Here is a 144,179-nt window from a genome sequence, read left to right as displayed (position 1 = left end):
TCCTCTCCTGCCGTTTATATGATAAGTTGCGAATTCCAATTCGTACAATATGTTTGTACAAATTTGTAAGTGCTTAAGATCCCGTTCAATCTAACTTTGTGAACACAAAAACAGTACACAACACAGTTTAATATCACAGCAAGGAGGCCCTTCTCATAGCAGAGGAAAACCACCCTAATTTTAGCACAGATTGTGTGCCGTCACATCCAAACTGGGTCTCGTTAAACTGGATTTATTTTTTAGATGTCTGGTTTCCTGTTTTTGATAGAAAACCACATCTAATTTCAGCCAGTTGAAAGTAAAATAGACTGTCACAGCTTCTTAGAAAAGAGGCCATTGTCCACAATGCCAACCAACACAACAAAGGCAAGCTCATCAGTTGGTGGTCAAGTACAGGGAGACATCTTCAAACCGAGAACGATGCACCGTCTATTTCACAACACTGTGTCAGACTCACTCGTACAAAAATACAATTACAACAATGAAGCATATTTTTGTCTTTCACAGAACAAGGACTTGTAAACCCTACAATATCGTTAGGCCTAGCGTTCCCTGCAGGGTTTGTGTCAATTCAAAATTTCTGAATTTAATTTGTAGGCCACACCCCAAAAGAAGCAGGATTTTAATTGAAGGAAGCAGAATATAATTCAAAGCAATTCAAAATAAATAAATTTATTGAATTTAATTCTACTTTTTTTAATGCAAATTCAATTCCAATGCTGCTTCCTGTCAGGTGTGGCCAATTCAAATTCAAGAATTGAAATTAAAGAGCAACCCCAACCTTGGAAACTTGTTTCGTTCAACAAAGAGGGACCTCCTCAGCATTGCATTGACTGATTTGGCTTGGTGTAGTGAAGTGGTGTATTTAGGAGTTCTTACTGAGTGAGGGGGATGGAGCCACATGGCTCTTAGCTGTTATGCTAGGACAGACCGTACACCGTAGAAGTGGTTGATCCTACAGTTTGACAATTATTGAGTATTAAAAGCCACCTGGTTTGTTCCAGGACACAGGAATTTGCCAGGTGGGCAAACAAATCACAGCTGTGTCCATGTGAGGGTTGTATTATGGACCTTCTAGGGATGCCAAGGGAAGAGGGTGACATTCAGATGTGTAATATACAGTTGAAATCAGAAGTTTACATACACGTAGGTTGGAGTCATTAAAACTCGTTTTCAACCACTCCACAAATTTCTTGTTAACAAACTATAGTTTTGGCAAGTCGGTTAGGACATCTACTTTGTGCATGACACAAGTAATTTGTCCAACAATTGTTTACAGACAGATTATTTCACTATCACAATACCAGTGGGTCAGAAGTTTACATACACTAAGTTGACTGTGCCTTTGAACAGCTTGGAAAATTCCAGAAAAGGATGTCATGGCTTCTGATAGGCTAATTGACATGATTTGAGTCAATTGGAGGTGTACCTGTGGGTGTATTTCATGGCCTACCTTCAAACTCAGTGCCTCTTTGGACATGGGGAAATCAACAAGACGTCAGATTTTTTTTTTTTTTTTACCTCCACAAGTCTGGTTCATCCTTGGGAGCAATTTCCAAGCGCCTGAAGGTACCACGTTCATCTGTACAAACAATAGTACGCAAGTATAAACACCATGGGATCACACAGCCGTCATACCGCTCAGGAAGGAGACGTGTTCTGTCTCCTAGAGATTAACGTACGTTGGTGCGAAAAGTGCGAATCAATCCCAGAACAACAGAAAAGGACCTTGTGAAGGACCCAGAAAAGGACCTTGTGATATCCACAGTAAACGAGTCCTATATCGACATAACCTGAAAGGCCGCTCAGCAAGGAAGAAGCTACTGCTCCAAAAACCGCCATAAAAAAGCCTGACTACGGTTTGCAACTGCACATGGGGACAAAGATCATACATTTTGGAGAAATGTCCTCTGGTCTGATGAAACAAAAGTAGAACTGGTTGGCCATAATGACCATCGTTATGTTTGGAGGAAAAAGGGGAGGCTTGCAAGCCGAAGAACACCATCCCAACCGTGAAGCACGGGGGTGGCAGCATCATGTTGTGGGGGTGCTTTGCTGCAGGAGGGACTGGTGCACTTCACAAAATAGATGGCATCATGAGGCAGGAAAATTATGTGGATATATTGAAGCAACATCTCAAGACATCAGTCAGGAAGTTAAGCTTGGTCCCAAATGGGTCTTCCAAATGTACAATGACCCCAAGCATACTTCCAAAGTTGTGGCAAAATGGCTTAAGGACAACAAAGTCAAGGTATTAGAGTGGACATCACAAAGCCCTGACCTCAATCCTATAGAACATTTGTGTGCAGAACTGAAAAAGCGTGTGTGAGCAAGGAGGCCTACAAACCTGACTCAGTTACACCAGCTCAATGGGCCAAAATTCACCCAATTTATAGTGGGAAGCTTATGGAAGGCTACCCGAAACGTTTGACCCAAGTTACACTCAATTTGGTAGCATTGCCTTTAAATTGTTTCTGTAAACTTCTGACCCACTGGGAATGTGATGAAAGAAATAAAAGCAGAAATAAGTCATTCTGACATTTCACATTCTTAAAATAAAGTGGTGATCCTAACTGACCTAAAACAGGTTATTTTTACTAGGATTTAATGTCAGGAATTGTGAAAAACTGAGTTAAAATGTATTTGGCTAAGGTGTATGTAAACTTCCAACTTCAACTGTATAACAATAAGTAACACAGATTTGTTTTCTGATATGATTTAGGCTATGTTGAACAAGACTCCCAAAAAAGTCAGCATTTTGTTAGGAATAATAATGTAAATCTATCATTTTAAAAAGGGAGATTACATAACTAAGTAATCAAGAATTTCAAATAATGAGGCATGTATTTGTAAGTTAAAAGGTTGACGTGATTTTCTTGCGAATCACTAAATATCCTGTTTCTGAATTTTAGATGTATTTTTTTCACATTACTCAGTCTGCCCACCACATACTGTATATTCCTGAGCTTTCTCCATGAAGCTAAAGAAGCCATGATATTTGCAAAATTCAAGCAGAGCACAATAACACCACAAGTTTATATTATGTGTAAAAATACTTTCCCAATCCGAGCTGTGTTGTTTGACATGTTGCTGTTTAGTCGAAAATGGTTCCACTGGGCAGAGTTTCCGATGTATGTTTTTATGCAACACCAGTACTGAAGAAGTCCGATATAGCCCATGACGAACAATACAATACACACCTCAGCCAGGTTTCTCAAATTTTAGCTACATGACTAATCAAATACCAAACAGTAAACATTGAACACTTGATGCATATTATTTTTGGAAAGTTAAGACTTAGAAAAATGTATTTTAAGTTATGATATGGTCAATGTGTAGGAATGGTAAATTAGGTGTTCTCATAGTAATGGATTCATCAGTGGATTAATTTCACAGTCCTGCAAATCCAGTTAGCTTCAACAAAATAAAATAAAAATCCTTCAACAGTTAAAGCTGGAATCCGCATTAGGTAGAACAGTGCCACTGTTCGCCCCAGAGCATGTGTTATTGTTTTTGTTTTGTTGATGAAACGGAGGAGAGGAGCATCCAGCATCGTAGTAAAAACAATTGCAGTAGGCCTACATACTCTGCTGTTCTATCGTGCGTGCAATGATGTCAGAGGGGGAAAAGAATATTCGTTGTTTGAAGTAACTTTGTTATTGTAATATCGCAAACGGACATGGCAGTTTTACCAAGTACAGATTCCAGCTTTAAAGTAAATTTTCACTAGCCTGGTCCCAGATGTGTGTGTGGTCTTGCTAACTCCTATGGCCATGACAATGAGTTAGTAAGACGGCACAAACAGATCTGGGACCAGGCTAGCTTTTCATCACCTGGCCTGATACTCATCTTAACTCATAAATAATGCTCCACATTCAAGGCATATTTGACAGATTAATCTATTCAGCTTCATACAGTGGCTTGCATTTTTCATATTTTGTTGCCTTACAACCTGGAATTAAAATGGATTTTGGGGGGGTTTGTATCATTTGATTTACACAACATGCCTACCACTTTGAAGATGCAAAATATGTTTTGTGAGACAAACAAGAAATAAGACAAAAAAACAGAAAACTTGAGCGTGCATAACTGTTCACCCCCCAAAGTCAATACTTTGTAGAGCCACCTTTTGCAGCAATTACAGCTGCAAGTCTCTTGAGGTATGTCTCTATAAGCTTGGCATATCTAGCCACTGAGATTTTTGCCCATTCTTCAAGGCAAAACTGCTCCAGCTACTTCAAGTTGGATGGGTTCCGCTGGTGTACAGCAATCTTTAAATCATACCACAGATTCTCAATTGGATTGGGGTCTGGGCTTTGACGAGGCCATTCCAAGACATTTAAATGTTTCCCCTTAAACCACTCAAGTGTTGCTTTAGCAGTATGCTTAGGGTCATTGTCCTGCTGGAAGGTGAACCTCCGTCCCAGTCTCAAATCTCTGGAAGACTGAAACCGGTTTCCCTCAAGAATTTCCCTGTATTTAGCGCCATCCATCATTCCTTCAATTCTGACCAGTTTCCCAGTCCCTGTCGATGAAAAACATTCCCACAGCATGATGCTGCCACCACTATGCTTCACTGCAGAGATGGTGTTCTCGGGGTGATGAGAGGTGTTGGGTTTGCACCAGACATAGTGTTTTCCTTGATGACCAAAAAGCTCAATTTTAGTCTCATCTGACCAGAGTACATTCTTCCATATGTTTGGAGAGTCTCCCACATGCCTTTTCGCGAACACCAAACGTGTTTGCTTATTTTTTTCTTTAAGCAACGGCTTTTTTCTGGCCACTCTTCCGTAAAGCCCAGCTCTGTGGAGTGTACGGCTTAAAGTGGTCCTATGGACAGATACTCCAATCTCTGCTGTAGAGCTTCGCAGCTCCTTCAGGGTTATATTTGGTCTCTTTGTTGCCTCTGATTAATGCCCTCCTTGCCTGGTCCATGAGTTTTGGTGGGTAGCCCTCTCTTGGCAGGTTTGTTGTGGTGCCATATTCTTTCAATTTTTTAATAATGGATTTAAATGGTGCTCCGTGGGATGTTCAAAGTTTCTGATATTTTTTTATAACCCAACCCTGATCTGTACTTCTCCACAACTTTGTCCCTGACCTGTTTGGAGAGCTCCTTGGTCTTCATGGTGCCGCTTGCTTGGCGGTGCCCCTTGCTTAGTGGTATTGCAGACTCTGGGGCCTTTCAAAACAGGTGTATATATACTGAGATCATGTGGCACTTAGTTAAATAAAGTCCACCTGTGTGCAATCTAATTATGTGACTTCTGACGGTAATTGATTGCACCAGATCTTATTTAGGGGCTTCATAGCAAAGGGGGGTGAATACATAAGCATGCACGACGGGGGGGGGGGGGGGGGGGTTCTAATTTTTTTAACAAGTCATTTTTTGGGACTAATTTGTGTATGTCCATTACATGAAATCCAAATAAAAATCAATTTAAATTACAGGTTGTAATGCAACAAAATAGGAAAAACACCAAGGGGATGAATACTTTTTCAAGGCACTGTATATCATTATACCCCCACGCTTTGTTCTGTAAACATTTCTAATCTCACTTAAAATGGCATTCAAAAATAAAATACAACAAAAACATGAACACAGGTAGTGTTTTGAGCTACACGGCTGGCCTGTGGCCCCACCTATGAAGTAAAGGGTCAATGGTCGGCAGGACTAGTAGCCTCATGCCCCCGTTGCCTGCCCTTACAGTAAAGGCTCATGCCCCCTGCAACCCCACCCCTCAGAGTAATGGGTCAATGGTCATGTGGATCTGGTCTCTGCTCCGCCTGCTTCCATTGGAGGAGTGGAGGTAGAGCTCCTCCCTCTGACACAGGACTTGACGCGTCAGGATCTTGCGGAAGGTGTTCCTGAAGTCCTGGATGCGGTAGGCGTAGATAATGGGATTGACAGCGGAGTTGGCGTGCGACAGCATGATGGCTATGAACATGACTGGGGCCGGCTTGTACAGGTCCTTGTAGAACAGGGTCAGGCAGTTGAGGATGTGCACGGGCAGCCAGCATAGGGCAAACAGCCCCACGATGATGGACAGAGACTTGGCGGCACGGATCTCGCGCTGAAGCAGCCCGTGATGGTGGCTGCACCTATTGCTGCTCACCGAGCACTTGAGCTCAATTTGGTGCATCTGCATGCGGGCCACAGTGAAGATCTTCACATAGATGCCCAGCATGATGAGCAGAGGAGGCAGGACACAGCCAAAGAAGTTGAAGTAGACCATGTAGTGCATGTCCACCACATTCTCAAACTGGCAGGTGAGCTTGATGCTGCTCAGATCGTCCACCAGAGGGGCGATAGTGGTACTGGTTTCCCCCACAGAGCTGCCATTTGTCAGGCTGCTGGAGACATTCTGACGGCAGGAAGAAACTTTCAGGTTCCAACCCAGGAACGGGATGAGGCCGATGACAAAGGACAGGATCCATAAAATAGCAATGATTCTTCTGGCCCTCGTGCCCGTCACCAGCTCCTTGTACCTGGATAGGGGGACATGCAGAGACCAAAAAGACAGTGTTAACATCTGTGGGGGTTAAACATGGGTCTTATTTTCTCTTCCCTAATAGTTGTGACCGAGTGCCCTTAAAGGCCACAGTGGCCTTTATCAAGAATTCTGGCACTAATGCTGCACATTCATTCATGAATAAAATAACGTAAGGAGTAACAGAAAGGCAATAGAGAACAAAAACATGCGGTCCTAAAGGTTGGACCAACTGAACATTATATTAGGTAGGGCCTGTGACAGGATTCATCTATCATTTCCATGATATTGCCTAAAGCAGGATACCAAAAGATAACGAGGCGTCATTCCAGCAGACTTCTATCGATCGAGGTCTGGGTGAGAATGCCATTGGGCTCCATGTGTTGGAAGACATGGAAAACATATTGATAACAGCAGCACACTGCTGTATGCGTCTTACAGTGTAGACTACCTACATCCTGTCTGCTTTACACAGACACCAGGTATCCTGCTGTACATGTAGCCTCTCTTTGCCTTGTCATGTGCTCTGTTCCAGTATCTATAGCATACCACTTATGAAGCAATGTGTTGTATTGGGCATGCATTCAAAGTGGTATGCTAGTATGGATATTGGAATGTTATGTAACCCATGGTTGAATCAATGTAAGGATCTGGATCATTTGTTTGTGACACTCTCTCAGAGCAAACAAGCTGGCTCTGCTGCAGTGATCTGGATATTGCACAGAGAATAAGAATTTGGCAATTTGAGCAAGTAAGATGTTGCATTTCACTGAGCACATTTGCACATCAACTTAAGAGACAGGGATGTGATAGGAAAAATCCCAGAGTCCAACTCATCTCCTCTCTAAACATGATGTCTGCAGGACCTAGCCCAGTCACACTGAGGTTAACCTTAATAGCTAGCATATGAAGAAGGATGAGATAAAAATAGAACAACAGTCTATCTATACAGTGTTGAACACATAGACAAATAAGGGGTGCTTATATTTGTCCTGTTTCACACGTGTGTAACCTGTGTGGTATGACAGCTACCGCCTCCAGCTAGGTATATTTAGAACCACTGTTTTGCATTGAGCCACAGATTTCTCAGGCTAAATCATGACGATACAGCAGATATACAGAAGATAAAGGATAATCATGAACTTATTGTCAGTGCTCATGTGATTTCACTCGCTTTGATTATAGCATGTAATAATGACATGTACTGTATAAGCATGTCAATTATATTTCCACATGATATTTCCTATAGTACAACAAATATCAACTACGGTACTATTAAAATAGACAGACTAATAATTTAGTACAATGGGGAAAATAGCTTTTTGGTTTTATTCAAAAAGTGGAAGAGGAAGTGGTCGTTGTGTGCTGGAAATGTTTTTTCCCTCCTCGTCATGAAACAGATGCTTTTTCACGTGGTCAATTTGCCAGTAAAATGACTGTCAGCCATGTGCCATTTCACAGAAGTTTAGTTTCACAGGTAGCAGCAGCTCATTTGACTGATAACCCTGTAGCCCTTCAGACATCAAAGCCTCAAAACAAACGGGGACCTTTGTGATGCAGCAGTAAATTATTAATCATGGGTCCCTGGGTTCTACCTCTGTCCCTATTTCTCCATTGCCCATCCCTCTCTGAAGGATGCTGTGGCCCCAGTGACATCAATAATCTACAGACAGCCATGGCCATGCTTAGGGACCTGAAGTGATGGGCCCTAAGGCTATTCATGGGTTGCATGTTTCGTCACAATATTGTTTTGAACATTTGTTTTGGACTGTTGCCCAACTGAGCATTCTACTCAATGCATCGTCAATGAGCACTGATGAACATTTCATCAAAAGTGAATTACAGTGGCTTGGAAATACAATTCCATTCAAATGGAGGCAAATAATTAGTAGTAAAACCTTTTGTCACCAGATTGCCTTTAGATGCAGTATAACAATAGCTAGTTAGCTAAAATTGAGGGGAGGACACCGGATTTTAGCTGCTAACATTAGCATTCCTAGCTATTTTTGATGAATTTTGCTAGCTAATGACAACATTGCCATCTGTCTAAAGGACATTTGACGACATGATAATGAAGGCAAAGTTGTTTCCTACTAAACATTTGACTACTTTAGCAATGTAATCGTATTTCCTGCCACTATAATGTAATTTAGACTAAACAGTCATTAGCCTCTGTCCAGAATGATTGGGCTTATCACGATAGGGCACCACTATTGGAGAGAGGCTTGAGAACGTACATAAATGACATGACCCGACTGATGGAGGTGGGTGGATACACTGCATGCATCTCCCCATCTTTCTTCTTCTCTAACCATCCATCTCGGTCTCTCTCCTCCTCTTAGTCCTATAACCTTTCAGCCAAGAGAGGTATGAGTTCCAGGCAGGGACTATTATCTGGGGGGGTAGACAGCTCTCTCTCATTCTCTCTGTCTCTCTCACACGCTCTCTCTCGTTCTCCCTCTCACACACACACTGTCTCTCTCTCTGCTTCTCTCCCCTGTCTCTGTCCCTCTCTCTATCTCCCTCTGTCCCCTCACTGTCTCTGATGGGTTTGGTGGCATTCCTCTGCAAGGGCCAGTGAATTGTCGGCTGAGCGGATTAATTCTGGCATGACGACAGCACGCTGGCATCGTCTCTCTCGGTCTCCCTTTCTTCTGTTCCTTTCTCCCCACACCTCCCTTTTCTAACCCCACTGTTCATGTGGTTCCGCCTGGGGCACATTGCAGCCAACAAACCTCCGCCAGAATAGTACAGTGTCAACAATCACTTCACAGCACATCCGCTTAAAAAAAACAGCATAACCTCAAAGGGATGAGGTGTTTCTCTTTGCTCCACTGGCAACCCCATCAAATTTTGCCTACACTTAAGATTTGCATGCAAAGTACGCAAATATCCTGCCCTCACATGGCATATGGCACCAGCACTAATTAGAGATCCACTCAAGAGATGTGTGATATCTCTACGTGAGATAATAGGCCTATTATCTGTCGTTACAGGCCAAACTAGTACAGATTCATAACAGGAGTTAGAGGCTTGGATTCAGGGCGATGAAGTGCCACATGTTGTGAACACAAGTGAGCACAGCCCATCTCACTCTAGGCTGTATCACAACCAGCCGTGATTGGGAGTCCCATAGGGCGGCACACAATTGGCCCAGCGTCTCCGGGTTTGGCTGGGGTAGGCCGTCATTGTAAATAAGAATTTGTTCTTAACTGACTTGCCTAGTTAAATAAAAGGTTAAATACAAACATACAAAAAAAAAAATAGATGAGCGTAGGCCTGACAGCAGTACTCTCACATAACCCCGGATCTATGCTAATATGAGTGCGGTCACGCCTTCGTTGAGCGTAGTGTCGTAGCTGAATCAGAATTAGTTAGGTAAGATAGATAAGATGTTTTATTTACTTTATACTTGTCATTAGAATGTCTTCTTTTGGACTATACTGTTGGCAGTTGCATTTTCCTTTCTTCTCTAGGGAAAAGTCACTTGGGGCCCAGAGAGGGGAGAGGTCAGGCTTGTCTTTTACATGTCTGGTAATAGGCAGAATATCAGAAAGGGAGAAGTCAGGTTTGAACATTGTCTTCATAATGAATATATCTGTGAAACCATGTGAAGGGCTCCACTATGTCTGTATGCCAGTCATACCCTCCTTTTCCCATTGGGGGGAGGAGTATGGCAGTGTCTGGAACCATTATACCACCCCTCTGATGTTGAACTTATCTTTCATAGTAGATGACCTAGAGGTTCACTCCCCTTAGTGAGCTTCTCCAGTAGTGGGGAGAAGAGGGGGTGTATTTGAGATGGGAGTATCTAGAATTGACAATTGATATATGCCATTGGATGAGATAATGTTTTGGTACTAGGAAGTACCAAGAACGAGAAGTAGAACCTCGTCTAAGAGACCAAACTGAACGATAATTTATAGCTAATGCTATCTGGCTATGGGATACTCCTCTTTCAAGTAAAAGGCCCTTTGTGAAGTTTCTAAGATCTGTGGTTCATCATGTGAGTTGAGAGGGGTGTATCTTGGCTATAAAAGATACTAAGAATTATTTTGTAAGCACTCAGAGAATTCATTTATAGACACTGAATTGATCTGAGAGTCAAAGGGCTATGGTGAAGCTCATATAATTAAAGATAGACTTCAAAATATAACTCTGACTTGTGTGTGGTTTGTAAACTCTCATTTAGTAATACAGGAAATTACCACGACAGTAGTCACAAGGATCTCCTATCACACAACGTCTGTGGTAGACAGACAGGAGCGACAGCCAATAGGGGGGGACCTCCACTCCTTTATAAAGCGCTGTTGCTCCATCTCGCCTCACTTTCCATTCTTCCTTATGAAGTTGTAATACTCCTAAATATTGTCCTCAGCATCAACTTGGACTAATGCTTTCATGCTAAACTGTTCACGGGCAAAAAGGTAAGGATTCGCTACAGAGCTTAGGAATTAGGTTTCTCGTCAAGAGGATTGAGCACTTTTGCCGAAAGGAACATTTACTTCTCAGTCTCTGGCCAGTTAGGGCAGAGCTAGCCGTGTGCCGCTAACAGCCCACCTAACTACAATTTTGTGCTGCTTATTCCCACCGAGGAGGAAGAAAGGATAGAGATGAGAGTCGAAGCTTGCTCACGAAGAACGCACATTCTCTTCAGCTAGCAGTGTGTTAGTATGAGCCAGACTACTAAACCTCCGGCGAACGCTAGCTTGCTATGCCAGGACTAGCTAGCTACACAGATAAGCCTTGGCGAACACACGACTAGAGCTAGCTCCATCTCTAGCTCTCTCTACCTACACGGTAGCATCCCTACTTTTTTTTATTTCACCTTTATTTAACCAGGTAGGCCAGTTGAGAACAAGTTCTCATTTACAACTGCGACCTGGCCAAGATAAAGCAAAGCAGTGCGACCCAAACAACACAGAGTTACACATGGAATAAACAAACGTACAGTCAATAACACAATAGAAAAAAAATCTATATACAATGTGTGCAAATGAGGTAAGATTAGGGAGGTAAGGCAATAAATAGGAATTACAATTTAGCAATTAAACACTGGAGTGATAGATGTGCAGAAGATGAATGTGCAAGTAGAGATACTGGGGTGCAAAAAAGCAACAACAAAAAAATAACAATATGAGGATGTAGTAGTTGGATGGGCTATTTACAGATGCAATGATCTGTAAGCTGCTCTGACAGCTGGTGCTTAAAGTTAAAGAGGGAGATATGAGTCTCCAGCTTCAGTGATTTTTGCAATTCGTTCCAGTCATTGGCAGCAGAGAACTGGAAGGAAAGGTGACCAAAGTAGGAATTGGCTTTGGGGGATGACCAGTGAAATATACCTGCTGGAGCGCATGCTACGGGTGGGTGCTGCTATGGTGACCAGTGAGCTGAGATAAGGCGGGTCTTTACCTAGCAAAGACTTATAGATGACCTGGAGCCAGTGGGTTTGGTGACAAAAATGAAGCAAGGGCCAGCCAACGAGAGCATACAGGTCGCAGTGGTAGGTAGTATATGGGGCTTTGGTGACAAAACGGATGGCACTGTGATAGACTTGCATCCAATTTGCTGAGTAGAGTGTTGGAGGCTATTTTGTAAATGACATCGCCGAAGTCAAAGATTCGTAGGATAGTCAGTTTTACGAGGGTATGTTTGGCAGCATGAGTGAAGGATGCTTTGTTGCGAAATAGGAAGCAGATTCTAGAGTTCATTTACAGAGCTTAATAGCACCTTCACTGGCCGGTCTTGCCTATAGGTACCGCGGTCGTGGGAGATGATCTAGCCTGTAGAGCAATGCACCGCGTGGTGCTCTCCAGTTACTGTGTGCCACCTACAACCAGACTTTTAGCCCCAGGCTTGTAGCTCACTCCAGCAGAGTTATGGGTACCTCTTCCCAGTGTGCTTGCAATAGCTAGACTGCTAACCCATGAGGTGAAAGCTAGCTAGCTACCGACATGACTACTAGCAACACAGCTACGCGTCGGCAGCACACGCATAGGCCAGGTTTTTCCATACCAGGGCTATGGCTAAGCAATGAGGCTATTAACCTACGGGGTGAACGCTAGTTACCAAACGCCAGGACTAGCTCCACGGCAGTGCATCCTCATGGGTTCGCCTGTGAACAGTTTATAGCTGGAAAGCATTAGACCAAGTCGGTGCTGAGGAGAGTAATTAGGAATATAACGACCTTCTAAGGAAGAGCGAAAAGTGAAGCGAGCGGGAGCGACAGCGCCTTATAAAGGAGCGAGGGTCCCCCCTATTGGCTGTTGCTTCTGTCTGTCTACCACAGACATCGTGTGATATGAGTTCCTTGTGACCACGCCCAACGAAGGTGTACCCATACTGAGTGACTGAATGTTTATTTGAAATGGAACTGGTCTGGTGAATGAAATGATCATCAACCCTTTAATGCAACCCAGAGCCAGAGTCAATGTATTGCTTGGATGCAAACTTTGAATAATGCTGGTGTGTGGGAGGCTACACTTTGGGGTTTTGTACAAACACATTGAATTTGAATTTCCTTCAGTAGTGTTGTAGAAGTGTGTCAGTAAACCACTCCTCACCACCTTTATCCTATTCACGCTCATTGTTGCTGTATTTACATCACATCTATTATGTGTGTGTAGTAAGGAAGACCTGTTGCCACACCTATTTCCTCTCATGCCATTAAACAACTGCAAAAGCCAAATGACAAACTTTATTGAAACAGCCTCACAGTGTTTGGGGCTCAATAGTGGCAAATCATTATGATGTAAGTCCACACACTTAGTTTGGCAATGCCATCCTTTAAAAAAAAAAGCCTCTGAAAACATTTTAGTCTCAGTAGCAGTGTAACGGATGTGAAATGGCTAGCTAGTTAGCGGGTACGCGCTAGTAGCGTTTCAATCAGTTACGTCACTTGCTCTGAAACCTATTAGTAGTGTTGCCCCTTGCTCTGCAAGGGCCGCGGCTTTTGTGGAGCGATGGGTAACGATGCTTCGTGGGTGACTGTTGTTGATGTGTGCAGAGGGTCCCTGGTTCGCGCCCGTGTCGGGGCGAGGGGACGTACTAAAGTTATACTGTTACTTTGATGCTGTTGACCCGGATCACTGGTTGCTGCGGAAAAGGAGGAGGTTGAAAGAGGGGTGAGTGTAACGGATGTGAAATGGCTAGCTAGTTAGCGGGTACGCGCTAGTAGCGTTTCAATCAGTTACGTCACTTGCTCTGAAACCTATTAGTAGTGTTGCCCCTTGCTCTGCAAGGGCCGTGGCTTTTGTGGAGCGATGGGTAACGACGCTTCGTGGGTGACTGTTGTTGATGTGTGCAGAGGGTCCCTGGTTCGCGCCCGTGTCGGGGCGAGGGGACGGTTTAAAGTTATTACTGTTACAGCAGCATAGAGGAAACCAGCTTTTCAAGGACGCAACACTGGTTCTTTCGAAGCATAGAGAAAGACGTGGGGCCTGAGAACAGAACTGAAGAGAGACAGCTAGGTGAAGAGGCCTGGCAGGTTTGTTAGCTGGGAACATAGTAGCCAGAGGTTATGCTATTGGATCTTTTCCTCCAGACAGTCCGGTGTGTGTGACAGAAAATACAGAAATAGCTTGAGAAACATGAAAAGAAAATAAAGGCCCTAAAATGTTTGAGTATGTGCGCATGTGTGTAGTCAGTGGGTGCCGAACAGAGCGCCATCTCGCAGGGTTTGAAGTATCTCCTCTGCCCTTTCACATCCACCAGAGTCAGCTGTGAAAACAGTCTGGTCTAAGGGAACTACTGTCCCACAAGACTAAGTCCCTGCCGACCGAACACACAAACACTAAAGAACAGTACATTTCGCTGACCGCACACTCTTCTCATTACCACGCCACGTGTGTGTGAGTCTGGGTCTTGGTTAAAGGGGCAAACCGTAAAATAGAAAATCATGTTTCAATCTGGCTTGCTTTCTGAAAGGAATGTTCTTGCTGACTATAATGCATTTGCTGGCATAGACGGGTTAGCTGACAACGTCACAAACGATGTGCGCGTCAAAGGGGCAGAAGGTTGTGTGTTATGGTATGTAGTGAATCGTAAGTGGCTCGTTTGATATTTTTATTGATACCAGGTCTCGTTTTGAGATGTTTTGACTGATGTTAAAGCTATGCTAATATGGCTAACATTCGCTAGCTAGCTAACCAACAAATGTAACGATGTATTTGAGAGACAAGTGCTCATTCAATAGACATCGGAGACGAAAATATAGTTTACATATTATCAACAATCTAAGCCAACCCCATCTGTTTTGCCCCATAGTTGCGCATGCATCAGTTTTGTTGCTAAACAACTAATCCGTCTATTGAGCAGCAACATTTCTGTATGTGATGATATGTTCTTTTAATAACATCCCCCTGTAGAATATTCCATCTGATTTTTCACCCATCCTCGGAATAACATATTGGGGAGGGGATGGTAAAGAATGCTGTTGCTTTCCTGATTAAGTTCATTCTTCGAAAACCATTGTAAATGGAAAAGCAACCGTTTGCCTTGTCATTTCACACACACCGGCACTGAAATCTGATGTGGTAGCAAGTAAGAGGGCTTCTTACATAATGTCATAAGAAGTCCTGTGAGCAGGAAAAACTCCTGGTCTTAGTTACAGTGAGGTCAGAAATTATTGCCACCCTTGTTAAAGATGATAAAAAATGAATGTCTAAAATGAATAATTCAAATACTGAGCTATATTGTATGCAAAAAAAATGGGAAATTACATTATTTTAATACAATTGCCCAGAGAAAGCGATTTTGTTGAAAACAATTCTCAAAAAGGTAGGGGTCCAAATTATTGACACCCTTGTTTTCAATACCGTTCAATATGCAAGGATAACGGGCACTGAGCTTTCCCCAAAAATGTTTGGGAGGGAACTTAGACCATTCCTCCATGCAGAATTCTTCCAGATCCTTGATATCCTTTGTCTATCAATTCAAACCACAGGTTTTCAATGGGATTCAAGTCTGGAGACTGAGATGGCCATGGCAAAATGTTGATTTTTGTGGCCAATTAACTATTTCTTTGTGAATTTGTGTGTGCTTGGGATTATTGTCTTGCTGGAAGATCCACTTGCGGCCGAGTTTCAGCCTCCTGAATCCTGCCAGAGGCAACCAGGTTTTTGGCAAAAATATCCTTGTACTGGGTAAAGTTCATGATTCCGTTGACCTCAACAAGAACCCCAGGACCAGCGGAAGAAAAATAGCCCCGTAACATCAAAGATCCACCACCATATTTTGCAGTAGGTATGGGATTATTTTCTGCTCATTCATTCTCATTTTGATGCCAAACCCACCACTGGTGTGCGTGGCCAAAGAGCGCTATTTTCATGTCATCTGACCAAAGCACCAGTTACAATCCAAGTGCCAATGCTGTTTAGCAGACTCCAGGAGTTTACATTAGTTGGGTGACATGAAAATAAAGCTCTTAGGCCATGCTGAAACTTGTCTGTAAGTGGATCTTCCAGCAAGACAATAACCCCAAGAACACATCAAATCCACAAAGAAATGGTTTAGCCACAAAAATCAACATTTTGCAATGGCCATCTCAGTCTCCGGACTTGAAACCCATTGAAAACCTGTGGTTTGAACTGAAGAATGTAGTCCATAATCACAGACGAAGGATTTCAAGAATCTGGAAGAATTCTGTATGGAGGAATGGTCTAAGATCCCTCCCAATGTGTTCTCCAACTCATAAAACATTTTAGGAAAAGGCTCAGTGCTGTTATCTTTGCATGGTGAGGTATTGAAAGGTAATGAAAACAGGGATGTCAATAATCTTTACACCTACTTTGAGAAAAAACATTTGTTAAACAAAATACTTCTGTGCAATTGTATTAGTATAAAATAATTTAATTTCCAAATATTTTTAGCATACAATATAGCTTAGTAATTGAATCATTTATTTTATACAGTAATTTTTGCTCATCTTTATCAAGGGTGTCAATAATTTCAAACCCCAATGTCTACTAAAACCTTTTATACTCTGATGCTGCCTCTTGTCTTGTCTCACAAATAATGATTTTCTCTATCTGAACCAATTTGTCTCATCTATCGTCGGACTGCCAGGGTGGCAGACTCTGCTACCACCACTGTGCTCCTCTGCCATCTCCAGCTCTATATCAATGATGACACGGAGGCCAGCAGGCTAGTTATCGATCAAGTGGGCCCACTCATTGTCTCAGAGTCTGAGGGAGAGAGGTGTGATGATCTATTATAGCGCCTTTTAAAGTGTACCAGGGGTGGTGCCTCACAATCTACATCAATATACCATTGGAAAATTAGCTACCTTGTAAAATGTATCTACTGTAAAGCTGCTAATCCAATCTCTTCAGGCACCCATGTCCTTTGAAAAACAAGCCAGAGCCCCCCAAACCATAACATAGGTTTCATAGGGTTATCTACACAATCAAGATTTACAGTCATGAGTGAGACCTCAAGAATGCTTTGGTTCAGCTGTGTTGTAGCCTGTATGTGTAAATGACTAGTCTCAAGCTACTTCGACTGCAGGTTTTTGAAGTTGACTTGACTTTGGAAATCTCAGGGCAGAGCAAGGAGGTGCATTCTGGGCTCCATTTTCGGCCGGCGCCAAGATAGGATAGGATTGCAATTTTGTCATGTAAAAACTGCCGCACTGGCATTTTCCAGCCCTAACGCCAGGTCCGGCAATTTACCTGTCTAACATCAGCTCGCTTGCGCTGAGGTGTGGCAATATTTGAGGTGTTTCCTTAAAAACAAGCGCAAATGTGACAATTTTATGCAGCGCTAATGGGAAGTTAAGACCTCCTTTTTGTGTAACACAGTTGATGATGGCATGGATTTTGAGAACTGAAGCGCAGCCTATCCAGCCATGACGCACAGTGCCCATGGAAGGAAGATGTGCCTTTTGATCTCGTATTTAGAAACAAAACAAAGTGATTGGTCCCCCCCCCCAATTCGTTTAATTTGATTAAAACCAATCATTGCCCACCCTCCCCGTAATCAAGGCTGGTTAGCAGCATTGCATATGCGTCTTTTTATTCTGGCCATTTGCTAAAAGTACACAGAACAGCGCAAACTGGCCCTAACCAGAATAGAAAGGAGTGGGAGGCCCCTGGTGCACAACTGAGCAAGAGGACAAGTACATTAGAGTGTATAGTTTCAGAAACAGATGCCTCACAAGTCCTCAACTGGCAGCTTCATTAAATAGTACCCGCAAAACACCAGTCTCAACGTCAACAGTGAAGAGGCGACTCTGGGATGCTGGCCTTCTAGGCAGAGTTCCTCTGTCCAGTGTCTGGGTTCTTTTGCCTATCTTAATCTTTTCTTTTTATTGGCCAGTCTGAGATATGGCTTTTTCTTTGCAACTCTGCCTAGAAAGCCAGCATCCCGGAGTCGCCTCTTCACTGTTGACGTTGAGACTGGTGTTTTGCGGGTACTATTTAATGAAGCTGCCAGTTGAGGACTGGTCTTATTAGATTTGTCCTGTTGAGGACTTGTGAGGCGTCTGTTTCTCAAACTAGACACTCTAATGTACTTGTCCTCTTGCTCAGTTGTGCACCGGGGCATCCCACTCCTCTTTCTATTCTGCTTAGAGACAGTTTGCGCTGTTCTGTGAAGGGAGTAGTACACAGCGTTGTACAAGATCTTCAGTTTCTTGGCAATTTCTCGCATGGAATAGCCTTCATTTCTCAGAACAAGAATAGACTGACAAGTTTCAGAAGAAAGTCTTTGTTTCTGGACATTTTGAGCATGTAATCGAACCCACAAATGCTGATGCTCCAGATACTCAACTAGTCTAAAGGCCAGTTTTATTGCTTCTTTAAAATCAGCACAACAGTTGTGCTAATGTAATCGCAAAAAGGTTTTCTAATGATCAATTAGCCTTTTAAAATTATAAACTTGTATTAGCTAACACAACGTGCCATTGGAACACAGGAGTGACGGTTGCTGATAATGGGCTGTACGCCTATGTAGATATTCCATTAAAAAAATGTTTTTAAATCAGCCGTTTCCAGCTGCGACTGGCACCTACTACCACACCCAGTTCAAAGGCACTTAAATATTGGGTCTTGCACATTGACCCTCTGAATGTCACACATACACAATCCATGTCTCAAATATCTCAAGGCTTAAAAATCCTTCTTTAACCTGTCTCCTCCCCTTCATCTACACTGATTGAAGTGGATTTAACAGGTGACATCAATAAGGGATCATCAAATCTAGATGAAAGCTATCTCATGGAAAGAGCAGGTGTTCCTAATCTTTTGTACACATAACATATATTAAAAAACAACAAGAAAAATACAGTAAACAACAAATTCTCAATAAAATGCCCAAGATATCAGTGGTGTAAAGTACTTGAGTAAAAATACTTTTAAGTACTGATTAAGTATTTTTTTGTGTATCTGTACTTTTTTTTTTACTTTGCCACGTTCCTAAATAAAATAATGTACTTTTTACTCCATACATTTTCACTGACACTTAAAAGTACTTGTTACATTTCGAATGCTTAGCATGACAGGAAAATGGTGCAATTCACACACTTATCAAGAATACATCCCTGGTCCTCCCTACTGCCTCTGATCTGGCAGACTCACTAAACACAAATGCTTCATTTGTGTGTTGTAGTGTGCCCCAGGCTATCCTTATAAGCAATTTGAAATGATTTATAATTTTACTTTTGATACTTAAGTATATTTCAAACCAAATACTTTTAGACTTTTACTCAAGTAGTATTTTACTGGGTGACTTTCACTTGAGTCATTTTCTATTAAGTTATGTTTACTTTTACTCAAGTATGACAATTGGGTACTTTTCCCACCACTTTAAGATAAATATATATCCCAAAACAGAGGTTTTTGTGAATTTGTTGTCTAATGTATTATTATTGTTCTTTTTTAACGCCATTTTAATCGTGTACATGATAGGCTACTGCAACACATTTTCCCCGCCAGTAAAGTATTCCTACTGTCTTGAAAAACATGTCTATTTGTCTGGGCTTTTCCTTAATTACTTGTAAGTAAATACTATTAATTTTAAATCACAAAACACAGACGTTCAATGTCGGTCTAGCAATGAAAATCCCAAATAAATAGGTACTCACCTGAGGGGTATATTGATGGCCAAATATCTATCAATTGCAACTGCAAGGAGGCTGAAAATTGAGCTTTGAGTCAGTACCAAAACAAAACAGGCAAGAAAAAGACATCCATAGAAGTCCAAAAGGATACCGATGCTTATGGTTATGGCAAAGGGGATGGCAAGGCAACCCACCAAAATATCTGCCACAGCCAAAGACACCAAAAAGTAGTTAGTTGCTGTTTTCAGAGTGGTGTTGATGGCGACAGACCAGCAAACCAATACATTGCCAGATATGGACAAAATTGCTATTAATATCTCAAAAACTATGTAGTACGAATTCATCTCCGCAAATATTTCAGAACATGTAGTCGGTCTTCGAAAATAAGTGTCATGAGGGTCACTGTTCTAGTGGGTCCAAAAGAGAAATAAAGTATTTTTGCAATAATCCAAGAACATTCCAAAAGTATGGTTTGCGTAAACAGCCATCTGTGAAAAGGAAAAAGAACATAGGATACTTTACTTTCCTCCAAAGCAAACCCTGTAATTACAATTGTTTGAAATGTGAATTATTTGCGACTTCGTATCGCTTATCATGAATCTAACAAAAATGCGATAGTATGCTACTACAATCACTCTAACCAAGCCACATGTTATCAAATATACATTCAAAACATAACTTTTATCTGCAAACAATTTCTTAAATAGCTTTGTTGCTTACCCCTCTTGAAACAGTGCATTATTTGCCAGTCCTTTACTTGTGCGCCCGGTCCCTTCAAGCCAAGCATCTGTTGCGCGGCGGTTGTGCATGGTAGTATTGTGGAGATTCACTACGTCACATGGTTTTTCAAGTAACGAAAAAAATGTCATTACACAAAGTAGGCTAGCCACGCCTCAAATTCAGCGATTTCTACAGACGTGTGATGCTGTAAACAACAGCTCCACTTTAATGAAGCTCAGACAAGTCATCACTTTTTAAAGCGTATACGCACCTATTAAAGTTGGTGTAAACAATGAACCGTAAACAATGAACCAGCATTCTTTCAGGTTGATGTAGTCGTTTTTTCGTTTTTTTATTGTGCTGGCAATAACCCACTCAAGACATCTACATCTTTTCATTTCAAGGCCATCCCTCCACCGATGTCTAAAATGTGTGAATTGACTCATACACAACTCCCACCCAGTTGTTCTCCCTCAGCAGCCTGGTCTCATAGACTAGACTTAACATAGTAAACGTATATCCGGGACACTGATATGATTATGTTACATTTGAAAGAAGGTTATTAAGGCAATGAAAGGAGGGTGGTTGGTCGGGGTGGACTGGTAGGTGTATAACGCAAACGTCTAGTAACCCAAAGGTTGAGTGTTCAAATCTCATCACAGACAATTTTAGCTAATTAGCAACTTTTTAACTCCAACCCTTTTAGCTAACCCTTCCCCTAACCTTAACCCTTTAACCTAACTCCTAGCTTAGTTCATGTTAGCCAGTTAGCAATGAAGATGTTTTCAGTCTAGGATCATTTCCTTCTTTTTACACTGAACAAAAATATAAACGTAAAAATGCAACAATTTCAAAGATTTTACAGTTCATATAAGGAAATAAAATAATTAGGCCCTAATATATGGATTTCACATGACTGGGAATACAGATATGCATCTGTTGGTCACAGATACCTTAAAAAAAAGGTAGGGGCGTGGATCTGAAAACCAGTCAATATCTGTTGTGACCACCATTTGCGTCATGCAGAACTTCACAACTCCTTCACATTGTGTTGATCAGGCTGTTGATTGTGGCCTGTGGATTGTTGTCCCACTCTTCTTCAAGGGTTGTGCGAAATTGATGGATATTGGCGGGAATTGGAACACGCTGTCGTACACGCCCAGAGCATCCCAAACATGCTCAATGGGTGACATCAAATCAAATTTGTTTATATAGCCCTTCTTACATCTGCTGATATCTCAAAGTGCTGTACAGAAACCCAGCCTAAAACCCCAAACAGCAAGCAATGCAGGTGTAGAAGTACGGTGGCTAGGAAAAACTCCCTAGAAAGGCCAAAACCTAGGAAGAAACCTAGAACCAGGCTATGAGGGGTGGCCAGTGCTCTTCTGGCTGTGCCGGGTGGAGATTATAACAGAACATGGCCAAGATGTTCAAATGTTCCTAAATGACCAGCATGGTCAAATAATAATAATCACAGTAGTTGTCGAGGGTGCAACAAGTCAGAACCTCAGGAGTAAATGTCAGTTGGCTTTTCATAGCCGATCATTGAGAGTATCTCTACCGCTCCTGCTGTCTCTAGAGAGTTGAAAACAGCAGGTCTGGGACAGGTAGCACGTCCGGTGAACAGGTCAGGGTTCCATAGCCACAGGCAGAACAGTTGAAACTGGAGCAGCAGCACGACCAGGTGGACTGGGGACAGCAAGGAGTCATCATGCCAGGTAGTCCTGAGGCATGGTTCTAGGGCTCAGGTCCTCCGAGAGAGAGAAAGAAAGAGAGAAAGAGAGAATTAGAGAGAGCATACTTAAATTCACACAGGACACCGGATAAGACAGGAGAAGTACTCCAGATATAACAGACTGACCCTAGCCCCCCGACACATAAACTACTGCAGCATAAATACTGGAGGCTGAGACAGGAGGGGTCAGGAGACACTGTGGCCCCATCCGATGATACCCCCGGAAAGGGCCAAACAGGCAGGATATAACCCTATAAAGCACAGCCCCCACACCACTAGAGGGATATCTTCAACCACCAACTTACCATCCTGAGACAAGGCCGAGTATAGCCCACAAAGACCTCCACCACAGCACAAACCAAGGGGGGGCGCCAACCCAGACAGGAAGATCACGTCAGTAACTCAACCCACTCAAGTGACGCACCCCTCCTAGGGATGGCATGAAAGAGCACCAGTAAGCCAGTGACTCAGCCCCTGTAATAGGGTTAGAGGCAGAGAATCCCAGTGGAGAGAGGGGAACCGGCCAGGCAGAGACGGCAAGGGCGGTTCGTTGCTCCAGAGCCTTTCCGTTCACCTTCACACTCCTGGGCCAGACTACACTCAATCCTATGACCTATTGAAGAGATGAGTCTTCAGTAAAGACTTAAAGGTTGAGACCGAGTCTGCATCTCTCACATGGGTAGGCAAACCATTCCATAAAAATGGAGCTCTATAGGAGAAAGCCCTGCCTCCAGCTGTTTGCTTAGAAATTCTAGGGACAATTAGGAGGCCTGCGTCTTGTGACCGTAGCGTACGTGTAGGTATGTATGGCAGGACCAAATCGGAAAGATAGGTAGGAGCAAGCCCATGTAATGCTTTGTAGGTTAGCAGTAAAACCTTGAAATCAGCCCTTGCCTTAAGGGAAGCCAGTGTAGGGAGGCTAGCACTGGAGTAATATGATCACATTTTTGGGTTCTAGTCAGGATTCTAGCAGCCGTATTTAGCACATGTCTGGTGAGTATGAAGGCCATGGAAGAACTGGGACATTTTCAGCTTCCAGGAATTGTGTAGAGATCCTTGTGACATGGGGCCGTGCATTATCATGCTGAAATATGAGGTGATGGCGGCGGATGAACAGCACGACAATGGGCCTCAAGATCTCGTTACGGTATCGCTGTGCATTGAAATTGCCATCAATAAAATGCAATTGTGTTTATTTTCCTTAACTTTTGTGCAGCAATTCTTCAGTTGTGCAAAACCACAGTTTCATCAGCTGTCTGGGTGGCTGGTCTCAGACAATCCCACAGGTGAAGAAGCCGGATGGGGAGGTCCTGGGCTGGCGTGGTTACACTTGGTCTGTGGTTGTGAGGCCGGTTGGACATTTTGACAAATCCTCTAAAACGATGTTGGAGGCGGCTAATGGCAGAGAAATGAACATTCAATTCTCTGGCAACAGCTCTGGTGAACATTTCTGCAGTCAGCATGCCAATTGCACACTCCCTCAAAACTTGAGGCATCTGTGGCATTATATTGTGTGACAAAACTGGCCTTCATTGTCCTAAGCACAAGGTGCACCTGTGTAATGATCATGCTGTTTAATCAGCTTCTTGATATGCCACACCTGTCAGGTGGATGTATTATCTAGGCAAAGGAGAAATTATTACTAACAGGGATGTAAATACATTTGTGCATATGGATAATTTCTGGGATCTTTTATTCCAGCTCATGAAACATGGGACCAACACTTTACATGTTGCGTTTATATTTTTGCTCAGTGTAAGTGTTATTCATAAAGGATTGTTTGCAGGATATGGAGAATGCACTCACCTGTTTGTAAGGCTCGCACCAGCCTGTCTGCACTATGAAGTAACTTTAGAAATCTATTAGGATATAACAATGGCCCTGATGGCAAAACAAAAATACCTCCCCATTTTCCACTGTCTTCCCATACACAAACACTTTTACAACCCTGGCACAGAGGTTTAATAGGCTTTCTGGAAACTGTGGTGGCATTTTCATGTATTACCAAATGAGGAGAGTTACAAACCACACACCAGTCAGAGTTATACTTAAACTTAATCTTTAATAATATGAGCTTTACAATAGCCCTTTGACTTTCAACAATTCACTATCTATAATGAATTTTGAGAGTGACTACAGAAAAATACAAAGATCTTTTATAGCCAAGATACACCCCTCTCAACTTACATGACGAACCACAGATCTTAGGAACTCTTCACAAAGGGACTTTTACTTGAGAAAGGAGTATCCCTTAGCCAGATAGCATTCGCTATAAATTATCGCTCAGTTTGGTCTCTAAAACGAGGTTCTAATATTGTTCCTGGTACTTCATAGTACAAAAACATTACCTCATCCAAGGCATAACTCAATTGTCAACTCTAGATACTCCCATCTCAAGCAAACCCCCTCTTGACCCCACTCCTGGACAAGCTCACTGAGGGGAGTGAGCCTCTAGGTCATACACTATCCCAGGACAAGCGCACAGACATTGTGGAGACAAGTAATTGGTTCCCCATTAATCACGCCATCCCTTCACATGGTTTAAGAATAGGTAAAGACACATTCACATATGAAGACAATGTTCGATTCTGTCCTCTTCCCTTTCTGATATTCTGCATAGCACCAGGGACATGTGAAAGACAGGCCTGACCTCTCCCCTCTCTGGGCCCCAAGTGACTGAGCCCCAGCTTAGGGAAAAGTGCAACTGCCAACACTATAGTCCAAAAGGATACATTCTAATGACAAGTATCTCACATAGGCATATTATATAAATAAAACATCTTATTTATCTATGTTACCCAACTAATTCTGATTCATCCGCCACAAAACCCAATTAAAAGTGGTACCATCCAGGGCGATGGACACACAACACTGACTACAACCTTGCTGCATCACACATCAAATAATATTGTTATGTTGAAAAGCTGTAACATAACATCCCATGTGGTGTATTTTACTCTAATTTATGAAAGCTACTCTAATTCTGGATTAGAAACACCTGTCCACTTCCCACTATAACCCTTAACAAAAGGAGAGGGGAAATTAATACATGGGTACCTACAGTAACTCACTCAAGCACCATACCTGGTTCTAACATGCATCCTTATTCCTGATCTTGTCCACATTCTGACAGGTGTAGATAATCAAAAGACACATGGTGATATGACGTGATCAGATCTCCCTGCCCACTTCCTGAGGTAGTCAGGCATACATTGTGTCTGGATATCTTACAAGTGTAGACGAATCTGGACATTTTAATCTGTCCGTTCAAGAGGAAACTTCTTACTGTGCCTGTAATCTGGTTCAGGTTATTAATTATTAATCAACCTACCAGGGTGTTTACAAACACTACAGGAACAAGATCATCCACATGTATTGATCACATTTTTACTAATACTGTAGAACTTTGTTCTAAAGCTGTATCTGTACCCATTGGATGCAGTGATCACAATATAGTGGCTATATCCAGGAAAGCCAAAGTTCCAACAGCTGGGCCTAAAATAGTGTATAAGAGATCATACAAAATACTTTGCTGTGAATCTTATGTGAAAGATGTTAAAAATATTTGTTGGTCTGATGTGATTAATGAGGTGCATCCAGACGCTGCACTTGATGATTGGTTCTTCCAATTATTGATAAACATGAACCTGTTAAGAAACTGACTGTTAGAACTGTTAAGGCTCCATGGATTGATGAGGAATTGAAGAACTATGGTTGAAAGAGATGGGGCAAAAGGAGTGGCTAATAAGTCTGGCTGCACATCTAACCGGTTGACTTACTGCAAATTAAGAAATGATGTGACTAAACTCAACAAAAAGAAGAAGAAACAGTATTATGAAACCAATATCAATGGAGTTCTTTGGAGTACTTTAATTGAAATTATGGGCAGAAAGACAAATTTATCTGTAACGCTCGTCTTTATGTGGAAGAGAGGAGGACCAAGGCGCAGCGTGGTGAATGTTCATGATGTTGAATTTTAATGATTTCCAACAAAACAGAACACTGACAAAATACAAAATAACAAAACGACGTTAACAGACCTGAACTTGAGAACATAAAATATGAACGCACGAACAGGAAGGAACGAACGAACGAAACAGTACCGTGTGGCGAACAAACACAGACACAGCAACAATCACCCACAAACAAACAGTGAGAACAGCCTACCTTAATATGGTTCTCAATCAGAGGAAACGTAAAACACCTGCCCCTGATTGAGAACCATATCAGGCTAATACAATGAACCCAACATAGGAACACATAACATAGAATGCCCACCCAGCTCACGTCCTGACCAACTAAACAAGGCTAAACAAAGGAAATAAGGTCAGGAACGTGACATCTTTCATCGAATCAGATGGCTTATTCATCACAAAACCATTTGATGTTGCCAATTATTTTTATGATTACTTCATTGGCAAAGCGGGCAAACTTAGGCAGGAAATGCAACAATGAACAGTGAGCCATCGTATTCATGCATAAACAACTAATAATGAAAGAAAAGCATCGCCAGTTTGAATTCTGTAATGTTAGTGTGGGAGAGGAGGAAAAATTATTATCGATCAATAATGACAAACCTCCTGGCATTGACAACTTAGATGGAAAGCTACTGAGGATGGTAGCTGACTGTATAGTTACCCCTTTCTGTCATATCTGAGTCTAGGGGAAAGTCTTTGTCCTCAGGCCTGGAGGGAAGCCAAAGTAATTCCGCTACCCAAGAGTGGTAAAGCGGCCTTTACTGGTTCTAACAGCAGACCTATAAACTTGCTACCAGCTCTTAGCAAACTGTTGGAAAAAATTGTTTGACCAAATACAATGCTATTTCTCTGTAAAAACAAATTAACAACAGACTTTCAGCATGCTTATAGAGAAAGGCACTTAACATGTACTGCACTGACACAAATAACTGATGATTGGTTTCAAAGAAATTGATAATAAGAAGATTGTGGGAGCTGTATTGTTAGATTTCAGTGCAGCCGTATTATTGACCATAAACTGTTGTTGAAAAAACGTATGTGTTATGGCTTTTCAACCTCTGCCATACTGTGGATTCAGAGCTATCTATCTAATAGAACTATAAGGGTTTTCTTTAATGGAAGCATCTCTAATGTCAAACATGTAAAGTGTGGTGTACCGCAGGGCATCTCTCTCACAGCTAATGAAGTCTCTGAAACCCTTAACAAAGAGTTGCAGTCTGTTTTGGAATGAGTGGCTAGTAATAAACTGTTCCTGAACATCTCTAACACTAAGATAATTGTATTTGGTACAAATCATTCCTTAAGTTCTAGACCTCAGCTGAATTTGGTAATGAATGGTGTGTCTGACAAGTTGAGGAGATTAAATTAATTGGCGTTACCTTAGATTGTAAACTGTCATGGTCAAAACATATAGATTCAATGGTTGTAAAGATGTGGAGAGGTCTGTCTGTAACACCACACTCCACAAAGCAAGTCCTGCAGGCTCTAGTTTTATCTTATCTTGATTATTGTCCAGTCGTGCAGTCCGGTGTTGCAAGGAAAGACCAAGTTAAGCTGCAACTGGCCCAGAACAGAGAATCACGTCTTGCTCTTCATTGTAATCAGAGGGCTGATATAAATACTATAGATGCCATTCTCTCTTGGCTAAGAGTTGAGGAGAGACTGACTGCAACACTTCTTATTTTTATAAGAAACATTCATGTGTTGAAAATCCCAAATGGTTTGTATAGTCAACTTACACACAGCTCTGACACACACACTTACCCCACCAAACATGCCACCAGGGGTCTTTTCACAGTCCCCAAATCTAGAACAAATTCAAGAAAGCGTACATTATTATATAGAGCAATTATTGCATGGCACTCCGTTCCATCTCATATTGCTCAAATAAACAGCAAACCTGGTTTAAAAAAACAGATGAAGCAACACCTCACGACACCACGCCTCTCCCCTATTTGACCTAGATAGTTTGTATGTATGTACTGATATGTAGGCTATGTGTGCCTTTAAAAAAAATGTATGTAGTCCTGTCTTTGAGCTGTTCTTGTCTATTAATGTTCTGTATTATGCCATGTTTCATGTGTTGTGTGGACCCCAGGAAGAGTAGCTGCTGATTTTGCAACAGCTAATGGGGATCCTAATAAAATACCAAAATACCAATACCAAACCATTTAAATCATCAATACATACAAAAATATATAGGCTAACTCACTCTCTGGTCTGAATTCTCTTGTAGGGGAGACAGAATCAGGAGTGCACTGCACTCTAAACAGAAGGTAGTTAGTAGAGCCAAGCAATCCACAGATGGTGTTTAGCTAAAAGGAAGCCTTTACAACATCTATTTCACCAGTCACTTCTATTTAAAATACTTTGGTTTGTTGCTAAAAGTTGGATGTCAAGAGGAAACCTAGGGGCTCTATTCAATCCGCATCGCGGAAGTTCAGCTTTACAGTGTGATTGAAATTTAAAGGCAATGTTCCCGCTTTAGCAGAGCCTGCATTCACAGTAAACGCTGCATATGTCGGCTCAATTGGAAATTACGTTTACATTTCATTTCAGCTCTTGACCCGCTCCATCGCATAATCTATAAAGCTTCAGCGTTACAGATTGAATACAATCCTAGTTGGCTGTTGACTGATGTAGGTAGCAGTTAGTTAGCTAGCTAACAAGAAAAAAATGAGGAATAGGGACAAGCAATGGACAGAAACAACTCACGTTTGTGAAATAATCAATCTGCATTTATTGCTGTTATAATAAAGAGCCATAGTAGTTCCATAATGCTTTTCCAAATCCTGAATCCATCCAAACTATTTGTCTTGGTTAAGCTACCGCCTGGGTAAAATAAAGCAAGTCTGCTAGCCAGTAGGTGGGACGTAGAGTTGGTAGCTCATTTGAATATCCAAGTGCATTCACTTCGAATTGGCTGAGCTGGCAAATCAGCTGTTTTTGATCGGTACAAGCCCAAACCATTCTGTTGTTTCCTCACAGGCCTTGCAGGGGCACAGAAAATAACAGGTTTTTAACATCCTTAATTATACTTTTTGGGAACGAAATCTATTTAATTCACATTGTAATTAATTCTAGGTTATACTTCATAGAAACCTGCAACACTGGACAGCTACTTTTATGATTGAAAATGTGAATGTGGAGAAGATCAAGACACAGGACTGTCACGTTCCTGACCTGTTTTCCTTTGTCATGTATTTGTTTTAGTTGGTCAGGGCGTGAGTTGGGTGGGTTGGTCTAGGTTTGATTTTCTATGTTGGGATTTTGTGTTCGGCCTGGTATGATTCTCAATCAGAGACAGCTGTTAATCGTTGTCCCTGATTGAGAATCATACTAAGGCAGCCTGGGTTTCACTTGTGTTTTGTGGGTGTTTGTTCCTGTGTCAGTGTTTGGGCCACACAGGACTGTTTCAGGTTAGTCACGTTTGTTGTATTTCCATTAAATAATGAATACTTACCAATCCGCATCTTGGTCCGATCCATGCTCCTCCTCGTCTGAGGAGGAGAACGACTACGACAGCCGTTACAAGGACACCTGTTACATGTTATAAACAAGGCTTTAGATGACAACCGATCACATCTAACACACATGCAGGCACACACACACACACACACACACACACACAATAGAGAGTGTGAGAATGACCAGTGATGATTGACAAAATACTTTATTTAACAATATCCATCTGTCACTTAGTCCAGAGGAGGCTTCCACCTCTGAGCAAATCTCAGAAATCTCTCTCTGTAATAGAAAACGCTCACATACAGTTGATGTCGGAAGTTTACATACACCTTAGCCAAATACATTTAAACTCAGTTTTTCACAATTCCTGACATTTAATCCGAGTAAACATTCCCTGTCTCAGGTCAGTTAGGATCACCACTTTATTTTAAGAATGTGAAATGTCAGAATAATAGTAAAGAGAATGATTTATTTCAGCTTTGATTTATTTTATCACATTCCCAGTGGGTCGTAAGTTTACATACACTCAATTAGTATTTGGTAGCATTGCCTTAAACAATTTAAACTTGGGTCAAACGTTTCGGTTAGCCTTCGACAAGCTTCCCACAATAAGTTGGGTGAATTTTGGCCCATTCCTCCTGACAGAGCTGGTGTAACTGAGTCAGGTTTGTAGGCTTGAGGTCAGGGCTTTGTGATGGCCACTCCAATACCTTGACTTTGTTGTCCTTAAGCCATTATGCCACAACTTTGGAAGTATGCTTGGGATCATTGTCCATTTGGAAGACCCATTTGCGACCAAGCTTTAACTTCCTGACTGATGTCTTGAGATGTTGCTTCAATATATCCACATAATTTTCCTGCCTGATGATTCCATCTATTTTGTGAAGTGCAGCAAAGCACCCCCATAACATGATGCTGCCACCCCTGTGCTTTGCGGTTGAGATGGTGTTCTTCGGCTTGCAAGCCTCACCCTTTTTCCTCCAAACATAACGATGGTCATTATGGCCAAACAGTTCTACTTTTGTTTCATCAGACCAGAGGACATTTCTCCAAAAAGTACGATCTTTGTCCCCATGTGCAGTTACAAACCGTAGTCTGGATTTTTTATGGCGGTTTTGGAGCAGTGGCTTCTTCCTTGCTGAGCAGCCTTTCAGGTTATGTCAATATAGGACTCGTTTTACTGTGGATATAGATACTTTTGTACCTGTTTCCTCCAGCATCTTCACAAGGTCCTTTGCTGTTGTTCTGGGATTGATTTGCACTTTTCGCACCAAAGTACGTTCATCTCTAGGAGACAGAACGCGTCTGCTTCCTGAGCGGTATGACGGCTGCGTGGTCCAATGGTGTTTATACTTGCATACTATTGTTTGTACAGATGAACGTGGTACATTCAGGCGTTTGGTAATTGCTCCCAAGGAAGAACCAGACTTGTGGAGGTCTACAATTTTTTTTCTGGGGTCTTGGCTGATTTCTTTTGATTTTCCCATGATGTCAAGCAAAGAAGCACTACGTTTGAAGGTAGGCCTTGAAATACATCCATAGGTACACCTCTAATTGACTCAAATTGTCAATTAGCCTATCAGAAGCTTCTAAAGCCATAACATAATTTTCTGGAATTTTCCAAGCTGTTCAAAGGCACAGTCAACTTAGTGTATGTAAACTTCTGACCCACTGGAATTGTGATACAGTGAATTATAAGTGAAATAATCTGTCTGTAAACAATTGTTGGAAAAATGACTTGTGTCATGCACAAAGTAGATGTCCTAACCGACTTGCCAAAACTATAGTTTGTTAACAAGAAATGTGTGGAGTGGTTGAAAAACAAGTTTAAATGACTCCAACATAAGTGTATGTAAACATCCGACTTCAACTGTACATCTGACTTCCTGCATCATTCTCACATTTCTGAGCACATATATAAATAAATACTGTACTGCAGTACTTCCTTTATCAGAGACTAACCATGACTGAAGCTAAACATTCAGGGTTGTTGGTTCATTCCGGATTGTCTCTCATGGTACATTTGGATGACATCTTCGGAATTGTCCTAGTTTCAACACCTTTTGCAGTTATGTTCCCTCGACCATCCCCAGTATGATAGCTACAGCTGAAAGAGGCTTGCTGGAGACAAAATCATATTGCTGTGCAAAACCCCAAAACAACAGTTGCTAAAGGACACCATATAATGGTTTAATTGAGTCAGTCAGTCAGGCCCACAGTGCTTAAACAGCAAAGACATTCCTTATTAATAATAACACATTTTCATTAAATAGTGTGACTGTAAAATATTATTCAGAGCTACATGTAGTGTTGTCAATTCATTGTAGTGCCAATAGATGGCAACTTGGGTCTGTCTCGTAAACAAAGGCAATGGTTTATTTTGGACGAACGGAAAGCAGTCAATTTGATTTGATAGGCTTCTCCTTTAAAGGGATAGTTCACCAAATTACAATATGATGTATTCGTTTCCTTACGCTGTAAGCCAGTGGTATTCAAATTCGGGGTCGCAACTCCTAGAGGGGTCGCGGGGGATGTATTATTTGGTTCAAAAAATTTGATGAGCGAGATAAATGTAATGAATTGAAGGTTATTTGTTGATGTAAAAATATACATTTTCAGATTTTAAGGTTGTGTTAGATTTGGGGGGGGGGGTGGGTCAGCAGAAATTCTAGTTTGAAAACCCCCCAAAGGATTGAAAATCCATAACATTTTTGTTGTGATGGTTTAATTCAATGTTTCATTCAATGTGTTTTATTTTATTTTAGTTCGTTTTGGAGTCAAAGATAATAGTGTCAGTATAGTTTTAGTTTTTCAAACGGGTTGTTAATTATTTTATTTCAGTTTACTCAATCATTTATAATGATTCGTTTTTGTTTTAATCTCAGTTTTAATTTACCACAATAACCTTGGTAAGTAGTCTATGGAGATGGTATGACAGGAATCCATGCTTTGGTTTAGTTTCCCTGGCGCTGTTTCCAAATGATAATGTTTTAGCATGTGTGGCACAAATCCCATTCAAGTAATGGTATTAGCATTTTTCGCCAATCATGTTTAAACCATCTATAAGTGACTTTGTTGAGCTCATAATCCATTTTAGATACTTTCGGATAATTTGGACATGTGCGAACAATGCTAATATCGGTACCATTACTTGAATGGGATTTGTGCCACAAATGCTAAAACATTAGCATTTGGAAACAGTATCAAGGAAACTAAAAAAATGCATGGGTTGCTGTCATACCTTGTCCATAGACTGCTTGCAGGATAAGGAAACCAATATGTAATTTTGTAATTTAGGTGAACTATCCCTTTAAAGTATAATTTCTAAATAATCATTGGACTTCAACATAAACAATAAAAAATAATTGCATCATGTCTTTCCATGTAAGGGCTAACAAGGTTTTATATTTCTTATTTGCAGTCACAGATCTCAGCATTTTAACACAAAGTGTCGATTGTACCATTATGTACGTAGGAAAAACAGTAACTCCAAGCAAGTTCAAACTTTTAGTGTTGAGGAGGATGTGAGGGTCAGTTGAGGGGATTCAGTCAGTGTGTTTGAGGAATAAGGGTTCTAGGGTTCCATGTTGAGAGAAGGGGACATGGACCGTACAGAAAGTGCTGCAGTGCATCCTTTCTTCCTCCTCCTCCGCCCCCTGTTCTCTGGTCAAGTCTCAAAGTACTTGTAGATCTGAGAAACGTACTGCATGACACTCTGCCAGTCCGGTCTGTCCGTGTGCATCAACTCATCAATGTCCTGAAAGGACAGACAGACATATAGACAGAGAAAAAAACAGTTCACTCAACAGTTTGATGTAGGAGCATAATACAACATTTCATACATGGATGCTATACACTGAGTGTACAAAACTTTTGGAACACCTTCCTACTGTAATATTGAGTTGCACCCCCTTTTACCCTCAGAACAGCCTCAAATCGTCGGGGCATGGACTCTACAAGGTGTCGAAAGCATTCCACAGGGATGCCGGCCCATGTTGACTCCAATGCTTCCCAAAGTTGTGTCAAATTGGCTGGACGTCCTTTGGGTAGTGGACCATTCTTGATACACACAGGAAACTGTTGAGCAACCCAGCAGCGTTGCAGTTCTTGACCTACTCAAACCGGTTTGCCTGGCACCTATTACCATACCCCGTTCAAAGGCACTTAAATCTTTTGTCTTGCCTATTCACTCTCTGAATGGCACACATACACAATCCTTGTCTCTATTGTCTCAAGGCTTAAAAATCCTTCTTAAACTGTCTCCTCCCCTTCATCTACACTGACTGAAGAGGATTTAACAAGTGACATCAATAAGGGATCATAGTTTTCACCTGGATTCAGTCTATGTCATGGAAAGAGCAGGTGTTCCTAATGTTTTGTACACTCAGTGTATATAAACATGAACAAATTCTACATACATTATATAATATACAAGATTGATTTTCATCATTATCGATTATGCAGATCAATTCAAACTCAGTCTGGACAGAAAAAGTAGTGTGTGTGTGTGTGTGTTTTTGTGTGCGTGTATGCCTGCTTCTGTTTGTGTTGGTACACAGATTTGGATCTCAATCCTTGGCCACAGATCGTGGTTCAGACACAAATCAGGTACGAGAAAATAATGGTGAGAGAAAAACAGACAGTGAAGGCTGAGCCTTAGAGACACAGACAGGCCAGCAATTACAGGGTCAGGATACCTGTCTTGTCCTGTGACACTACTGTCAGAGCAGCCCTAGCCAGGGTTAGGTCAGCTTTACATAACAGCCTTAGATTTGGTGGTGTTTAGTAGTGAGTCACCACCACCATACTGTTTACTGTCAAATGTCTGATGTAAACAATCAGTCTTCTGGGATGAAACCGTATGTTTGATTCCAAGGCAATGGCATAGACCTGGGGAACCCATAAACAATCAATATATCTGTCTCTAACATGGTGATGTGTTTTTCTCACTCCACCTCATGAAGCTTGAGGGATGATTATTCTAAGACTGGGTTGGTTGGCAAATGTCTTGACTCAGACATCCAGTGGGGTTGGACTTCGTAATGTCATGGCATTCCTGACGTTCCATTGTAACCTCAACTATGACTTCCCCTGCACTAATAGCAGAGTGAAGTGAACCATAGTTTCACATTAAGCACTTAAGCCTGACTTAATTCCTTATTTAGGTCCCTCGGGTCTGTGAGTGCTTTGGATTTGAACTATCCTTGAGATTTGTGTATTTGGAAAGTTCTCTCTCAGGGAGTAATTTTAACATTTGCATGAGTTTAAGAAAGATGCAAGGACCCAACTGGGATCCTGACTGTAACAAACTTGGGTTCAAATACTATCTGAAGTCTTTCAAAAACTTTGAGTGTTTGCCTTAGCCTGTCTAGCGCGCCAGCTGGGCAGGGTTTGCACTTTTTAAACTATTCTATTAGGTCCATAGTGTCAGGCATGCTCAATCAAGCCCATCTAAAGTATTTGCAGTGATTCCAAATAGCATTTGAACCCAGGTCTATGATCCTGACTATCCCAAGCACCCAGCTACCATAGTGTGCCTTGCTCTTCGCATGCAATGAGGGCAAAACGCCACTAAAGAATGTAGGACATGGAAAATACCATTGCCAATCAAGTTAAGTTAATGTCCAGAGAGCCAACATACACTGTCATAAAGCACACATAGTGTACCAATGCCTACAAAAGGGTTCCAAAAGGGTTCTTCGGTTGTCCCCGTAGGATAACTTTTTTTCGGTTCCAAGTAGAACCCTTTTTGGTTCTAGACAGAACCCTTTTGGGATCCATGTATAACCCTCTGTGAAAAGTGTTCAACATGGAACCCAAATGGTTCTTCAAAGGGTTCTCCTATGGGGACAGCCAAAGAACCCTTTTAGGTTCTAGATAGCTCCTTTTTTTTATAAGAGTGTAATCCTGCTACGTCCACACCGATATGCCCTCCACTGTCCTCTAAACACCCACACATTCACTATACAAAACTGGGCAGGTTTAAAATAATCTCTCATTCCATGTCACGCCTTAGCCTATCCATTATTGGCATGACAACGAACATGACAGGGGAGCTGGCAAAGGCACAGACTGAGCTAGGTTTACGGGAATTAACAGTAAAAATATTTATTTTAAAGCAGCAATCAGCAGTAGTTATAATAACAAAGTGTACTCCCTGCCCATTTCTGTAAAAAGCTGAGGGATGGGGCTGAAGAAATGTTAACACTCTCAAATTCATAGACAGATCTATGGATGCAAGGACTGACCATCCATGATATCAGAATTATAGTTTTAACCATCTTTTAAGGCTATATAGTGTTTGTTTACATTTCATTTAACACTGGAGTAAAACAACCCTATATTTTGTATTCTGATGAGGCGTGACAGTTGAACTAAGTTCCTGAGGCATTTATAAGTTATATTCTTCAAGAATCAATGGGAACATATCATTCATTTATAAGTCCAAAAATGTATGCAACAACTGCTATTTGCACTTTTAAAATAACTATTACTCAAGGTGATACATACCCATCCATACCCACTCGTTGTATAATCAGTAGAATTCACAACATGCATGTGATACTTTATAAGCAAGCCTTATTTGACATAAAGTATTGCTGATATCAGAAGGAATGCTGACAGAATGTAGGAAATAAATGGAGCCTATTCCCCATTTAGTGGAACTGAAGGGAGGAGGGAACACAGTAAGGCTAGCTACGTGGACAGTTACCATCACTGCTGCTTTCTTATCAGGCTCTGAGACCTTACTGTTACTATTTCAAAATGGCTGCTGGTTTGGAGTCAGACCAAATCAAAACTGTGATCTATGATTTTCCTGACACGTATGCACATGCACACACTCAAGCATGCACGCTCGCACAGAAACACAGACACACACACAGACACACACTGCTAAATGCAGCTGTTTGCTCTACACCAGGGATCATTAACTAAATTCAGCCGCGGGCTGATTTTTTCTTGAGCAGATGGTCTTGGGGCGGAACATAATTTAAAATAATTGGCAGACTACAAGCCCAAACAGATATAATATTTGACTAACATGTAATCATTTGTATACAATCACGTGTCTCTCTATTATGAGTGGGAATACTTGGGAACAGATTTCCAAAATTAAAATCACTTGGAGCTGATTTCCTGGTGTTTTTACAGTCTTTTATGTCCAACAACAACAACAAAAAATATTATAATTTGCTCAGAAAACTTGGGGGGCCTACGGACCGCCAGTTGGGGAACCCTGCTCCACACAGTAGCCGTGTCCGAATACCCATACTTGTGTCCTAAATAGTAAGCCATTTGAATATGTGGAAATGTTTAATAGTATGCAACATTTTGAAAATCGAGTATACTTTAAATGCCTGGATGTCATAGTAATCACTTAGATATGGGGATGTGCTACTGAAATCAACGAATAGCAGGAAACAGCGTAATTGCGCATTACACCTTCTCAGTATGCAAAAAAGGAATGTGTTATAGTAGGCCTATGTGAATTTTCGAAAATCTAGTATATTTTAAATACCAGGATGTTATACTCATTCCGCTCTTCATCTAGCAGAATTTAATGCACACTTTTCCACAATGCATTGGAAGAGGTGGGCTGCGAGTGATAGGTCCTAGTTCTGTTCAAGTAGCCAAACCATTAATTAGGGAAGATGCCAAATAGTGAAACTATGTAGTTTTTGTTCTCCTTAAAATGATCACGAGTAGGCTATTGCATCTTAAGCTACAACTGAAGACAGACTTATTTTTTATTTTTTAAGTGGATTTCTGTTTTCTCATTGAAAAGTGTTTCTTGTTCTCTTGTCCTTTGCCAGTACTAAACCATATTTCTGAATGTGTCTTTTGATTTCTGAATGTGTCGGCACCGGGGACTCAGGATGTGGCTGAGTTATTGATGTCAAGTTAATCAGGCCTTTTAATTTAAACATATAGATTGTAGGCTAGGTAGGCTAGGCTATCTATTTAATTATTTAATTTATGGATCATGCCTTAGCAGTCACTCTGATCTTGTTCCCAATGATCAGTGCTTTAGTTTACTATGTTGCTGTCCAACGGTTCTGAATTTGCGATGCATCCGCCTGTACATGTTGTTTTGTGCATTAGCCTTTTGATTTGAACATTTAAAAAGTGTTGGTGTGTGCACTAGGCTATTTAATTGAATTTATATATGTTTCAACACTTTGGTTTCACTAATAAATATGTTGAAATGGAACCAAATGATATGTTTCTGTCTTTAGTCCTTTTTAAATAGGATAGATGGGCTATATGGGCTATGGTTTAGGTTGAATGTGATATTCTGCCTATAACCATCCTGAGTAGGCCTATAACTCCATTCCTATTCTATACAGAGTTTAGAGAAATTAATCGAATTGGAAATGAGCTACAGAATTATCAGGATGGTTAATGTGATGCATGTCTGTTAAATTTGGAAAACTCTTGCACTTGGCCCTGCCCTACCTAAACAGCCAGTCAGAAGATTCTACTGAGCTACTGCATTTCGGCCGTGGCATACTGCATTTTTAACTAAACGGTATGTGCTAAATAGTATGTAACGATGCATAGCCTATGTATGTAGTACGCTAGTATGGGTATTCGGACACAGCCACTATATTGACTTCTTAAACGGTGTTGCACTGAAGCAAATCCAATGGCAGATGACAATGCCAAGTTAAAAAACAAGTCTATACGGTTTCACGTCATAAAACATATAAATCTGACATCTACGCCTTCTATTGATTGGTCAAAGACAGATTTATAAAAGGCCCAGCACGTCTGTTCATGTTTTCTACATCACTGGTTTGTGTGTGTGTGACTCTGTGTTTGCGTGCGTAGGCCTGTGTTGACAGTGGTAAATGCCTTGAGTAGTTCTGCAGGGGTGGTTTGTGCATGTCATGATAACAGTCTGCTCCAGAGGGAGAGAGAGAGGACTGCTGCAGTCAATGATGGGTTTGAGGGGCTCTGAATATGGGTCTCTGGAACAAGTTGGACCTGCCGTGGTAAGGTGGGGTGTGTGTGAGGGGAGGTGGGGATCCTAAGACGAGCAAGGATCCTGACGCCCATATGTGCACAAATGTCACTCACACACAAACAGGCCAATAACATGCTCTGATTTGTTTGTTCATGAAATATTGTTTGTTCATGCTCCAATTTAGTTTGTTCATGAGAGAGGATCCCTGCCACCCATGTATGCAGATGTCAATCAAGCACGAATGGCACCAGTGGCATGACACCTGTTTCATCTGCATCTAAAACATTTATATATATTTTTTTAATGTAATATGGATGAAAAATAGTAATAGTAAAACAAAACATTGCAGATTTTATAGACACAGTGTGGGAACAGATGCTTGAGGCATTTCAACCAACTCTATCAGAAATGTCAAATCAAATCAATGTTAATTTGTTGCTTGCATAGGATACAACAGGTGTAAACAGTACTTACTTACAAGCTCTTCCTCAACAATGCAGTGTTGAATATCAAAGATAAGAAATAGAAAATCCTGAATAGGATCCTTAAAAGAGCACGGAAACAATACTAGGTCAGATAAATTCAAATAATAACACACAAGAAATAAAACGCACAAGAATGTACGCTATTTACAAGGTCAGTACCAGTACCATATGTGCAGGGATACAGTGGTAGTTGAGGTTGATACTGTACAGTTACTGTACTCATTCAAGGGTTTTTCTTTTTTTAAACTATTTTCTACATTCTAGAATAATAGTGAACACATCAAAACTATGAAATAACACACAACCAAAAAAGTGTTAAACAAATCAAAATATATTTTATATTTGAGATTCATGACAGCTTTGCACACTTGGCATTCTCTCAACCAGCTTCACATGGAATGCTTTTACAACCGTCTTGAAGGAGTTCCCACATATGCTGAGCATTTGTTGGCTGCTTTTCCTTCCCTCTGCGGTCCAACTCATCCCAAACCATCAATTGGGTTGAGGTCAGGGGATTGTGGAGGCCAGGTCATCTGATGCAACACTCCATCACTCCTTCTTGGTCAAATAGCCCTTACACAGCCTGGAGGTGTGTTGGGTCATTGTCCTGTTGAAAAACAAATGATAGTTCCACTGACCGCAAACCAGATGGGATGGGGTATCGCTGCAGAATGCTGAGGTAGCCATGCTGGTTAAATGTGTCTTGAATTCTAAATAAATCACTGACAGTGTCACCAGCAAAGCACCACCACACCTCCTCCAAGCTTCACGGTGGGAACCACACATGCAGAGATTATCCGCTCACCTACTCTGCGTCTCACAAAGATACGGCGGTTGGAACCAAAAATCACACATTTTGATTAATCAGACCAAAGGACAGATTTCCACTGGTCTAATGTCCATTGCTCGTGTTTCTTGGGCCAAGCATGTCCCTTCTTCTTATTGGTGTCCTTTAATAGTGTTTTCTTTGATGTTGATGTTGAGGTGTGTTTGTTACTTGAACTCTGTGAAGCATTTATTTGGGCTGCAATTTCTGAGGCTCGTAACTCTAATGAACTTATACGCAGCAGAGGTAACTCTGGGTCTTCCTTTTCTGTGGCGGTTCTCATGAGAGCCAGTTTCATCATAGCACTTGATGGTTTTTGCGACTGCACTTGAAGAAACTTTCAAAGTTCTTGACATTTTCCGGATTGACTGACCTTCATGTCTTAAAGTAATGATGGACTGTGGTTTCTCTTTGCTTATTTGAGCTGTTCTTGCCATAATATGGACTTAGTGTTTTACCTAATAGGGCTATCTTCTGTATACCACCCCTACCTTAACTTTAACTTTTTACAAGGCACACCTGTTAATTAACTTTTAACAAGGCACACCTGTTAATTGATGGTTGGGAGAAGTTGCTATCAGAGGATGTGTTGGTACCATTCTTTATTCATGGCTGTGTTCTTAGGCAAAATTGTGAGTGAGCCCACTCCCTTGGCTGAGAAGCAACCCCACACATGAATGGTCTCAGGATGCTTTACTGTTGGCATGATACAGTACTGGTGGTAGCGCTCACCTTGTCTTCTCCGGACAAGCTTTTTTCTGGATGCCCCAAACAATCGGAAAGGGGATTCATCAGAGAAAATGACTTTACCCCAGTCCTCAGCAGTCCAATCTCTGTACCTTTTGCAGAATATCAGTCTGTCCCTGATGTTTTTCATGGAGAGAAGTGGCTTCTTTGCTGCCCTTCTTGATACCAGGCCATCCTCCAAAAGTCTTCGCCTCACTGTGCGTGCAGATGCACTCACACCTGCCTGCTGCCATTCCTGAGAAAGCTCTGTACTGGTGGTGCCCCGATCCCGCAGCTGAATCAACTTTAGGAGACGGTCCTGGCGCTTGCTGGACTTTCTTGGGCGCCCTGAAGCCTTCTTCACAACAATTGAACCGCTCTCCTTGAAGTTCTTGATGATCCGATAAATGGTTGATTTAGGTGCAACTGGCAGCAATATCCTTGCCTGTGAAGCCCTTTTTGTGCAAAGCAATGATGACGGCACGTGTTTCCTTGCAGGTAACCATGATTGACAGAGGAAGAACCACCCTACATTTGAAGCTTCCAGTCTGTTATTAGAACTCAATCAGCATGACAGAGTGATCTCCAGCCTTGTCCTCGTCAACACTCACAGCATTGTGTTAACGAGAGAATCACTGACATGATGTCAGCTGGTCCTTTTGTGGCAGGGCTGAAATGCAGTGGATTGTTTTTGTGTGGATTCAGTTAATTTGCATTGCAAAGAGGGACTTTGCAATTAATTGCAATTCATCTGATCACTCTTCATAACATTCTGGAGTATATGCAAATTGCCATCATACAAACTGAGGCAGCAGACTTTGTGAAAATTAATATTTGTGTCATTCTCAAAACTTTTAGCCACGACTGTATTTGTCACAATTTAATCAACTCAAAGTTCTGTCAAAGTCACCACGCTATTTCGTTGATGTAAATTAGTTTAAATGTAGGCCTAAAATATTATGTGATTATTGGACTACAGTCTCGTGAAAATTACATTTGTTTTAGCTTATCTTTGACTGAGCTTGTTGGTACTTTTCTCTCCCCTTGCACCTGGCTATCAGGGGAATCTTGGAAGGTTGTGGCTGTTTATACTTTATGATAACCCACTTATTGTGGTGATTTTGTCACAGGGAACATATCCGATTCTCCACTTAACAACCAGACAAGCAAATAGGCCTAGTAGCGGTGACTCAGCACCAGTAGCAGAGATAGTGCCCCGGTACAACAAATCCCTGCGAATCTAGTGAAGCCTGTGCACTCGCTTTTGTTATTGTAACATCATGGAACAAAATGTCTATTTCCTCGAGCGTGTTTGTGGACACAATGTACTAGACATTTTGTTAACAGTGAGTAGTCCTAGCTGCATTTTATATGTTGAGCATCTGCCTTTGGCACAAAGCTAGATTGGAGATTTCGTGAATGTAAGATGGAGATTACCTTCAGTAAACTGCGTTGAGAGGTCGCGTGTAAGTTACATACACTATATATACAAAAGTACGTGGACACCCCTTCAAATTTGTGGATTTCAGCCACACCTGTTGCTGATAGGTGTATAAAATCGAGCACACAGCCATGCAATCTCCATAGACAAACATTGGCAGTAGAATGGCCTTACTGAAGAGCTCAGTGACTTTCAAAGTACCACCGTCATACGATGCCACCTTTCCAACAACTCAGTTCGTCAAATTTATGCCCTGCTAGAGCTGCCCCTGTCAACTGTAAGTGCTGTTATTGTGAAGTGGAAATGTCTAGGAGCAACAACGGCTCAGCTGCAAAGTGGTAGGCCACACAAGCTCACAGAGTGTTGAAGCGCGTGGCGTGTTAAAAATCGCCTGTCCTCGATTGCAACACTCACTACTGAGTTCCAAACTGCCTCTGGAAGCAACGTCAGCACAATAACTGTTCATCGAGAGTTTCATGAAATGGGTTTCCATGGATGAGCAGCCTCACTCAACCCTAAGATCACCATGCGCAATGCCAGAGCAGGTACAGTTAATGACGATAGTCTGTGGGTGAGGGTGGGCAGCCATTGGTTAGCTGTTCAACAGTCTTATTGCTTAGGGATAGAAGCTGTCTTGGAGCCTGAGAACAGTCCATGGCTGGGATGGTTGAAGTCTTTGGCAATTTTCTGGGCCTTCCACAGACACGCCTGGTATAAATGTCCTGGATGGCTGGTAGCTTTGGCTCAATGATGTACATGGGCCGTCCGCACCACCATCTGTAGAGCCTTGCGGTCAAGGGTGGTAAAGTTGCCATACCAGGCAGTGATGCAGCTAGTCAAGATGCTCACGATGGTGCAGCTGTAAAACTTCTTGAGGATCTGAGGGCCCATGACAAATCTCTTCAGTCTCTTGAGGGAGAAGAGGCGCCGTTACAACCATGTTATCTGGACACCGAGGAACTTGAATCTCTTGACCCTCTCCACTTCAGCCCTATTGATGTGGAGGGGGTCATGCTCCCCCCACTGTTTCCTTCTTGGTCTTGCTAACATTGAGGGAGAGATTGTTGTCCAGGCACCACCAAACCCACTGCCAGGTCTCATCGCTGTCAGTGATCAGGCCTACCACCGTCGTCAGAAAATTTGATGATGGTGTTGGAGTCGTGCGTGGCCACACAGTTGTGGGAGAACAGGGAGTACACGAGGGGGCTAAACACACACCCCTGTGTTGAGGGTCAGCTTGGCGAAGATGTTGTTGCTTACCCTCACCACCTGGGGTCTGCCCATCAGGAAGTCCAGGATCCAGTTGCAGAGGGAGGAGTTCAGTCCCAGGGTCCCGAGCTTGCTGACGAGCTTGGAGGGCACTACAGTATTGGACGCTGATCACTCGATCACTTGATAAAATTCAATCATCTAATCAAATGTTGCTTCTGTAGATGACCAAATCAAAGCATGCTATTCATTCTCTAGTTAATCAAATGAGGTCATTTGTTTAGCAATAAACCAGATCAAAGTGTCTATGCTTCTTTGGTGCATTGTCTGGTCTCTGGTTGTTCAGTCCAACTCACCAGGGAGGGTTTGATGCCAATGCTCTCTGCAGCCTGAAATGCCAGGGACAGATTCCGGCCCTGTAGGAAAAACATACAGGATTGATCATTACAAGGTCTTCCTCCTCCTATTCCTACTCTTCCTCATTCATTACACACTACAGAGTGTCCCTCCTCCTCCTATACCTCCTCTTCCTTACTCATAACACACTGCAGGGCCCTCCTCCTCCTCTCCTCCCGTCTTCTCTTCCTCCTCTTCTTCCCCCTCCTATTCCCCCTCTTCTTCCACACTTATTACCACACAGAGCGCTGAAAACAGCAACAATCAGCACACATCTCCACAAATAAACCCTTTTAAACACCCAGGCCATATTCCCTCTGGGACCAGGCCAAAACGTCTGCCTGAGGTGGAGGGAGAGAACAGTCAAAGAGTCACTGACCTGCCGAACTGCTAAAACAGAGGGCGACCTACAACGAGGTGAGTTCCAAGCTACGCAAGCTAAATCTGTGCAAGCTAGATGAGGCTTCATCCACCCGGCAAAACTCATCTTGACCTTCCAGAACACAACATGTTTTCCACTGTCAAGACTTCTTTAAGAATCTTTAAGAAATACAAAATATTAAGATGGGCAAAATAACACAGACACTGGACAGAGGAACTCTGCCTAGAAGGCCAGCATCCCGGAGTCGCCTCTTCATTGTTGACGTTGAGACTGGTGTTTTGCAGGTACTGTTTAATGAAACTGCCAGTTGAGGACTGGTCTTATTAGATTTGTCCTGTTGAGGACTTGTGAGGCGTCTGTTTCTCAAACTAGACACTAATGTACTTATCCTCTTGCTCAGTTGTGCACCGGGGCATCCCACTCCTCTTTCTATTCTGCTTAGAGACAGTTTGCGCTGTTCTGTGAAGGGAGTAGTACACAACGTTGTACGAGATCTTCAGTTTCTTTGCAATTTCTTGCATGGAATAGCCTTTATTTCTCAGAACAAGAATAGACTGACGAGTTTCAGAAGAAAGTTCTTTGTTTCTGGCTATTTAGAGCCTGTAATCGAACCCACAAATGCTGATGCTCCAGATACTCAACTAGTCTAAAGAAAGCCAGTTTTATTGCTTCTTTAATCAGGACACCAGTTTTCAGCTGTGCTAACATAATTGCAAAGGGGTTTTCCAATGATCAATTAGCCTTTTAAAATGATAAACTTGAATTAGCTAACACAAAGTGCCATTGGAACACAGGAGTGATGGTTGCTGATAATGGGCCTCTGTATGGCTATGTAGATATTCCATTAAAGAATCATCCATTTCCAGATACAATAGTCATTTACAACATTAACAATGTCTACACGGTATTTCTGATCAATTTGATGTTATTTCAATGGACAAAAAATGTGCATTTCTTTCAAAAACAAGGACATTTCTAAGTGACCCCAAATTTTTGAATGGTAGTATATATACAGTACCAGTCAAAGGTTTGGACACACCTACTCATTGAAGGGTTTTTCTTTATTTTTACTATGTTCTTGTCACGACTTCTGCCGAAGTTGTTGCCTCTCCTTGTTCGGGCGGTGTTCGGCGGTCGACGTCACCGGTCTTCTAGCCATCATTGATCCATTTTTCATTTTCCATTGGTTTTGTCTTGTCTTCCTACACACCTGGTTTCAATCCCATTTATTACCTGTTGTGTATTTAACCCTCTGTTTCCCCTCATGTCTTTGTCAGAGATTGTTTTTATGTCAGTGTTGTATATATGTCTGTATAGGTGTGCAACGGGTCCTCGTACCCACTTTTGTTTTTTATGTACATTTAGTGTTTGGAGTATGTTTAGTGGACTTCTATTAAAAAGACTCCATTACACTCCATTTGACTCTCCTGCGCCTGACTTCCCTGCCACCTATACACACGACTCTGACAGTTCTACATAGTAGAATAATAGTGAAGACATCACAACTATGAAATAACACATATGGAATCATGTAAGAAGCAAAAAAGTGTTTTGACATTCTTCAAAGTAGCCACCCTTTGCCTTGATGACAGCTTTGCATTCTCTCAACCAGCTTCATGAGGTTGTCACCTGGAATGCATTTCAATTAACAGGTGTGCCTTGTTAAAAGTACATTTGTGGAATGCATTTCCTTCTTAATGCGTTTAAACCAATCAGTTGTGTTGTGACAAGGTAGGGGTGCTATACTGAAGATATCCCTATTTGGTATGGTATACTATGGTAAGAACAGCTCAAATAAGCAAAGAGAAACCACAGTCCATCATTACTTTAAGACATGAAAGTCAGTCAATATGGAAAATTTCAAGAACTTTGAAAGTTTCTGTCACGCCCTGACCTTAGAGATCCTTTTTATGTCTATTTTGGTTTGGTCAGGGCGTGAGTTGGGGTGGGCATTCTATGTTTTGTGTTTCTATGATTTTCTATTTCTATGTTTTGGCTGGGTATGGTTCTCAATCAGGGACAGCTGTCTATCGTTGTCTCTGATTGGGAACCATACTTAGGTAGCTTTTTTCCCCACCTGTCTTTGTGGGAAGTTGACTTTGTTTAGGGCACATAGCCTTTGAGCTTCACAGTTTGTTTTTGTAGTGTTTATTGTTTTTGTTTGGCGTCTTGTTTAATAAAGGAACATGTACGCTCGCAACGCTGCACCTTGGTCCTCTATTTCCAACAGTCGTGACAGTTTCTTCAAGTGCAGTCGCAAAAATCATCAACTACTATGATGAAACTGGCTCTCATGAGGACCGCCACAGGAAAGGAAGAACCAGAGTTACCTCTGCTGCAGAGGATAAGTTCATTAGAGTTACCAGCCTCAGAAATTGTAGCCCAAATAAATGCTTCACAGAGTTCAAATAACAGACACATCTCAACATCAACTGTTCAGGGGAGACTGTGTGAATCAGGCCTTCATGGTAAAATCACTGCAAAGAAACCACTACTAAAGGACACCAATACAAAGAAGAGACTTGCTTGGGCCAAGAAAAACGAGCAATGGACATTAGACCAGTGGAAATCTGTCCGTTGGTCTGATGAGTTCAAATTTGAGATTTTTGGTTCCAACCTCTGTGTCTTTGTGAGACGCAGAGTAGGTGAACGGATGATCTCTGCATGTGTGGTTCCCACCGTGAAGCATGGAGGAGGAGGTGTGATGGTGCTTTGCTGGTGACACTGTCAGTGATTTATTTAGAATTTAAGGCACACTTAACCAGCACGGCTACCTCAGCATTCTGCAGCGATACCCCATCCCATCTGGTTTGCGGTTAGTGGAACTATCTGTTTTTCAACAGGACAATGACCCAACACACCTCCAGGCTGTGTAAGGGCTATTTGACCAAGAAGGAGAGTGATGGAGTGCTGCATCAGATGACCTGGCCTCCACAATCACATGACCTCAACCAAATTGAGATGGTTTGGGATGAGTTGGACCGCAGAGTGAAGGAAAAGCAGCCAACAAGTGCTCAGCATATGTGGGAACTCCTTCAAGACTGTTGGAAAATGATTCCAGGTGAAGATGGCTGAGAGAATGCCAAGAGTGTGAAAAGCTGTCATCAAGGTAAAGGGTGGCTACTTTGATGAATCGAAAATCGAAAATATATTTTGATTTGATTAACTCTTTTTTGCTTACTACATGATTCCATATGTGTTATTTCATAGTTTTGATGTCTTCAATATTATTCTACAATGTAGAAAATAGTAAAAATAAAAACCCTTGAATGAGTAGGTGTATCCAAACTTTTAACTGGTACTATATCTTTTTTTAACCATTTTCTTTATTTTATTTCACTTAGTCCTGCATGTTGGAGCTCGGAGCCTAATATTTTCACTGTACCCTGCAATTACGCCTGCAACCCTGTACATGTGACTATTAAACACTCTGAACCTGAATCTGCTCGGATTTATTCAGAATCACTACAAGCAGTAGACAAGGCAATCCGATTTCTCCTCTGCTATTTTTATTATCAATGGACCCCCTGGCCAATGCAATTCGTAAATTAATGGAAATGACACCAATTTCCAATCAAATCTGCTGATCACGTCATCTGATTATGCACAGACACTATTTTACTATATCTAGACAATGTATTTCAATCACTCCCAAACGCATTGAAGTTTCTAGATAAATTCAGCATCATCTCAAGTTATAAAATGTATCTAACCAAATCAGCCCTACTGCCTCAAGACTTATGGAATCCCAATTGTTTCCCATTTTAAATATTTGTGAGTAGATATATTTCCTTCCTTAGATAAAACCATTGGCAGAAACTTTAACAGAATGCTCTAATCAACTCAATCTGATCTCAGTAGATGGACTAACATCCCTGTTCCTATAACTGGCAGAATATCTATTGCCGAAATTAATATATTGCCTCGGCTGAATTTCCGTAGTTCAATACGCCCCATGTGTCCCCATTCTGGCTTTTGGGATAAAATGCATTGTGCTGTTTCAAAATGTATATTTCAGTTAAGCGATCCGGGATAAAATTAACAAACTTACAAAGAGGGAAAGACGTAAGAGGACTATCCGTACCAAACTTTAAATTGTATTTCCAGGCACTAGCATTTCGCCCCATCTTAAATTGGTTTATACATGATTCTTCTGGCTGAGTATAGTGAAAAATATGGTGTCTCCTATTGCTCTGGAAGAGGTGGTCTTCACTGATATATCCCTTAAACAATTGCTCACACAATTTATATTGAAAAAACGATGTAACTGGGAATCAAAAGGGCATGCCCATACTCCAATATTTAACAATAATGCCTTGCGGTCTTTAGCATCCCCTCAATGGTACAAATGTGGAATCTGTATCCTTGACAATATCATGGAAGTAATGGTTTGAGAACATTCCAAGATTTGAAAGACATTACCAGGCAACTCCTTTTTTCTATATTTACAACTTAGGTCAGCTACCCAACTACCAAACCATCCAATGATGGGATTTCTAAATACATTATCTAGGCTCCCGAAAGTACTGACCTCAATCTTCTTTTGGAAAACTCATATTCTGAGTTAGCCATTCAAAAAGTTGGGTCCACAGATCTACAGTGCCTTCAGAAAGTATTCATACCCTTTGACATATTCCACATTTTGTTGTGTTACAGCTTGAATTCAAAATGGATTAAATATACATTTATTCTCTCACCCATCTACATTCAATACCCCATAATGACAAAGTGAAAACATGTTTTTATAATTTTTTGCTAATCTATTGAAAAAGAAATACAGATATATCCAATTTATATAAGTATTCACAGAGTCAATACTTTGTAGAAGCACCTTTGGCTGCGATTACAGCTGTGAGTCTTTATGGGTAAGACTATAAGTTTCCACACTTGGATTGTGCAAAAGTTGGCCATTACTTTTTTCAAAATTCTTAATGCTCTGTCAAATTGGTTGTTGATCATTGCTAGACAACCATTTTCAGGTCTTGCCGTAGATTTTCGAGCAGCTTTAAGTCAAAACTGTAACTCGGCCACTCAGGAACATTCACTGTCTTCTTGGTAAGCAACTTCAGTGTAGATTTGGCCTTGTGTTTTAGGTTATTCTCCTGCTGAAAGGTGAATTAATCTCCCAGTGTCTGGTGGAAAGCAGACTGAACCAGGTTTTCCTCTAGGATTTTGCCTGTGCTTAGCTCTATTCCATTTATTTTTTTATCCTGAAAAACTCTCCAGTCTTTAATGATTAAAAGCATACCCATAACATGATGCAGCCACCACTATGCTTGAAAATATGGAGCTTGGTACTCAGTAATGTGTTGTATTGGATTTTCCCCAAACATAACACTTTTGTATTCAGGACAAAAAGTGAACTGCTTTGCCACATTTTTTGCAGTATTACTTTAGTGCCTTGTTGCAAACAGGATGCATGTTTTGTAATATTTTTATTCTGTACAGGCTTCCTTCTTTTCACCCTGTAAATTAGGTTACTATTGTGGAGTAACTACAATGTATTTGCTCCATCCTCAGTTTTCTCTTATCACAGCCATTAAACTCTGTAACATGGCCTCATGTTGATATCCCTGAGCGGTTTCCTTCCTATTCGGCAACTAAGTTAGGAAGGACGCCTGTATCTTTGTAGTGACTGGGTGTATTGATAGACCATTAAAAGTGTAATTAATAACTTCACCATGCTCCAAGGGATATTCAATGTCTGCTTTATTTATTAATACCCATCTAGCAATAGGTGCCCTTATTTGTGAGGCATTGGAAAACCCCCCTGGTCTTTGTGGTTGGATCTGTTTGAAATTCACTGCTCGACTGAAGCTTGCATTGACAAAGGGTTGAATACTTATTGACTCAAGATATTTTAGCTTTTAATTTTTAATTGATTTGTAAAAATGTAAAAAAACATAATTCCACTTTGACATTAAGGGGTATTGTGTGTAGGCCAGTGACCAATAAATCTCAATTTAATCTATTTTAAATCCAGGCTGTAACACAATAAAATGTGGAAAAAGTCAAGGGGTGTTCGGGAAAGTATTCGGAAAAGTATTCAGACCCCTTGACTTTTTCCACATTTTGTTACGTTACAGCCTTATTCTAAAATTGATTACATCTTTTTTTTTCACCTCATGAATCTAAACCCAATACCCCATAATGTCAAAACAAAAACTGTTTTTTAGAAATGTTTGCAAATGTATATCCTCCCTCGAAATATCCCATTTACATAAGTTTTTTGGTCCCTTTACTCAGTACTTTCTTGAAGCACCTTTGGCAGCGATTACAGCCTCGAGTCTTCCTGGGTATGACGCTACAAGCTTGGCACAACTGTATTTGGGGAGTTTCTCCTATTCTTCTCTGCAGATCCTCTCAAGCTCTGTCAGGTTGGAGGGGGAGCGTCGCTGCTCAACTATTTTCAGGTCTCTCCAGAGATGTTCGATCGAACTCAAGTCCGGGCTCTGGCTGGGCCACTCAAGGACATTCAGAGACTTGTCCTGAAGCCACTTCTGCGTTGTCTTGGCTGTGTGCTTAGGGTCGTTGTCCTGTTGGAAGGTGAACCTTCGCCCCAGTCTGAGGTCTTGAGCGCTCTGGGGCAGGTTTTTATCAAGGATCTCGCTGTACTTTGCTGCGTTCATCTTTCCCTCGATCCTGACTAGTCTCCCAGTCCATGCCGCTGAAAAACATCCCCCCAGCATGATGCTTCCACCACCATGCTTCACCATAGGGATGGTGCCAGGTTTCCTCCAGACGTGAAGCTTGGCATTCAGGCCAAAGGGTTCAATCTTGGTTTCATCAGACCAGAGAATATTGTTTCTCATTGTCTAAGAGTCCTTTAGATGGACTGTCATGTGCCTTTTACTGAGAAGTGGCTTCTGTCTGGCCACTCTACCACAAAGCCTGATTGGTGAAGTGCTGCAGAGATGTCCTTCTGGAAGGTTCTCCCATCTACACAGAGGAACTCTAGAGCTCTGTCAGAGTGTCCTTCGGGTTCTTGGTCACCTCCCTGACCAAGGCCCTTCTCCCCCAATTGCTTAGTTTGGCTGGGCGGCCATCTCTATGAAGAGTCTTGGTGATTCCAAACTTCTTCCATTTAAGAACGATGGAGGCCACTGTGTTCTTGGGGACCTTCAATGCTGCAGACATTTTTTGGTACCCTTCCCCAGATCTGTGCCTTGACACAATCCTGTCTCGGAGCTCTATGGACAATTCCTTCGACCTCATGGCTTGGTTTTTGCTCTGACATGCACTGTCAACTATGGGACCTTATATAGACAGATGTATGCCCCCCTCCCGACACACGTCCATGCTCCACTCTCCCGCCCCCCTCCCGACGACCCCATAATGACAAGGCGAAAACAGGTTTTATTGAAAATTTTGCCAAAGTGGTTGTCTTTGGCTGGGACTGGGAGACATGCACTATTATTATTTCTATACTATTTTTGAACAGATAGCCTCTGTTGTTTGCTTTGGACAGGCCCATGATGTCAGCTGCACGGCGTGAAAATGATTTATTAATAAAGGATGAGAGCTGAGATTGGGAAACCAAAGAGGCTGAACCTCATGGTGTTGGAGTCTAACAGTAAATAATGTTTGATAAATAACCTTATTTCGAGCCATGACAGAGAGCTTTGATAAATGGAATGGAATGATAGAAGATCTAAAGAACATTCTAGGAAAGGAGCACTCTAACTTTTGCTTTCAAAGGGGGCCTGTAAGTCTAGAAACTAGGAAGTCACTCAACAGAACACATTAAAGCCAACACACAGCCCTCACTGAATAATTCACTGGGGATGGGCTAGCTTTGTCTGTCATCGGGAAGGCACAGAAAGGTTTTACCATAGTAATCAGCCTGGCTAATTTGTCACGTATAGCATGCAGCATCGGATGTGTGTTTGTGTGTGTGTGTGCCGAAGTGTCGTCCTCTTTTGTTTATAGTGAGCTGGTCGAATAAACACAGGGGTGCTGAACCCAACACATGGCACGAAGCGGAGCCTGTTTGCTGTGTTTTTGTGCCCTTCTCTCTCCTCTCTATATGCCACCTGCATATACATACAGCAGGACTGTCTGTCAACACTAATACATAGCCGCTTCTCTTTAACACCAAGTGATAGAGGGTGGCTTTAAAGGTACATGCTTGTCATACAAAAGCCCTTAGGGCTGGATTCGTTCCAGACCGCAGAAGATCCACGTATGCAGTGTTTACCGTGAACGCAGCCTTCGTAGAACACAGAAACATTGCATTTAAAATTAAAAATTGCGCAATAGCGCGGATCTTCCACTGTCCGGATTGAATCTAGGCCTTAGTCTAAGGCAGGTATTCCCAAACTGGGGTACGCAATGCCATCGGGGGTACGCCAAATAAAAATGTGATTCACATTTTTTTTTCACATTTTCAAACAGTGCTATACATTTGGGTGAGGTTTTTTTCTCGCCTGAGTAGCCTCGTTTTACTGCCAAAAATATAATCTAGTGTAACAACAAAATATAATCTAGCGAAATAACAACACAATGTCAAATATAGGAAGCCTAGTCAAATAATTAACATCCAATCACATTAACCGTTACTCTCTTGTGGAGAGTGAAGGACTTAATTCTTCCTGTTGCCGCAGATATGGCTGGGACAATGCTGGGGAAAAAAATATACAGACAATGTCAGCATCAAACATCACTGTTTCACGATGCATCAGTGACATGGCAGGAGATGTTTTGAAACAATTACTGCTTCGCAGATTAGCCAGTGAATTATATGCATTACAGCTGGATGAGTCAACAGACGTGGCGGGCCTGGCACAGCTCCTGGTACATGTCCGTAACGTTTATGGGGGTCAATTAAGGAAGACATCCTCTTCTGCAAACCACTGGAAACCAGGACAATAGGAGAGGATATTTTTAAAGTACTGGAGAGCTTTGTGACATCAAATGGACTTTGGTGGTCAAGATGCGTTGGTATCTGTACTGATGGCGCAAAAGCCATGACCGGGAGACATAGTGGAGTGGTAACGCACGTGCAAGCAGTTGCTCCCGACGCCACTTGGGTACACTGCAGCATCCACCGAGAGGCGGTTTTGAACACTACAGTGAAAATGGTTAACTTTGTTAAAGCAAGGCCCCTGAACTCTCGTTTATTTTCTCCACTATGCAATTATATGGGCAGCGACCATGTAACGCTTTTACAACAGACAGAAGTGCGCTAGTTATCAAGGGGCAAAGTATTGACAAGTTTTCATTACTGACCATATTTTTCGCTTGTCCGACCGCTTGCATGATGACGAGTTTCTCACACAACTGGCCTATCTGGGTGATGTTTTTTCTCGCCTGAATGATCTGAATCGAGGATTACAGTATATGCAACTACAGTATATGCAATGTGCGGAACAAAATTGAGGCTATGATTAAGAAGTTGGCGCTCTTCTCTGTTTGCATTAGGAAAACACACAGGTCTTTCCATCATTGTATGATTTTTTGTGTGCAAATGAACTCAAGCTTACGGACAATGTCAAATGTGATATAGCGAAGCACCTGAGTGAGAGTGAGCCGGGTGCACAATTACACAGGTACTTTCCAGAAATGGACGACAAACAACTGGATTCGTTATCCCTTTCATGCCCTGCCTCCAGTCCACTTACCGATATCTGAACAAGAGAGCCTCATCGAAATTGCAACAAGCGGTTCTGTGAAAATTTTATTTAATCAGAAGCCACTGACAGATTTCTGGATTGGGCTTCGCTCAGAGTATCCTGCCTTGGCAAATCACTGCTGTTAAGACACTGATGCCCTTTGCAAACACGTACCTATGTGAGAGTATATTCTCGGCCCTCACTAGCAAGAAAACGAAATACAGGCACAGACTGTGTGTGGAAAATGATTTAAGACTGAGACTCTCTCCAATACAACCCAACATTGCAGAGTTATGTGCATCCAAGTCACTGACGTGATCTTCCTGTCTGGGTTGGCGCCCCCCCTTGGGTTGTGCCGTGGCGGAGATCTTTGTGGGCTATACTCGGCCTTGTCTCAGGATGGTAAGTTGGTGGTTGAAGGTATCCCTCTAGTGGTGTGGGGGCTGTGCCTTGGCAAAGTGGGTGGGGTTATATCCTTCCTGTTTGGCCCTGTCCGGGGGTATCATCGGATGGGGCCACAGTGTCTCCTGACCCCTCCTGTCTCAGCCTCCAGTATTTATGCTGCATTAGTTTATGTGTCGGGGGGCTAGGGTCAGTTTGTTATATCTGGAGTACTTGTCCTGTCTTATCCGGTGTCCTGTGTGAATTTAAGTATGCTCTCTCTAATTCTCTCTTTCTCTCTTTCTTTCTCTCTCTCAGAGGACCTGAGCCCTAGGACCATGCCTCAGGACGACCTGACATGATGACTCCTTGCTGTCCCCAGTCCACCTGGCCGTGCTGCTGCTCCAGTTTCAACTGTTCTGCCTGCGGCTATGGAACCCTGACCTGTTCACCGGACGTGCTACCTGTCCCAGACCTGCTGTTTTCAACTCTCTAGAGACCGCAGGAGCGGTAGAGATACTCTTAATGATCGGCTATGAAAAGCCAACTGACATTTACTCCTGAGTTGCTGCACCCTCGACAACTACTGTGATTATTATTATTTGACCATGCTGGTCATTTATGAACATTTGAACATCTTGGCCATGTTCTGTTATTATCTCCACCCGGCCAGCCAGAAGAGGACTGGCCACCCCTCATAGCCTGGTTCCTCTCTAGGTTTCTTCCTAGGTTTTGGCCTTTCTAGGGAGTTTTTCCTAGCCACCGTGCTTCTACACCTGCATTGCTTGCTGTTTGGGGTTTTAGGCTGGGTTTCTGTACAGCACTTTGAGTTATCAGCTGATGTACGAAGGGCTATATAAATAAATTTGATTTGATTTGATCCTTTCAAGCACACCCTTCTCATTAACCTGTGATGAGTTATTCACAATTTTCTATGAACAAATTTGTTTTTTTATGTAAGATGGTTAAATAAAGAGCAAAATGATTAATTATTATAATATTATTATTTGTGCCCTGGTCCTATAAGAGCTCTTTGTCACTTCCCATGAGCCGGGTTGTGATAACTCACACTCATTCTTATGTTTAATAAATGTATCGTATAGTGTGTGTGTGTGGCAGGCATACAATGATGGCAAAAAATAACATTTGAGAGTGCGCTGACCCTGGTGCTAGAGGGGGTACGCAGCTGGAGGTTGAATGTTCAAAGGGGTATGGGATTCTAAAAAGTTTGAGAACCACTGGTCTAAGGGATTAAAATGTGTCTTTATCAATGGTGCTTTGGAGGATCTCCCAAATGTAAAGGAACATGCTCCACCACATTTAGTTGGTTTTACATGCTGTAATGCTTACGCACCCGTTTAGTAAAATGTTCACCACAGTAAAATGCTATTTAACACGCAAACAGCTTGTGTGCCCCTGCATACCTTTAGTAAATCTCAGCCTATGTTTCTCATACAATAGACTTTAGTGTAAGGTATTAAAGTTTTGCGCTATGAATGATGGTTTGGAGGTACTCTAAAAGGTTCTTGAAGAAGAAATTAATTGAGAAAGTAGAAGGTCACATCAGTGTGGGTGTCCATGTTCATGAGCTCTTAATTGGAATGATAAATGAATGAGTGTGTGTGTGTGTTCGTGCAGTTGTCTGCATGTATGCATGCATGTATGTGTGTGAGATGGGTACCTTGTCTTGACTGATGAGTTCCTGGTAAGGGATGTGTGCGGGCAGGTAGGTGTGGAGGAGAGCACAGAATGCCAGGCCATCACTCCAGCTGCTGCTGAAGTTTGTCACATCAATGTTCTACAAGAGAGATAGATGGAGAGAGAAAGAGAGAGAGAGAGAGCGATTGAGAGAGAGAGAAAGAGATATGTATAGAGAGAGGAAGGTGTCATTCTTATTCTAGTACCAGCAGTGGATGTGTCAATAAGAAAGTCTAACAACAATACCAAGCTTAAATGAAACATTTATTTACATACAGTACATTATGCATAAAGAAGAGAATGGAAACAACCTGGTAAACCTTCATTGTCCCCTATTATAAACTGGCCATTAGCTTTAGGTTGCATTTAGTTCTTGCTCATTCAGCCGGAAAGGAGGGAAAGTAATGATCTACATCCTGAGAACATGGTTAAGGCATGCGGAAGCACATAAAAACACCCACTCAAGTACATTAACATATGAAGCAACACACAAATGAAAACGAATGGTGTAGTTTCATCTCCATACTTAGTCCATAGTTGATCAATAAGCTAGCTCATGTGCGATTGGAGAGCTACTTGTATTGCTGTGTGTTAAGATTGATTGAATTTATTGGATAATTAAAAGCAGTAGGCCGCTCCAGCCCGAGACAATATTACATAGATAAAAGATTATTGAGTATAAAAACACAGTCAAGCCCGGAGGCTTATTTCCATTGTGGTCCTCATTTTGCAGCAAGATGACAGGTGGGCAAGATCGACACTTCACATGCACTCAATGCAATTAAATACAACAACAACAATAGCAATTTACAACAATCCATTTACAACAATTTATAACAATATCTACAGCACAGAGATGCCCATTTACGAGGCACCTCATGAGGAAATACCCCTCATCAAACTGTCATGTTATTTCTCAAATGTTTTGTAAGAGGGTCTTGTCTTATTCCTATAAACCCTTCATCCATATTCCAGTGTGTTTTACAACTGAAACTGTAACGTCTGCTTCCAACTCACACTCTCAAACACGTAGATCCCCTGAACGCAGCTCACTTTCCAGCCCACTTTCCAGCTCACTTTCCAGCTCACACTCTCAAACACATAGATCCCCTGAACACAGCTCACTCTCCTGATCCAAATCACCTGAATTCTGATCACCAGTTCACACACCTGTATGTCATTTACACACAATATTTAGTTCAGTTCTTTGCACCCCATCATTGTGAGGTATTGTTTGTTTGATACACTTTTCTATTCGGAGCTCTGTTTTTCCCTGTATTAGTCCTCCTGTGTACCGTAGTTTTGGCCATCCTCACTAACGACGCCTTTTTGCCTATTCCCTGCCTGTACTTTTGCCTATCAGATTTCCTGTCTTCAACCTTGTGCCTGGTCTCCCGGACTACGTCATTAGCCTTCTCCCTGCCTGTACTGTTGCCTTTTTGGACCCCCTGTATATGACCTTTTGTCTGCCCCTGGACCCAGGTACCTGCCTCCTCCAGTGGTCCTTTACAAATAAACACCTGCTGCGCCCTGCGCTTGAAACCAGCACTCTGTCTCCCATTGTGTTCATTACAGAAACATCCAGCGCAGCATGTCCAGGGGTTTGTGTGTGTGTCTCTCTCCACACACAGCACCTCATCCATCATGTCCAACATACAATAAGAAAAGACAGAGGTCTAAGGAAAGACAAGAGCTTTTTCCAGCTTTCATCCCTACTCACTGGGCATAGATGTCAATTCAACGTCTATTCTGTTTTGGTTCAACATCATTTCATTGAAATTAAGTGGAAACAATGTTGATTCAACCAGTGTGTGCCCAGTGGGTCTCCACTCTCCCAGTCACACTGTAAAAAAAAGTTGATTCAACATACAATTGTAAGGCAACCAGCTGTAATAGGATTTGAGTTTATTCAACAAAATAGCATTAAAGTTAATTGAATCTACAATTGTAAGGCAACCATCTGCAATAGGATTGTGAGTTTGCTCAACATTTGGATAAATAGCTGAACGAACATACAATTCAACTTGAGAATGTATGTTCAACTTTTTTGCATATTTCTTTATGACAATACATTACATATATCATAAGGCCTTTTTTTGAGGGACTAATTACACCCTAACGCAGTGGTCTAAAACTCCTGCAAGTCATATTATGCTGGCTTGCAAAGTGATGTGCAATTCCTATTGGAATCCAGCCAAAGTGAGGATATCCAACAATTTGAACTTTTAATCAACTGCAACTTGCATTCACAATGACTGCCAAGGTATTGAAGATAGTTTATTGAGACTACCTAAATTATATAAACTGAAACAGACATCTCAATAACGGGTGCAAAAAATCCAACTACTAACAGATTGGATTAGCTTAGAATTTGTATTTATTTATGTTTGTGTAGCATAAGATGAAACAACCAATTAATGTACATGCAAAAACACAGGTATTGAAACAAACAATTCTGAAAATCAACCTGCAATAGAGCATGCTGGGAAATATAATGTTGGCGTGGTTTTGAGCAAACATACGCTTGTAATTTTACTCAACATGCTGTTCAAATTCATCTCACTTTGAGCAGAGTTTGTTAATTCAATTTACAACTGTAAGGTAACGGCAGGGTAGCCTAGTGGTTAGAGTGTTGGACTAGTAACCGATAGGTTGCGAGATCGAATCTCCGAGCTGACAAGGTAAAAAAAATCTGTTGTTCTGCCCCTGAACAAGGCAGTTAACCCACTCTTCCTAGGCCATCATTGAAAATAAGAATTTGTTCTTAACTGACTTTCCTAGTTAAACAAAGGTAAAATAAAAAACACAGACTGGAGGTAACACAGACTGGAATATGTTCTGGGATTCTTCTGATGGCATTGAGGAGTACACCACATCAGTCACTGGCTTCATCAATAAGTGCATTGATGATGTTGTCTCCACAGTGACTGCTAGTACATACCCCAAACAGAAGCCATGGATTACAAGCAACATCTGCACTGAGCTAAAGGGTAGAGCTGCTGCTTTCAATGAGTGGGACTCTAACCCAGAAGCTTATAAGAAATCATGCTTTGCCCTCTGACGAACCATCAAACAGGCAAAGTGTCAATACAGGCCTAAGATCGAATTGTATGGATGTGGCAGGGCTTGCAAACTATTACAGACTACAAAGAGAAGCACAGCTGAGAGCTGCTCAGTGACACGAGCCGACCAGACGAGCTAAATTACTTATATGCTCGCTTCGAGGCAAGTAACACTGAAACATGCATGAGCGCATCAGCTGTTCCGGACAACTGTGTGATCAAGCTCTCCGCAGCTAATGTGAGTAAGACCTTTAAACAAGTCAACTTTCACAAGGCCGCAGGGCCAGACGGATTACCAGGACGTGTACTGTGAGCATGCACTGACCAACTGGCAAGTGTCTTTACTGACATTTTCAACCTCTCCCTGTCTGATTCTGTAAAAACAACATGTTTCAAGCAGACACCATAGTTCCTGTGCCCAAGAACACTAAGGTAGCCTGCCTAAATGACTACCGACCCGTAGCACTCATGTCAGTAGCCATGAAGTGCTTTGAAAGGATGGTCATGGGTAAAAATCAACACCATTGTCCTAGAAACCTTAGACGCACTCCAAATTGCACTCCAAATTGCATACCGCCCCAACAAATCCACAGATGATGCAATCTCTATTGCACTCCACACTGCACTTTCACACCTGGACAAAAGGAACACCTATGTGAGAATGCTATTCATTGACTACAGCTTAGTGTTCAACACCATAGTGCCCTCAAAGCTCACCAAAGCTAAGGACCAAAGATAAGGACCCTGGGACTAAACAGCTCCCTCTGCAACAGGATCCTGGACTTCCTGACGGGCCGCCCCCAGGTGGTAAGGGTAGGTAACAACATATCCGCCTCGCGGATCCTCAACACGGGGGCCCCTCAGGGGTGCGTGCTCTGTCCCCTCCTGTACTCCCGGTTCACTCATGACTGCACGGCCAGGTACGACTCCAACACCCTCATTAAGTTTGAAGATGACACAACAGTGTCTGATCACCGACAACGACGAGACAGCCTATAGAGAGGAAGTCAGAGACCTGACCGTGTGGTGCCCGGACAATAACCTCTCCCTCAATGTGATCAAGACAAAGGAGATGATTGTGGACTACAGGAAAAGGAGGACTGAGAACGCCCCCATTCTCATCGACGGGGTTGTAGAGGAGCAGGTTGAGAGCTTCAAGTTCCTTGGGGTCCACATCACCAACAAACTAACATGGTCCAAGCACACCAAAACAGTCGTGAAGAGGGCACAACCAAACGTATTCCCCCTCAGGAGACTGAAAAGATTTGGCATGGGTCCTCAGATCCTCAAAAGGTTCTACAGCTGCACCATCGAGAGCATCCTGACGGGTTGCATCACTACTTGGTATGGCAACTGCTCTGTCTCCGACCGCAAGGAACTACAGAGGGAACTACAGATGCTCTCGATGGTGCAGCTGTAGAACCTTTTGAGGATCTGAGGACCCGGCAAGCGGTACTGGAGCGCCAAGTCTAGGTCCAAGAGGCTTATAAACAGCTTCTACCCCCAAGCCATAAGACTCCTGAACATCTAATCAAATGGCTACCAAGTCTATTTGCATTACCCTCCCCTCTCTTTTACGCTGCTGCTACCCTCTGTTATTATCTATGCATAGTCACTTTAATAACTCTACCTACATGTAAATATTACCTCAATTACCTGGACTAACTGGTGCCCCCGCACATTGACCGGTACCCCCTGTATATAGCCTCGCTATTGTTTTTTTTACTTCTGCTCTTTAATTATTTGTTACATTTATTTCTCTTTTTCTTATTTTTTTCTTAAAACTGCATTGTTGGTTAAGGGCTTGTAAGTAAGCATTTCATTGTAAGGTCTACCTGTTGTATTTGGCGCATGTGACAAATACAATTTGATTAGAACATTTTATTTGATTTAACCAGCTACAATAGCATTGTGAGTTTGGTTAACATTTGGGCATATACAGTACCGGTAAAAAGATTTAGAACACCTACTCATTCAAGGGTTTTCTTTATTTTTACTATTTTCTACACTGTAGAATAATAGTGAAGACATCAAAACTATGAAATAACACACATGAAATCATGTAGTAACCAAAAAAGGGTAAAACAAATCTAAATATATTTTAAATTTCAGATTCTTCAAATAGCCAGCCTTTGCCTTGATGACAGCTTTGCACACTCTTGGCATTCTCTCAACCAGTTCATGAGGTAGTCACCTGGAATGCATTTCAATTAACAGGTGTGCCTTATTAAAAGTTAATTTGTGGAATTTCTTTCCTTCTTAATGCGTCTGAGCCAATCAGTTGTGTGGTGACAATGTAGGGGGGTATACTGAAGATAGCCCTATTTGGTAAAACACCAAGTCCATATTATGGCAAGAACAGTCTATCATTTCTTTAAGACATGAAGGTCAGTCAATAGGTAACATTTCAATAACTTTGAAAGTGCAGTCGCAAAAACCATCAAGCATTATGATGAAACTGGCTCTCATGAGCACCGCCACTGGAATAGAAGACACAGAGCTACATCTGCTGCAGAGGATAAGTTCATTAGTTACCAGCCTCAGAAATTGCAGCCCAAATACATGCTTCACAGAGTTCAAGTAACAGAAAAAACATCTCAACATCAACTGTTCATGGTCGAATTGCTGCAAAGAAAACACTACTAAAGGACACCGCTAAGAAGAAGAGGCTTGTTTAGGCCAAGAAACACGAGTCCAAATTTTTGGTTCCAACTGCTGTGTCTTTGTGAGACGCTGTGTGGGTGAACGGAATATCTCTGCATGTGTATTCCCCACCATAAAGCATGGAGGAGGTGTGGAGGTGTGGAGGTGCTTTGCTCGTGACACTGTCTGTGATTTATTTAGAATTTAAGGCACACTTAACCAGCATGGCTACCACAGCATTATGCAGCGATACGCCATCCCATCTGGTTTGTGCTTAGTGGGACTATCATTTAATTTTCAACAGGACAATGACTCAACACACCTCCAGAATGTGTAAGGGCTATTTCACCAAGAAAGAGAGTGATGGAGTGCTGCATCAGATGACTTGGGCTCCACAATCCCCCGAACTCAACCAAATTGAGATGGTTTGGGATGAGTCGGACCACAGAGTGAAGGAAAAGCAGCCAACAAGTGCTCAGCATATGTGGGAACTCCTTCAAGACTGTTGGAAAAGCATTCCAGGTGAAGCTGGTTGAGAGAATGCCAAGAGTGCGCAAAGCTGTCATCAAGGTAAATGGTGGCTATTTGAAGAATCTCAAATCTCAAATATATGTTATACTATATTTATATATAGATTCCATATGTGTTATTTCATAGTTTTGATGTCTTCACTATTGTTCTACAATGTAGAAAATAGTAAAAATAAAGAAAAACCCTTGAATGAGTAGGCGTTCTAAAACTTTTGACCAGTAGTGTAGCTGAACCAACATACAGTGTTACCTTCGAACGGCAAACACAAATTTGTCATTTTACTCAACATGTTCTTATACATTCAACTCCCTGTGAGTAAAGTTTGTTGAGTGAACAAACGTTTATACATTAGCAGAATGGCTTGTCCTTCTGAAGTCCACCCAACTCACAGAATAATGCTGATTAAGCAATTGGTTAAGTTTACTTTTTTTTTTTACAGTGTAGATCCTAGTTGAATTGAGAGTCATTTCTTGTGTCCCCTTCTTCCCTTCCATGTTCTGCCAGATCCAGAGGGGATGTTGGGAACAGGACACCCAGCCAGAGAGCTGTCTCCCCTGGGTGCAATCCCTGTAGGTCCCCTGACCCTGTCACTTAGTTGTCCTGCTGTCTGTCCCAGATGGACTTCCTGTCACAGGGCTTCTGGGAGGATAGGGAAGGCTCAAATGCTGCAATGCATTCCTGAGGTTACAGAACGGTCACTTTGGCTGCATACCAAATGGTACTCTATTCCGTCTATACACTGCACTGCCAAAAGTCTGGATTTAAAAGTAGTGCTCTAAATAGGGAATAGGGTGCCGTTTGGGATGTAGACTTTATCATTCTGCAGTTCTCAATAACAGGTGCCGCTGTTGGGTCCATTTTACGGGACATTTTATTACAGCCATTGTGTTATTAACAGCACGGAACCTTACAATCTATTCCTTGATTCACTAGAGACTGATTCCATTCAGTACAAATGCACCAAACCAAAAGCATGTAGATTAGAACAAGACATCCCATCACTGTGAGATAACTCATTGCCTGTCTATTATTGTCTCCCACCCAGGCAGACCTGCACAGGTTCCTTACATACATCCCTCAACTTCCCTCTCTCCTGTCCTGCCAGTCTGTGGACTGGAGCAGCAGCAGCTCTGAGCCCATTCTACTGTATTGGGATGAGACAGCCAGCCACACTGATACACACACCCACAGGGTCTGTCTGACTCAGACAATGACTCATGGGCTGGGCAGGGAGGTAGAGGAGGGATGAAGGGGTCCATAGTCTGTCTTGTTCTGAGGAGCACAGAGTTACATCCTGGTCTGGTCTTGGCCATGTTTGGGTGGGGGGTGGGGAGGGGGCAGAATAAAGGGGGATGGGGGATAGAGAGAGGGGGCACCATGAATGTTAAAACAACAGCAGACCCGATCATTACTCGGGGACCAGGCTCAGAAAAGCAAACACAGCATCAAGCGACAGGAAATGTCTCGCTCTACACAAAAGACTGAGCTGCCCAGTTACTAGAACCAAAAGGAGAGAGAAATCAAATGAAAGTATATTGAGGGAGAGAGCGAGAAGAGGGGGAGAGATAGAGATAGAGAAGGGGCGTGAAGAGAGGGGGTGAGAGAGGAGAGGGGGGAGAGAGGTGGAAGTGGGCAAGCTAGATATGGATAGAGTGGGGGAGAGATGAATCGAGAGAGATAGTATACATTTGCTTTGCCGGTAATCCAGCTGTACCTCTTTCCTGCAGTCAAATGACCAAATCTTCCTCTAGTGGCCTCATGGGTGGAATGTTATTAATATTTTTCATAATTTCATAATTAATAAACATACTTTTTTTTAAACTCCCACCCTTAAATCCGGTGTTTCTATGTCAAACGGTTTTGTTATATTTCAGTCTTCTGTCATGTCATGTATATAAAGTGTAATATTGGAATGCAAACCCAAAATGGAATATATTTCAACTCCATATTTTACTCTATATTTTAAGTCCATAATCATGTGTGTGAGGTGTAGGGCTGACCCCATTTAGTCAACTGGTCGATTGTTTGATCGATAGGCTGTTGGTCGACTGAGATTTCTTTAGTCGAGCAGTAGCAAAAAACACACAAAAAAGACACCGATCTGATTTGCATCTGTCTGAGTGGACTGATCCATTGTGGAGGCCGTGGGGATGGCACAGTCCATCAGTCTAAGACGTGTTACTGAAATTGTATATGGTTATATTATGTAAGAACAATGATGCAACAGAAATAAAAAATTATATTATTTAATAACAAATGTGCTTTCTCCCACGTTGGATAGTAGTCGCTGTCCGCGGTTCTGAATCACATCAGTGTGCTGTTGAATTGGCGCCTTTTCCTAGACCATGTTGCTATGTGCATAATAGAAAAGTTAACCAGCATATTGGTGTTGAGAAGAATGCGGTGGAGGCAGCAGTGGAGTTAGGAGAAGATAAAACAGCCCTTGCCTTAATGGTCTAAGAAAAGTGAGGAGAGAGGAAACCCCAACTTAATTAGGTCTATAATCAATTGCCTAACTGTTAAATGTACCTGGCTTTATAAATAATCCATATATATCTACAGAAAAGACAGATCCTGCTTCTGTTGCCGGTTTGAGTATTTGTTTAATAGCCTTCTGATTCCGTGAGCACCAAGCCACACGCAACCACATGTCGGGTAATGTCACGATCGTCATGGGAAGAAGTGGACCAAAGCGCAGCGTGGTACATGTTCATTCTATTTATTTATTTAACGAACACCGACAACAACAAAACAAACTACGAACGTGACGTTCTGCAGGGCAAAATACCAACCAATGCAAAAATAAGAACCCACAAATGAAAGAGAGAAAAAGGACTACCTAAGTATGATCCCCAATCAGAGACAACGATAGACAGCTGCCTCTGATTGGGAACCACACTCGGCCAAAAACAAAGAAATAGAAAACATAGAAATAAAGAAACTAGAATGCCCACCCTAGTCACACCCTGGCCTAACCAAAATAGAGAATAAACACCTCTCTATGGCCAGGGCGTGACAGGTAAACCATTTTAAAACTGTTTTCAATCTTTGCTATGCTGTAATGAAGACTTTACACTTTCTTTTCATTAGACCAGCCTCTCTGGTATTATTTATAATTGATTTAGTGTTGTTTAAACTGTTCCAAACTGTCTGGAAATGTGTATTTCTAACAATAATAATAACACTCCTCTCCCTTGATCTCCTTCTTATTGTTATTATTACTATTATCATGATCATCATTATAATAATAAGTAATGTCATTATCATTAGTAGGCTAAGTATAGCAGCCTTGTATAACCACCATCGAGCTGTAGGCCGAAGAGAGCATCCTGTTTAGTCTTAATACCGTAGGCCTATATTTAATACTTAATACTTAGGCCTATATTTCAGTTCTTATATAGGCTACTGCACCAATCATTCATTTATTCATTCATGTCATCACACAACATACGAGTCGTTCATGATTTGAAATGCAATCAAGCATTTTAGTTTTAAAATAAAATAACAAAGCGACCATTGAATAATTAGCGTAAACAATAAATAGGCCTAAACTGTTCCATTTCCTGAAATTGCATTCACAAATGAATGTGACTGTTTTTAGTCTTTGCTGTAATAAAGACATTACAAAAATTGAAAAAAACATTACACTGTGTTGTTTACTTTGTTCCAAATGCTCATGAAAATGATATTGTAATCTACAGTAACAGCACCTGTTTGACACATAATATGCATGCAGCGCTTGCTCCTTACCTTCTTTTTCTTTATCCCCAGTATTTTCCACAACCAGTCAAATTTATTCCACACATCTGACTTCCCCTTTACCCCCTGAGCAACCAGTAAACATTCCCCCATTTTTAGTTTATTTGTCACATCCTCTGCATTCATTTTGCTGAGTTTGTTATAACCAATTTATTGGTGTGATTATGATTATGATTATTTTTTAAATTACTTAATCTTTATTCAACTAGGCAAGTCAATTAAGAACAAATTCTCATTTACGGCCTACCCCGGACGACGCAGGGCCAATTGTGCGCCGCCCTATTAGGACTCCAAATCATGTGATTCAGCCTGGATTCGAACCAGGGGCTGTAGTGACGCCTCTTGCACTGAGATGCAGTGCCGTAGACCGCTGTGCCACTCGGGAGCTATAGGTCAGGCCCTATTGGTCACGTGCATGCGATGCATACATGTGTCACGTAAAGAGAGCAAGGGTTGAGGGAATATGGAATGTTTTTCCTAAATAAATTAGGGATTTTGGTAGCATAACTTTTCAGTCAGACTCCCTCTAGTCATTTGTGAGTCTTAATTATTTCATCAAACTGTCACGTTCTGACCATAGTTCTTATGTGTTTTGCTTGTTTTAGTGTTGGTCAGGACGTGAGCTGGGTGGGCATTCTATGTTGTGTGTCTAGTTTGTCTGTTTCTATGTTTGGCCTAATATGGTTCTCAATCAGAGACAGATGTTTTGTGTTGTCTCTGATTGGGAATCATATATAGGTGGCTTGTTTTGTGTTGGGATTTTGTGGGTGGTTGTTTCCTGTCTCTGTGTTTTCTCTGCACCAGATAGGGCTGTTTCGGTAAGCCACGTTTGTTATTTTGTTATTTTGTAAGTGTTCACAGTTTTGTCTTGTTTATTAAAATCATGTTGAACACGAGCTACGCTGCGTCTTGGTCCGATCCCTGCTACACCTCCTCTTCAGACGAAGAGGAGGAAGGCTGCCGTTACAGAACCACCCACCAATCTCGGACCAAGCAGCGTGGCTACGGGCAGCAGCAGCAGCAGCGGCCTACTACACAGGACTCCTGGACATGGGAGGAAATTCTGGAGGGAAAAGGACACAGGGCTCACATTGGAGAATATCGCCGCTCTCGTGAAGAGATGGAGCCAGCTAAAACCCAGGAGCGGTGGTATAAGGAGGCAGCACGGAAGCGTGGCTGGAAGCCCGAGAAGAAACCCCAAAAATTTCTTGGGGGGGGGGGGGGGGGGGCTAAAGAGGAGTGTGGCGAAGTCAGGTAGGAAACCTGCGCCCACTTCCTGTGCTTACCGTGGAGAGCGGGAGTACGGGCAGACACCGTGTTATGCGGAAAAGTGCACGGTGTCTCCTGTACGTGTGCTTAGCCCGGTGCGGTACATTCCAGCTCCACGTATCGGCCGGGCTAGAGTGGGCATCGAGCCAGGTGCCATGAAGCCGGCTCAACACATCTGGTCTCCAGTGCGTCTCCTCGGGCCGGTGTACATGGCACCAGCCTTACGTATGGTGTCCCCGGTTCGCCAACACAGCCCAGTGCGGGTTATTCCACCTCCCCGCACTGGTCGGGCTACGGGGAGCATTCAACCAGGTAAGGTTGGGCAGGCTCGGTGCTCAAGGGAGCCAGTACGCCTGCACGGTCCGGTCTATCCGGCGCCACCTCCCCGCCCCAGCCCAGTACCACCAGTGCCTACACCACGCACCAGGCTTCCAGTGCGTCTCCAGAGCCCTGTTCCTCCTCCACGCACTCTCCCTGTGGTGCGTGTCTCCAGTCCAGTACCTCCAGTTCCAGCACCACGCACCAAGCCTCCTGTGCGTCTCCAGAGCCCTGTACGCACTGTTCCTTCTCCCCGCACTCGCCCTGAGGTGCGTGCCCTCAGCCCGGTACCACCAGTGCCGGTACCACGCACCAGGCCTATAGTGCGCCTCGAGAGTCCAGTGTGCCCTGTTCCTGCTCCCCGCACTAGCCTTGAGGTGCGTGTCTCCAGCCCAGTACCTCCAGTTCCGGCACCACGCACCAGGCCTACTGTGCGCCTCAGCAGGTCAGAGTCGGCCGTCTGCCCAACGCCGCCTGCACTGCTCGTCTGCCCAGCGCTGCCCGTCTGCCCAGCGCCGTCTGAGCTGCCTGCCCAGCGCCATCTGAGCCATCCGTCTGCCCAGCGCCATCTGAGCCATCCGTCTGCCCAGCGCCATCTGAGCCGTCCGTCTGCCCAGCGCCATCTGAGCCGCCCGCCTGTCCCGAGCCATTAGAGCCGCCCGTCTGTCCCGAGCCGCTAGAGCCGCCAGCCAGTCAGGAGCCGCCAGAGCCGCCCGCCAGTCAGGAGCTGCCAGAGCCGCCCGCCAGTCAGGAGCTGCCAGAGCCGCCCGCCAGTCAGGAGCTGCCAGAGCCGCCCGCCAGTCAGGAGCTGCCAGAGCCGCCCGCCAGTCATGAGCCGCCCTCCAGTCATGAGCCGCCCTCCAGTCATGAGCCGCCCTCCAGTCATGAGCCAGACGAAGAGGAGGAAGGCTGCCGTTACACAAACAGTTCGCTTAAAGCATCAGACAAGCTCAGTGCATATAATTGATTTGATTAAAACACATACAAGGATGTGTCTATATATGGAGAAAAAAAACATGTTTTAAAATTTCGACCCATCGATTGGTCGAAAGAAGATTTGTTTAAGACTACCAATAAACACTCTGTGTGACCCTGATTTAGCCCACTGCAGTAAAAGATTAAGTAGATAACATACAGTATGATTGCATTAGGAAGCCCAGCCAGTCAGCTAGTCAGTAAGCCAGCCAGCAAGTCTGCCAGCCAGTCAGCCATACAATATCACCATCAGCTACGACAACAAAGAAGTTCCAATACTATAAATAAAGCTCTCTACATACTACAGCACAAACCAACACTCACTGGCACAACACATTGTCATTGGAGTTACAATAAAACCTGTGTAATGCTAGTTAGCATTGGCTTGCAAAACTACCTCTAACTTCCTTCATACTGAACGCAAGACATAACAATGGTATCCGGGAGTTCATCTGACTCTGGGGAAGTAGATAAATAGCCTGGCTGACGCAACTCATGTGACTCAAAGCGAAAGAGAGCTGTGACAAACTGGTCTGGACAGGAAGCCGTTGTAAATGCAGTATTTGCTCCGAGTTGTGCTTATTTCTGGCTGAGCTTAGATTGGTTCTCTCAAACGGTTGTATTTTATTTCCTGGGGGGTTGAGACGCCACGTTGTATTTTAAAATCCAACAGTTGTATTGGAAGGGGGCGGCGGTCGGGGGCTGTGTGTGGTTGTCCACATGGGTTTGAGGGAGAAAGACACAGAGGAGAACCAATCAGTAAAAAAGCACATTCCCTTCGTTATTGACACATCGTGCCAACAACATCAAAATAGCCTTTACAAACAATCAAGTCAGGAGGACTTCAAGTTAGGTTTTAGCCAGGTTAGTAGATAAAGGGCTTCATTTGCAAAATCCCGAAATATCCCTTTAAGCCGTGAGCCCCTCTCCGTGTCTCTCTTTGTCTGTCCCTATTTGAGTAAAGGAGTGGGTGAACAAAGAAAAGGGAAGCTGCCGTAATAGGCCATGCAATTAATCATGACAGCCACACACACACACACACACACACACACACACACACACACACACACACACACACACACACACACACACACACACACACACACACACACACACACACACACACACACACACACACACACAGGAGCAGCAGGTTAAGTCAAATATATATTTCTAGCGCTGACTTTGCTGAAAACTACTTTATTGAGAAAAAATGTACTTACTATGACTGTGATATGTGGTTGTCCCACCTAGTGAATGCACTAACTGTAAGTTTCTCTGTATCCCTGTGTCTGCTAAATGACTAAAATGTAAATGTAATATGAGTGTGAGGCAGCTAAGCAGCCCGTCCATATATAATAATGGACTGTGTTCTCTCTCTCTCTCTCTCTCTCTCTCTCTCTCTCTCTCTCTCTCTCTCTCTCTCTCTCTCTCTCTCTCTCTCTCTCTCTCTCTCTCTCTCTCTCTCTCTCTCTCTCTCTCTCTCTCTCTCTCTCTCTCTCTCTCTCTCTCTCTCTCTCTCTCTCTCTCTCTCTCTCTCTCTCTCTCTCTCTCTCTCTCTCTCTGGTGTTAGAGTGGCAGAAGTCAAGAGTGGCAGAAGTCAAATAGGACTTAGGACTATTTGACTTCTGCCACTCTAACACCCGAGAGAGAGAGAGAGAGAGAGAGAGAGAGAGAGAGAGAGAGAGAGAGAGAGAGAGAGAGAGAGAGAGAGAGAGAGAGAGAGAGAGAGAGAGAGAGAGAGAGAGAGAGAGAGAGAGAGAGAGAGAGAGAGAGAGAGAACACAGTCCATTATTATATATGGGCGGGCTGCTTAGCTGCCTCACACTCATATTACATTTACATTTTAGTCATTTAGCAGACACAGGGATACCAAGGCCTTTGTGTCAGTTTGAATTGTGTTGCGTAAGTATTTATCTCCCATATATATGGTACTGACACAGGGAGAGTCATGATGCATTTTAACCAATGCATCTGCTGCCTCCCCCTACGGCCCACCCCAGCAGTATCATGACACAGTTCGAATGTCCCAATTCTTCTGTCTAGATATACCCCCACCCCCCTATTCATTAGCTCCTTCCCTCTTCCTCACACCGCTGGGGGTCCTAGCTCGCCCCCCTCTACCGCCAGGGGTGGTTGTGTTTGTTTCTCGGAGAGGGCCGGATGACCGAGGAAGGCCAATCTTCTCAGTTAGTCCCAGCTGAGGCTACATTCTGTTCAGCCCAGACTGAGACTCCCAGCTAAGCCTGTCTGTTCGCCTTCTCCTCATTGTTCCCATCTTGAACAATAAACAAGGCTTATGTTTTGGTTAATCGAATAACTCGCCGTCCGGGCTGCTGACCCAAATAACAACATCAAAGACCACCATGATAAAAATACAGTGGGAAACCAGAGCAGGTGGGAATCAGAACAACACCTTTTGTTTTTAAAGACTCTGTATTGATTGTGATTGAAGTGATTAACCGTCTGTGACGGGCAGTGGATTTCAGTACAACTGAGATACTGTAATCATTATTCAAACAGATAATTTGTCATGATGATAATGTCTTCTGCATGGCCTTTGGCCGAGGCATGTACATATGGTCAGCTCTGTTTGAAGTGTGTGTGTGTGTGTGTGTGGAGGTGCCTGTGTTTTTATGTAAAATCTACAAACAGTGAATGTTGATTTCCTGTGAGAGCTCTCTCTCTTCTCTCATCCACTCTGAGAGAGGCTAGCTAGCTCCCACAGGGCCCAGTCAATCAGAGCATCATTAAGGTCTTTGCTGATCGATTGTCTCTTCTGAGAAGCTGACATTTGAGGTGTTCTGAGAGCAGTCCCACCAAGCACGCGCCTCTCCTCCAGATGTTGACACACACACCACTGGAGAACATCCTTCAGGTCTCAGTGTGTGCGTGTGTGTGTGGGTGTGTGGGTGGGTGTGTGTGTATCTACTAATCTTGGTCACATTACCGTGGTGTTGTGTTTACCCCTTCTCCCCTTCTACCCGGGGGGGTATTGATCTCTTCCTCACCATGGCAACAGCACGGCCACCTCCAGCACTCACGTCACTGTGTGTGTTGTTTACCACGTTTAATGGTATCTCGTTGACCTTGTTAGTCGTTAGAGTATGGCCAGTGGCACGAGCCGTATTGGCAGGTTGACACACACACCGCCTGAGTGGGCGCATACATAGAGGCCCATGGCCATCATCACTGCTCCATATAAGGGGAGAGGGCTCAGGTGGGATGTACGGGTATGTCCGCACGTACACAGTGGCTTCACACTGTATCTTGTTATCAACATCAAAAACTGCAATAAACCTGCCATCCTCTTTTAGTTTGATGTGACATGAGGATGGTGTTCAAAATCAAACACATAATATCCAAGTTAGCCCTTCATCGTGATCAATAATGACCCTAGATTTATTATGCTAGTATTAACGTGATATAATAGCTACTAAATCAGATGAAAATCCTAGCATATAAAAAAACAATATGTTTTATTATCACATACACCGGATAGGTGTTTAAAGGGTCAGCCATAGTAGTACGGCACCCCTGGAGCAAATTCGGGTTAAGTGCCTTGCTCATGGGTACATCGACAGATTTTTCACCTTGTCGGCTAGGGTATTCGAACCAGCGACCTTTCATTTACTGGCCAAACGCTCTAACAGCTAGGCTAACAGCCGTCTAAATCCATCCCAGTAATTATTATTGACCACAGGAAAAGTATTGTAATAAGGCTTTGCATCCCCAATAGGAATATAGCTTAAAAATATGCGTTACAAATGTCTCTCTATTCCCTATATAGTGTACTAGTGCTCTGGTCCAAAGTAGTATAAGGAACTATAAGGAAAAGGGTTCCATTTGGGTTTTCATTTTAAACGGGATATAGCCCCCTCTTGATTACAGTAGTGCCTGTTTTTCCATCTTAATTTAATTTAGAGTCTTGTTTGACCACAGGCCTTGTAACAATACGTCTGTGGTATAATAACAACTGACCTCCAGCCAGGGAGAGGTGCTGTCTGAGAGAGAGGCCATTCCGGCTCCACACAGACAGATGAGAAAATATATGAGGCCAGTTTCCTGACACCTACTTCAGCTGAGCCGTGCAACAGAGAGAACACACACAGGCACACGCACACACACCGCACACAGCAGAGTCAATATTCCCACAGGGCTAGTAAAATACTTCAAAGTGACAGTTAATTATGTCCCCATTACATGACCTCTTCAACCCGACAACATGATTTGGAGCTTTTAGAGTCCTGTTAGTAGGGAAATATCCCCTCACGACCCACCTTACTAAATGGAGCAAAATAGGTATCCCACAGAACAATACACTAAAATCTGTTGAAACTGAAAGGTATAACCCCCACTAACCTTTACCAAACCAGAATAATGGTTAGGTAGAAAAGGGAAAGGGATCTCAACTGCCCAACCTCCCGTTCTGTGTAACGTTATCAACACTATGGCCTCAGCCTGGCTAGCCAACAGCCTTAAAAACTTCTTATGGCTGCATCCCGCTACCGGGATCGATATGACAGCAGCCAGATAAAGTGCAGGGCGCCAAATTCAAAAAACAGAAATCTCATAATTAAAATTCCTCAAACATACATGTGTCTTATATCATTTTAAAGGTATTCTTGTTGTTAATCCCACCAAAGTGTCCGATTTCAAATATACTTTTCAGCAAAAGCACTACAAACAATTATGTTAGGTCACCATCAAACCACAATAAGCACAGACATTTTTCCAGCGAAAGATAGCAGTCAGAAAAAGCAGAAATAGAGATAAAATTAATCACTAACCTTTGATTATCTTCATCAGATGACACTCATATGACTTCATGTTACACAATACATGCATGTTTTGTTTGATAAAGTTCATATTTATAACAAAAAATCTGAGTTTACATTGGCGCGTTAGATTCACTAGTTGCAAAAACATCAAGTGATTTTGCATAGCTACATCGTTTCAACAGAAATACTCATCATAAATGTAAATGATAATACAAGTTATACACATGGAATTATAGATATACCTCTCCTTAATGCAACCGCTGTGTCAGATTTCAAAAAAACTTTACAGAAAAATAAACCATGCAATAATCTGAGACGGAGCTCAGAACAATAGCCAAATTAGCCGCCATGTTGGACTCAACAGAAACCAGAAAATACATGATAAATGTTTCCTTACCTTTGATGAACTTCATCAGAATGCAGTCCTAGGAATCCCAGGTCCACAATAAATGCTTGATTTGTTCGATAATGTCAGTTATTTATGTCCAATTAGCTACTTTGGTTCGCGCCTTTGGTAAACAATTCCAAAGTCAGAAAGCGCCTCCACTATAACGTGACGAAATGTCCAAAAGTTCCGTAACAGTCAGTAGAAACATGTCAAACAATGTACTGAATCAATCTTTAGACTGTTGTTAACATACATCTTGAATAACTTTCCAACCGGAGAATTAGATTGACTTCAGAAGAGCGATGGAACGGACGTCCTACTCATGTGAAGGCGCATGGTGAATGCGTGATCAGCTCGTGGAAGTGATTACTCATTCCTGTCTCCTTCGGCCCCCCTTCACATTAGAGTCATCAGACAAAGTTCTGTTGACTGTTGACATCTAGTGGAAGCCGTAGGAAGTGAAAACTCATCTATATCTCGCTGTCATTTCAATTGAGAGCTTGGTTGAAAATCTGACACCTCAGAAACAATTCAAACAGGAAGTGGAACTTCTCAGGTTTTTGCCTGCCATATGAGTTCTGTTATACTCACAGACATAATTCAAACAGTTTTAGAAACTTCAGAGTGTTTTCTATCCAATATGAATAATAATATGCATATATTAGCAACTGGGACTAAGGAGCAGGCCGTTTAATATGGGCACCTCTGTGCACCTTTCATCCAAGCTACTCAATACTGCCCCTGCAGCCATAAGAAGTTAAGAAGAGATGTTTGACTGTGACAGGTTGTCTGTCTCTACACATTAGCAGGTCATTAGTGGTCCTCTGTCGGACCAGGGCAGGTCGGCCATGATGGTGAACATAGTTGGTGTCGTCAGAGAAGGCCTGTGGCCATATCTGTTCCTACTACTGGGATGTGCCATGAGATGGAATGTAATTTTAGAGCTCGAATCTGATGCCCATGGCATCAAATACAGATTAATGAATTAATTCAATAATTAATTAATTATTTAGACATGGACGGCTGTTGTCCTGACACAAAAACACATGGATGTTTCTGCAGTATTATGCAACACTCATTGTTAATGTGATTGAGCATCTCACACGTGTTGTACAGCCGTTCACAAGTTTTGTCACGTTCCCCCTAAAAATATCTGGTGTGTTAAACCACCGGACCCACAATCTGAGGAGGAATTCAAACACATGGATGCTCACATGGAAATTACGCATCATCATATACTGTAACAGTCACCTCAGAGCCTATTCATTCCATGTACTGAAATAAATTCTCATTCAGCTATTAGCCAAAGCCTCTTATTGCATTCCAGAAACCAGAGAATGATTATTCTCCTCAGCAGAACCACTGAGTGTAAAAGTAGACCATAGAATACCAGTAGGTGCCAATGACTGAAACGGGAGGTAGCCTAGCGGTTAAGACCGTTGGGCCAGTAACCGAAAGGTTCGAATCCCCGAGCCGACTAGGTGAAAAGCTGTCGATGTGCCATTGAGCAAGTCACGTAACCCTAATTGCTCTGGATAAGAGCGTTGACTAAAATGAATACCCCACAGCTATATACCATTCAGTTTGTGTATGAAGGAAACGATCAGATAAGCAGTCCATCAAGATGGAGACCATGTCCATCTCCCAGTTAAAGGAGAGCGTAGCTGCAAATACAGCCATTGTACAGTAGAGTCCATTCAGTTGGTGTGCTAGACAAATAAACGTATCTACTGTAACTATCAAGGTTGGCTGTTTTCATCACAGTGGATTTGCAGTGTCTTAGGAACATCAGCAGTGAGTCAGAATTATGAACGAGGTACCATGGCAACAGAGGACAGGGTGGAGGGATGACTCATTTCACCACCCAACATGCCTAAAAACAAGATCTCTATTGATCCAACAACTCATTCAATCATTTAAAGCTAGTCTATTTTTAGTCACCTTTAACCTTGTCTTAATTAGGGATAGGCCCCTTTTTCTCCACCTCCTGTCTGAATGACGTGCCAAAAGTAAACTGCCTGTAGCTCAGGCCCTGAAGCTAGGATATGTATATAATTGGTACCATTGGAAAGAAAACACTTTGAAGTTTGTAGAACTGTTAAAATAATGTAGGAGAATATAACACAATAGATATGGTAGGAGAAAACCAACCAGAATGTTTTTTTTGAGAGAGACCGTCCTCTTAGAAATTCAAGAGAAAGGTCATATTGAAAATTAGCTCCCTGGATGCAATTCCTATGGCTTCCACAAGGTGTCAGCAGTCTATGTTCAAGGTTTCAGGCTTGTGACTTCAAAAACTAATAAGAAATATCAGTTTTAGAAGGACACAGTCTTGGAAATTCGTGTTTGTGCGCCCCATGAAGACATTACGCACCTGCTAAAATCGGTTTCCTATTGAACATACTTCTTTCCGAAATAAATATTATAGTTTGATTACATTTTAGGGTGTCTGAGGAGTAAATACAAATGTATTTTGACTTGTTGAAACAATGTTTAGGGGTACATTTTCAGATTCCTTTCTCTGCAAGTTGAACGAGTGGATTACTCAAATCGATGGCGCCAACTAAACTGACTTTTTGGGATATAAAGAAGGATTTTATCTAACAAAACGACCCTACATGTTGTAGCTGGGACCCTTTGGATGACAAATCAGAGGAATATTTTCAAAAAGTAAGTGAATATTTAATCGTTATATGTGAATGTATGAAACCTGAGCTGGTGGAAAAATATTTTGATGTGGGGCGCCGTCCTCAAACAATCGCATGGCATGTTTTCGCTGTAATAGCTACTGTAAATTGGACACTGCAGTTAGATTAACAAGAATTTAAGCTTTCAGCCGATATAAGACAATTATATGTACCTAAATGTTTAAAATCCATAATATTTATGATTATTTATTTGAATTGCGCGCCCACCAGTTTCACCGGAAGTTGTCCCGCTAGCAGAACACCGATCCTTAAGAAGTTTTAATACCCTTATTGACCTGTGTGCTTGGTTGAGCAAAGTACAGCAGTCTGTCATTTCATTGAACTGAAACCCTTGGACAATGCCATTGTTAGGCTAAGTAGAGTAGTGGTGTTGGGCTTAGCCCGAAATGGCACCCTATTCCCTATGTAGTGCAATACATAGGGAATAGGGTGCCATTTCAGTCGCAGCCTTGGTGTTACTGTAAGCTAGCTAGCACACCCCATACTGCGATGGAATTTAGCTAAGAGGGAGAACAGTGCAGAGACCAGGCAGACCCCGACCCTCCTTTCTTAGCCTTTGTTTACCAGTGTTAGTGGCATTAGCTGGCCCTCACACATGATGTACAATCAGTAATCCCAGTAATCCCACTGTGTTTAATGGACTCCTTAAACAGGCTATTAGTGGAGGGCTAAACCAGGTGAACGTGGGCCTAGAAAGGGAACACGTAGACATAATAACATTCATACAGACACAAATGCACTCACTCATGCACGCTGACTTATGTGTCTGCTCTGACACGCCCCCCCTCACACACATCCACACGTCCCACTGTATTCTTTGTACTGGATCCCTTTGCATTGAGGATGATTTGCTGACATTAATGATATCATCTTATGTCCACACAGTGAGGACAGGTGAGGTGAGGGTTTGTCTGTGTGTAAACACAGCAGATTATTATGTAAAAACAGCCTAAAACCTCAATATGCTCTTTAAGCCAACATGTTCCAATGAGAAGCACAGTTTATAGTATAAAGCCTTGGGTAACACTTTATAAATACGTGCACATTTAAATAAGTCACTAATTTGTTGCTTGTAAGTGTGTATATTACTAGCTATTAGGCCTTTATTTGGTCTTGTTAGCTATATATTAGGCCTTTATTTGGTCTTATTAGCTATATATAAGGCTTTTATTTGGTCTTATTAGTTATATATTAGGCCTTTATTACTTGTGTTTTTATTCTAACATTATAAGTCATGTGTTATTGGCCAATCTTTAATAACCTCATTGTTAGTCATAATAAAGACATTAAATAAATGTAATAATTTATTTGTATTTAATAAAGAGCAAGTTAAACAAGAAAGAGATTCTTCATAATCTGTCTCAATGTGCGACTAATAAGATCATAGTATCTTAAGATGGGTTTTCCTATACTAAAGTGTTCCCCACTAAACCTTGGAACATTCACTGCACAGTATGGCCTGCATGACATATGCCTGATATCTAGCGAGAGAGAGAGAGAGATAGCAAAAGAGAAAAAGAGGGAGAAAGGAGAGAGAGAGAGGCAGAGAGAGAGGAGAGAGAGTGAGAGGGTCAGAAAGATGGGGAGAGAGAAAGCGAGAGAAAGAAAGAGGAATTTGATAGGGTTATGTATTGAGACAGGTCTCTGACCCAGGGCCCTTACCGGATAGCCTTCTGTTTTCTTCTGGCACCACTTCAGTAGAGCGTTCCTCTTAGATCCCCCATACTCCCGCGCCAGTGCAGCCAAGGGGTCCTTTCTTTCCACACTGACACCGCGGAAAGACACCGCAGCCATGGACAGTGAGGGAAACAAAGGTTATGGCATCTGACCTGTGTGTTGGGTCTTCATTAACCTTACATCAACCTCACATACAGTAAATATGCATGCATGCACTCACGCAGGCATACGCACGCAGGCATACGCACGCAGGCATACGCACGCAGGCATACGCACGCAGGCACACACACACACACACACACACACACACACACACACACACACACACACACACACACACACACACACACACACACACACACACACACCCTGTCGCTGATGTGATCTCCTGGGCTGTCATAATGAAAGCTAGTAGTCTCTTTGGCCATGGGAACATAAAGAGTCCTTGGTCGCACTGAGCTACATGGTCCAGTTTAAACACTAAAACATTTAGTTTATTTCATCATGTTACGACATACTAGAGCTTGGGGAATCGGGAATTGTCATAACAAATGTTGCTTTTTAAAAGCCAGTGTATGAATTCACTGGTGACATACAGTTGCGAAAACAATACCAAATATAAACACATTTGAGGAGCAACAAAAAATTTCACATACTTGTTTGTGTCCGTGACAATGTAGAGATCTAGACAATCTAGTGTTTGTGTGTTGTGTGTGTGTGTGTGTGTTGAGAGTTTAATAGTAGGACATTGGGTCACCCTCGATATCACATTAATTATGCATGTATGTCATTAGCTCTAGATAAACAATGAAAAACTATGTGACCGTAAACATATGCGATGTATCTCCTGTATTGAAGTGATTGTTTTTGAGAGATTTTGATTTTATTATAAATGTATTTTAATTTAGTCCTCATTTGGACGAATCTTCCAAGATTCTATAAACATTCAAATACAATTTATAATACAATCACATTTTCACATATAACACACTGTTATAAACAACAAACATAATACACTGACATATTGACCAGATACATACTCTAACAGTCTGAACAGATAGATTGGTTCCTTCATCTAAAGTATTGTTTGATGGCTGGGTTGAGAAAACAGAAAGAGGTCTGAAGGGAGACTTATTATGCTTAATAAAGCTTGAGTTCGGTAGTCACAACAAATGTAATCTGTTGTTTATTTAACATTTCTCTCTGACTCATCTCTTCCAAGTTTACTTCTACTGTGTATAGCACACCAGAACAGAAGGCTCTCGGGACTCTCAGTATCAAGCCATGGGATTCAGTCAGTTTGTACGTCCCAAATGGCACCATATTCCCTATATAGTGCACTATTTTTGACCAAAGCCCTATGGGCTCTGGTTGAAAGTAGTGCACAATATAGGGAATAGGGTGCCATTTAGGACATAACAGTCAGTAAAAACTGGGGCAATTCGGTGATAGATACAGTATGATCAACACTCTGCCAGCTTGTCACTGATCTAATAGTGAATAGTATGACTAACACCATGACTGTTAAGATCTCTCAGTATGAATATGTATGAAAGTTTGTTGGACCATGCATATAGCTAATCAAATGTGATATTTTAACTAGTTAGGCTCCTATTGATTCATTTTATGTACCAAAAAACTTGCATAAACAGTGAATATAATGTAGGCCTACCTGTTAGGGTAGCCTACCTGTTAGGGTAACCTACCACCCGGGGTAACACCCCCCCGACTGTACCTCTCACAGAAACCACTTTATGTCACCAGAATAGGTAAATAGATAAGCTATTCTACTATGGGGCGTCCGATTTTTCTATTCATTACTCGTTTTGTTTGCAGAGGATAAGTAAATGTGGACTGTTATAGCATCTTCGAAGTGCGCCGTGGCAGAAATATTTTTTCATGTTCCTTATTTTTGGGGCGTGGAGGCAACGATTTTCCCGTGGCGTAGCGCCACAGCAAGATGACTGCAACGGAAACACCGCATCTAGTACAAGTGTTCCCAACATTGTATTCCCCAGGGACCCCGTTTTCACATTTGTATGTCACACTTGATTTTGTTTCATTTAAGGGACCTAGGAAAATGTGTTGTTTTGAAGCTCATTTCCTGCCATTCTACGTAGTTTAACAAGACTCATGACATATTTTAGATAGGCTGTTTAATGATAATAATATTAATATTAATAATTATGGATAAGGAACACAAAGTCAAGACCGGATTTCCCCAAATGTTATTCCACTACCAAATATGTTTTAATATTAGAATTTATATGAACACTCAATCTTTTACAGAAAGTGAATAGATCAATTGATAGTGGGGCAGCGTAGCCTAGTGGTTAGAGCGTTGGATGAGTAACCGAAAGGTTGCAAGTTCAAATCACCAAGGTACAAGTCTGTCGTTCTGCTCTGAACAAGGCAAGGTTAACACACTGTTCCTAGGCCGTCATTCAAAATAAGAATTTGTTCTTAACTGACTTGCCTAGTTAATTAAATAAAATAAAAATAGTGACAGTCACACATTGTTTAACATTACTTCCCAAGCAAAGTAAAAAATGTAATATTCCTTGACTAGGTCATAGCTCAGCTTCTGAATGTGATAGAGACAAACCAAAGATCTCCCCATGTGCAGTCACGTCTACCTCAGGCAGTTTACCTCTTGTTTCTAGCCTAAAGCATCGCAGGGTTATGTGTCGTTATTGATCGGTTTATATAAAGGCGATAAAAAAAATACAAATAATAATAGTTTGTTTACCCCTCAAATCATGGAAGGTCCCGCGACCCCCCAGGAAAAGTTGGGAACCCCTGATCTACTGTATGTGTTTGAACCGGTGATGATGTGTGATGTTACAAGTGATACATGTGTGTATGTTTCTGTGGTCACTGTAGTTGTGTGGTCTCTTTCTCTAAATCTGAGGTGAGGAGGGCCCACCTGAGCTTGCTGTTGTTCTTGTTGTATCTCATGGAGTGGCTGCGGCTGCTGAAGGTTGCTGGGGACTTGATGACCGACTCCAGGGAAGGACTCTTCCTCATAAGGCTGCTGGGCTTCAGCTCATCCCCAGAGCCCCCATACTTATCTGGGAAACACAGGAATCAGGGACGGGGGAGGTAGAGGGGGAAGGAGGATGTGCAAAGGATGTGACTGTTTGTAGTTACTCAAATGTGCTGATGAAGGCAAGATGCCAGAATGTGTTGGTTTCAATGATAAAGAAGCGTTTTTAATCTAATTGGTGTTTTACAAATATATATATATATACAGTATCTGTGATACTTTTATACTTGCTCTCTCTACAGTGTCACGTACCTGAATGAGAGAAATCTCCATGGTTAATCCTTTTCTCCAGTGTCTTTGAGAGCGGTTTGATAGACGAATGCCTCTACAGAAACAAAAACAAACAAAAAAATTATATCATGTCCTACACATGATGATAAACAAAAAGTGACAACCAAACTCATAACACTTTACATTATTAGTAATGGTTATAATATATTTAAAAGGCTTTACAAAAGCTTTATACATTTAAGTCGGTAATAAACAGATTAAAAAAATATATATAACTAGGCAAGTCAGTGAAGAACAAATTCTTATTTTACAATGACGGCCTACCCCGGCCCAACCCTAACCCGGACGACACTGGCCCAATTGTGCGCCGCCCTACGAGACTCCCAATCACGGCCGGTTGTGATACAGCCTGGAATTGAACCAGGGTCTGTATTGACACCTCTAGCACTGAGATGCAGTGCCTTAGACCGCTGCGCCACTCAGGAGCCCTATAACAGATTGGTTGATATTTTAGTCCAGGGGTCCACAATTCGTAGGTCGGAACATAGTTATGAATAATTTGTTCACTGCAAATTTATTTCAAACCTTGATTACATTGGGATACGATCACATATGTTTCTCTATTTACATTATAATTATTATTATATTATAATTTTCTATTTATTTCTCTATTTAGAGGCGGCAGGTAGCTTAGCAGTTAGAGCGTTGGGCCAATATCCGAAAGGTTGCTGTTTTGAATACCCGAGCCGACTATGTGAAAATCTGTTGATGTGCCCTTGAGCAAGGCACTTAACCCTAATTTGCTCCAGGGGTGCCGCACTACTATGGCTAACCCTGTAAAACAACACATTTCACTGCACCTATCCGGTGTATGTGACAATTTCCCTAATTAAAATCACTTTGAGGTGATTTTACAGTCTTTTATGTCCCCGCCTACTGGGTAACCCTGTTGTAGTCCATATTGAAGAGGGCCTGTACTGTACCTGGATGGGGGAGACAGCAGCTGCGGGTGCTGTGCGGACAGGGATCCCACTCAGAGGGCTTCTAGGTGAGGAGTGCATTTGTACCGTGTGTCCAGGACCAGGTCCATCTGCAAGGCCCAACACATGAGTGTGCATTAGCCACGGGTAGCTATTTAATTGGAAATTGAAAGTGATTCATTGTATACCGTATTCCATGGTGATGTTCCATGGAGTCCTATCACTGTATCTGCTTACCCTGTTAAGCAATTAGACCTCTAAGGTTAGGCTGTTTAAGCTTTTAAGCTATGATGTAACAGGCAAGGGTTCCTTCTCTATCACTGCTGCTAAACAAGGAAAGTTTCCCCTCAGCAGCCATCCCCTCGGCCTGACATCCTGCGTAATTTACAGGCCACATGTTTCATTCATAAACTCAGCAAAAAAAGAAACAGCCCTTTTTCAGGACCCTGTCTTTCAAAGACAAATTCGTAAAAATCCAAATAACTTCACATATCTTCATTGTAAAGGGTTTAAACACTGTTTCCCATGCTTGTTCAATGAACCATAAATTAAGGTCACAGTTATGAAAACTTAGGACACTAAAGAGGCCTTTCTACTGACTCTGAAAAACACCAAAAGAAAGATGCCAAGGGTCCCTGCTCATCTGCGTGAACGTGCATTAGGCATGCTGCAAGGAGGCATGAGGACTGCAGATGTGGCCAGGGCAATAAATTGCAATGTCCGTACTGTGAGACGCCTAAGACAGCACTACAGGGAGACAGGACGGACAGCTGATCATCCTCGCAGTGGCAGACCATGTGTAACAACACCTGCACAGGATCGGTACATCCGAACATCACACCTGCGGGACAGGTACAGGATGCAAACAACTGCCCGAGTTACACCGGGAACGCACAATCTTTCCATCAGTGCTCAAACTGTCCACAATAGGCTGAGAGAGGCTGGACTGAGGGCTTGTAGGCCTGTTCTAAGGCAGGTCCTCACCAGACATCACCGGCAACAACATCGCCTATGGGCACAAACCCACAGTCGCTGGACCAGACAGGACTGGCAAAATGTGCTCTTCACTGACGAGTCACGGTTTTGTCTCACCAGGGGTGATGGTCGGATTCGCGTTTATCGTCGAAGGAATGAGCGTTACACCGAGACCTGTACTCTGGAGCTGGAGCGATTTGGAGGTGGAGGGTCCGTCATGGTCTGGTGTGTCACAGCATCATCGGACTGAGCTTGTTGTCATTGCAGGCAATCTCAACGCTGTGCGTTACAGGGAAGACATCCTCCTCTCTCATGTGGTACTCTTCCTGCAGGCTCATCCTGACATGACCCTCCAGCATGACAATGCCACCAGCCATACTGCTCGTTCTGTGTGTGATTTCCTGCAAGACAGGAATGTCAGTGTTCTGCCTCGGCCAGCGAAGAGCCCGGATCTCAATCCCATTGAGCACGTCTGGGACCTGCTGGATCGGAGGGTGAGGGCTAGGGCCATTCCCCCCAGAAATGTCCGGGAACTTGCTGGTGCCTTGGTGGAAGAGTAACATCTCACAGCAAGAACTGGCAAATCTGGTGCAGAGCACTTGGAGGAGATGCACTGCAGTACTTAATGCAGCTGGTGGCCCCACCAGATACTGACTGTCAATTTTGATTTTGACCCCCCCTTTGTTCAGGGATAGATTATTCCATTTCGGTTAGTCACATGTCTGTGGAACTTGTTCAGTTTATGTCTCAGTTGTTGAATCTTGTTATGTTCATACAAATATTTACACATGTAAATTTTTCTGAAAATAAACGCAGTTGACAGTGAGAGGATGTTTATTTTTTTGCTGAGTTTATCTCCTTGATGATACAAGAGACAGCAGATCGCTCCTGTCATGTTTTGTCTTTGATCATCATGTCTTGTCCCTGTGCTTCCCTCTGCTGGTCTTATTAGGTTCTTTCCCTCTTTCTATCCCTCTCTCTCCCCCTCCCTCTCTCCCTCTCTCGCTCTCTCTCTCTATCGTTCCGTTCCTGCTCCCAGCTGTTTCTCATTCTCCTAACTACCTCATTTACTCTTTCACACCTGTCCCCTATTTTGCCCTCTGATTAGAGTCCCTATTTCTCCCTCTGTTTTCCGCTTCTGTCCTTGTCGGATTCTTGTTTGATGTTTGCTGTTCTGTGTCCTTGTTCCGCCCTGTCGTGTTTTTGCCTTCTTCAGATGCTGCGTGTGAGCAGGTGTCTATGTCAGCTACGGCCTGTGCCTTCCTGAAGCGACCTGCAGTCTGTGGTCGCGTCTCCAGTCGTTCCTCTCTACTGACGAGAGGATTTCAGTTTCCTGTTTTGGATTTACCTAGGATAATATCCAGGAGTATCATTGTTTGTTAAAGACTGGAATAAAGACTCGGTTTCTATTAAGTCGCTTTTGGGTCCTCATTCACCAGCATAACAGAAGAATCCGACCGAGAATGGACCCAGCGACTACGGATTCTCGCAACACTGCCGTCGAGATCCAGGGAGCAATGCTCGGCAGACACGAGCAGGAATTGTCTGCTGCTCGTCATGCCGTTGAGACCCTGTCCGCTCAGGTCTCCAATCTCTCAGGACAGTTTCAGAGTCTTCGTCTCGTGCCACCAGCTACTTCCTGGTCTTCCGAGTCTCCGGAACCTAGGGTTAATAACCCACCATGTTACTCTGGGCAGCCCACTGAGTGTCGCTCCTTTCTCACCCAGTGTGATATTGTGTTCTCTCTCCAGCCCAACACATACTCAAGAGAGAGAGCTCGGATCGCTTACGTCATATCACTCCTTACTGGTCGGGCTCGGGAGTGGGGCACAGCTATCTGGGAGGCAAGGGCTGAGTGTTCTAACGTTTATCAGAACTTTAAAGAGGAGATGATACGGGTTTTTGATCGTTCAGTTTTTGGGAAGGAGGCTTCCAGGGCCCTGGCTTCCCTATGTCAAGGTGATCGATCCATAACGGATTACTCTATAGAGTTTCGCACTCTTGCTGCATCCAGTGACTGGAACGAGCCGGCGTTGCTCGCTCGTTTTCTGGAGGGACTCCACGCTGAGGTTAAGGATGAGATTCTCTCCCGGGAGGTTCCTTCCAGCGTGGACTCTTTGATTGCACTCGCCATCCGCATAGAACGACGGGTAGATCTTCGTCACCGAGCTCGTGGAAGAGAGCTCGCGTTAACGGTGTTTCCCCTCTCCGCATCTCAACCATCTCCTCCCACCGGCTCAGTGACTGAGCCCATGCAGCTGGGAGGTATTCGCATCTCGACTAAGGAGAGGGAACGGAGAATCACCAACCGCCTTTGCCTCTATTGCGGTTCTGCTGGACATTTTGTCATGTCATGTCCAGTAAAAGCCAGAGCTCATCAGTAAGCGGAGGGCTACTGGTGAGCGCTACTACTCAGGTCTCTCCATCAAGATCCTGTACTACCTTGTCGGTCCATCTACGCTGGACCGGTTCGGCTGCTTCCTGCAGTGCCTTGATAGACTCTGGGGCTGAGGGTTGTTTTATGGACGAAGCATGGGCTCGGAAACATGACATTCCTCTCAGACAGTTAGGGAAGCCCACGCCCATGTTCGCCTTAGATGGTAGTCTTCTCCCCAGTATCAGATGTGAGACACTACCTTTAACCCTCACAGTATCTGGTAACCACAGTGAGACCATTTCCTTTTTGATTTTTCGTTCACCTTTTACACCTGTTGTTTTGGGTCATCCCTGGCTAGTATGTCATAATCCTTCTATTAATTGGTCTAGTAATTCTATCCTATCCTGGAACGTTTCTTGTCATGTGAAGTGTTTAATGTCTGCTATCCCTCCTGTTTCTTCTGTCCCCTCTACTCAGGAGGAACCTGGTGATTTGACAGGAGTGCCGGAGGAATATCATGATCTGCGCACGGTCTTCAGTCGGTCCAGAGCCAACTCTCTTCCTCCTCACCGGTCGTATGATTGTTGTATTGATCTCCTTCCGGGGACCACTCCCCCTCGGGGTAGACTATACTCTCTGTCGGCTCCCGAACGTAAGGCTCTCGAGGATTATCTGTCTGTTTCTCTCGACGCCGGTACCGTGGTGCCTTCTTCCTCTCCCGCCGGAGCGGGGTTTTTCTTTGTTAAGAAGAAGGACGGTACTCTGCGCCCCTGCGTGGATTATCGAGGGCTGAATGACATAACGGTTAAGAATCGTTATCCGCTTCCCCTTATGTCGTCAGCCTTCGAGATTCTGCAGGGAGCCAGGTTCTTTACTAAGTTGGACCTTCGTAACGCTTACCATCTCGTACGCATCAGAGAGGGGGACGAGTGGAAAACGGCGTTTAACACTCCGTTAGGGCATTTTGAATACCGGGTTCTGCCGTTCGGTCTCGCTAATGCTCCAGCTGTCTTTCAGGCATTAGTTAATGATGTACTGAGAGACATGCTGAACATCTTTGTTTTCGTTTACCTTGACGATATCCTGATTTTTTCACCGTCACTCGAGATTCATGTTCAGCACGTTCGACGTGTACTCCAGCGCCTTTTAGAGAATTGTCTCTACGTGAAGGCTGAGAAGTGCGCCTTTCATGTCTCCTCTGTCACATTTCTCGGTTCTGTTATTTCCGCTGAAGGCATTCAGATGGATCCCGCTAAGGTCCAGGCTGTCAGCGATTGGCCCGTTCCTAAGTCACGTGTCGAGTTGCAGCGCTTTCTCGGTTTCGCTAATTTCTATCGGCGTTTCATTCGTAATTTCGGTCAGGTGGCTGCCCCTCTCACAGCTCTGACTTCTGTCAAGACTTGCTTTAAGTGGTCCGGTTCCGCCCAGGGAGCTTTTGATCTCCTCAAGAAGCGTTTTACTTCCGCCCCTATCCTTGTTACTCCTGACGTCACTAAACAATTCATTGTCGAGGTTGACGCTTCAGAGGTGGGCGTGGGAGCCATTCTGTCCCAGCGCTTCCATTCTGACGATAAGGTCCATCCTTGCGCTTACTTTTCTCATCGCCTGTCGCCATCGGAACGCAACTATGATGTGGGTAACCGCGAACTGCTCGCCATCCGCTTAGCCATAGGCGAATGGCGACAGTGGTTGGAGGGGGCGACCGTCCCTTTTGTCGTTTGGACTGACCATAAGAACCTTGAGTACATCCGTTCTGCCAAACGACTTAATGCACGTCAAGCTCGTTGGGCGTTGTTTTTCGCTCGTTTCGAGTTCGTGATTTCCTATCGCCCGGGAAATAAGAACACCAAGCCTGATGCCTTATCCCGTCTCTTTAGTTCTTCTGTGGCTTCTACCGACCCCGAGGGGATTCTCCCTGAAGGGCGTGTTGTCGGGTTGACTGTCTGGGGAATTGAGAGACAGGTAAAGCAAGCACTCACTCACACTGCGTCGCCGCGCGCTTGTCCTAGTAACCTTCTGTTCGTTCCTGTCTCTACTCGTCTGGCTGTTCTTCAGTGGGCTCACTCTGCCAAGTTAGCTGGCCACCCCGGCGTTCGGGGTACGCTTGCTTCTATTCGCCAGCGGTTTTGGTGGCCTACTCAGGAGCGGGACACGCGCCGTTTCGTGGCTGCTTGTTCGGACTGCGCGCAGACTAAGTCGGGTAACTCTCCTCCTGCCGGTCGTCTCAGACCGCTTCCCATTCCTTCTCGACCATGGTCTCACATCGCCTTAGACTTTATTACCGGTCTGCCTTCGTCTGCGGGGAAGACTGTGATTCTTACGGTTATCGATAGGTTCTCTAAGGCGGCACATTTCATTCCCCTCGCTAAGCTTCCTTCCGCTAAGGAGACGGCACAAATCATCATTGAGAATGTGTTCAGAATTCATGGCCTCCCGTTAGACGCCGTTTCAGACAGAGGCCCGCAATTCACGTCACAGTTTTGGAGGGAGTTCTGTCGTTTGATTGGTGCTTCCGTCAGTCTCTCTTCCGGGTTTCATCCCCAGTCTAACGGTCAAGCAGAAAGGGCCAATCAGTCGATTGGTCGCATATTACGCAGCCTTTCGTTTCGAAACCCTGCGTCTTGGGCAGAACAGCTCCCCTGGGCTGAGTACGCTCACAACTCGCTTCCTTCGTCTGCTACCGGGCTATCTCCGTTTCAGAGTAGTCTTGGGTACCAGCCTCCTCTGTTCTCGTCCCAGCTCGCCGAGTCCAGCGTTCCCTCCGCTCAGGCTTTTGTCCAACGTTGTGAGCGCACCTGGAGGAGGGTCAGGTCTGCACTTTGCCGTTACAGGGCGCAGACTGTGAGAGCCGCCAATAAACGTAGGATTAAGAGTCCTAGGTATTGTCGCGGTCAGAGAGTGTGGCTTTCCACTCGTAACCTTCCCCTTACGACAGCTTCTCGCAAGTTGACTCCGCGGTTCATTGGTCCGTTCCGTGTCTCTCAGGTCGTCAATCCTGTCGCTGTGCGACTGCTTCTTCCGCGACATCTTCGTCGCGTCCACCCTGTCTTCCATGTCTCCTGTGTCAAGCCTTTTCTTCGCGCCCCCGTTCGTCTTCCCTCCCCCCCCCCCGTCCTTGTCGAGGGCGCACCTATTTACAAGGTACGGAAGATCATGGACATGCGTTCTCGGGGACGTGGTCACCAGTACTTAGTGGATTGGGAGGGTTACGGTCCTGAGGAGAGGAGTTGGGTTCCATCTCGGGACGTGCTGGACCGTTCGTTGATTGATGATTTCCTTCGTTGCCGCCAGGGTTCCTCCTCGAGTGCGCCAGGAGGCGCTCGGTGAGTGGGGGGGTACTGTCATGTTTTGTCTTTGATCATCATGTCTTGTCCCTGTGCTTCCCTCTGCTGGTCTTATTAGGTTCTTTCCCTCTTTCTATCCCTCTCTCTCCCCCTCCCTCTCTCCCTCTCTCGCTCTCTCTCTCTATCGTTCCGTTCCTGCTCCCAGCTGTTTCTCATTCTCCTAACTACCTCATTTACTCTTTCACACCTGTCCCCTATTTTGCCCTCTGATTAGAGTCCCTATTTCTCCCTCTGTTTTCCGCTTCTGTCCTTGTCGGATTCTTGTTTGATGTTTGCTGTTCTGTGTCCTTGTTCCGCCCTGTCGTGTTTTTGCCTTCTTCAGATGCTGCGTGTGAGCAGGTGTCTATGTCAGCTACGGCCTGTGCCTTCCTGAAGCGACCTGCAGTCTGTGGTCGCGTCTCCAGTCGTTCCTCTCTACTGACGAGAGGATTTCAGTTTCCTGTTTTGGATTTACCTAGGATAATATCCAGGAGTATCATTGTTTGTTAAAGACTGGAATAAAGACTCGGTTTCTATTAAGTCGCTTTTGGGTCCTCATTCACCAGCATAACAGCTCCAAAACAAACATCTTTCTCTGTCTGTGGCCAGTCTATAGAGTAATCACACCTCCTATTCCTTTCCTTTCAATTCAAATAAAAGTTTATTGGTCACGTACACAGTTTAGCAGATGTTATAGCGGGTGCAGCTAAATGTTTGTGTTATTAGTACCTAACAGTGCAGTAAACCGTCGAACAAGTACGCAAATAATAAAAAACGAAAACAAGAAATCAAGGAATGTCAAAACGAATTCAATGAACAACCCAAATAACACTGTATCAGTAATCCAAATGCAATCTATGCGTATACTGTATACATCTAAAATATATACAAAAAATTATATGTACAGCAGTAGATATATTAGTGAGCTACACAATCAATACAGTCACATGGACAGCAGAGCATACCATAGGTGACCATACATGCCTCTGCTGTACAGACATGATAGATCTATCTTAAGCAGACAGACAGGCTGCCAGCTGTTCTCCTAGTGTGCAGACAAGTCAGGTATGATATCTGTAAAGTGCCTGTGCTTGACTGAACTTGCCTGGCACATTGGAACCAATGGAATAGTCCAACCACCCCACCCCCTACCTGGCAACCCAGGGAGGTACAGTCAAATACTCAAATAACTTTGAAAGAAAACAAATAATATTTTAACCCAGGTCTGCCAGGCTTGTGTGAAGGAGTGAGAAGGAGGGATGTTCTGTGCTTACTCTGTACAGCTGTGTCAAAGGACTTGATGAGTGATTTGACGGTGGCTCCGGGCTCCGAGGGGGAGGAGGCAGCGTTGCCGTTGGTGTTGATGGGCGAGGAGGTGGACTGGGTCTGGGTGGTCTGGGTCATGGAGATGCCACACCAGTGAGGACTGCCATCTGCATCTGAGAAACTCTCAGTGTCATCACGCAACGACCTGAGAAAGACAAAGGGGAAGAGATGCTCACAGTATACATTATGGCACAACACATAGCAGGTAGAAGTGCTTTTACAGTCAGAGGCTATATATACCTTACCAGGGATTTTTATCAGAACATTATTTTACTAAGCAGGTGTTATCAGAACAATGGTTTAGTATTTAATTAGTCAATCAATGTTCTAAAGAAAGGTAATGATTGAAGGTGATGTTTGCCCATCGCATTGACTGTTCCATGCAATATTTGCTCAATTGATCAGAAGCATATTGTGTACGAGTATGTACAGTACACGTTTCAGATGATGGAAAAGTCAATAGCTGGTTCTAATTTTAGATGACAACACCCAAAAGTGCAAATAAAAAAAGGTACAAAGTTTACTCCATCCTTATCTTATGGACATTGGACAAAGCCTGAGTGAGTGAGTAAGTGATAGAGTATTGTCACAGATGGATGGATGGGGAAGGGGTGAGAATAGAACTGAAGTAAGGAATCTGGTGAGGAGGAAGCAAAACTCCCAAAGAGAGTGAACTCAAACAAACACACGCAGACAAAGTCGGGACTAGAGTCATTTCATTTATTGACTTTCCAAAGATGAAATAAAAAAAAGTTTAAACAGATGGACAAACACCTTACATTGACTATTTCTCTAAATAAACAGCATTGTATATTTGATCTGTCTCAATAAGATTTAACCTAAAAGTTAAATTAAACAGTTGCACATTCACTTGTTGAACTGTTGAGCAGTTCACAGACAGAAAAAAGGTATAATCACCACACAGTTACCACCATATATGTCTTATGATAAGGTGGTATTTTTTGGCAATATCGACAGTACTCTTAGTTAAACATTACTAGCACGTCTGTCTGTTTCTGGTCGAGTACTATGGCTTTTGTATGACTGCATCCACTGAATAGTCCTGTTACTCGGTAATAATAGTCATTATAACCTGAGGTTTACAGGATGGCAGTTGGTCATTATACATTTCTAATGGGTGTCACAACACCAGCATCACTTCAGTGATCCAACGTTTACCCTGTAGCAGTACTCAGAAACTAGAGGCTTTTTATTTGACCTGATGGGGTTTGTTTTTTTAGGCTGGATCGTGTTGTTGTATTGTATTGTTGTATGTTTAATTATGTAATGTATTGATTGTTGCTGCCTTCTTGGCCAGGTCTCCCTTGAAAAAGAGACTCTGGGTCTCAATGGGCTTTTCCTGGTTAAATAAAGGTTAAATTATAATGACTTCAAAATGAGTGATAAAGCATTCAAAATATATTTTGTTGATATAGCCTGCTGAAGTTTAGAGTGAAATATAATGGTTAAGAGGTACTGTACAGGACATTTTGACATTGTGAGTTTTAGGCACGGCTGCAAGTCTGAGGCAGTAAGGACTGAATTGGGCAGTGATCAGCAGTTGATTACCCTTATGGCTTAAATGCACGGCGGCCTTCCTGTGTGGACATTATTAGTGATGACGTGATAATGATCAGTGATAATGTAATAATATACCGTCTGTGATTCAGTGTTGTTGTCTGGAGGCAGAACTCAAACGGGTGAGCTGAACTTAAACAGTAGCCAGATGATTACACACACAACCTAGGACCACTGACCATCGCAGGTTCTTGATACTTTAACGTTCTTGATATTCTGTTAAATACCGCCATCTAGTGGTCAATTATCACAACATATTATCAGATTCACATTATGTACACGAGAGCACATGACACATTTTTTTGTAGCCATGAATAATCTCACACACTTAAAGTGAACTGATTGTTGGTTATTACCATAATTAAAAAAATATATATCATCCAAGCTTTTTTAAGTAATAGATATTCCAAACTGTCAGTTAGAAGAAACGGATCATAATAATAACCACAGGTGCAGAACTGATAGGAAACTTGAACAAAATGAGTATTAGAACAGTAATCTACCAAAAGACCAATAATACCAACTCTGAACAACAAAAATAACTTGAAAAGTTTGTCTGTTTGGCTTTTCAAAGTTGTACTTGGCCCATAATGTAGTAATGAAACCTAACTTACAACATGAATCTGACTCATAGTAATAGCTGGCAGTTTCCAGCTATTGGTTTTAGTCAACCCTCAGAGAACTGAACAAAAAATGTGTCTCATTTTCATAATATTTAGCAACACATTGAGTAAGTGAATATTCACCACTGAGGCAATTTAAGTGTCTAAAAGCAAATCGGAATCAGTAACAGAAACTCCTCCTATCATATCAGATCATCTCTTGACCGATAGAGAGGAGAGCTTCCCAAAAACAAATACCACTGAAAACATTGCAAACAATAGAGATAAAAATGTGTACAGAATTTTTGAAAGATCTCACGGAGAAAGATGCGTTCATTTGGAAGTTTAACAGTAAACTACAGTCTGACTCTGTCTGTCTGTCTGGGGCAAATATTGCATCTGTACTGGTCAATCAACCTTGCTAATAAACCCATCAGAATGACATACCAGATGATGGAAAAGTTTGTATGGTAATACCGATCAAAGCAACTGTGTACAATAATACTGTCAGTCTGTCTTCAGAGGGTCCTGATGTTATGTGGGTGGACTTTTTTACCGCCCCTCTACTGCAGTCTTGGTATCAAAACTGGCTCCAGCCCCGAGTCTGAAAAACAAGACCGAAACACAGACAACATGAATTGTAATAAATAGGAAATATACCCTCTTAAAAAGCTATGTACTTGCATTGGACATGTATACTGTATGTAGCACAACCGGAGTGGTGTCTTTTTCTAAAGACACTGCAGTTAAGGCTCTGTCCTCTCTGTTCTTCTATCTCTCTCACCATGCGTCTCTTAACTGGCTAATGAAATCAAAATCTGATCTGAGTTCCTTCTACATGTCTGAGATCAGTATACAATGCTATACAGACCAAATGTTGTTTATTTGATCAAGAAGAGATAGCATGAGTACAAATAAATCATTCCATGTCATACTACAAGACAATTCTCCAGAGGAACCAAGAGGCTAGGTAAATGACTGATTCAACAGAACAGCAGGTGGCGCCAAGTACCATAATAAAAGTTTAGTAGCAGGGTTTTTTTTACAGTGGAAATTAAGCAAAGCAAACCCCAGCCCACCCAAATGAAAGGACACAGACTACTAATAGTTTGTGCAGCTGTCAGTCAGCTAGTCAGCGAACCAGACAGACAATCAGTGAGAAGCAGCGGAAGCAGTGCAGGAAGGAAAGTCAGAAGTTCTAGATCAGCAGTAGCATTCCCTCTAAAGGCAGCATTCATTGAGCTCGCAGTGCAGTGGACTCACCTGGGCTTTCTATAAGGAGCCATGTCTGAGAGAGGGACATCCTTGAGAGAACAAACGATCTCAGGGAGGAGGGAAGCTTCTGGTCTGGTACGTCGCAGGTACGTACGGGGAAAGTAAAGTACTGCATTCTTCTTTACGTTATAATTTACACGTTTACATGTTTTATGTCAGGCAAGCTATATTAGAAACTAACTGATGAGCTCTGTATGTATAGTATTAACAATCCTGGCCTAATTTGCCTCTCATCATACTGTCACTGCCACTGTCACTGCACAGGAGACACAGGACCAATGGGCTGAGCTTTCCCTGGCACAACAGGCCATGTTGTACAGCAGGGGTGGGCAATCATTTAGTCTCGAGGGCAATATCGGGAGAAAAAAATTCAAAAGCAATTTTTGGGCCAAAGAAAGGGTCTTCATTTGAAAACGTATAGGTCTATTATAATTTCAACATACTTTCTACATAGTTTAGACGTTCAATAGTTGCCCCAAATTATATTTGTTTTACTCAAACCTACCCCGGGCCAGATTGAATGGGCTCGCGGGCCGGATCTGGCCTGCGGGCTATATGTCGCCCACCCGTGGTGTACAGGTAGCCACATGAAACACAACAGAGGATTTATGCTATGGCTCCTAAAGTGTCTGTCTCAATTTATATTTTGACGAGAACTGACTCAAAAAGTTTAGCGCTGCTGTCAATGCTATCTCGGCAGCAGCCTTTCTAGGTAGAGCTTAGACCACTATATTAGTGCTACACTATTCAGATAGCACAGCTTGTCTCAGTGAAGTGCTAGGGTCCACTGCTAGCCCAGTGTGTTACAGTTGGTGGTGGTGAGTGGTAGACAGACTGGTAGAGCAGTCAGAATATTGCAGCAGGAACCAGATGGACAGACAGAGATACTGCAGGAGGGGACTGCCTGCCAATCCTCTTTTAGCAAAGATTGGCAGGCAATCCCAGGATTTGAGGCTTGAAAATCCAAGGATTTGGTTATTAAGATATTATTATTGGACTCATATCCTTATTGATAGCTAGCATCACCTTGTTTCAATGCAAACCCCAAAATGTTGAGCATCATAAGGTACCATGGCGTCAAATCTGAATTTTTGGGGAAGCCTCTTAAAAGGGAACCGATTAATGGCGTATTGAAATTCAAAATGTTCCTTCCAGCTCTGCTCCCTGTAGCCTCCCATACGGTCTCCTATATGATACTGACCACTATATTGAACACTCGCACAATCAGTGGGATATGGCAAGCCCAAGAGTAGCAGCAGCTCCAGGACAGAGTAGATAGGGCCCAGTGCTGAGAGGGAGCGAGAGGGGAAAGGCTAGGGAAAGGGGTAAGAGATTGGATGTTGGATAGAGGCGCGAGGGATGAGTACAGTAGGTATACTTTAGGTCTTTTCAAATCTGGCCCCTTAAGGCCATTTACACTTCTGGGTTTCATTCTTCCCTTCTAATCAGGGACGGATTTAGACCTGGGACATGAGATGAGTAAATGCAAATATCAGGTAGAAACAAAAACCAGAAGTGTTTTTCGGCCCTCGAGGACCATAATTGAATTGCCCTGCTGTATGTACTAAACCCTCCCAGCCATACGGTACGTACTTGACTCCCTTCTGCTGCTCCAGGTCTGATGAGAGCTTGGCGCTGCGCCCCTGCTCCTCCTGTAACCTCCTCCTCAGAGAGCGGATCTCCTGCTGGGCCTCTACCTTGATGTCGTTGGCCACCACCACGGCTGTCTGGAGGTCTGCCTGGAACCGCCGCCACTCCTCCGTCTCATCCTGAACACACACACACACACACACACACAGTATACCATAAGCATTATGATTGTCTTTACATCATAGCAGTTACAAACCTTGACCATCTTAACCACCAGCAAAGCACCCAAAAGTATAAAACCACTAACAGTCAGATCACTCCTACCTTCATCTGTTTACTTAAGATCTTCAGCTGCTTCTCCACTTCCGACTTCTGCTCCTCCAGCTTCTTGAGTTGGTCTATAAAGACAGACAAATATATGCCATTACTTTGAAAACATCAACCACAGAATACATCCGTGAGAGGCGCATATCATAACTGGAGGAGCTGCAGCCATATCTTAGTCTGATTAATGTGTACAGTACATCTAACACTGCCTCTTATATTAGTGGTACTACATGGCTACTACACTGAGTGTACAAAACATTAAGAACACCTGCTCTTTCCATGACATAGACTGACCAGGTGAATCCAGGTGAAAGCTCTGATCCCTTATTGATGTCACATGTTAAATCCACTTCAATCAGTGTAGATGAAGGGGAGGAGACAGGATTTTCAAGCCTGGAGACAATTGAGACATGGATGGTGTATGTATACAATTCAGAGGGTGAATGGACAAGACAAAATATTTAAGTGCCTTTGAACGGGGTATGGTAGTAGATGCCAGGCAAACCGGTTTGAGTGTGTCAAGAACTGCAATGCTGCTGGGTTTTTCACGCTCAACAGTTTCCCGTTTGTATCAAGAATGGTCCACCACCCAATGGACATTGAGCCAACTTGACACAACTGTGGGAAGAATGGAGTCAACATGGGCCAGAATCCCTGTGGAACGCTTTCGACACCTTATAGAGTCCATACCTTGATGAATTGAGGCTGTTCTGAGGGAAAAAGGGGGTGCAACTTAATATTAGGAAGGTGTTCCTAATGTTTTGTACACTCATTGCATATATCCATTCAAAACGTGTTTCTCATTATTTGGTTATTATGCTTATTATGAGCCTGCTATCAGTTAAATCTGCATTGCTATATCCATAACTCATACTTAATCAACATGTCGCTAGTCTCACCATGGATATATGCAATGAGTGTACATCTCCACTCCACTGACCCTCAACACTGGGGCCCCACAAGGGTGTGTGCTCAGCCCTCTCCTGTACTCCCTGTTCACCCACGACTGCGTGGCCATGTACGCCTCGAACTCAATCATCAAGTTTGCAGACGACACAACAGTGGTGGGCCTGATTACCAACAACGACGAAACGGCCTACAGGGAGGAGGTGAGGGCACTCGGAGTGTGGTGTCAGGAAAACAACTTCTCACTCAACGTCAACAAAACAAAGGAGATGATCGTGGACTTCAGGAAACAGCAGAGGGAACATCCCCCATCCACATCGAAGGGACAGTAGTGGAGAAGGTGGAAAGTTTTAAGTTCCTGGGCATACACAAACTGAAATGGTCCACCCACACAGACAGTGTGGTGAAGAAGGCGCAACAGCGCCTCAGGAGGCTGAAGAAATGTGGCTTGTCACCCAAAACCCTGACAAACTTTTACAGATGCAAAATCGAGAGTATCCTGTCGGGCTGTATCACAGCCTGGTACGGCAACTGCACTGCCCACAACCGCAAGGCTCTCCAGAGGGTCATCAGACTGCTAAACAGCAATCACTAACTCAGAGAGGTTGCTGCCTACATTGAGGTCCAATCACTGGACACTTTAATAAACGGATCACCAGTCACTTTAAACAATGCCACTTTAAATAATGGCACTTTAATAATGTTTACATATCTTACATTACTCATATCACATGTATATACTGTATTTTATACCATCTACTGCACCTTACCTATGCCGCTCGGCCATCGCTCATCCATATACTTATATGTACAGTTGAAGTCGGAAGTTTACTTAGGTTGGAGTCATTAAAACTTGTTTTCAATCACTCCACAAATTTCTTGTTAACAAACTATAGTTTTGGCAAGTCAGTTAGGACATCTACTTTGTGCATGACACAAGTAATGTTTCCAACAATTGTTTACAGACAGATTATTTCACTTATAATTCACTGTATCACAATTCCAGTGTGTCAGAAGTTTACATACACTAAGTTGACTGTGCTTTTAAACAGCTTGGAAAATTCCAGAAAAGCTTCTGATAGGCTAATTGACATCATTTGAGTTAATTGGAGGTGTACCTGTGGATGTATTTCAAGGCCTACCTTCGAACTCAGTGCGTCTTTGCTTGACATCATGGGAAAATCAAAAGAAATCAGCCAAGACCTCCGAAAAACATTTGTAGACCCCCACAAGTCTGGTTCATCCTTGGGAGCAATTTCCAAACGTCTGAAGGTACCACAGTCATCTGTATAAACAATAGTGCGCAAGTATAAACACCATGGGACCACGCAGCCGTCATACCACTCAGAAAGGAGACGCGTTTGTTCTCCTAGAGATGAACGTACTTTGTTGCGAAAAGTGCATATTAATCCCAGAACAACAGCAAAGGACCTTGTGAAGATACTGGAGGAAACAGGTACAAAAGTATCTATATCCACAGTAAAACGAGTCCTATATCGACATAACCTGAAAGGCCACTCAGCAAGGAAGAAGCCACTGCTCCAAAACCGCCATAAAAAAGCCAGACTACGGTTTGCAACTGCACATGGGGACAAAGATTGTACTTTTGGAGAAATGTCCTCTGGTCTGATGAAACAAAAGTAGAACTGTTTGGCCATAATGGCCATTGTTATGTTTGGAGGAAAAAGGGGGAGGCTTGCAAGTGTCACGCCCTGACCTTAGAGATCATTTTTATGTCTCTATTTTGGTTGGTCAGGGCGTGAGTTGGGGTGGGCATTCTATGTTGTGTTCTATGTTGTCTAGTTCTATGTGTTTGGCCTGGTATGGTTCCCAATCAGAGGCAGCTGTCAATCGTTGTCTCTGATTGAGAACCATACTTAGGTAGCCTGTTCCCACCTGTGTTTGTGGGTAGTTGTTTTCTGTTTTGTGTGTTTTCACCTTACAGAACTGTTTCGTCGTTTCGTTCTCTCTCTTTGTTGTTTTGTTGTTATTCAGTGTTCAGTTTATTTTATTAAAGTAGTATGAACACTTACCACACTGCGTGTTGGTCCGATGATTCCTATTCCTCATCATCAGACGAAGAGGAGAGGCGTTACAGAACTACCCACCAAAAGAGGACCAAGCAGCGTGGAATGGACTCCTGGACATGGGAGGAAATCTTGGACGGCAAGGGACCCTGGGTACAGCCGGGAGAGTATCGCCGTCCTAAAGAGGAGCTGGAGGCAGCCAAAGCGGAGCGGCGACGCTACGAGGAGTTAGCTCGAGGAGAGGTGCACGAGAGGCAGCCCCAGAATTTTCTTTTGGGAGGGGGCACATGGGGAGATTGGCGGAGTCAGGTAGGAGACCTGAGCCAACTCCCCGTGCTTACCGGGTGGAGCGTCGTACTGGTCAGGCACCGTGTTATGTGGTGGAGCTCACGGTGTCTCCAGTACATGTTCATAGCCCGGTGCGCTACATCGCAGCTCCTCGCATCGGCCGGGCTAGAGTGGGCATCGAGCCAGGACGGGTTGTGCAGGCTCGTTGATCGAGACCTCCAGTGCGCCTCCACGGCCCAGTGCATCCAGTGCCTCGGCCAAGGACAAGACCTCCCGCATGTCTCCCCAGCCTGGTGAGTCCTGTGCCTGTGCTAAGCCCTAACCCTCCTGCATGTCTCACCAGCCTGGTGAGTCCTGTGCCTTCTCCCAGAGCCAGGCCTCTTGTGATGATCCATGGCACGAAGCCTCCAGTGATGATCCATGGCACGAAGCCTCCAGTGGTGATCCATGGCACGAAGCCTCCAGTGATGATCCATGGCACGAAGCCTCCAGTGATGATCCATGGCACAAAGCCTCCAGTGATGATCCATGGCAAGAAGCCTCCAGTGATGATCCATGGCACGAAGCCTCCAGTGATGATCCATGGCAAGAAGCCTCCAGTGATGATCCATGGCACGAAGCTTCCAGTGGTGATCCATGGCACGAAGCCTCCAGTGATGATCCATGGCACGAAGCCTCCAGTGATGATCCATGGCACGAAGCCTCCAGTGATGATCCAGGGCACGAAGCCTCCAGTGATGATCCATGGCACGAAGCCTCCAGTGATGATCCATGGCACGAAGCCTCCAGTGAGGAGTTATGGCACGAGGCCTCCAGCAACGCCCTTCAGTCCGGAGCCTCCAGCGACGCCCTCCAGTCCGGAGCCTTCAGCGACGCCCTCTAGTCCGGAGCCTCCAGCGTCGCCCTCCTGTCCGGAACCTCCAGCGACGCCCTCCTGTCCGGAGCCTCCAGCGACGCCCTCCAGTCCGAAGCCTCCAGCGTCGCCCTCCTATCCGGAGCAGCCAGAGTCTCCCTCCTGTCCGGAGCAGCCAGAGTCTCCCTCCTGTCCGGAGCAGCCAGAGTCGCCCTCCTGTCCGGGGCCCGCTGCGAGGGTCCCCAGTCCGGGGTCGGTGGTAAGGGTCCCCGCTCCAGAGGCGCCACCTAAGTGGGCCAAGACTAAGGTGGAGCGGGGTCCACATCCCGCACCAGAGCCGCCACCGCGGATAGATGCCCACCCAGACCCTCCCCTATAGGTTTAGGTTTTGCGGCCGGAGTCCGCACCTTTGGGGGGGGTACTGTCAGGCCCTGACCTTAGAGATCCTTTTTATGTCTCTATTTTGGTTGGTCAGGGCGTGAGTTGGGGTGGGCATTCTATGTTGTGTTCTATGTTGTCTTGTTCTATGTATTTGGCCTGGTATGGTTCCCAATCAGAGGCAGCTGTCAATCGTTGTCTCTGATTGAGAACCATACTTAGGTAGCCTGTTCCCACCTGTGTTTGTGGGTAGTTGTTTTCTGTTTTGTGTGTTTTCACCTTACAGAACTGTTTCGTCATTTCGTTCTCTCTCTTTGTTGTTTTGTTGTTATTCAGTGTTCAGTTTATTTTATTAAAGTAGTATGAACACTTACCACGCTGCGTGTTGGTCCAATGATTCCTATTCCTCATCATCAGACAAAGAGGAGAGGCGTTACAGCAAGACGAAGAACACCATCCCAACCATGAAGCGCGGTGCTTTGTTGTGGGGGTGCTTGCTGCAGGAGGGACTGGTGCACTTCACAAAATAGATGGCATCATGAGGCAGGAAAATAATGTGGATATATTGAAGCAACATCTCAAGACATCAGTCAGGAAGTTAAAGCTTGGTCGCAAATGGGTCTTCCAAATGGACAATGACCCCAAACATACTTCCAAAGTTGTGGCAAAATGGCTTAAGGACAATAAAGTCAAGGTATTGGAGTGACCACCACAAAGCCCTGACCTCGATGCTATAGAAAATGTGTGGGCAGAACTGAAAAAGCGTGTGCGAGCAAGGAGGCCTACAAACCTGACTCAGTTACACCAGCTCTGTCAGGAGGAATGGGCCAAGATTCACCCAACTTATTGTGGGAAGCTTGTGGAAGGCTACCCAAAACGTTTGACCCAAGTTAAAAAATTTAAAGGCAATGCTACCATATACTAATTGAGTGTATGTAAACTTCTGACCGACTGGGAATGTGATGAAAGAAATAAAAACTGAAATAAATCATTCTCTCTACTATTATTACATTTCACATCCTTAAAATAAAGTGGTGATCCCAACTGACCCAAGACAGGGAATTTTTAATCTGATTAAATGTCAGGAATTGTGAAAAACTGTATTTAAATGTATTTGGCTAAGGTCTATGTAAACTTCTGACTTCAAATGTACATATTCTCATTCACCCCTTTAGATTTGTGTGTATTATGTAGTTGTTGGGGAATTGTTAGATTACTTGTTAGATATTACTGCACTGTTGGAACTAGAAGCAAAAGCATTTCGCTACACTCGCATTAGCATCAAATTAAAATTTGATTTAACCAAACATGAAATTAAAATTTGATTTAACCAAATAAAATAACTCAAACAATGCATACTGACCGCTACAAATATTTAGTTCTAACATTGTTTTTTACTAAACTGCACAAACAGGTCTGTAGGACAGAGACAGATGTGCTCGTAATAAACTGCCTGCATCTATCTATCTATCTATCTATCTATCTATCTATCTATCTGTCTGTCTGTCTGTCTGTCTGTCTGTCTGTCTGTCTGTCTGTCTGTCTGTCTGTCTGTCTGTCTGTCTGTCTGTCTGTCTGTCTGTCTGTCTGTCTGTCTGTCTGTCTGTCTGTCTGTCTGTCTGTCTGTCTGTCTGTCTGTCTGTCTGTCTGTCTGTCTGTCTGCCTGCCTGCCTGCCTGCCTGCCTGCCTGCCTGCCTGCCTGCCTGCCTGCCTGCCTGCCTGCCTGCCTGCCTGCCTGCCTGCCTGCCTGCCTGCCTGCCTGCCTGCTGTGCTGAGGATCCTGGTAGGGAGACAATCTGCATGTTATCTCAGCATTTAGGGCTCAGTGGGAGAAAGCCTCTAATAGACCTAACCAGCTAGCCAGAAGCCAGCCAGCCAGCCTGCAAGGTCACAGTGAATCAGTGGAAAACCCTGCCAGGCCAATACTCAGACATCTGTATCTGTCAATGTAGTGGAGCTAAGCAGTAGATCTGGTGCTTCAGACAGCAGCTCCAATTTGTCAGCCCCAGCTGAGAGACCTTCCTGCTCCCCTCAAACAGAGCCACACTGGTGATGTACTCTGAATAAGCCCATTCCCGGACAAAAAAAATATTTTGAGCACATGCTATTTAGTCCAGGTGTTGGCTTAATCTGGGTCAGGGAAACCGGCCCTATGTGTTTAGGAGTGCTGTGCTTCTGTAACAAGTAAAAACCCCTGAGGTTAGGTTGAGGACAGTTGATGACAGTTGTACTCTCCAGGTCCAGGATGGAGGTGGTAGAGTAGTAGTAGACTGGTGATATATACACTAACTAGGGAACGTACGCTCTAGGTCCAGGATGGTCTGGTTGGTGTGGAGGTGGACGGCTCTCTGCTGCTCCACCTGGTCCTCCAGCTCAAAGATGGTCTCCTTCAGGTCCTTGATTTGGCCGTCGGCCTGCTGCCCCCCCTTCTCCAGGGCACTGACATGGCCACTCAGCGCTTCCTCAAGCCTTACGGCTCGCTCTGCCACCTGCTTGCACTCAGCCTCAGCCTGGGACATAGTAAGAGATGATCTGATTGGTTAGTCACATGGCGAGACATAGTAAGAGATGACCTGATTGGTTATCACAAATAGAGCCATTTAAGAGATGGCCTGATTGGTTAGTCCAAACATCCATCAACAGGCCTCTTTCTACAGGTGTCCTGTTGGCTGCCACCATAAAATGGCCCTGTGTCTGTAGTGACAGTGTACCCACTTTTTCAATGTCCATTCATGTACCTGTTTCCTCTATATTAAAGATGAAAGGAGAATACAAAAGGCCTTTACATAAAGCAGGTGTGAATGCAGAGGTTCGACAGAATTAGGCCTATTGTGTGTGCTTCATTTATCATTCCATGTCCTCAGAAGTTTTGTGATTGTATTTGACAGTTAATTCATAAATCTTTGCCTAATCACTAGATAGTTAAGGGTTACTTAACCATTAACACATCTAAACATGTGTGCTTATCACTTAGCATAACTGACATTGACACATCCCTTATTGTAACCACAGCGTTAGATCTGTATGACGCTCTGTCTGTAACTGCTAATACTCTATTGTAGTCTGACGTAATAAAAGATAAAAAGCTGTTAAAAACTGTTGGACGTCAGCCCTGCTAGTGTCCACAGAGACTCATTGGCACAAGAGTTTAGTAGGAACTCCTCTAAAGCCAATCTGATAGCAAAGCCTACACTACAGTGTAACTGGCTCCTGGGTATAAAGGTGATGATGAATCATTGATTTTACAGTTTAGTGTCTTGAGCCCTTGTCTCCTGCTGCAGGTAATACACTTCCTGATACACTATTGACAGTAACCTCAATCACCCATGCATTCCCTACTACAGATGTAGCATCTTCATTTGATCATCCTGTTGCAGGAGAACTTGCAATGCAGGAAATGTTTAACTTCTAGTGTATTTGAGGCTTAAAAAGGCTTATGAAGTTTGTAATTTCCACTTTTCAATTTCAGACTTGAAAAAATGTATCAACCCCTAGAAAAATGTAAATTGATTATAATCCACATAATAATTCACATGTCCTGTTGCTGCAGGATTATTCCTACTGTAGCAAACTGGCTCAAATTATCTAAAATGGCACTGCAATGGAAAGCAGCCGTTTATCGGGCTCTTGACCAACCCTATCATTGTGTGTGTTTTTTTGTACATAATGTTTCCGCCATCGTTTCCAATGACCGAAAAGAGCTTCTTGACATGAGAACAGTGATCACTAACCTCAATTTGGATGAAGATTTCTACTTTAATGAGTCAGAGGTGCAGGACATAATGCTCACTCTGGACCAGACCCTAGTCCCCTAGACTCGAAAAAGAAAAAGGCGGCGCAAGAGAGGCCGACGTGAGGGCACCCTGATGAAACTATGTCGGCGAGTACATAAACCGCCTCTACCCTTAATTCAATAGACAGCCATTTTCAAGTCTTTCCATACATTTTCAAGCTGAATTAAGTCAAAACTGTAACTAGGCCAATCAGGAACATTCAAGGTTGTCTTGGTAAGCAACTCCAGTGTATATTTGGCCTTGTGATTTAGGCAATTGTCCTGCTGAAAGGTGAATTTGTCTCCCAGTGTCTGTTGAGAGGAGGTCAAAGACCTGGCAGTGTGGTGCCAGGACAACAACCTCTCTCTCAACGTCAGCAAGACAAAGGAGCTGATCGTGGACTACAGGAAACGGAGGGCCGAGCACGCCCCCATTCACATTGAAAGGGCTGTACTGGAGCGGGTGTCCACTGTTCCTTGATGTCCACATCATAAGGATCTATCATGGGCCACACACCAACACAGTTGTGAAGAGGGCACGACAACACCTCTTCCCCCTCAGGAGATTTAAAAGATTTGGCATGGGTCCTCAGATCCTCAGAAAGTTCTACAGCTGCACCATTGAGAGCATCTTGACGCGCTGCATCACAGCGTTGGTATGGCAACTGCTTGGCATCCAATCACAAGGCGCTACAGAGTGTAGTGCGTACAGCTCAGTACATCACTGGTGCCGAGCTTCCTGCCATTCAGGACCTCTATACCAGGCGGTGTCAGAGGAAGGCCCTAAAAATTGTCAAAGACACCAGCCACCCAAATCATAGACTGTTCTCTCTACTACCGCACGGCAAGCAGTACCAACACACCAAGTCTGGAACCAACAGGACCCTGAACAGCTTTTACCCCCAAGCCATAAGACTGCTAAATAGTTAGTCTGGGTAGCTATTTGGATAACTATTTAACTATCTGCATTGACCTTTTTTGCACTAACTTTTTTGACTCTTCACATACGCTGCTACTACTGTTTATTACCTGTCACTTATTCTTAGTTACAGTGCATTCGGAAAGTATTCAGACCCCTTGACTTTTTCCACTTTTTGTTACGTTACAGCCTTATTTTGAAATATATATATATTTTTTTTTTATCCTCCACAATCTACACACAATACCTCATAATGACAAAGCGAAAACAGTTTTTTAAAAATATTTTTAATTTTCTCCCCTTTTTCTCCCCAATTTCGTGGTATCCAATTGTTAGTAGTTACTGTCTTGTCTCATCGCTACAACTCCCGTACGGGCTCGGGAGAGACAAAGGTCGAGAGCCATGCGTCCTCCGAAACACAACCCAACCAAGCCACACTGCTTCTTAACACAGCACGCATCCAACCCGGAAGACAGGCGCACCAATGTGTCGGAGGAAACACCGTACACCTAGCTACCTGGTCAGCGCGCACTGCGCCCGGCCCGCCACAGGAGTCGCTAGTGCGCGATGAGACAAGGATATCCCTACCGGCCAAACCCTCCCTAACCCGGACGACGCTAGGCCAATTGTGCGTCGCCCCATGGACCTCCCGGTTGCAGTCGGCTGCGACAGAGCCTGGGCTCGAATCCAGAGTCTCTGGTGGCACAGCTAGCACTGCGATGCAGTGCCTTAGACCACTGCGCCACCGAAAACAGGTTTTAAGAAATGTTTGCTAATTTATAAAAAATGTAAACAAAAATACCTTATTTACATAAGTATTCAGACCCTTTGCTGTGAGACTCGAAATTGAGCTCATGTGCATCCTGTTCCCATTGATCATCCTTGAGATGTTCCTACAACTTGATTGGAGTCCACCTGTGGCAAATTCAATTGATTGGACATTATTTGGAAAGGCACACACCTGTCTATATAAGGACCCACTGTTGACTGTGCATGTCAGAGCAAAAACCAAGATATGAGTTTGAAGGAGACAGGATTGTGTCGAGGCCCAGATCTGGGGAAGGGTACCAAAAAATGTCTGCAGCATTGAAGGTCCCCAAGAACATAGTGGTCTCCATCAATCTTAAATGGAAGAAATTTGGAACCACCAAGACTCTTCCTAGAGCTGGCCACACGGCCAAACTGAGCAATCGGGGGAGAAGGGCCTTGGTCAGGGAGAACCCAATGGTCACTCTGACAGAGCTCTAGAGTTCCTCTGTGGAGATGGGAGAACCTTCCAGAAGGACAACCATCTCTGCAGCACTCCACCAATCAGGCATTTATGGTAGAGTGGTCAGAAGGAAGCCACTACTCAGTAAAAGGCACATGACAGCCCGCTTGGAGTTTGCAAAAAGGCACCTAAAGGACTCTCAATGAGAAACAAGATTATCTGGTCTGATGAAACCAAGTTTGAACTCTTTAGCCTGAATGACAAGCGTCACGTCTGGAGGAAACCTGACAACATCCCTACGGTAAAGCATGGTGGTGGCAGCATCATGCTGTGGGGATGTTTTTCAGCGGTAGGGACTAGGAGACTAGTCAGGATCGAGGGAAATATGAACGGAGCAAAGTACAGAGAGATCCTTAACAAAAACCTGCTCCAGAGCGCTCAGGACCTCAGACTGGGGCGAAGGTTCACGACCCTAAGCACACAGCCAAGACAACGCAGGATTGGCTTCGGGACAAGTCTCTGAATGTCTTTTAGTGGCCCAGCCAGAGCCCGGACTTGAACTCGATCAAACATCTCTGGAGAGACCTTAAAATAGTTGAGCAGCAACGCTCCCCATACAACCTGACAGAGCTTGAGAGGATCTGCAGAGGAAAATGGGAGAAACTCCACAAATACAGGTGTGCAAAGCTTGTGCAAAGCTTATAGCGTCATACCCAAGAAGAAGACTGTGATCGATACCAAAGGTGCTTTAACAAAGTATTGAGTAAAGGGTCTGAATATTTATGTAAATGTTACATTTCAGTTGCAAAAATATGTAAAAATCTGTAAAAACTAACTAATATTAGAATATGGCTGTAACGTAACAAAATGTGGAAAAAGTCAAGGGGTCTGAATACTTTCCGAATGCACTGGAAATTTACATATATACCTCAATGTCCTCGTACCCCTGCATATCGACATGGTACTGGTACCCTTTGGATATAGCCAAGTTATTGTTACTCATTGTGTATTTATTATTACTTGTATTATTACGTTTTACTTTTCTATACTTTTTATATTTTCTTTCTCTCTGCATTGTTGGGAAGGGCCCTAAGTAAGCATTTCACTGTTAGTCTACACCTGTTGTTTACGAACCATGTGATTAATAAAATTCGATTTGATTTGAAATTAAGATCCTACATCTGTACAGCTCCATCATAGGCTACAATACATGCTGGGTTACTGGGACACATACTGTGAAAGCCCCCAGGCATGATGTATTGTATTAAAAAAAGATATTGATGACACAATGCATTCTCCACAGAACGTCTTCTTACAGTATGTAGAGCATGACGTTAGTGACTGAAGTCATTATTTACCGGCCTCGCCCTCACACCCATTTGTCAGGAGCCAGAAGCCTGAGTCATATGTCACTCGACTTGACCTGCCAAGGTTCAGATAGGATTCTTTTCTTTCAAATAGTTTTAATGTTTGATTCAACGTGTGCCAGATGGTCAGCGTTTCAACATTTGGGACTATTCCATTGGTTCCATTGCAACAGGCAGGCTCAATGAAACGGGGCAAAAGTATTTGAAAGAAAACAAATACTGTATGAACCCAGGTCTGCCCTGACTGGACCACCCCAGTGTAGAGTCAATTAGTTATGACATCAGTCAGAGGCAGCTGACTAGGACACACCCCGTGTTCACATCAACAACCACAGAAGGGACCCTAAACCCACACAGCCCAGGCTGCTGACGTGTGGTGTTGTGGGGGAAAACCACTGCTCACTCAAGCTCTGATCCTATAAGCAGATGAAAACAATTTCATAGAACATGAGTTCATACGTTGGAGAGTGGTGAGGGAAAGTGCTGAACTATAGCCACAAAGCCTGTCTTCATTAGCAATACAATATTTATCCTAATTCAAACCATCATGGCAGATGAGGTATTGTGTAGGAAGCTTGTATCCACTACAAGACCATGGTACTTGCCTACAGAGCAGCAAGAGGAACTGCCCCTCCTTACCTTCAGGCTATGCTCAAACCCTACTCCCCAACACGAGCACTTCGTTCTGCATCCTCTGGTCTCTTGGCACTCCCACCCCTACGGGAGGGCAGCTCCCGCTCAGCCCAGTCAAAGCTCTGTCCTGGCACCCCATTGGTGGAACCAGCATCCCCCTGAAGCTAGGACAAGAAAGTCCCTGCCCATCTTCCGAAAACATCTGAAACCCTACCTAAAGAGTATCTTAAATAACCCCACAGAACCCCACAGAACCCCGACTGCTCGAGGATGAGATGCAAATTGGTATTCCACCCACCTTGGTGAGTAATAAAGTTTCTACTCTATTCTATTTTATATGGCTTGGTGTCCCACCCACCTTGGACAGCAGTCCCTGTGCGTGTTCAGTGTCAGTCTGGGCCTGTAGCAGCTCCTGCCGTAGCTCTGTTACCTCCCCCTCCAGTCTGTCTCTCTCAGAATGGGCCGCCTTCAGCAGCCTCTGCAGCTCTGTGCTGTCCCCAGCACTCTGCATGGCCTTCAGCTCCCCAACCTTCTGTCTCTCTAGGTCCACCTGGGCTTTGAGTCGTCTGTTCTCCACCCTCAGGGCATCCGTTGCAGCCCTGTGTTCCTCAGCCGCACGCGTCATCTCACCCCCGGCCTCCACCTCCTTCTCCAGCCGGCCTTGGAGGTCATCCCTCTCCTGCCTGAGGGACCTCACCTGCCCCTGGGTTTCCTGGTGCTCCTCTTCCAGGGTCCTCAGGCTCCCCGTCAGCTGCTGCTGGATGTCCACCAGCTTCTCCCTCTCAAAGTGAGAGCTCTCCACCAGGTCAGCGTAGCGCTGCTCCAGCTCAGCCGCCCGTGACTCGTCCCCGCTCTGGACCTGGGCCACCTCCTGCAGCTTCCCGGCCAGGGCCTCATTCTTCTGGGCCAGCAACTCTACCCTCTCCCTTTGCTGCTGCAGCGACGTCTGTAGGAGGCCCTTCTCCTCGGCCAGGCGCTCATTCTCAGCCGTCAGCTCCTGGACCACCTGCTGTTGGTCGGCCAGCTCCTGTAGTGTTGCCTGGAGCTCCTCTGCCGTACTGTGCTGACTTTCCTCCATCTTCTGGATCTGCTCCGTCAGGCTCTCCACTGAGGGGTCGCGACCCGGACCCTTCCCCACCCCTACACCACTGCTGCTCACTGAGTCAGACTGCGACGGGATCTTCTCAAACTCTGAGGAGTCCGGAGAGGGCGAGCCCTTGGTGATGTCACTGCCGGAGGAGACTGAGGTTTTGAGCGGGCTGGGTGTGGGTGACTTGGCTGGGGGACTAGTGTTGTTGTCTGAGGGGAGGCCGTTGACGGAGGGCTTGGAGGGGCTGGTGGTGGTGGTAGTGTTGTTGGACAGAGGAGAGGCAGGCGAAGTTTCCAGGGAGAGAAGCTTCTCCTTCAGGGCCTGGTTCTCCTCCCTCAGAGCTGCCAGCTCCCTCTGGAACTTCCCGTTCTTCTCCCTCAGCTCCCCCACCAGGGCCTGGGCATCTGTGGCCTGCTGGGATAGACCTTGGCCCTGATCGGGGGCACCCTCAGGTGGGGTGGAGGGGGTGTTGTGAGGCGAGGGGGATGAAGACAATGAGGCTTTCCCCCGGCAGCGCTGCAGCTCTATCCTCAGCTTGCTGATCTCAAACTCCTTGGCCTTGGCCTCGGCCAGAAGCTCCTTCACCTGGCACTCCAGGAAGCCTCTCTCCGAGCCCTCGGCGTCCACCCTGGGCTTTGTGGTGGTGGAGCCACGCTGGTGCTTGGCTGCCAGGGTGGCCAGGCTGGAGGTGCTGGCGCTGGGGACCATCTTCTTGGTCGTGGAGGTCCGCAGCTGGTCCCTCAGCGACACACGGTCCCTGGTCATGGTGGGGGGAATCTCCCTGGGGGCAGGGATACCAGACTTCTTGGATCCTGATTGGATGCCTGAAAAAGATTATTAAAACACACATTCAGAGTCTGCTGCTTTCTTTTTGAAAGGCCACTAGTAAAGTGGTAATGCTTTTGACTAATGCCTGTAATGTCCTTACCATTCAATAGAAACAATTTCCCACTCAGATTGAAGCTCTATTGTGATGCAGTGATAATATGGTGTTGCAATTGTCATCATCAGGTGTTGCAATTGTCATCATCAAGGGTCAATCATTCAACAATATTCATAGATCCATTTATTTGTTTTGATGGCTGAATGGCTGGCTGGTTGGCACTGTGTCTGTGTTACTGTGGCCATTGAAGGCTTCCGCCTTATAGCATTCCAGTGGGTCCACAGGCCCCGGATGGCTTTCCAGACCTCTCTCTCTCTCTCAAATACGAAGAGCTTTTACTGATTCATCCCCCACGTGATCAGGGCGCCATCTGAAAGGCTTTTATTGTTTGTTTTAAAATTATCAGCAAACAAAGACACAGGGGGTTCTTGTTACCAGGGATGACCAGGAATGGTCCGGGGCACATGGAACGTTCCAGCACAAAGCAGCCCAGTCAGTGGACAGATACAAAAAGAGCGCTGTGTTGATGACACACTAGACTGACTGCCATCAACCTCAGAGGGCACAGACTACTGCACAGCCTGGGCAAGAAGAGATAGACCAGGCTTCTGTATAACCCTATAAACAACACACACATCCACACACACATCCACACTCGCACACACACAAAACATTCAAGATACACTGGCACGTTGGCTCACATCCACACCTACAAACAAACACACACTCACAAACAAATAGTCTGAGCTCATTTGGAATGGAAATCCTACACCCCTCTGGGCTCTTAAAGCACTTCTCCATTGATGGGCACTTTGCAGGGACTATCACCTCTTTGTACGGGCTGGCTGTGCCTGCCAAGCCTGCCAAGCCTCAGACAATCTCAGGGGCGCAGCGCGGTTTAGCATTCTTAAAGTGGGGTTCTGTGGATGAAAAGGAGAGTGTTGCTGAGGCCGGGACCACAGAGAAAGGAGTCAGAGACCTAACTTACTTCATCAGCACTCAACTATGCTTCTATATAAAGCAAGGAGCCCGGAACTCGGAACTCTGTGTGCTTTCTTTTTACAATAACACAATCATAAATGGCTCAGCTTGCAAAAATAAAAATGACACATTTCTATATATATATATATTATATAGCAAGTACGCTGGACACTTTCTTTTCATAATAAAATAAAATCACAATAAAACGACAAATAGTTCCAGTAAAACATTAAATATCAAAGCTATAAAAAATAACATGGCAGATTGGCTGGCACACAGAGTGACTGCAGACAGACATTGTGGTTTGCCTTCAGTCAAAAAAAAAGGACCTAACTACTCCGCTTGAGTGAGAGCAAGCAAAAGCCAGTCATTTAAATGCCCATTAATCAACTTTGCATTGGTTCTCCATCAGTCAGGTCAAGTGAACTCTAGTGAATTTCCCAGTGGACTAGCCTTTGCTCTGCCAAGATCCCAGGCTGCCATTAAAAATCTATAATCACTTACTTCTCTGTGCATTTTACAGTGGATGCATCCACTACAGACAGAATGAGGCCATACATGCCTAAATTATGTATTATCACATGGAAGATTTTAAGATTTTAACAGCTACTTGTTTATGAATAAAGACTGTGATGAAATCAGTTGTGTTAGGTTAAAAAACGACTACATCATAATACATTACAGATTGACATATTAAGATGTTGTTTGGGGATGCGTGTACTGTATGTGTATAAACAGAAACTGACAGACAGACTGACAGACTAACACACACACACGCACACGCACACGCACACTCACACTCACACTCACACTCACACTCACACACACACACACACACACACACACACACACACACACACACACACACACACACACACACAGTTCACAACTCCCCTACATCTCTGCACAGTGGCAAAGACAGCATATAGGCCAGACCTATAGGTCATGTGGGGCATATTCATGCCAATTGCTCTTATTGTTATTATATAACATATAGGGGAAGAGTAACAGAAGGAAAGTGAAAGAGAGGGAGAGATGAATAAAAGGAGAGTGAATGAGAGAGAGGCAGATGTGTTTAAGCTCAGTCCATTTCCATTAAGATGACTAATGTTTGGAGTTGAAGTGGGACTCTGGGACATCTCCCATTCACAGTCCCCCACATACAGTAACGCTCTCCTTCTACTTCCCAGTCCAACTGAATAAAACCCATATGGACTGTATAAACTAATTTTCCTCGTTGGGAGCACTCACCTCCCTTTTACCATGACTTCACTACAGCTTGTCCCTGCGCACATAGCCATGACATAAATCTGTGTGCAAAACAAGCCAACTAATACGTGAACATTTACAGTACATTCAAATATAATACAGAGAAAGGAAGGCTGTCTGGAACACAGCCATTCTGACCATTTCTGAAAGATGAAAACAATAGCACATTTTTTGTGGACCTGTAAACAGATTGTTGGAATTCAATAAGTAGGTCCAATAAATGAGAGAAGGGATGAATGGTAGCCTATCCAAACTTGTTGTAGGCCTATAGGCTATTTCAAGAGTTCCCTATGAAACCATCACAGTCAGAAAATGTGAGGAGTTTTTATATACCTATTTCAAATTATTTTAGAATGCAAAGATAAAATAAAGAGATTTTTGATCTCTTCTTACTAACGGCAAATGATTAAATCTTGTTATTATATTTAACTACCTGTTTTTTGTTATAAATAAGAATGTCATCATATATTCCCCATTTGCACAAGGCTACTACTAGGCTTCTTTTGCCTTCTTGCAATGCAATACTTCAACCACTAGAAACTGTGCGTACCCATGGTCTACAGTGTGCGGGAGGATAAGCACATTCTCATGTCAAATCTTGCGTGAAAACTGTCTCATACATATTTTGGGGCATATTTTGTGCATACGCAACGTTTACAAATGAGGCCCCAGACCTGGGTTCAAATAGTATTTGAAATAGTGCTTGATGGAGCTTGCCTGGCACATTAGAGCCAATGGAATAATTCCAAATGTGTAAACCCCGTCCATCTGGCAGACAGGCTTAATTGAACGCTCAAAGTATTTGAAAGAAAACAAATACGAGTTTATTTCTCATTCCACATCTCATATAAAGAGGCCTAACAATGGAACCCTCTCTCTCTCTCTTACTCTCTCTCTCTCTCTCTCTCTCTCACTCTTTCTCTCTCTCAGTGTTACTGTAGCCAACCCTTCCCTGTCCAAAAGGAGGGTTCGGTCTCACATAGAGCCAGGCATGGGCAGTGATAGATAGTGGCACAGTTGGCCATGCAGCCTCAAGGCCAAGACAGAGCAGCTGCTCAATGGGAATCATCTCATCTTATCCTCATCAAACAGTCCGCCAGTCTCAGAGGAGAGCAGAGGCATGCTTTATCCAGGAGAGGTGCCAGCTATCAGATGCTAGCTGGGCTATAAAAAAGGGGTGATAGGAAGGAGAACATTGAAGAAAAGCCTCAGTGCCTAAATTTATCTATGCTGAGATCAACATGTTTGATACAGTGCAAGAGATAGACCGAATTGACTTTTCTCTTCCAACACAACATATAAAACCATGTCTTAAAACTGTTCTTCAATACTGTATGACTGATACATTTCTGTAACATTATAGAACCTTACAGGGTGTGTAACTTCTAAACCCCTTACCTAAGCCTACTTTCAGGGTATTCATAAATCACATAAAGTTATCCTCACCATATGTTTCACAATTTAAAATAAGTCAAAGGAAAGCACAAAGAAGACAAGCTGTGAATTAATAGCCAACTATTTAAAATCCTCAGTTGGGACAAATGCTTCCTGACTCCAAAGTTATCTGGGCCTGACTTGCTAAGCCTTTGACAGACAATGACAACTCCTTATTTTTAGGGGTTACTGAAATGGTGAGAGGGAGAGAAAGTGGGGGAGAAAAAGAGAGATGAGAGAGAAAGGCTGAGAGTAAGAGAGAGAGAAAACAAATCTATGGAGAGAGATAGCGAATGACTCGTTTCAAGAAACTAGGCGTATGTCGCATGTCACTACTTCACAGGAGCAGCATTTGAACGTAAACATTTATTTTTGATCAAAACACGTTTTATTTGCAGAAATGCCTTCAGGAACATGTGAACTTCATATGCCTTAATAACAAACTTGTATTTCATCCATAAAATTGTTAAATTACAAGCCTAGTTGGTTTAGCCATGGAAATAGACAAGAACCTTCCCACTGGCCATGATTGGCTGAGATAATGCATGGGCTGGACATGCCGGGAGATAAGTTTGGATTGGTCTGCCATGTAGCAGGCTTCTGTCTATAACGTGAGCTGTTCAGTATGTGTTGACAGTCATTTCTACCACGCCATTTTTGAAAGATATAAAGTTAGCCATTGAGAACAACCAAAGATTTGCTACTTTTCTCAACATTGATGCCCTAAATTTAGCTGGTGCTATCGACAGATCAGAAGGAAAAAGTGATGGGCTACTTTCTGCACACACCATGGACAGTATGAACCGGAGTGACTTGACACAAAGCTGGCCAAACAAGATGTAGCTACAAACAAAATGGAGTTAAATGGCTCCAGTCTGCCGTGAAGCGTTCATCCTTGTAAACGGTTAAGAGTCTAGCTACATTTTCCAGATATAAGTTTCCATTTTTTTCAGAAAGTCATTTTCATCGCAAGTTAAAGTGTACTGTTTGTTAGCTAGCAAACATTAGCTTGCTGGATCGCTAGTTAACGTCATGTGTATGATCTGTGTTACAATATTATTTGAATCAGAAAACCATTTGCATTGCTAGTTATAGCCTAATGTTAACTAGCTAACGTTGAACCTAGTTTGTTAGGTTTAACCACCTGCAGATTCATACTACAGCTATGACAATGTCTGTATTGGTAGTAGTATGAGTTGGGGTTATGCCGGTTCATTGTTTAGCTAGCTAGCTACATGTCTAAACAAAAATTTCTACTTTGGCTGGTTTATTACATGACCCATCAAATTAGCAGGTGTATCTGGGGGTGATTAAGGCCATCTATTGTATTTAATGAACATGTGTACATGTCTAGACAATAGTGACCCTTCCACTTAGCTAGATGTGGGTGAGGGGTGGTTATAGCATTTCCTTCACATGACTCATCAATTTAGACAAGTGTGTTGGGTAAGCGTCATTTAAAATATAAAATATTTATAAAATATTTTTATCTTGACACTTTCTGTTTTTGATATTGCTACTATGCAAGTACTATCACTGTACCGTTTACATCTTCTGTATCCTCTGCATGTGACAAATAAACATAGATTTTATTTGATATAGTGTGTGTTTACCACATGGCCTCACATGTGAATCCTTAGAGATGGGTGGGGCTAAGGCTTAAGAGGGTGTGAACGATACTGAAAGGGTGTAGACAAAGAAGAGCTCTCCAGTAGGTGTACCAAAAATTCAAGGGCCATTTTCTCAGAAGTGGGTTTACAAGTTTATCAACTTTCCCATTGTTCCTCAACTGCAGTGTATGATATACCATTTTCTAGCTCTGAGTCTCTACTTTTATCCAATGTAAAAAAATACAATTTCAAATGTTGCTACATAAGACCGACTTGAGGCGGTCGGTCACATATATACAAAAGTATGTGGACACCCCTTCAAATTAGTGGATTCGGCTATTTCAGCCACACCCGCTGCTGACAGGTATATAAAATCGAGCACACAGTCATGCTATCTCCATAGACAAACATTGGCAGCAAAATTTAAACGTGGCACCGTCAGAGGACGCCACCTTTCCAACAAGTCAGTTAGTGAAATGTATGGCCTAACAGAGCTGCATCGGGCAACTGTAAGTGCTGTTATTGTGAAGTGGAAACGTCACGGTGCAACAATGGCTCAGCCGCAAATTGGTAGGTCACACAAGCTCACAGAACAGGACCACAGAGTGCTGTACGTAAAAATGGTATGTCCTCAGTTGCAACAATTACTAATGAGTTCCAAATTGCCTCTGGAAGCAACGTCAGCAGAATAACTGTTTGTCTGGAAATTCATGAAATGGGTTTCCGTGGCCGAGCTGCCATACACAAGCCTAGCTCGCCGCCATTGGACTCTGGAGCAGTGGAAACCCGTTCTCTGGAGTGATGAATCACGCTTCATCATCTGGCAGTCTGACAGATGAATCTGGAGGTTTGGAAGATGCCAGGAGAACGCTACCTGCCCCAATGCATAGTGCCAACTGTAAAGTTTGGTGGAGAAGGAATAATGGCCTGAGGCTGTTTTTCATGGTTCGGGCTAGGAACCTTAGTTCCAGCGAAGGGAAATCTTAACACTACAGCATACATTGAAATTCTAAACAGGCCTAATCGCCCAACATCAGTGCCCAACCTCACTAATGCTCTTGTGGCTGAATGTTAGCAAGTCCCTGAAGAACATCTAGTGGAAAGACTTCCCAGAAGAGTGGAGGCTGTTATTACAGCAAAGGGGGACCAACTCCATATTAATGCCCATGAGTTTGCAATGAGATGTTCGACGAGCAGATGTCCACATACTTTTGGCCATGTGTAAATCCTCCAACAAGCTCTGGAGACTGGTTCTCATTGATAGCAAAGTGTAAATAATGTGAAACACTAGCTTTGGAGAGAAACAGAAATACTGCTGCCAAGTAGAATGGGCTTTCTGTCATGTTGAGGAAGAAGAGAAAGGCTACACAACATTTTGTGACAAGAGTTTTCTTTTTTGTGCTCATTTGGTAAGAAAGTAATATTCACAATAGTGAATCATGGACTAATCATTGCAGGATAGGGGGTTTTGGAGGAGAAGCCACAGTAACAAGATTTAGATTGCAGGCGGCCAAATGAAGCCAGCAGTGAAAGCCAAGATCAACAGGCTTGACCAAAGTCATTAACCCAAACTCCAACTTTTAACTTAAAACATTCATGTTTCTACACAGAATACTGCTGACACGCCAGAAAACACACGTCCACACAGAGAGAACCATTGTTAGTAACCCCACTTCTGATCTCGAGTCCTGTTGAAATGGCTTCCTGAAATGATCGGAAATGATTGCTTTGTTTACATTAACTAATTGTTTAATTAATAACTCACAGTGTGAGTACCTCATCACAATAATGCACTCTGGTCCATATCTATCTTTTTAATGAAGATGAGGTTTTAAATCAAAGATCGGCAGGGGACGTGTGGCTCAGTGGCTTCTGGACACCAGCGTTACCAGCCAGCCAAGCCAAGCCAGCAGCCAAGAGGTAACAGGCTGCATTGTGAGGGGAAGGAAAGGCAGCCCCCAGCCCAGCCTTCTTTAATTTCATTTACACGGGGGGACAGGAGAGGGAGTGACGATGACAGATAAGTGGCCGGGGCCAGTCAGGCCGGTCAAGTGTCAGAACCGTTGGCATCTGCAATGACACAGTGGTACCGTCAGTCAGTGGCCGACTGCTATCACGAAGGAATGAATGACCTTTGAAAGGGAAAGAAGTCTCATTTCCACACCACACACGCGTGTGCACACACACACACACACACACACACACACACACACACACACACACACACACACACACACACACACACACACACACACACACACACACACACACACACACACACACGTCTCATTTCCACCCCTAGCCCGCCCCCTCTGGAGTTCCAGGAAGTGCAGTCTAATGTTTTCCAGTCAGGTGGATGTGGGGGGTACAGAGCAGTTAGATAAAAAATAATATCCGTCTCTCTCTCTGTCTGGGGTTTCCTGTTGTCCAGGCAGCAACTGGACAGGACGTAGCCTGGTGGTCCCAGATCTGTTTGTGCTGTTTTGGCAACTCAACACAGGAGTTGGCAAGATGGCACAAACAGATCTGTGACCAGACTAGACAGGACGGGATGGGGAGTGACTGGGTAAACTGGAGCTTATCTCTCAGGCCCTGGGCTCACACAGGCATTCCACTCTTCTTGCTGGTGCGGAAGACAGACTCACAGTGGGGTTTCCATATGCGTCACTGTGATACAGGAAATGGTCAGCCAGGATGGTCAGTCAGTCAGGGACAGGGGAGGCAAACGTTAACGCTAGCTGTCACAGTCCAAGCGACACATCATCCTCCAGACCTTGATTCAAATAGAATTTGTTTTCTTTTAAAGACTAACGGTTCCTTATGTTCCATCATCAGACAAACATCAGACAACAATTAAAATCATCATCCTAACTCTTCTAGCAGAAAAAGATACTGCCAACTATGAGTTAGCCAAGAAACACAGACTCTAGCATTGTTTTTCTACTTATCAAAGGCCAACTTTACTTGCAATACTATAGTAAGTACAGATATTCCACTAAGGTTCCTGAAACTCGGACAGACGGTCTAAATTCACTCTGGCCAAAACTTAATCTCTTGGCCTGTGTCTCAGGTCCCAAAGACTTAAATGGACAGATATTCCACAATAGTTCCTCCATATGAGTTGATGAAAGCTCTAGCCTAAATTCACTTACACTGGGCTTTTTTCTGGCCAAAACATAATCTCTTGGCCCCAAGGTCCCAGGTCCCAAAGACTTTGGGTCAGATTGATGATGACATCATACTGTGGAGGAGGAGAGTGCATAGTATGATTAGAGAGCGGATCTGCAGATCACATCTGATTTAAAGCCCAGAATGTTCTAGAATGTCACCAGATACATTTTATGGGCCTACTATAGCAGATAGCAGAAGGGGATATAGTAGAGGCAGGCACTCAACGAATGCAGGATTTCAATAAACCCCCCATTTCCCATAGTCTACAACAGTATACCACATAAGAGGCACGTCAATGAATAGGAATCTGATTTGTGCGCCGTTTGAAGGATGGTGTAATTGCATTTGCCGGTGATCTGAAGTGGTGTAAATCAGGTAAATGATCTAGTTTCACAGACAGTTACCAGGACCATGGAGGATAAGCAGCAGCTGTAACACATATCACTTTGTGAGTGTCAGCTTAAGGGCTGGTTTAGAAGTAGTGTACAAAAGTCCTGGGTTTAGACCAGAAGGTCCTCGCCTGGCTTTGCATGGGCTCTCCAGACTATTGAGTTTAGGAAATTATTGCATTGGGGATTTGACTGGATATATTATCTGCACTTGGGAAACGTCCAGTATCTGCAGATCCACAGATACTCAAACCCAACAAACGCTTCCCTTGTTCTTTGTGATTCTATCTTTATATCTTTATTCCTGCAGATCATACATGCTGCCATCATGTCTATGGGATTATTACCATAGTACCATAATCTCCCCAGTCCCCACCATAGATTTGAAGCCATAATTATATCCAGGGGGCTCAGATAACATGCTCTCCAATCGTCTACTTCAGCATGATTGCACATCTCAATCCAAGAATTTGCATAAAAACCAAACGACCGAGAACAGAAGGCGCAAATGTAAAATCGAGGCCGCATAGATGGTCATTGGAAGTATAGATATCCATCCTATAGTAGTTGCATAATATGTGGAGTACATACAGTATAAGCTTTGGTACAAAGTCCATGCCGTATGTCATGCACAATCAACGTGGCACACTGTATCAACAACATGTTTGAGTTGAGTAAAGGGAAGGAATTAGAGGCTTTTTAAAGAGTTTAAGGGTTGCTTTAAAATTCTGTTGACCAATCTGAAAATATTAATGTGAACTAACTTGGAGAAAGAATGGAGGTAAAGAGTGAGTTTGGCATGCCTGGCTGTGAAGGATAAGTAGTAGGGTCGGTGTGGAGAGACAGAGAGTGGATGGAATCTGTCACCACATTGGCTGAGGTGATATTTTCCCTGCTGGGGCTGGCCAATAATCCTGCATATAAATAAATAAATAAATAAAGAGGGAGAGAGAGAGAGAGAGCAGAATGGATGGGCTTTGGCTGGGCTAAATAGAGACTGTAAATCACTCAGTGGAGTGAAAGAAGTAGAGTTACCGCATGTATGGGATCAAAAAGCTGACTCACTTACAGAGGGTTACATTTTGACTTGTGATGGTTCGGAAATATACTGTACACACACCATACAGAAAAAACACTACTTGATTACACAGAGATGGGGAATTGCTGGTGTTGCTGTGCCGGAACCAAAATAATTTGAAACACCAAGAGCAGAAAGGCAGCAGGGAAGGAGTAGAGGAGTAGAGCCCAGGGCTAGTATTCACAACAACCTCTACTGTAAGCAGAAGTAAAATATCCCATACTCATGTATTCCTGTGTCCAAGTGATTATGGGTAGTGAGTGACTCTAATGTCAGCAAGTGGCATATCATTCATCAAATACTGCTGAGAAGTGGACTCTCTTTTTTTAGAACAGCAACACCTGCAAGTCTGCACTATACAGTGCCTTCAGAAAGTATTCATACCCCTTCTTATTGCACTTTGTGTTGTGTTACAGCCTGAATTCAAAATGGATTACTTTTTTTCCCTTCTCACCCATCTACACACAATATTCCTTAAGTGGAAACATGTTTTTAGAAATGTTTGTACATTTATTTAAAATGAAATACAGAAATCTAATTTACATAAGTATTCACACCCCTGAGTCAACACTGTACAAGCACCTTTGGCGGCAATTACAGATGGGAGTCTTTTTGGGTAAGTCTAAGAGTTTTGCACACTTGAATTGTACAATATTTGCCCATTATTCTTTAAAAATGATTCAAGCTCTGTCAAGTTGATTGTTGATTGTTGCTAGTCAGCCATTTTCAAGTCTTGCCATAGACTTTCAAGCTGATTTTAAGCCAAAAGTGCACAGGAACATTCAATGTCGTCTTGGTAAGCAACTCCAGTGTAGATTTGGCCTTGTATTTTAAGTTGTGGTCCTGCTGAAAGGTGAATTTGTCCCCCAGAATCTCAGTATCTCTACTTGCACATCATCATCTGCTCATTTATCACTCCAGTGTTAATCTGCTAAATTGTAATTATTCGCTCCTATGGCCTATTTATTGCCTACCTCCTCATGCCTTTTTTCCTACTGTGTCATTGACTTGTTTATTGTGTTATTGGCTTGTTTATTGTTTACTCCATGTGTAACTCTGTGTTGTTGTCTGTGTCACACTGCTTTGCTTTATCTTGGCCAGGTCGCAATTGTAAATGAGAACTTGTTCTCAACTAGCCTACCTGGTTAAATAAATGTGATTTTATTTATTTTTTTATTATTTTTTTTATAAATAAAAATCTGTTGGAAAGCAGACTGTACCAGGTTTTCCTCTAGGATTTTGCCTGTGCTTACAGCTGTATTCCATGTATTTATATTAAAGAAAACTCCCTAGTCCTTGCTGATCACAAGCATACCAATAACGTGATGCAGCCACCACCGTGCTTGAAAATATGAAGAGTGGTAGTCAGTGATGTGTGCTGTTGGATTTGCCCTAAACATAACGCTTTCTATTCAGGACCGAAAGTTCATCTCTTTGCCCCATTTTTTGCAGTATTACTTTTGCAGTGGTGCCTTGTTGCAAACTGGATGCATGTTTGGAAATATTTTAATTTCTGTATAGGCTTCCTTCTTTTCATGGTGAAATCACTGTGCAGTTTTCTTCCTCTCTGGCAACTGAGTTAGGAAGGAAGCCTGTATCTTTGTCGTGACTGGGTGTATTTATATACCATCCAAAGCCCAATTAATAACTTCACCATGCTCAAAGGGATATTCAGCATTTCCTTTTTTTATCTACCAATCGGTGCCCTTCTTTGCAAGGCATCGAAAAACCTCCCTGGTCTATGTGGTTAAATCAGTGCTTGAAATGCACTACTCAAATGAGGGACCGTACAAATAATTGTATGTGTGGGGTACAGGGATGGGGTAGTCATTCAAAAATCACATTAACCACTATTATTGAACACAGAATAAGCCCATGCAACTTATTATGCAATTTGTTAAGTACATATTTACTCCTGAACTTATTTAGACTTGCCATAACAAAAGGGTTGAATATTCAAGACGTTTCAGCTTTTATTTATTTTTTCGTTTCTAAAATGTTCTACAAACAAAATTCCACATTTACATTATGGGGTATTATGTGTGGATCATTGACACAAAATCTAAATGTAATCAATTTTAAATACATGCTGTAACACAACAAAATGTGGAAAAAGTAAAGAAGTGTTGTAGCGATGTGCGCTGAGAGTCAGGAAGCAAGTTCAGGGAGTGAGTGTTTTAATCAATAAACAAAACATAATACAAAACAAGAAACACGAACAACGCACAGACATGAAACAGAAACAATGACGACTGGGGAAGAAACCAAAGGGAGTGACATACAGTGGGGCAAAAAAGTATTTAGTCAGCCACCAATTGTGCAAGTTCTCCCACTTAAAAAGACGAGAGAGGCCTGTAATTTTCATCATAGGTACACTTCAACTATGACAGACAAAATGAGAAAAAAAAATCCAGAAAATCACATTGTAGGATTTTTTATGAATTTATTTGCAAATTATGGTGGAAAATAAGTATTTGGTCAATAACAAAAGTTTATCTCAATACTTTGTTATATACCCTTTGTTGGCAATGACAGAGGTCAAACGTTTTCTGTAAGTCTTCACAAGGTTTTTCACACACTGTTGGTGGTATTTTGGCCCATTCCTCCATGCAGATCTCCTCTAGAGTAGTGATGTTTTGGGGCTGTTGCTGGGCAACACGGACTTTCAACTCCCTCCAAAGATTTTCTATGGGGTTGAGATCTGGAGACTGGCTAGGCCACTCCAGGACCTTGAAATGCTTCTTACGAAGCCACTCCTTCGTTGCCCGGGCGGTGTGTTTGGGATCATTGTCATGCTGAAAGACCCAGCCACGTTTCATCTTCAATGCCCTTGCTGATGGAAGGAGGTTTTCACTCAAAATCTCACGATACATGGCCCCATTCATTCTTTCCTTTACACCGATCAGTCGTCCTGGTCCCTTTGCAGAAAAACAGCCCCAAAGCATGATGTTTCCACCCCCATGCTTCACAGTAGGTATGGTGTTCTTTGGATGCAACTCAGCATTCTTTGTCCTCCAAACACGACGAGTTGAGTTTTTACCAAAAAGTTCTATTTTGGTTTCATCTGACCATATGACATTCTCCCAATCATCTTCTGGATCATCCAAATGCTCTCTAGCAAACTTCAGACGGGCCTGGACATGTACTGGCTTAAGCAGGGGGACACGTCTGGCACTGCAGGATTTGAGTCCCTGGCGGCGTAGTGTGTTACTGATGGTAGGCTTTGTTACTTTGGTCCCAGCTCTCTGCAGGTCATTCACTAGGTTCTTGTGATCATTTTGACCCCACGGGGTGAGATCTTGCGTGGAGCCCCAGATCGAGGGAGATTATCAGTGGTCTTGTATGTCTTCCATTTCCTAATAATTGCTCCCACAGTTGATTTCTTCAAACCAAGCTGCTTACCTATTGCAGATTCAGTCTTCCCAGCCTGGTGCAGGTCTACAATTTTGTTTCTGGTGTCCTTTGACAGCTCTTTGGTCTTGGCCATAGTGGAGTTTGGAGTGTGACTGTTTGAGGTTGTGGACAGGTGTCTTTTATACTGATAACAAGTTCAAACAGGTGCCATTAATACAGGTAACGAGTGGAGGACAGAGGAGCCTCTTAAAGAAGAAGTTACAGGTCTGTGAGAGCCAGAAATCTTGCTTGTTTGTAGGTGACCAAATACTTATTTTCCACCATCATTTGCAAATAAATTAATAAAAAATCCTACAATGTGATTTTCTGGATTTTTTTTTCTCATTTTGTCTGTCATAGTTGAAGTGTACCTATGATGAAAATTACAGGCCTCTCTCATCTTTTTAAGTGGGAGAACTTGCACAATTGGTGGCTGACTAAATACTTTTTTGCCCCACTGTATATAAGGATAATCAAGGAGGTGATGGAGTCCAGGTGAGTATCACTATGTGCGTAACCATGGTGACAGGTGTGCACCATAACGAGCAGCCAGGTGACCTAGAGGCCGGAGAGGGAGCACATGTGACAGGTGTGAATACTTTCTGAAGGGACTGTAGCTGTTGAAATGCCATGGAAATAGCACTTTGAGACAAAATGCATGATGTGCTTTGCTTGGGGAGTTGGCAAGCCACAGTAGACACATTTATATTCAATTCTGAAGGAAGGATGTTCCTTTTGAGGGTATAAACTGAACTAATGTGCATGCTAATTATATAGCCACAGCATCCCCTTTACCGAGGAACTCTGCTTTGAGGTACATTCTCTACAAAAGGCATCAATTTGATACAGACATGAGCACATCGCATGAGATTGAAAGATTTTGTTATTTTCTCCAGAAAGGGTAAAGGGAGACAGCGACAGCTAAAACGTCTATCTGCTAAAACAAAGGGGTTGACATCAGATGACCATTTATAAATGAAAGACTTGATTAGCCAAGATACAGCCAGAGGACAACTCGTCATGGGTTTGTTCGGGTTCAACATCAATCGACAAATCAAAACATCTCAACCTTTCAATTTGATGCTCAAGCTGGTCATGTTTATCTTGGTATTTCACATGTTTGCAGGCTCTGAAAACTTTGTTTAGAATAATTTTTATATGTTTTTTATCATTCAGTATATCTGAGTACAACATCCAACACATCAGCCTTTCTTTATTTCTATTTTCTAATATAAACTTTTCTCCATGACTTCTACATTTCTCTCATGATCCAAATACACATCCTACATGATTTAGGATAAGATTAAGTATTTGAGATTATTTTTCCTGGAACAATCCCTGTAGAGGATGAAATGTATTATATGTGTGGGTTTAGGATTAATCTGAGAATGGGAGAGAGATTTCCACAAGCAGGATTTAGAAGGTATTATTGAGAAAAAGACACCTCCGTTCCCCACCCTTTTCCATAGTAACCAAAAGGCAAACAAATTATATTTTCTAGTAATAGTAAGGATATCGCCATATGCCACAAACAGACAGTGTCTGAAATGAAATGTTTACCACGAGACAAACAACTTAATCAAGTAGGAGACATTGCTGTGTGCTTACTGTGAAAAGTAAAACTGATTGTGATGGTGTGACCAGGCTGGTCTGCTGACGGCTGCTGGGCTCAGCTGAGGAGGACATCGCAAACAAATTAATCTCGGAACCCACAACCCAGGACCAAATATTGCATGCGCTGGCCAGCTACTCATGAAAACAGTCCCGGGAGACTACAAACAAATATGGTCTGTGGCTGGAGATGACAGAGCAGACAGCCATGGAGAGAACAAACAGGAAAGGATTGGATTATCCTTCACAGTCTAGCTGAAGGAAATCCATAACTAGACATTGAGAGATACACAAACTTCTGAGGAGATGTTTGGTTTGAAATGCCTCACACACAAAAACTGTTGTAAAGACTGGGATGCTGCTTACATGGCAAAACCAACTAAATCTGTCTTTGAGGGTCAATGAGTGTAGGCTACATGCAGACAGTGCAGTCGGTAACTCTGATGTCTAAGTTCTGACCATGCTTCTAAAAATTATTCACAGATAGCCATTCTGCAGTTAGTGCTTTAATGTCTGTGTAGTGTGTACTGGGTATGGGCCCATGTTTCACCACACACAAACAGGACATTTAAACAGGACACACCTTGCTTTGCAAACACAGAACAGCCCTTTGTTTACAGTACAGTACTGGCTCCTAACTGCTGTGGTGGAAACAGTGGTGGTCAGTGCCGTTTAAGATGAGGGAGGACACATTTTATTTTTCATGATCATGGCCTTATTTCTATTACAGCATATTGGTTGAATCTCATTCATATTCCATTCACCCAGTTCAATGTAACAGCGATTAGGTTTAGGATACTACATTATACAAAATGTTTCCCTATACCCATCATAAGGTTTCTACAACCAAGCCTATGAATTAAAGTTTACAATGTAGGTGCACACAGGTCGAGAGACAAATTTGAGGTCACAGACAGTGACACATGGAAAGACAGTGACATTTAATACCGCCTTACACACTCTAGCCTGCATATAGCTGATATAGGGTGTAATCATTAGTCCAACAGTTGCAAACAAGAGTTTCTATAGCACAAATTCAAGTATGTTTATCCCCGTTTAATTCCATTTGCTTCCGTTTAAGAAATGTTTTTCAACAGAATCGGCAGAATGAATACACCCCTGAGCACGGGTAAACACAGTTAACTTTCATAGCAGCCACTTTGTATTCCTTGTCGCATCTATGCGCTCTCCTCCTCTCACCTCTTCCCTTCGCGTGTGGACTTCAATGCACAACACATCAGCTGTATTTGACCAGGCGAAAAATCCTTTCCAAGCCAAACCGCTACACACAGCCTACATCGATTATATTTAGTATAGTTTTATCTAAAAAGGCTAACTTTTTAAATGTTTTACAATTGTCATTTTTTATGAAATTCACTGAGGAGGATGGTCCTCCCCTTCCTCCTCTGAGGAGCCTCCACTGGGTGGGAACCAGGAAAGCCTCATTAGTGCTACTTCCAGACCTGGGTTCAAATATTATTTAAAATCTTTATTTCTGTTTTATAGTTTTATATTTGTAAAAACTATTTTTGCCAGATGGGTGGGGTTTGCAGCCTAGCGGTTAAGAGTGTTGGGCCAGTAACCGAAAGGTCGCTGGTTCGAATCCTCGAGCCAACAAGGTAGAAAAATCTGCCGTTCTGCCCTTGATCAAGGCAGTTAACCGTCAACAACAACTGCTCCCCGGTCGCCGATGATGTCGATTAAAGCAAACCCCGCACATCTCTGATTCAGAGGGGTTGGGTTAAATGAGGAAGAAACATTCCGGTTGATTGCATTCAGTTGTGCAACTGACTAAGTATCTCTTTTCCCGTTTTATTGGTCCATTAAACTAGAGGGTCAATCAAACACATATCAAATATTTAAATTATTTTGAATAGTATTTTAACCTGGTTCTAGCTACTGTACTCTGGGTACAGCAACTCACTGAGACTCCTCTTCTTGGTCTGTTTCCTGAATCCTGATGTTGGTCTGTCTCCAATAAGAATCTCTATGCAACAAAATAGAGCTGATGCTGCAGATTCCTTGTCTTTCTTTGCACATTCTTTGGTGTGTTTTGCTAATGCTCATCGTGTCATGGTCTGACTCTGCCCAGCTAACTCTTGAAGAGTATTTGCCAGGTGCAACGGATCTAGACAATATCACTACGATTCAGCAGCAGAGCGATCTCGATGTCAAGAGGAACGTCCTGTTTCTCACAGACAGTTATCGATGTCAACATGACAGAGCGTCTTATCTATGTACGAGAGGCTTATCTTGAACGTTCTAAAGAAGAAATGCTGGGAATGAAAGTACTGGGAGATGTGTTGGGATCTCAGTGTGGATCACTCTGACTCTTTTGTGCTGCGCTGGACTGATTACACATCTACCAAAGTTGCTATGGTTACTACAAGCCAGCATTGTACGGTTGGGTTCGACACGATAGTGTGAAAAGGGCAGGCCTATAATAGTCTGGGTGAGTCAGACAGTACAGACAGTACAATAGGCTAAATGTCATAATAAGACGCATCCCTTGCAGTGACATGAGGAATGTGAGAGACAATGGCTTGATTGCCTTGCATGTATGAAAGCAGCCCAGCTGTCAGGGAGGTGTGGTGTGTGAAATTTGCTGATGGGGAGACACAGATAGTCCTCGCCTGAGAACTCACCAGCACGTTGCCGCCCATCTGCAGGTAATCGCTTTGCATAAACTGAACTCTACGTTACACTCTTTCTCTCCCTCTCTCAGCAGAAACTCTCTCTGTTTCCTGCCTCAACTGGCACAGGTGCACAGACACAGGCACGTGTACACGCCTCGCATACCACCCCACCAACACACACGCATGCTTAAACACACACCGTATTATGACTGAAGATCATACTACAGTAAATGTGATAAGTCTACTAATGTGAAAGTGTCAGGTCAGAAACAGACATTTATCAGAACAATGAAAAATGTACTTTCTCTGTAGACACACTGCAATTCCTGAGAAACAAAAGTCTGATTAGCTTTGTTATGTAGTGTTGTTTTGGTTGAGGAATCTTTTCCTGTGGGCCTCTCCAGCGCCGTGTGCAGTAGACTATCCTATCCTATCGCTCTCCTTCACTGACACTGCTGATGCTCAAGAGTGAGCAAACACTACAAACAGTCATGTTGTTCCAGTGACCACTGTTATTACTGCATTGGTATCACATAAAAACACCCTGGTACTATCAAACGCTTCTCTGCTTTCTCAACATTTTGACAGCTTTTCCTGCACTACCATTACCTCCAAACATCCCGGCTATGCTGCATGGGCGAGGATCCCACAAGACCGTGAAAGCTCACTTTCCTTTTTTGAGCATGAGAAATGCTCCAACCCTCCCTGTACCTCTGTCTCGCCCTCCCTCTCTCTTTCTCTCTCCCCGCTCTCTCTCTGACTCCCCCTCTCACCTCACTGGACAAACATCTTGCCAGTCGCCACGGGCCGTGTTTTTTATTCTGCTTCCAGACAGCTCTGGACTGCATGGAATCGGATCTGAAAATAGGCCCACTGTTCTGTTAAGCCATAATATTTAACTGATAAGGTCATCATCACAGTATCTGCTGAGTGTGGGCACTGGGCCACTCTTCCAGTGTGTAATAGAGCGCTGGACAACTGACTCGCCCAGTCAGAAGAAGGGTGGTGCTTATATCATTTTAGAAAAGGTTATTTTTTAATCTTCTAATAAGGAAAGTCTTTTGTGCAGCATACAGACAAGATGCAAGATGCAAAAACAAGACAGTGAATCACACTGGTAGTGGTTTAGAAACAAACAGCAGTATCGCTACTATCGCAGACTGTACTGGCCAGATGACTTAAAACCATCTCATCCTTCCACTCAGAGATAACAGACAGTGTTAATCACAGACAGTGTTAATCAGAGCTCCCTCCTTTTCCGACGTCTGCTTCCGTACCTTACACATAACAGCTGTGTTATTCTACTCTACCAGATACTATCTGAGACATACCACAGCTGGCCAGACAGAGGCTCTCACAGTCTACCTGCCAAATTGAGGCTAAACAATCAATCAATTAAATGTATTTATAATGCCCTTTTTACACCAAAGTCACAAAATGATTTTACATTAACCAGGCCTAGAATAGACTCACAAGGAGCAAACATCATAAGGATTATTGCTAGGCCTTTATTTGGGAGCAATCGTGTTAATGTGGACTGCATTATCCTAGGTGTCAGTAAACACCAGTATAGGAAGCAGCCCTGATGAGAAATGGATTAAAATCCTCTGTGTCCTTGATCAAATCCCTCTCTCATGAATCAATTTATCCTCTCCTCTGCAGACTTCTATACATCAGGAGATTAGGCTACAGTACATGAGGAAAAATCTGCCCATTTCATGATCAATTGTCATTAACTATATGGAGGCTTGTTTGATTGGATGGGGCAGTGGAGGTATGAGAATAACAATAGCATGATTGATTAACATTATAGTAGAGCTCATCAAATTATAATACAGGGCTTTATGGGATTGAACAGACTGTGTGTGTGTGTGTGTGTGTGAACCGAATGTAATCAAAATACTTGACAGATGACAGATGTTTAGCTTCATATGAACTGGAACACACACACGCGCAGTTACACGAACACACTGTGTCAGACAGACAGCAGGAAGTGACAGCATAGCTGGATCACGCCACGGGGATGATGGGTTTATTTCCAGCTGTTCTAGAGGACAAGTCACCCTGAGAAGGTGACATTAGGACACCTCACCTCAGTGTGTGTTCAGTACAGACGAGTCATGTCTGAAGTGTTCTTCACCCCAAATGGGACCAATTTAGATCTACAGTAATGTAGATCTGTTATGAAAAGTTCAAATAATTCATTATGCCTTGGCTAGAAGCTAAATCCTCCCAAAAACTATGTAAACACCTAAGCCCTCCATGATATCTGAACAATGATACAGAGTCTCTGTGTGTGAACTAAATGCTCTCCCTCTTTTGAGTGACCTATTCGCGAGCAGTCGAGTAGAGACATTTGTGTGACAGGAACCAAGAGTCTAATCCCTCCTGCTGGCATGCAGCAGCTCCCTACTGAAGCCTTCTGAATCAGAGCCTGCCGTGCTATCTCACACCACACACACTACCGCTCCGAAATGACACGACTTAACACTCACTAGCTGATAACCGCTACACTGTGTAGTGTGGGCTGTGGCCTCACTGGCTGCCTGGCTTTTCTCTATTGCCTGCTTAGCTACAGCAACAGAGAGACTTCACTAGCTGCCCACACTAGAACACTGAACAGACCCCTTTGGCTGAGGTGGAAAGAGATCCGGCTACATACGGAGGTGCTCCCACACACACTCCTACAATAAAAACACAAAGATGAATGGCACACACACACCTCTGTATCAGTTACTTTACACTAGGAGCCACTGAGCCCACAGACGGGAGCTGATAACGCAGATATGCTGTTCGTGGATAGGACAGAGGTAGGAAACAACCTGAAAGGGCCATTTGTTGATGAGAGAGAAAATAGAGATGAGAGTGAGAGAGAGATACCAGTGGTTTCTCTGACTAATGTGACGTTAAAGGCTGCTGAATGAAGTTAAAAGAGACTTTGAAGTGGAAATGTGTTAAGCCGTCTATCCTTAGGGGGGAAAAGAGGGAGAAGGAAAGGGACAGGGGGAGAGAGAGAGAGAGTGAGAGAGAGAGTGAGAGTGAGAGAACATGGGACAGCGATACCATCTCCTCTGGCTGATTCCCTGCCTTTGACAGAAAGGAAGCTGCTGGAAGATAAAACACACTCAGCACTTTTCATGTCCAGACACCGTGAACCACTCACACATACACAAACATACACAAGACATGTACACACACATGCAAACAAACACGCTACTAGTCAATTAATATCCTTCTTTGAAGCATTTGAGCAACAAGAGAAGAAGGGCCGAGTAAACCTACAGTACCAACCATCAAGTACACTCACATATGAAGCTTCAGGCAATGCTCAGGGCCACTGGCACTAAGTCTAGGTACAGCTCCATATGTCTGACAATTAATCTTTTAAATGGGATTTACTGACACGGCCTGAGATCAGATTCATAACTAGGTTATTTGGCAACGCATGGCTTTGTTTGCCTCCCAAATCAACAGAGTCAGAGAGACAGGGTGGTGGGGGAGAGACTAGATAGGGGGAGAAAGATAGACTGATGAAGTGAATGAGTATTGCTGTTGGAGTGGTGAGTAAACAGTGCTAAGCTGGCATACGATACAGTAGGGTACGGTAAGGTAGCAGACCTGACTCGGACTCCTCCAGTCTTCCCGCCTGGTTCCCCATGCTGGTCCGGTCGGCAGCTCTCCCCACCGGGACGGACTAATCCAAGAACCCTGGCAGCGGGGAAGGCCGGCTCTGCTCAGAGAAGCTCTCTATCTAACAGTAGCAACGTCTAAGTCCGATACACCGGTAGAGATACAAAAACATACAGGGGACAAAAATAATATTCCCTCCTTCCTTCCTTTCTCTCTCTCGCTCTTCTCTCCAGCTCTTCCTGAGGCAAAGTGAGTGGAGGCAGGCTGTCCCGCTGCTTGAGTGTGTGTACGTGTATGTGTGTATGTGTCATTCAGATGGGTGACATTGCAGTGACACACTGGCTGGCAGGCAGAGCCGTATGGGCTTCATTAGCCCAGTGACGGCTGGAATCAGCACAGAGGGGGAGTGGCTTCCACGGCCACACACACACACACACACACACACAGACCGGCCCTCCTCCTCCTTCTCTGCTCCTCCTCCTCCTTCCCTCAGTCTCACAGACTCTTGCAGAGCTGTTCTACACTCTCACAATAGAGCAGAAATGACTGCTGCTTTTAACACAGTGTATTGTGCCTCCACAAAGTAAATCTCACTGTACAGTATGATGAAAGAGAGAGACTGATGGAGGAGGAAGAGAGGAAGGAAAGAGGGGGAGGAAAAGGATGATTTGTCTTGTTGGCAGAGGCTGACATCAGAGCTCTCTCTTCTCTTCACTTTCATGTGAACTGTCCAACAGAGAGCAGGATCACAAACTAACTGGAGCTCTGGCAAACCAGGGGTTGGAACCGGTTTAGGGAACAGAATTGAACGTTTGAGGAAAAGTTCCGTAACAGAACCTTCATTTTAAAAGCATGGGAACTGGTTAATACGGGACATCCATATGCATTCAGATCCAACCTGGCACAGCCAGTGCCATCAATAAACGAGGGGTGTTGGCCAAATGAGCCACATTTACATATCCTTAAACAGCCTATAACAAATTACAAAACACAATTTCGATGTGTAGCATATGCAAAACTTTATCGGCAATTAATTTTTTTAAATGTACTTTCCTAAAACAATAATTGTCCACCTCACGGTTCAGTTGTCAGAGATTAGAGCACTAAATGCATCAGTCGCCTCTTCACTGTTGACATTGAGACTGGTGTTTTGCGGGTACTATTTAATGAAGCTGCCAGTTGAGGACTTGTGAGGCGTCTGTTTCTCAAACTAGACACTCTAATGTACTTGTCCTTTTGCTCAGTTTTGCACCGGGGCCTCCCACTGCTCTTTCTATTCTGTTTAGAACCAGTTTGCGCTGTTCTGTGAAGGGAGTAGTACACAGCATTGTACGAGATCTTCAGTTTCTTGGCAATTTCTCACATAGAATAGCCTTCATTTCTCAGAACAAGATTAGACTGACGAGTTTCAGAAGAAAGTTATTTGTTTCTGGCCATTTTGAGCCTGTAATCTAATCCACAAATGCTGATGCTCCAGATACTCAACTAGTCTAAAGGCCAGTTGTATTGCTTGTTTAAGCAGGACAACAGTTTTCAGCTGTGCTAATATAATTGCAAAAGGGTTTTCTAATGATCAATTAGCCTTTTAAAATTATAAACTTGGATTAGCTAACACAACGTGCCATTGGAACACAGGAGTGATGGTTGCTGATAATAGTCCTCTGTACGACGATATAGATATTCCATAAAAAAATCTGCCGTTTCCAGCTACAATAGTCATATACAACATTAACAATGTCTACACTGTATTTCTGATAAATTTGATGTTATTTTAATGCTTTTCTCTCAAAAACAAGGACATTTCTAAGTGACCCCAAACTTTTGAACGGTAGTGTATACGAAGGAGGAGAAGCATGCTACGACACTGACATGCAATTTATGGGCTCCAGAGTGGTGCATCGGTTCGAATCCAGGCTGTATCACAACCGGCCATGATTGAGAGTCCCACAGGGTGGCGCACAATTGGCCCAGCGTCGTCTGGGTTTGGCCGGTGTTGTCTAGATAAATAAAGGTTAAGTTTAATATCAAAAGTAAGAAGCCATTGTTTATAGGGAAAATATGAGCAGGCTATTATATTAAGGCAAACACAGCATTACAGTTGGAACCTAATTAGCATATTTAAAGAACTGGTTTTGATTTCATAAATAGGCTTACAATAATAACAAGTGTCATGGGAAACATATGTTTACATTGCCAAAGTAAGTGAAATAGATAAACAAAAAACAAATTTCAAATGTTATATTATGGCTATGTACAGTGTTATAATGATGTGCAAATAGTTATAGTACAAAAGGGAAAACAAATAAACATAAATATGGGTTGTATTTACAAAAGTGTTTGTTCTTCTCTCTCTCGCTCTCTCCTCAGCAGCAGGCGTACGTGCGCGCAAGGAGTGTGAGAATGGTTCTGAAGTGTGAATTCGGGGTGTAGGCTATGATAGAATGCCTTTCCTGGACGATTTTACTTATCGTCTTTTAATTATTTTTATCGCCCAAAAGCCAGCAATTAGCCCTTCCGGCTAATGGAAACCCTGGTGTGTGCATGTGTAGGCGAACTGCCCCTCCCCCTCGAAAGCATGGTCTAGTAATCTACTAACATTACAAGCGTGATTCAGAGAAGACCTTTTCAATGCTATAGTTATCACATTGGATTTATTAACTACAAAAAGGTAAGACATGTTTATATTTTAATTCTGGTGCCGCTCTGCAAAAAAAAGGAACGATTGAACTGGTTTAGAACTTTATTTCGCTGGTCAGAACGACTGGAAAATAATTTTGGTTCCAACCCTTTTGGCAAACTCTAAACACACATATACATGCACACACAGACATCCTCACACGCACATGCATGCACCCTCTCTCTCTTTCTCTCACACACACATGCATGTGCACACACACACTAGCAGTGTTTTCATAGCAGGACTCTGCATTACTGGGGAGCGCCATTCTCACTGCAGGAGGGGTGTGTCTGAAAACGGAGGGAGGGTTGTGTGAGGAGAGGGAGGGGCAGTGGGTTCATTCTCATTCACAATGTATGTGTCTGAAATATTAATGATGGTAAAAGCCACAGTAGGAGAAATGAAGTTGGGAGTGAACTGATGTGTCATCTCCGGTTGGTTGAATTGGTCCCTTATTGAGTGACCCGGCTTGAAGGGAACCTCTCTCTATCTTTCCATCTTTAAGTGTGTCTCCCTCTCTGTCACTATGTGTGTGTGTGTTCCTTTCTCTCTTTTCTTTACAAGTCTCTGATATCTGCTGCAACATTTGAAAAATCTAATTATGGGCATTCTTTTTAAACTCAGAGATGCTGCTGTGTTGCCTCTTCCTTCTCCTTCTCCAGTGTTCTCCAATGATCCTTTCTCCTTCTGTCTGAGTCCATCACTGCAGAACCACACCAGGTAAACCAACAGTCTTTGGGGGTTGCTTGGGACACAGTCTTCTCATGACATGGATGCATGTTGTATGTACTTCAGTAAACAGACCAACAGCAGGTGTATTTGTGTACAAACCTTATGTCAGATGAGAAATATCTAAATATTTTGCATAAATAGACTGCTTGCATGTTAATCCTTCTCTTTAAAGCGCCACCCGAATATATTGAGTGGGTGTGGAGTCGTGATTTCTTATGACCAGCATCATTACCACTGCTCTGAGTCTGTTCTGAGTGTGTCTGTCATGGTAGAATGCTTACGGAGGCTAGAGAGGAATGAGGAGTCCCAGTGGTATTGAGGCACGTTTGATTAATTCATATGACAGTGATGAGAAGGGGATAGAGAGTGACTGTGCCCCAGTCTGAGGTGGGCTCCGTGGGGCAACAAAGACATACAATGCCCCCTCAGGGCCACATGTTCCAGGCCTCTCCACAGGCCCCCAGAGTGTGTCCGAAATGGCACCCTATTTATTATATAATGCGCAACTTTTTTTTTTACCAGGGCCCTGATCCAAAATAGTGCACTATATAGGGAATAGAGAACCATTTCAGACGCAGCTCCAGTCTGGTGTCTGGGCACGTTCACAGACAACCAGCTGCTCTGCAACCCTCTCCTCCCCTCGTCTCGTCCTCTTCCTCCTTCTCTCCATCCTTCACTGTGACAGTCAGTCAGGCCGAGGGATAACTCACATCATTCATCACACACTCAGGGAAGCCTCGCTTGCTAGGCATGAGGACAGACCATAACCCCTTATTAGGTTTCTTAAATCAGTCACAACGACTTGTGGTAATGTCTAAATGATGAGGTTTCTGGGCTGATGAATGAAGTACATAATATTATAATATCATAATACTTCTGGAGAGGCAACACAGATGGTGAGAAACCTGTGGGTGCCTGTTCCCCATCAGTCACTGACAGAGGCTGCAGTATTCATCTGGCTGAGAGACAGACTGGGCTTAACTACACCATGAAGGGAGAAATATGACACGCCTGATAGGCCTTTGCCTCATAGATACAGCAAAACACAACAAAACTTGAAACTATAACAACAGCACTCATTAATCTATTACTGAGACAAAGATATGTTGTTGAGTGGGTGCCCAATTACAACAGCTAGCCAACTATGCTAGCTAGTCAGTATGTGGTCGATGTTTACAGCAAGTGAAACATCTCTCAGTGGGTTAATGAAATGGAAGTGTGCAGTAAACGAAGCAGCAGGTGTGAAGGCCACATAACCTTAGTTGGTTCTGATGATTCATACTGACCTCCTAATGACCGGTACACAGTGTGTTTCAGACAGGCCCAGAGGGCCTTCAGCCTGAGGGTCTGGGCTGAAGATCCCATCACAATGGGATCTTCTTTGCTCTTTAGTCAGTCAGTATGAACACTGTCAAGCCACCAGTTACAGCTGTGGACTTGTATTCGTGCTATTAATACAGCAGAGATATTTGTTTTGGCTTAACTGATATTGATCCACAGAGGCAATTTCAAATATCTAGTGTCTCTTTAAGCCAAGACACTGACACTGGAAAAGGCTATAAAATGATTGCGTAAAACTGTCCCTTTGAACAGTGACACACTACAAGACCTTAAAAGTTCAAACTGCATCCATTCACTGTGAGCACAGCAGTGTCTAAATCAGAACAGGTATGCGGTAAAGGAAGGACCCATCCATGAAGTAGCTACTAGTACACACCACTTCACCCCTGATGATAAAGGTGTTATTTATAGAGTAAAAACTGCTTCTCTTTATCTCCTCTCCTTCTGGTGCTCCACTAGGGATTCTCTACTCTCACAGTGAAGGAAGGCTTCATTTAAATATTGATGAAGTGCTTAAATAAGTCATCTGGACGTGGCTGTGGCCCCTTGTCTGACGTCTCTCTCTCTCTCGACAATTCTACCACTTAATAACCAGTTATTGTGCTGTTAGTATATATGCACTACTGTAAGATATGATACACGTTGATGTTTTAGCATTTAAGCTTTTCATTTCCCTGGTCTACAGTATACTACAATTCCAAGGGTGCATTTCATCTCCCATGGTGCAATGCTCCGCCATTAAACCTCTCTGAGGTATAATAATGTTAGCCTGCAGTTAGCTTAGTTGGCTAGCAAGTTAACATGAAGCTTATATTATGAGTTCATTTCACATTACTTTGGGTTGTAATCATACGTTTATGCAAGTAAACGACAACTGTGATGGAAACAGGAAGTTTTGGTTCACGCTATGATATGGTGTGTGGTCCTCCCACTACGACTCAGGAAACCATTCAGTTTATAAGGCTACGGATAAATACATTACGAACTTCACAGGGTGGTGAAACTGCATGGTGATCTTGATCTCCTTTCCTATAAATAATCAGGTCTTATTCTGGTGATATGATGATCGATGTTTGACAAATAAAAATATTATCCATAATAATCTCATCATGTAGACTAGCCTACCCATTTGCAATGGTTGAGCGCACATGCCAAGACCATATAACGCTACAGTTTGTGACAAAACTATTGGTAGAGTTGAAAAGGCATGAACATTTGCATGAGAATCTGTCGCCAATTGGATGGAAACCTAGCCATTGTCACCAATAATGCATTACACTAAACATTTAAAAAAAAAGGTGTTAACCATAAATGACTTGTATGATGCTGGTTAGCTAGCATGCTATCTAGCTCAACTGCTATATCTGAAATAATAGTATTTGCAACAACAGCAAACTTGTTAGCGACTGTCTTAAAAAACAGTCCAAACAACATGTAACGCTAGGCCTGTAAGAACAACATTCATTATGAAATTTACAGGCAAACCACTACGGAATCCTAGTTTATCATGATTGAAGCCTGCAATATCTTTGATGGTAACATAGCAATGCTAGCTGCATCTGAAATAAAGTCTTCAAAAATCAAAATACAGCCTAAGCAACTGCCCAAGCAACCATCCATCCAACAACACCGTAGGCCTATTGGAACTAATAAAAAAGTATGAAGTTTACAAGTAATTCACTACAAAAAATATAGGCTATTTGGAAAGCGCGCAATGGCTGCAACCGCAACTTGGAAAAGTGATGGTGGGAGTGGTTTTGCCAAATGAATCATGGGAGTTTGAGCCTTGAACAACATAAAAATATTGGAGTCAGCGGACTATAAATATCATTCTATAGGTTTTTGTGCGTCTATTTAAAATATTTACAGATGTTATTAGATATATATATATATAGAAGATATATATATATATATATATATATATATATATAGAAAACAGGCTATATCGATAGCAAAAAACGACTGTTCATAATTCATTTTATTAGTAATCTCAGGGATCATCACTTTGCTCATCACTAAACAGTCAATAGACATGAAATCATAAAATTACCCTAAAACTGTGTAGGACACTACTAAATACTTCATAACAACACACATGTTAAAAGTGCCGGATTTGCCCTTTAAGTGCTGTGGTATTTGAAACAGGCTCTGGCTGGGTCTCAGGAGCAGACAGAGGGACACCAGAAAGTGGAGTCACGGTCTCTAGGGGACACTGGGGGACACGTCTCTAGGGGACACGGTCTCTAGGGGACACTGTCTTGATGATCGCAACAAAAGGACATACATTTACTAAATAAGCAGAGGGATCTCAAGTACATTTTTTAATTGCCTCAAGGACATGATGGAAATTCTATTTATCACCACCTCACAAGAATGTAGCCTAACATTCTGCCTTAGCTAGTCAGGTGATAGTAATGTATGTTAGGTTTTCTGACACAAACTAATAAATCAAGGTGTTGAAACAGTGTGTGTAGTTTGGACAGGTATGTGTTGATGCATTCCCTACTTTTAAACTGAGGCATTTGAGAAATGATGCTGCAACATCCTCAAACACAGACTAGATATTAGAACAAGTGAATCATTTGAATAAAATGTTCAATATGTTATTTGGAAGAAACACCCAAACCAACATCAAACATCACAAATTAAAGCAGATTTTGAATTGTGTAATGTCTGACCAGTCTGAACAATGCTAGGGTAATGAAATCCATCCATCAAAGCCCTGTTAGTCCAGATTGCCTATCATCACTGTGACAAGCCCTTTCAAATCAAATTGTATTTGTCACATGCACCGAATACAACAGGTGTAGTAGACCTTACTGTGAAATATCTACTTGCAAGCCATTAACCAACAATGCAGTTCAAGAAATAGAGTTAAGAAAATATTTACTAAATAAACTAAAGTAAAAAATAAAATAAAAAGTAACACAATGAAATAACGAAGAGGAGCTGATGAAGAGGAGCTGATTAGAGTTTACAGTTCTAACACAACAATGTTGACAACTGACATGAGACAAGCCTCTTGACATACTGGAGGATGAAGCCATATTGACAGTTACATAATCCAGCAATAAAAACAGGCTTTGGTACAAAATACTTACCACAGAGCAAGGTGGTGAGAGGATCAAGTACACCAAGTAAATAATAAGTAGACATAAATCAATAGAGCAGAACCATCTTTAATCATGACTGACAGCATGGTACAAATCGTACAAATCTCAAAAGCTACAGCCCATTTCACTACACTCTGAAGTAAAGCATTGCCCCGGCTATCAGCATCAATACATTAAGATAAGCCACAGACATTTCACTCAGAATATCATCTCACAACACAAAGATGTTTAAATATCATTTAAAGACCTCGGACCACAAGCCCAACCTTTATTCAAACATGCCTGATATCTCATCTCAGACCTTTCAAAAACCATCATCATGTCTTAACCATTATATAGGTCTCAACAGTCAACCCAGTATGTATGCGTTGTTGACTAGACTAACACACTTCCATTACATGATCATGCCGAATGGGATTTTACACTGGCTGATCAGCAGCAGCTCTACAGTCCACTGACAGTCATGTTCATCTATTTCAACAGGGGACAGGGGGATACTTAGTCAGTTGTACAACTGAATGCCTTCAACTGGTTAGTTCTTATTGTTTTATTTCACTGCAGAGCTGCCAGTCCCGCTCAACATGCCGTAGATAGCTCTTTTGTCCCACCCCCCATACAAGCGGAGACCTCACCTGACTTAACTGGTGCCTCCAGAGATGCAACCTCTCTCATCGTCACTCAATGCCTAGGTTTATCTCCACTGTACTCACATCCTACCACACCATTGCCTGTGTGTTATGCCCTGAATCTATTCTACCACGCTAAGAAATCTGCTCCTTTTATTCTCTGTTCCCAACGCACAAGACGACCAGTTCTTATAGCCTTTAGCCGTACCCTTATCCTACTCCTCCTCTGGTGATGTAGAGGTTAACCCAGGCCCCGTAGCCCCCAGTACTACACCTATTCTCCAGGCGCTCTAATTTGTTGACTTCTGTAACCGTAAAAGCCTTGGTTTCATGTATGTTAACATCAGAAGCCTCCTCCCTAAGTTTGTTTTATTCACTGCTTTAGCACACTCCGCCAACCCTGATATCCTAGCCGTCTATGAATCCTGGCTTAGGAACATTTTCAGTCAAGATAGAACTGCCAAAGGGCAGTTATCAAGGAACCTACCAAGTACAACCCTAAATCCGTAAACATGGGCACCCTCATAGATATCATCCTAACCAACTTGCCCTCTAAATACACCTCTGCTATCTTCAACCATGATCTCAGCGATCACTGCCTCATTGCCTGCGTCCGTAATGGGTTCGCAGTCAAACGACCACCCCACATCACTGTCAAACGCTCCCTAAAACACTTCAGCGAGCAGGCCTTTCTAATTGACCTGGCCCAGGTATCCTGGAAGGATATTGACCTCATTCCGTCAGTAGAGGATGCCTGGTTGTTCTTTAAACATGCATTCCTCACCATCTTAAATAAGCATGTCACATTCAAAAAATGTTGCATCAAATAGTCCCCGCGATATGCAACTTTTCAGGAAAGTCAGGAACCAATATACACAGTCAGTTAGGAAAGCAAAAGGTTAGCTTTTTCAAACAGAAATTTGCATCCTGTAGCACTAATTACAAAAGTTTTGGGACACTGTAAAGTCCATGGAGAATAAGAGGACCTCATCCCAGTTGCCCACTGCACTGAGGCTAGGAAACACTGTCACCACCGATAAATGTTAGATACATCAGTCAGGAAGTTAAAGCTTGGTCGCAAATGGGTCTTCCAAATGAACAATGACCCCAAGCATACTTCCAAATTTGTGGCAAAGTGGCTTAAGGACAACAAAGTCAAGATATTGGAGTGGCCATCACAAAGCCCTGACCTCAATCCTATAGAAAATTTGTGGGCAGAACTGAAAAGGTGTGTGTGAGCAAGGAGGCCAACAAACCTGACTCCGTTACACCAGCTCTGTCAGGAGGAATGGGCCAAAATTCACCCAATTTATTGTGGGAAGCTTTTGGAAGGCTACCCGAAATGTTTGACCCAAATTAAACAATTTAAAGGCAATGCTATCAAATACTAATTGAGTGTATGTAAACTTCTGATCTGTCACGACTTCGACCGAGGCAGGCTCTCCTTCCCGTGCGGGTGGCGTTCGGCGGTCGTCGTCACCGGCCTATTAGCTGCCACTGATCCTTTTCTCCCCCTCCCTATGTGGTTATTGGGTTCACCTGTGGTGTATTAGGGTTAATTAGTTGGGCTTATTAGTCAGCCGGCCCGCACGTTTCTTTGTGCGGGATTGTTTGTTTGTAAGTAGTGGTGTTGGTTGTGTGCTACGTGTTTTCTGGACTGTGTTCCTTTCCCCCCCGTGTCTGGGGTTGGTTATATAGTACACCCAGTGTGTTAATAGGGTGGACTAGTTGGTCCGTGTTCATTAAAGAACATTTTGTATTGGCACCTGCTGTTTCCTGCGTGTTGACTCCACACTCCGACACCCAGGCCTTACAGAATCCCGCACCACAATGGAGTCAGCAGGAGCAGCGGCCAACCCTCTCCCATCGATGGAGGAACGGGTGCTCCAGCATACCACTGTTCTCCACCGTATTGGATCAGCGATGGATTCAATGATGGAGCGAATGGACCGATGGGAGAGGAGTGGTTTCCTCTCTCCACCTTCGGCTCCTCCAGCCCAGGACTCTCCATTCCTCGGCTCCAGCGCTCTCCGTCTGACACTCCCGAGGGATTATGATGGATCGGCGGCGGGGTGCCAGGGGTTCCTACTCCAACTGGAACTGTACCTTGCCGCCGTAAGACCCACTCCCTCGGGAGCGGAGAGGGTGAGTGTCCTCGTCTCCTGCCTCACGGGTCGTGCTCTGGAGTGGGCCAACGCAGTCTGGAATGGCCCAGACTCGGCGAAGGAGCATTACCCAGAGTTCACCCGCCGTTTTCGGGCCGTATTTGACCATCCTCCAGAGGGCCGAGCGGCGGGAGAACGACTGTTCCACCTTAGGCAGGAGAAGAGGAGCGCCCAGGATTACGCGCTGGAGTTCCGGACCCTGGCTGCAGGATCTGGGTGGAACGACAGGGCCCTTATTGATCGCTACCGGTGTAGTCTCCGGGAGGACGTCCGCAGGGAACTAGCATGTCGGGACACCGCTCTTTCTCTGGATGAGCTGATTGACATGTCCATCCGTCTGGACAATCTGCTGGCTGCCCGCGGGCGTTCTGAGAGGGTCCTGTACGTTCCACCACCCAGCCCCTCCGCTCCTATTCCGATGGAGTTGGGAGGGGCTGGGCCGAGGGATACCGGAGGAGGAGGCTCTCCCTGCACCAGCTGTGGTCGGAGAGGACACACGGCCGATCGGTGCTGGGGGGGTCCGTCTGGGAGTCGAGATGGCAGGCGGAACGCTTCTCGATCACCCCAGGTGAGTCAGCACCAAACTCACCCAGAACCCCCTGTTAGTCACATGTTTGTCTTGATTTTTTTCCTGAAATTTTTCCCCTCTTCCCAGCATAGGGCGCTAGTCGATTCAGGCGCAGCTGGGAACTTTATGGATCGCGGACTCGCTCTTAGGTTAAGGGTTCCGCTTGTGCCGATAGATTCTCCCTTTCCCGTGCACTCCCTAGATAGCCGGCCATTAGGGTCAGGGGTGGTCAGGGAGACCACGGTCCCCCTGGACATGGTGACGCAGGGGAATCATAAGGAGCGTATCAGCTTTTATATTATTGATTCGCCTGCGTTTCCAGTGGTGCTAGGGATTCCCTGGCTGGCCCGGCACAATCCTAAAATTTCGTGGAGACAGGGGGTTCTCCAGGGGTGGTCAAAGGAGTGTTCTGGAAGGTGTTTGGGAGTTTCCATCGGTGCCACGTCGGTGGAAAGTCCAGACCAGGGTTCCCCGGTGTGCATTCCCCCCGAGTATGCCGATTTGGCAATCACTTTCAGTAAAAAGAAAGCGACTAAATTACCACCTCATCGACCGGGAAGGGATTGTGCGATAGATCTCCAGGTAGACGCTGCGCTTCCCAAGAGTCACGTGTACCCATTGTCCCAAGAGGAGACGGTGGCTATGGAGACATATGTCACTGAGTCTCTGGGACAGGGGTACATTCGGTCCTCCATCTCACCCGCCTCCTCGAGTTTCTTTTTTGTGAAGAAAAAGGAGGGAGGTTTGCGTCCGTGTATTGATTATAGAGGTCTAAATGCCATCACCGTAGGGTTTAGTTACCCACTACCTCTCATTGCTACGTCAATGGAATCATTTCACGGAGCGCAGTTCTTCACAAAATTGGATCTCAGGAGCGCGTATAGTCTGGTGCGTATTCGGAAAGGAGACGAGTGGAAAATCGCATTTAGTACCACATCGGGCCATTATGAGTACTGCGTCATGCCATATGGGTTAAAGAATGCTCCAGCCGTTTTCCAATCCTTTGTAGACGATATTCTCAGGGACCTGCACGGGCAGGGAGTGGTTGTTTATATCGATGACATTCTGATCTACTCAGCCACTCACGCCGCACATGTGTCTCTGGTGCGCAAGGTGCTTGGTAGACTGCTGGAGCATGACCTATATGTCAAGGCTGAGAAGTGTGTGTTCTCCAAACGAGCCGTCTCTTTTCTGGGTTATCGCATTTCCACCTCGGGCGTGGTGGTAGGGAGTGACCGCATTAAGGCTGTGCGTAATTGGCCGACTCCGACCACGGTAAAAGAGGTGCAGCGGTTTTTGGGTTTTGCCAACTACTACCGGAGGTTTATCCGGGGTTTTGGTCAGGTAGCAGCTCCCATTACCTCACTGCTGAAGGGGGGTCCGGTGCGGCTGCAGTGGTCAGCAAAAGCGGACGGAGCTTTCAACAGGTTGAAGGCGCTGTTCACGGATGCGCCCGTGTTGGCGCATCCGGATCCCTCTCTAGCATTCATAGTGGAGGTGGACGCGTCCGAGGCTGGGGTAGGTGCCGTGCTATCACAGCGCTCTGGTACGCCACCAAAACTCCACCCCTGTGCTTTCTTCTCGAAGAAGCTCAGTTCAGCGGAGCGTAACTATGATGTGGGGGACCGGGAGTTGTTAGCAGTGGTCAGTGCCCTGAAGGTGTAGAGACACTGGCTTGAGGGGGCTAAGCACCCTTTTCTCATCTGGACCGACCACCAGAATCTGGAGTATATTCGGGCAGCTAGGAGACTGAACCCACGTCAAGCAAGGTGGGCCATGTTCTTTACCCGATTTCAGTTTACGTTAACATATAGACCGGGCTCTCAGAACGTAAAGGCGGATGCACTGTCCCGTTTTTACGACTCGGACGATCGGCCCACCGAACCCACTCCCATCCTTCCCGCCTCAAGGCTGATAGCACCAGTGGTGTGGGAAGTGGACTCGGACATCGAGCGGGCGTTACGGGCGGAACCCGCTCCTCCTCAGTGTCCGGTGGGGCGGAAGTACGTGCCGCTTGGTGTTCGGGACAAATTGATTCGGTGGGCTCACGTTCTACCCTCCTCGGGTCACCCTGGGGTGAAGAGGACGGTGGGGAGTCTTCGGGGGAGGTATTGGTGGCC

The 144,179-nt window shown here is 43.5% G+C and overlaps 3 protein-coding genes across 3 annotated transcripts in view; 1 reads left to right on the top strand and 2 right to left on the bottom strand.

Annotated features, from left to right (window-relative positions):
- zswim7 (zinc finger, SWIM-type containing 7) overlaps positions 1–1,141 on the top strand; it is a 21,760-nt gene extending 20,619 nt beyond the window's left edge. The window contains exon 6 of the mRNA XM_038975604.1: positions 1–1,141. This exon is cut by the window's left edge and continues 1,381 nt beyond it. The gene's annotated coding sequence lies outside the window, so the exon portion shown is untranslated.
- Positions 1,142–5,738: 4,597 nt separating this feature from the next.
- On the bottom strand, positions 5,739–19,889 carry LOC120044325 (adenosine receptor A2b-like). Its single transcript, XM_038988939.1, has 2 exons — positions 19,570–19,889; positions 5,739–6,486 (listed from the first exon to the last, which is right to left on the bottom strand). The coding sequence occupies exons 1-2, from the start codon at positions 19,887–19,889 to the stop codon at positions 5,739–5,741; spliced, it is 1,068 nt and encodes a 355-aa protein (XP_038844867.1).
- A 12,812-nt stretch (positions 19,890–32,701) lies between these two features.
- Positions 32,702–131,155, bottom strand: specc1 (sperm antigen with calponin homology and coiled-coil domains 1). Its single transcript, XM_038975597.1, has 13 exons — positions 130,826–131,155; positions 108,021–109,576; positions 102,064–102,271; positions 95,307–95,380; positions 94,986–95,161; positions 89,886–90,082; positions 81,940–82,046; positions 80,978–81,050; positions 80,606–80,750; positions 77,665–77,767; positions 55,552–55,668; positions 43,457–43,516; positions 32,702–33,202 (listed from the first exon to the last, which is right to left on the bottom strand). The coding sequence occupies exons 1-13, from the start codon at positions 130,863–130,865 to the stop codon at positions 33,113–33,115; spliced, it is 2,946 nt and encodes a 981-aa protein (XP_038831525.1). The 5' UTR covers positions 130,866–131,155; the 3' UTR covers positions 32,702–33,112.
- Positions 131,156–144,179: the final 13,024 nt, after the last annotated feature.

This window comes from Salvelinus namaycush, chromosome 3 (assembly GCF_016432855.1).
Source record: "Salvelinus namaycush isolate Seneca chromosome 3, SaNama_1.0, whole genome shotgun sequence".
NCBI lineage: Eukaryota > Metazoa > Chordata > Actinopteri > Salmoniformes > Salmonidae > Salvelinus > Salvelinus namaycush.
This window is presented reverse-complemented; position numbering and strand designations above follow the sequence as displayed.

Coding starts and splice junctions, on each gene's coding strand:
- specc1 (XM_038975597.1), bottom strand. CDS start 130,865: ATGGGGAACCAGGCGGGAAGACTGGAGGAGTCCGAGTCAG. Junction 102,272..108,020: donor CACAGGGACTGCTGTCCAAG/GTGGGTGGGACA, acceptor ACTATGTCCCAG/GCTGAGGCTGAGTGCAAGCA. Junction 33,203..43,456: donor TTGGCATCAAACCCTCCCTG/GTGAGTTGGACT, acceptor CTGTCCTTTCAG/GACATTGATGAGTTGATGCA.
- LOC120044325 (XM_038988939.1), bottom strand. CDS start 19,889: ATGAATTCGTACTACATAGTTTTTGAGATATTAATAGCAATTTTGTCC. Junction 6,487..19,569: donor GCCATCAATATACCCCTCAG/GTGAGTACCTAT, acceptor CCCCCTATCCAG/GTACAAGGAGCTGGTGACGG.